At 40.9% G+C, this 126635-nt stretch overlaps 3 protein-coding genes across 4 annotated transcripts; 1 reads left to right on the top strand and 2 right to left on the bottom strand.

Annotated features, from left to right (window-relative positions):
- Positions 1-11563: 11563 nt before the first annotated feature.
- Positions 11564-25656, bottom strand: slc17a6b (solute carrier family 17 member 6b). The gene is made up of 12 exons (XM_080458252.1): positions 25227-25656; positions 23447-23702; positions 22232-22350; positions 20369-20483; positions 19095-19182; positions 18876-18962; positions 18280-18422; positions 17929-18078; positions 16628-16760; positions 16152-16262; positions 14481-14608; positions 11564-13334 (listed from the first exon to the last, which is right to left on the bottom strand). Exons 1-12 carry the CDS (start codon positions 25298-25300, stop codon positions 12993-12995), a joined length of 1746 nt encoding a protein of 581 aa, XP_080314378.1. The 5' UTR covers positions 25301-25656; the 3' UTR covers positions 11564-12992.
- Positions 25657-27765: 2109 nt separating this feature from the next.
- Positions 27766-54963, bottom strand: ano5b (anoctamin 5b). Of its 2 annotated transcripts, XM_080489944.1 has the most exons (21): positions 54640-54848; positions 48966-49010; positions 42597-42661; positions 41108-41215; positions 39338-39406; positions 38556-38840; positions 38215-38334; positions 37614-37729; positions 37388-37522; positions 35670-35775; positions 35383-35443; positions 34755-34906; positions 34092-34166; positions 33651-33876; positions 33366-33544; positions 33078-33175; positions 31728-31858; positions 31356-31561; positions 30984-31165; positions 30144-30249; positions 27766-30051 (listed from the first exon to the last, which is right to left on the bottom strand). In XM_080489944.1, exons 1-21 carry the CDS (start codon positions 54713-54715, stop codon positions 29824-29826), a joined length of 2769 nt encoding a protein of 922 aa, XP_080346070.1. In that variant the 5' UTR covers positions 54716-54848; the 3' UTR covers positions 27766-29823. The 2 variants fall into 2 exon arrangements, with proteins under 2 accessions (XP_080346070.1, XP_080346071.1); XM_080489945.1 differs by lacking the exon at positions 48966-49010 and having other exon boundaries at positions 54640-54963.
- A 6232-nt stretch (positions 54964-61195) lies between these two features.
- On the top strand, positions 61196-121328 carry igdcc3 (immunoglobulin superfamily, DCC subclass, member 3; the record flags this gene model as incomplete). The annotated part of the gene is made up of 14 exons (XM_080458823.1): positions 61196-61262; positions 66929-67234; positions 94766-94910; positions 94983-95113; positions 95424-95561; positions 99404-99562; positions 105766-105931; positions 116228-116475; positions 117763-117927; positions 118632-118820; positions 119240-119344; positions 119495-119630; positions 119800-120010; positions 121203-121328. 14 exons carry the CDS (start codon positions 61196-61198, stop codon positions 121326-121328), a joined length of 2292 nt encoding a protein of 763 aa, XP_080314949.1.
- Between the last annotated feature and the right edge of the window lie 5307 nt (positions 121329-126635).

A 126635-nucleotide genomic window follows, 5' to 3' on the forward strand; every position in this document is an offset into this window, starting at 1 on the left:
TGCTGTAATATAATCTGCCTTACAAAAAAGTAATAATATGAAGAAAGAAATATAACAGTGTGAGTAAAAATGCAATGCTGTGTATTTCTTTTTCTTTATTCCACCTCTTTCAAAAGCAAATGGACAGAGCAGTTATGGGAGCTACCTGTGCCTTTCACTACCTGTGTGCCCATGCAGCTCCATGGTTACCTGACAATAGCTCAATGCACTTGAAGACCTTTGGGCAGAGATGGAGAGGGCTCGGCTTCACAGGCGGCTGGCTCTCCTGTCATTCGTCTATGTCACTGCAGGCCCAATCACAGGGAATTTAACAAGATTACCAGAAGCGAGTGGAAGCAATGGAGTACCAGTGTAATATGATTATCAGGTGATGGAGTGCCTGAAATGGCTGTATTATCACTGGCGAGTCGCTTAACCCCTGTCAACACGTGAAAGATCACACCCTGAGTTTGTCTGCGATGAACAAAGGTTGGTCAGCATGCTCGGGTATTATGCAGCCTGAAGGTTTTCAATAATGTTGCAGATCATTTGCAAACACAAACGACAGACGAGTGATTGGACGAGACATTTCGTGTGTAATTGGATTGGAAAAGAAGTCATGTGGAGGGACACACTTCCAGCCTCAGTCTGATCCACACGGTGTTACAGAGTCTCCTCACATGCACATTTCTATCTTTTGCCACTTCCTTTTTACAAACGTATCCTGGTCTCCATAGCAACCCATCTCAGTTTTTTTGAAACGTGGACAAAAGACAGGGGGGGAAAAAAAGAGAAGAGGCAGGGACTTAAAGAAAGAAAAAAAAATACACATAGACACATATTAATCAATACAACAAGCACCAGAGTGCAGACACATACTCCATTAGTATCACTCACAGAGCTGCAGCAGAAGTGTGGAAGCACATAGAGAATACCCTGAAATATTTTACCATCGTGAAAACGCCAGAAAAACCCCCACATGGTTACAAGGATTTTGGATAACTGCACATCAAGCTGCTCACAATGCTGTTGTCAGTGTGACAGTGACAAATAATGATCTGCATCATATTGTCATTTATTTCATTTATTCAGCCAGAGATGGACCTAATATCAGCATCACTGAGACTATATTGTATTCATCTCAGTTGCATCTGTCCAGACTGATAATATGTCCAACAAAGACACTGTTGAGGATTCATCATGTGACTTTGTTAATTTCTGAAATTGTGTCCAAACTCCATCCATGATGAATGACATTAATTCAATCACTTCTTGTTTTTTCACATTTTACCATCTCTTTTGTTTTGTCTCTGGCAATAAAGAGCCCAAATACAAGATCTGCCACCAAATTTGATATAAAATACATGTGAAGAACATATGAAGGAATATGGGGCTTTACATATTCAAACAAAGAGGCTTAAATTCAAGGATTGATCAAAAATATGTTGTGATTATTGATATTCATACACTGGGTCAAGTCAAGCACAGAAAGTAGGAAAACAAACAGCGAGGAAGGAAATTGGTGTGTAACAGTACAACAGGTAGATAGTCAGCATTAAACAAAAGATAGATGTTTAAGAAAGAAAAAAATGCCGTTGACCAGGCGTAACATACGTATCATGTGCTGCAGTGAAGTGTAAAATGTTTGTTAACATAGATTGTGATTTTACGTCTTCCTTAACAACTAAAACAAAGAGGGTTGCCTCATCTTGTGAAAGGTTTTACAGCCGAGAGAGAGATTGGAGTGGATCTTTTTTCATGTGCACCACGCTGGTCATTTTGGCAAACAAGGTCTTAAAATTATGCAGAGCTTCACTGTTCCACTGGGTTCAAATATTCCTTTTTGCAACAATCATGCCGTATTGTTTTGTTTTTCAGCAGTGTTTGGTGAGAGAGTAAGAAGGTCGGGTGCCTCATGGAATTGCAGTGCAGGGTTTTGGAAGGATATCAGAGAAGCATCCTAAAACACTTGAACCAGAATTAATTTAGTAAAAACAGGAGGGTAGACCCAGGTTGACCTCTTCCGATTTACATTTTGAGCAAGTTGCAGAGACATATCTTTTTTAACTCTGACTTTCTGGGAAGCACTTGATAAAAAGTTTGCATAAGCTTGTGTAAATCTACTTTAATAATGTAAAGTGAATAACTGTGTAAACATTCAGAGTTGTTATAGCCCTCGATCCTAGTAATAAAACAACTTGATTTAAATAAAAGCAAAAGAAGCGAGAATAGCCAGTTTGGGAGGATATGAGAGTATGGGAAGGGTGTATTAGAAAACTTGATCTGGGAAAAAGACTTTGGATCAATCCTCCAATCTCTGATTTCCCGAACTGATTGCTGGTGGACTCACCCAATCTTAGAGATATACAGAAACAAGAGCCTTTAAAGTAAAAGTAATAGAAATGTTACTGCTCTGCTCTAGAAATCTAAATTTGACATCTTCAGTGTGTGTGTGTGTGTGTGTGTGTGTATGTGCGTGTGTGTGAGGCCAGAGAGTAAAGCGTATAAGGGCTTTAGAACCTCGAACGCCGAGTCGTCTGGCTCCCTGTCAGAGCAGAGGCCAGGAAGACTGACAGATGGACAGAGTGTGAGGAGATAAACAAAACTCTTACCCCTCTGCAGAGCGGCGGATTGACAGATTTACTGTGCTGGTGCAGCAGCGGTCAGGACGTAGTGAAGGGAACACCATTAAAATCAGCTTGTTTATTTACTGTGCAGTGTCGGTACAGAGGGCGGCCTGAAAACAAGTGTTTGAAACATCCATCATGTCAGTCCGCTGTCTGTAGAGCCAAAACCTAAACATCCTCAAGTTCGAGTGCATTTTCCGTTCAGTGATGTTGTTCTCACGAGCCTATGTGTGTGTGTTTCTGTGGGTTTTTTTGTTTTGTTCTTGAACGTAGAGAAGAAAAAACAAAAAACTTTTCAGAGACGGACATGGTCCGTTCGGAGTGTGACTCATCCGGTAGATCGTTCAGAAGTAGCATCTCTGCAGTGTCTGAGTCACCATGCAGCAGTGACAGAGTGAGGAAGATCATGAGGGAGGGAGAGGGAGCCAAAGGAAGACAGCCCCTAACAAAGGAAGCTGATATGATGAAAGAAGGATCCTGACATTATTTTATCCTTTTCATCTGACTCCTTTGGACAACCATCACTTGCCTCACAATAGCATGAAAGGTGATATCCAGGGGTGTTACTTAGATGGTGTCAATCTAAAACTCACTGGAAGTAAAGCTTCCGTTCATGTCATGATGAAATTGCTGGTAATTAGAGGAAAAAGCGCATTTCTACACAAGTTAATAACATGCGTTTACATAATAGGTTTTTTTTTCCAGCATTAAAGATTTACCAGGGCAGGAAGATATTGCCACTAATGAGAAAACTGGTGCAAGGCACAGTTGAATATTTCTGCAGTGTAATGTCATTATTGCAAATCAAACAGCATATATGAAACCAGAGGTTTGTTTTTCTTTGAGTATTTCATAGGTTTCTCTGATTAATATCAGTTTCTTCTCCCGTCAAATCCACTCAAAACTCAATAGAAAAGGGAACCTTATTTAACCAGCCGGGGAGTAATTCTCCCAGCTGTGTCATAACACTAATGGGAGTCGTAGCTTTAGCTCTCTGTTTTCATGTGAAATATCAAGCTTGTCATTTTTCCATGATCTTTCCAGAGCAAATATCAGAGGCGGTGTCTCCAGTGTGTTTTATCCAATTTGTTTATTGTCTGTCCCTTTTCTCCCACACACTCATCCCAAGGTGTCTGCTCTTGCACACTCAGCTCTTAAAGGCGCCGTGCATCCATATTTTATCACTGCAGCGACACAAAGTTAAATCCATTAGACGGATGCAAATGTGTCTCGTTAAGTTCTCAATAAAAAAAAATAAACTAAAAAAAAAACAGCTGCAGGAAATGAATAACAAAGAGTCAAACAAGCTTCTGTTGAGGTTTCAGAAGGGTTTTTCTTCAGCTGAGAGGGAAGTGGGTGGTTTCCGGTGCAGTTGAAAAATAATTGCCTGCAATTGTAAAGCAATTTATCACCTAATAGGTAAATTGCAGGTTGTACAAAGGGTATTTGGTGTTTTACCAATCATACATGCAATTATGTCAAATGGTTGAACATGAGATAATGAAAGGATCTTTTCTAAGAAGGCGGTTGTTGAATTTGCTGTTATCAGTCACAGCAAATGGACTCGTCGACTCCTAATAGAAAAGGGCAGACGGAGATAGTGTCATTCTTGTGACATCCATCTGCTTTGAGACCTCTCTATCAGATGTCACATCACTATAACTAATGAAATCAGATGGATAAGAATCAGTGGGAGCATGAAATCAATAAAGCGTCAAAGGAAGTGTGTGTTCTGCTCTCCAGCCCCAGTCTGTAAAGACTTAGGAAGACCCTGCCGGGGAAAAGGAAAAACAAAGGTTTTTGATCGTGTTTAGTGCCGCCGATGTTTCAAGGCACATATAACAGAATACAGATTGAAATGGCTTGTATTAGCTGGACTTATTTCCTGCAGAACCCTTAGAAAGGGAAGCCCCCCCCGCCCCCCCCCACCCCCCTCACTTTTTAATGAGATTTGGAGTGTGTTTGTCACCCCACTGTGAGGCCATCGGTGACAGGCAACAGGACAAAAGGAGGCCTTGGGTTTTGCCACCCCTACCCCACCCCACCACAACCCCACCACAACCCCCCCCCCCCACCCCCCCACCCCCCCCCCACCCCCCCACCCCTCCTTCGAGCCAGACACACATCTATAGCTAGCTCCCATCTGGTGATGGGGCACTAAGAGGATAGCTTGAATATGGAACCACTGAGCACAACACACGTGCCGTGCATGTCTGTGCATGTGAATGCTCACTCTCACACACACACACACACACACACACACACACACACACACACACACACACACACACACACACACACACACACACACACACACACACACACACACGCACACGCACACGCACACGCACCCGCACCCGCACGCTTCAATCCAGGTGCCTTAGCAGCATTGAGTGAATTTAATCTGCATCTCTCAATCTCACTGTTCTCTATTCAGCCCTGTGGTTTGCTGTCCAGTTCAAATAATAAATCTTATCAGCACAACAAGGAGTAATGCACTGGGCTGCATAAAACAAACAAATAAACAACAACAACAAAAAACAATCGGACAACAAGTTATTCTTTTTGAATATACAACTGTGAAATTATATATCACAGCCTAAACCAGAGCTGTCTGTTTGATTTCAGGATTACCATTCTTCTCTTTTTGATCCAAACTGAGCCAAACCAGTAAAATGGTATCTTATAACAATAACTTAATACTTTCCCTCTGTTTCTGTGCAAAAATATTACAATTGCATCCTGAAAAGGTTAATTTTGTGCACTTATAAAAAAAAAAAAAAAACCTGCATATCTTCACAAACTCAGAGTATGGATATGATACTAATGTTAGTTAACTAGTAAAAAGGAAAATATATTTTACTGCTGCATCCTGGCTATTTCATTTTAGGATTCAGTGTTGTGTTATGTCTGTTAATCTTCATAAATGTCAATAGAACTATGCAACCCATAACCTACAATAAAAAAGGATAAATAAAGTACTTCTTTAATTTTAAAAAGTTGGTCATTGCAATGTATGAAGTTTGCAATGTCACACCACACTGAGGGTTTGATCCAGGCTTTCTTATGATTCTGCAGAGTTACTCAGCATCCCATCAAATGCATGTTTTACTCTGGGAAGAACGTCCATTAGGACCATTTTAGGTTTGTGACTGTGTGCCCATGGGTCATCCTTTTGGATGAGATCAAAGAGAAAAGCTCTACTTTTGAAACGGCTCCAGTGTTTAAGGAAAGGAAACAAAACAACACTTGCACCACAAATGTACATCTCCTCGCTCCATGCAGACAGTCTTGCATCATGCTGTCGAGCTTCATACGTCTGGCTTTGTGAGTCTGTGTACGCCGTCGTGAAGGAGGCCTGTGGAGGGGGAGTTTGTGACTTCCTATAGCGTGCCTCGCCCCAGAGGCTCCCCTTGACGAGCTGATGACGCACTTCCTGACAAGGTGGTAGGAGGCGTATGAGGAGAGGAGATGGAGGTGTTGGGAGGAATGGGTAGATGAAGAGGAGGAGGAGGAGGAGGAGGAGAGGAGGGGGCGCGGTCTGCTAAATATATACCAGCTGTGGTGGTAGTGCTGAGGGTTGGCATGTGCAACCAATCATGCTTCCTGACTCGTGCGGGAGGAGGATCCTGCTGCTGTTTCCCAAACCAATCAGCGAGGATTCAGAGTCTAGTGTGTGTGTGTGTGTGTGTGTGTGGGGGGGGGGGGGGGGGGGGGGGGGGGGGGGGGGTGTTGTCCAATATTCATGTAGAAGTGTGGCTTGTAGAACAGGATCAGCTCAGCTCTTGAATGCCATGATGGTGTCTTGTGGTCTATCTGCATTCAACATATCTATGTATGTGCAGCTCAGTGAACACTTCGTCGTGGTGTTACGCAGTTATTCGTCACTGAGCACCATGGACAGCTCACATGTGAATGAATGTGACTGGACGAGAAGCTACTTTTTTTTTTTTTACTTTGAAAAAAAGAGATATTCCTGTCTAAGGAGCAACTCCTAAAAGCAGGAGATTCCAGGTCTTGCAGTTTTGTTATATTTTAAGACTAGTAATGTCTGTCATGAATTCATTCAGACCCAAACCGCACGATCCTTCTTGCTCTTTAATCAATATCCTATTGAAATAAATACTTGCTCATCATCCAGTGTCCTGCTCTGAAACGCTGGAGGCACATTGTGCAAATCAGGAACTTATTTATGAGCCACATAGGATCTCAGGGGCCCGAGCACAGCCCGGAGTCATTAAAGAGTGATTTTGGCCTCCTCTTCCACTCCTCTCACAATCCCCCCATCAGCTCCCTGGAGGCCGTGACAGCACCTGCCCCCCATCCATATCTGAACACCCATTTACAAGGCTGAACATATGCACACTCATTCTCCTTGTTTAGCCTCCATGCTGTCAGACAAACACGCCCACAAGCTGTATCTATACATATGATGCAAATGAAAAAATCACAGCTCCAAAAAAAATGACATTTAAAGAGCTGCTGAATGACGTGTTTCTGCACAAAAATTGCATCAGTATGCAGACGGCAAGTCGACGGTCAACTTGATTTTTATATTTATTTATTATTTTCTCTTTTTCAGAGGCAAGTTTATTTCTGTAATTGGTTGATTGATGGGTGCAAAGGGTTACGGGTCACCTCACTCGCTTGTACAGGGGCAGGATGACAGTTCAGGCTGGTTGGCTGTGAGAAAACACTGTTTAAGGGTGACCAGTGACACATTTATTAAGCCTGTCAAATTTACTGAATCAATAAAGTGAGGCGAGGCAAGAGCCAAAAACACACACACACAGACACACACACACACACACACACACACACACACACACACACACACACACACACACACACACACACACACACTAACACACACACACACACACACACACACACACACAGTGCTGGCATGGGGGTGGAGAAACATTGTTTTGATCATCACCTGATCGAGGACTTGTGCTTCAATCAAACACAGACCTCTGTGTCACCTTGGAGTTCGCCGAGCTCCTGCAGAGTTGTTTGACGTCAATGTTAACAAAGAGAATGTGGTCTGAATATTACTGCAGTAAAATGGAATCGGGGCTGAAGGAGCTGCAAAGAGCAATATCGAGGTTAAGTGTTGCATTCATTTGAAAAGCAGTAGTCGTCTGCATGTTTGACCAATATGCATAACGAGTCAATATTCACTCTATCATTTGAAGAAAACTGTGATTTTAGAGCATGTTTGTGCATGTTTTAAATAATTTCAAGAATACTGTTTGTCTGTAGTCTTGTAATATCCTCATTATTGAATAAATCCAGAATCTATGAATGTGTGAATGTGTGAACATGTTTTCTGCTTTCGTTATGTGAAATCTGCAAGCTACTTTGAAATAGTAATTATTCCTGAGCAGTTTTTGTGCAAAAGGTTTTATAACCTCAACAGCTATAAAAACTTTAGCTCTTGATATTAGACACATTTGGTTTTCTTAATTTTTGATTAAAAAAAATAAATAAAATGTCTTAGGCACACATGATCACTATCAGCCCTATCATCACTGTAGCCTGTTCCCACAGGTCCAACAGCCTCATCCTCAGCAGTGAAACTGATCATAATGTTGAGTCAAAAAACACATCTTTATTTCCAGAGTGTAAAACCCTGGCTGGACTGTGTATAAGATACTATTAAGTTTTTCAGAAACTTCAATTGAAATCTTTTTTTTTTTTTATTATTAAAAAACAAAAGGTATGTTGCTGATAAATGTTTCAATTTGCAAACTTTTCTTTTTTCTTTTTTTTAAACTGCAATTTCTCACTTGTGAGACTGATAAAAGGTTTTTCTATCTATCAACTCCACCTTTAGTATTCATGACTATCGCTGTCAGCTGCTTTGATCCTTTGACTGAAACCGTGACTTTAAAAGTAACAGCACCTACAAGACTGCATTTCCCACTTTATTTATTCAAAGCCAGGATTGACCTTTCAGGGTTTTCCCACATGCACACACTGCTACAACTAAATCTACAGCAGCCCACCCTCAATCGGATCAGCACTGACTCATTTCTACATCTGCCAAACATCCAAAATTGTGTAAATCGACACAAAGGAAACAAAGCGTGTCTGAAAGCACAAATAACCACAATGAGAGGAAAGTGACTCATAGATTTTCATGGATGAAGGCGAAATGAGAGAGACATATTCTAGTAAATGACAGCAATAATACTCCCGTTAACAAAAACAGACTTACTGATGGTGAAAAGCCTATACCTTCCGGCCTCAACAAGATTACTATGCAATTATCCAAATTATCAATATCATGAGCGTGAGGAGGAAGTAAGGCACTAATTGGACTGAGCAGCTGTGGCTCAACTGGTAGAGCAGGTCACCTTCAAATGGCAGGGCTGGTGGTTTGATTCCTCACCTCGACCTTCCATGTGAAGAAGTGTCCACGAGAGAGACACCGAACACAAAGTGGCTTCCAGTGAACAGTGAGCACCTCGCATGGCAGCCATCAGATCATGATGGAAATGTGATAAATAAGTAAACTTATTATTTAACTTTAACCTATTAGTATTTCCCAGCATGCCTTCTTAGATATCAGACGGTCTGATGACTGGCTGGAAAAATAATAATAAGAGGAATAAATGAGAAAGAATAAAGGGGGATACATATATAATAATCTATGGTTCCAAATCATAGGATAAACAAGTAGGATGATTGTGGGCAATACGTTAAGATTAACCAAATGGCATGTATTTTTGAGGTGCACCACTTTGTTTTGTTGCATCTCCTCTGATAATCACCTGCAAAGACTTTGTGCAAATGAGTTGAAGAGGTGGAGACAGGAGTCGGCTCCTAAATGGAAATAGCACTTCCAAATAGCTCAATAAGTGCTCCTCCTCCCTCTCATCTCCATTAAGAGGTTAGAACAGTCGATAGGTCCGGTGAAACTCTGGGGACTGACCCTATTGATTTCACCAAGGGGGAAGGAGGGCGGCCATTAACTCTGCATTTCCTGTGGCCTTGTTGGGGCTGCCAAAACTCACTTCACACTCACATCCATCCACAACCAACTCATCACAATGCTAGCACTGGAGGAGAAAGCATATACGTCTTGACTGTTGTTTCCTGACTTGCAGCAGTCCTTCGTGGCCATGGTCCAGGTCATTTAACTTTTTAACAAACATTGAGCGTTAGTCACCCAGTGGCTGCTTGCATTGGAAGAAAGAGTCTCACACTCATCTCACTGGACCATGAAGTATGATTTTGTTTTCTTTTTGATGAAGAGTAAACAAACCTATATGAGCACATCCATACACAAGTCTTAGTCTCCAGCAGGATGCATTGTGAAAACTGTTTGCACAGGACCCCTTGTTTATCACTGAACTATCACAAAGTGTAGTTTAGGTTTTTAAGATTAAATCAATCTGCGAACAGAGACGTGAAACAGAGATTGTTGTTTTGTTTAAATAAGCAACAGGTTGATCATCTTCACTTGTGTTACCAGCTATTTCCTTGTCTGTTTTTGCTTCTCCTGGTTGGTGGTAGAAAGACTCAAGACACAGATTTGTTCGCTTTTGTTAGGCCGTTGTTTTTTTTTTTATATATCAAAAAAAGGATATAGAGTATTCCATTTTGACATCAACAAACCTTTCAATTTACACAGCAACAGAAGCCATATAATCACACTTTAACTCCAGAGGCACAAAAACAGGAAACTTCTCACTACTTCAGGTTGCACATTTGTCATTTTTCAAAAACCGCATGTTCAGGTTTTCATCCTCAATGTCATTGAATATTGTGACCATAGAATATCAGGGTTGCACGGGGTAAGAAGGAGGTACATGTGGTTAAGTAGGGCGGCGGGGGTCCAGCCACTGAATGAAGGACATTAATCCAAATAAACAGAGAGAGAGAGAGAGAGAGAGAGAGAGAGAGAGAGAGAGAGAGAGAGAACAACAACAACACACAGTCAGTGTGGACCACACCAAAACAAAAACACAGACATGAAGAAGACGAGCGCCCGCCTGTCAGACGGAGCTCGTTTTATCATTCTCATCTGGTGAGCAGCCCCGTCACAAACGCTTTGCACACTTTACATGTCAAAGACATTTGCATTGGACTCTATTACTATATTTTTCTACATTTAATCCTATGTGTTTGTTTTTTTTTCTTTACAAGTCTCTTTTTTTTTTCTACATCTGTTATCACAAAAAACACAACTTTTAAACAAATGCATAAAAAACAGTTACATAATGACTGTTCTTGACATTTAATCAGAACTGTTACTATGGATTTATTGCTTTGTACACTGAGTAATGTTTGGTGCCACCTGCACAGGGTGGGGATCCAGCGTGCTGGAACCCCACTGCTGATGGTCGGTACCACCTTAAAAACGGTTCACATCCAGCCAAAACCCGGCTCTGCTTTTCACCTTTGGTTAATTGTGCAAAGAAATTGAAGCATCAGTAACAAGTTCTGAGACAAAAAGACAAAAACGATCGGAACAAAAAGCATTAACATTAATTGAACAAAACCAACCCCCCAAAAAAAAGACATACGGCAAATTTCATTTTGTTCCATGCATAAATACACACCCACACACATCTACGTTGTGAAGCGCTAACTTGAGGTCTCCACAGACAAGTGACGAAAATAAACAAAGTTGGCCCCCTTCAGACCTTGTCAGTGTGAGTGCAGAATGAAGACGACACGCGTGGCTCTGGTGTGTGTTAATTGTTTCTTTTGGCTAAAACACTTTTGATTTACCAGACTTCCACAGATAAAGGCAGGTCCTCACAGAACATAGTGATTCAGAAGGCGTCTCATCCCACTTTCACTCTGCAGCGGAGCAAAAACAAACTGACCAAGAGTTTGTCCAGATTGCACATGACTATTTGCCCCTCAAAACTGAATAAAAATGTAAATAGAATTATGCTTTTTTTTTTCTTCTTCTTCTTCTTCTTCTTCTTCATTTTTTTGGTTGAACTTTAAACTAAATACTAAATAATAGAAATACATTCAAATACTTGTTTTGGAACGTTCACAACTTGTATAATCTTATAACCAACTAGTTTTAGTTTTGAAAGGACTTAAAATGAATGTTGTTCAGCTCGTTTAATTGATTTCTTTTCTGTGCTGTTTCACGGCTCTGAATATGTGTTTAGTTGGTGGAATTGTTTTGTCGTTTGGTCCTGATGATGCAGATTAAACCTGTGATAAAAAACTTCACAAATGCATAAAATGTAAATAATTTCTACTCACATATCCTTTTGATTGTATATATAAATGTCTTACTCTCTTCTAAACATCATTTATTTTCTTTCCATTGAACAGTATTTAGTTTGCAACCAAGAGTCTCATACTGATTTTGGTTCATCGTCCAAGTTTTTGCATTGCACAAACCCTTCTTAAGGTCATGTACAACTAAATATATTGTGCTCTATCAATGTCTATATTTAATCTATAAACTCTTTAAGATATTTACTCTGTCATATAAGTTTTCTGTTAGACTAAATTTCAACAGCGCATCAGTACAGCTAGAATTTGAGCGACTTGATCCTACTGATGAGTTTATCAATGCGGATGGCTTTGCTCCTGCACTCCACTGCTGAGATGTGTCGGGCTACAAATGTCAAAAATCAAATGCTCAATCGCAGCGGTACGGAGTTACAAAACACAGGAATAACGAACATTCGAAAGACATCTATACCTTTTCATGTGTGTAGAACCAGGCACCCATACCGAGCCACTCGTCAGTTTGCTACACTGACTCACCTACATCACTTAGATTTACACACAAAGAGAAGCAGGTGATAGGAAAACGAAACAAACCAAAAAAAGATCCTATTGTGCATTAAAAGGACACACTAGTCTGAGTGCATCGAGGAGAGGTACAGTACAATCTATATCAACAGTGTCTAGTTTCTGTTTACAATGCTGTGCAGTGATGTTTCTATACACTGAAATGGCTGGCTTGTAGAACATTGCACTGTAACGTCTGCTTTGTTAGATTCTGATGGGCAGCTTCTACATTATCCTACAGGCTTCACATTGTGATCAGGAAGCCTCAGCTGATGGATGAAAATGTTCACTTTGACGCACGATTGCACTCCAAATAAATATATTTATCATCAATATGCATAATAATAATACATTTACAGACTGCCAATTTGATATGTGTTTACACTCTCATAATCAAATATCTTTGATTTTACATATATATTTCAGTAATTTTTACATTAAGCTGATTATTTTTTGTAGCTTTTTTTTTTTTTTTGAATTTGTGCAAACAATACAACGTAACTTTTTACTCGGTTCTAATTTGTTGATTTTTTTTTTTTAGGACTAAAACTGATGCACACTCAGGGAAAATAAGTCTACTTATGTCTCGGTGAATGTATGTTTGGTCTAAGAATATCCCTCGTCCTGCCTATATCCGTAGCCCCCCGCCTGCGCTTCTTCCTGGACGTATTCCTCCGTCTTCTCCCAGCCAGTGGCCCAGCCTCCGTTCACCTGCGTGGTCGCACCGTACGTCTTAGCCTGGCCCCCGAAAGCACTGTAACTCTGAGTGATGTCTCCGGTCTCCTCCGCCAGCTCGTCCTCGTCGATGAAGCCACACTTCTCCTCGCTGGTGAGTTCTGGGTCGGCCCAGGGTTGTTTCTCACCAGACGCAAAGAGCCCGTAGAAGACCACACCCCCATAATGCACCATGGAGGCGATCAGGAACACGTACTGCCACTCCTCTCGAGTCTGAAAGGCAAGTAAAGGGAATATGAGTTATTTTCCATATTCATTATAGAGCTGCACCAACCAGACATAATATACTGACTACCAAGAGGGCAAGTAAACAACACTATTTATTTCACACAAAAAAAATCATTAAATTAGGGATGATTTAAGTTAGTGTTTTTCTAAGTGTAAAGTGGGCCTCTTCTTTGGGCAGGGTCAGGCCACTTTTTCCCTGCATTATTCTTTAGTCTTCCTTTTAATTATTCAGACAAAACCATGGAGTGGAGAGTAAAACTATTACTTATTTTAATAAAAGTCACATTTTAAAACCGAATTTATTGTCACTATAGGTGTCTTTCAATATAAGAATTTAAATAATGAAATAGGCTTTAAAAAAAAAAAAACATTGTACCTGCTCCAGACAAAGTGTGATAGATACAACAGTCTGCAAACTCACCAGAAATGTTAAATGGAAAACTTCCATCTAGAACAACAAGAATTGTGTCTGTGCTGCCTATGTACTCCAACTACTTAACAATACTAACTTGTGACCTGAAAAATATTACAAAGACCAGCTGTCAACCAACAATATGCACTCAGCAAGAGCATGTGCAGTGGGTTGGTTTCGATGTTTGGGGTTTGGGCATTGGGGTTCAAGCACTTTGATTCAGAGTGTATTCCACCACATTTTGAAATTGAATCGTCTGACTCAAGCTGTAACAGTTAAAAACTGTATGTTTACTTGTACATTTTTACATGTATTTGATGAACACCAGCTCATCAGAAATATTTTTCACTACCGTTAATTCCTCTAATAACTAAACTAATAAATCTAGTAACTAATAATTCACTGCTCAGCCTTCCTGACAGTCTAAAAGTTTCTGATCTCTCATATAAACATTTATTATTGTACAGTATCTCCCAGTCATTAGACCTTCCCATATGCAGATATATTGTTTTTATTACTGTAATAGTATTAGTGTACTGTCCTATCTGATCACAGATCTGTATTGCTCTTGTGGTTGTATTAATGAATTACTTTATAACTACAAGTTAATGTGTTATTTATTAAAGGGTTCTGACAAGCATTCTTTATTATGCTCCATACGCATCTTTATTGTTGTATTCCCATTATGTATTACTTCTCAGCATGTACGAAGTATTCACCTTGTTCTTTGTCATAGCACCAACAATGAGTGGGCACACCATCCCGGACAAGGTACCCACACCATTAGAGATGCCCATCAGGATGCTGGCATAACGGGGGGCAATGTCCAGGTGATTGACGTTAAAACCTGATGAAGCAAATACAACATTACTCAGAAATGTCACCTTCATCACTAAATATGGTTCTTATAAATAACAAACTGAGTAAGGCAGCATGACCGTGTATCAGGCAAAACAACAACAAAAACAACAAGAACTCGGGCAGGACACAGTTGGAGATAAAAGCAGCACAAATGGGGACCGTCTTGTTGCAAAAAATAGGCATCAACTCGCCACACATCCATCTCCTCCTCCCCCACTCTGACTGGCTGAATGAGTAAGTGTCCTCGTGAGCTGCCGCACGCTGCCTGCTTGGCAAATCCCCCGAGACAGCTATCACTGAATTATTAAACACTCCGGGAGAAAGCTTGGAAACAACAGGCAGGAAACTGATTTTGCACAAATTCATAAACGTCTGCATCCTTTCTGATGAAGCATGAACGTGCTGAAATCTGATGAATGAATGGTTCAAGGAAGCTAAAAGGGTCACATGAAAGACTTGTATTGTTACGGCAATATGTGAAACCTGAAGGGGTCAACAGGAAGCCTGGATCAACCCAAAGGTCACGTCTCATAGCCCAAGAATACATTAGCTGGACATACAAAAAACTACGCAAAAATAGATTTTATTCTGGTTTGTCTTGGAGAAAAACAACAAGTTCTAGCATGATGATAAGTTTTATAATGTGTGTAATGTGATTTCTCATCTAATTTCTCCTATTGTTATTGTGCTTTGTTACCTGTAATTATTATTGCTCTTTCAGAAATCCAACCTCACCTATTAATTGCTGTTCAGCATTAAAGGTCGTCTCATCTCATCTCATCTCATCTCATCTCATCTCATCTCATCTCATCTCATCTCATCTCATCTCATCTCATCTCATCTCATCTCATCTCATCTCATCTCATCTCATCTCATCTCGTTAAACTAACAGTCTTTCAAATATAGCTAAATTGTTAGGAGACAGTGAGACATTGCCATTAGGGGGCTGCCAGTCTTTTCTACCAATCATCATTTTTAATGGATGATACTTATATACACTGTGTTACTTCTTGTATTAGAGACTGCTTCCTACGTAACTTCCTACGTAACTTTAACTAGTTTTGGAAAGCCAAGTGCCTCACAAGCACAGGCACCTTTTCAACATCATATGAAGAAGCTGTTTATCAAAGCCACACAGTGGATTAGTGGCCAGCACTGTTCCTCACAGCGGTTGACTCAAATGTGGGCTTGGGGTTATTTCTATGTGGGGTTTGTATGCTCTCCTTTGTTTGTGTGTGTACTTGACGTGCTTTTCATGAGGTTATTTAGTGGCACTAAATAGATTGTAGGTGTGAAGGAATGTGTGTCTTTTCCCCATGGTGGACTGGCGACTTGTCCAGAGTGTACCCTGACTCTTTTCATATAGTCAGTTTGACTCACTTTAGAGAATCACAAATCTTACAGTGTATCTTTAGTTGTTGACACTGAATCATCGTATTTCCAGATTGTTGTGACTACACGGCCACACCATGATGTTTGTATCCAAGTTGTCCTCTGACTGGGCTGATAGTGTCTTTAGTTCTACTAACCTGATATAGCAAATCCACTGAAGCCCACAGCAAGCACCAGGAAGGAGATTGCCACCCCTTTGCTGTGGGAATATCCGACCACCAGCAGCAATGTGGCCTCCATGCCAAATCCTAGCAGAGAAAGGGAGACAGCAGGTCAGACAAAAAGCCCACAGGCTGCTGGTCATCACACTGCCAATTGAATTAGGCATGATATGGCCTGCACTCAATTACACAAGTGACAGATATGAAATCAATGCACAGTCACACCCACAGAGTCAGCCTGTGGATTGAAGCATTGAACGAATAGTTTTTTTTGTTTTATTTTACAAAAATATAAACAAAACTGTCTCTTAAAACTGGTGGGCAGTGAAGAGTAAAGATCTATAAATAAATATAACTACATAATGGATCCAACACCATGGAAGTAACACCCTGTAGCAGTGTGGGGAGAGGTGTGGAAACACTTTATTTCATCCTCACTTCAGAATTCTCACCTCCACAGTTCATGATTTTCCTGACCGTGGTCGTGGTCAGGATGTTCCTGCTCCGCAGGTAGTCAGCCAGCTGGCCACCGATGGGCACAATAATGGTCATCACCAAGTGGGGGAGGGCAGACAGGATGCCGACCTGCAATCGTACACACAAAGTCCACCGAGTCAGAAAGAAAACCACAACTCATTTGTTATGCTTTTTCAAGGTAAATCAATGTAAAGTCATGTTTTGGATGACATTTTAATAGTTTCAAAATAATGCTTTTTCTCATTTTAAAGGCCTCTGCCATTCCCTTCTGATTGTTGAGTGCAAACATAAACCTTTACTCACTCAGGGAATTTATATTAATAATAAGTCTTGTTTGACAAACAAACATACTGTATATCTTCTAGAACTGATTTGATTAAGTTCCGGGGACGTACAACCAGAGTACACCCTGTGTCATCAACCCATCATGGGGCTGACACAAGGAGACAGACCAGCACTCACTCACATGTACAAATTAGAGTCACCATTTAATCTCTAGTGCACATCTTTGCATTGGTAGAGGAGGCTGAGGTGCTTGAAGAAAAACACAAGGAGAACATGCAAACTCGACACAAAAAGGTCATATTAAAGAATGGATGTGAATTATTCTTGTTATAAACGGAATACCAACATTACGACAGGACACATGTCATTTTTTTTTACAAATTCGAACTTCATTGTTACTGTGAATTTGTGATTGTTTATAGTATTGATTTGTAAAAGCGACACTCATTTAAAGGATTTTGAAATCTCTTGTGAGGATCAAATCGACTGACAATGTTCACGTCATTAAGATTTTGCCGTGTTTGACTGCTTCCCTCTTTGTAGTTGGATTCTGAGACAATATCAGATCCAATAACACGTATTTCAGCACATTAATTTGTATTTCATCAGCCACTGATCTTGAAAAGCATTGACATAATATGAAATGTACTCATTTGGCAGATTATAGTTGCTCAAGAGAACATCCTTCTTTTGTGATTTTCTACCACAGATATTCAGCGGCAAATCTTTTCATGTCTGCTATGAGGGGATTTTCCGTTATTATGTTGAGTCTCAGTTCATTAGAAAGAGCCAGTGGCCACTAGTTCCACTGACATTGATTCTGATTTCAAATCGATCCGTTAGTCCAACAGCAAAGTCTCACATGCTCACTTTTAAAGCGACTGAGTGTGACGCTCTGGTGCTGTGTTTCCATATTAATCTATACCTCAGTGATCAGGCTATCCACGCTTTATGCTTGTGATTTGTACACACTATGGTCGTGTAATCTTACCTTGCTTATTTCAAAGCCAAACACCTCCTCAAAGTATGCAGGCTGGCTAATCAGCAGCAGGTAAAACGTCCAGCTCCTGCAGAAGTTGGCCACAATGATTGCATAGACAGGCATTGAGGTGAAGAACTTCTTCCAAGGCGTCTTGAATTTCTGAAATAAATTATGTCACACATTAAATTGCCTGTTCCTATATCATGTCTCTATCAAAACACAAAAGTGGTAGAACTGACTGATGAGTTTATTTCAGTGCTTGTACTGCAGTTGATAAGTTAACAAAATATATAGAAAATAGTGTCGGAAATGATTCACGGATGCGGAAGTTCAGCTTGTTATGGGAGGGTACCCGCCCACCTCTGAGGGACCCATTAGCTGGGCACTTTCTCCAATGCTCTCCTCGATATAGCAGCGTTCCTCATCGGTGATGGTTGGATGTTCGGCGGGGCTCTCATAAGACACAAGGACCCAGAACATATACCAGAAGATGCCAACGCATCCTGCACATTACAGACAGATTGCAAGTCAGAGCTCGAGATAATCACAGATGAAGGACTGCAGCTAATTTTAACCTCATCAGTAATCACATGTAAAAGGTTTTGGCAGTGTGATCTTTCCAAACTGCCTGAGAGAATAAAAGCCAAACGGCAAAAGCGAACTGTATCAAGTCCAGAGAGAGAGAGCGAGAGAGAGAGAGAGAGAGTGTGAGAGAGAGTTGTTGTTGGTTTATTTATTGACACTCCAAAACATTGAGGGGAGGGAATCAATACACAGTTCGCCCAGATAAATCCATTTGACTTTGACTGAATTCACCAGCTGTCAAACCCTGAAAGTGTCAGGCTTAGTTCAACTTGAAAACACTATTCAAAGACTATTGTTCTTGGGCTGCCATTTCCCTATGTATCAAAAATAAACACCCGCACTGTCTGCAGGGCCTCGTCAGCCTGCCTTACCATAGACATAAAACACCGAGGACCATCCACTGTACTGAACCAGAATCCCAGCCATAGGCATTGCGATCACAGCACCGGCATAGGAACCTGAAAAAAGGCAAGAGGAGGAAGTCAGCGGCTGACAGCTTCAACATCCTAATCGGTGTAATCAGGCAGCAGCCCAATTCTGAAACCCAATTCATAAATGCCAGTCAGAGAAATTGAGCTGTAATTATTTACCACAGAATGAGATGGTGGCCAGACGACTCCTTTCCAGTGGCGGAGCCCACTTACTCCAGATGCCATGACAGGCTGGGTAGGTCACTCCCTAAACAAGCCACACATAAATAGTCTGTAGGAACTTTGTGTTCTTTCAGCTTTATTTGAGCACAACTGACAATAATGTAAATTCACGTAAGAGAGATGTTGATTTACAGCGATACAATGGCAAATTATGTGCCTGCGTTATTTTTGCACCAATTTCCAGCTCTGTTAAAGACGATAAGCATCAACTATGACTTTTTTTAAGAATGCGACAATTTCATCAGAGAATGTTCTTAACTTTAGGACGGTCTAACAGTCTGTTTTGAATATCCTTTTGGATATTAATCTTAATCAACAGATATCTGACTCAATATCCAACAACCATTAACATTTTCACCTTTGTAATTACCATGAACAAACTGTATGGTGCCTGAACAAACAGGACCTGATGAGCAGTTCATGGAGAAAATCAGGCCCGCCACGAGATCATAAATGTTCATCAAACTTCAATTCAAACAGACTGTGTAGATGTATAATATGATTTACATGGACTTCATTACAGTAATATAGCTTTAATTATTTTGAATAATTCTTAAATATCTCTTTTAGTCTAGGTGTGCTCCACTATATTTTACAGTGTTAATCTGCAGATGTAATTCTCCTTACCATTCATCCCAAAACCCCAAATTTGATGCCAATGCTTACACATTGATGCCAACTTTTTATCTTCACGTTTTCGCTTTATTTCTGGTAATCTACGGCGTAAGAAACCATAGCATCAGCTTTCAAACTAACAAAGTCAACATACCAAGGTGTATCACACAGCAGCAGGGATTTGTCCGGGTGCTATGTTTCACTACAAAGCCAGAGGATTTATGTGCATCAGCATAACCAACATTTTCATTCTTATCCATCTGCATAGGAGCATTTTGCTGTATCCAGGATACAAAGTGTAACGATAAAAACAATGAGCTGGACTACCCCACAAACCCAGCTGTAGTGGACTGGATCAATACAGGTCATCTCACGTTTCCTCTGGCTGCATATCCAGCCCACAGTATACACTGTGTTTCCTTTGTTTTCATTTGGAGCAGAGTATGCAGGAAAACCCTTTGTCTGGACCAATAGAAGCTCACATGAGATGTGTACAACCTTTATGTCTAATTAATATCTATAAAATGATTGCAAAATTTTATTCACGAGTGCATTAATTCCACCACAAAAAATGACAGTGATTTCAATGTTCCTACCTCCACCAGGCCTTGTAATATCCTCACAAAAATGACACACCCGTAATGGACCCGGGCAGCAGAGGGTATGAACATGTTGAGAATGGAGGTGAGGACAATGGCTGCACCGAATACCCTGCAAACATTACAGTAACAGACATTTAACATCAGGGATTAAATCAATAGGAAATAATTGATCATGTATGTGAGCCACTGATGACAAGAAACAAAATTATTTTAGAGCACAGCTTTCTTCCTTTTAAAAGAAAGCACCATTATTAATATTATTATTATCATTGTTATTAGAACATGGCCTGAATTTGAACAGTATTCCAAGCAAAAATATTTATCATTATTCACATGTTGACATAAAATACAATTGAAGGTTGTTTTTTTATTATTATTATTATTATTATTATTGGTTTTGTTTTTGTTTTGTTTATTTGTTGTTGTTTTTTTAAAGAAAATAACTGGTTCATTTAGTGCTCCTGTAGAGACTCACTACCACTGCACCCTGTGACGTGCCTGGACTCTGATTGGCCAGGTGTCGCACGCACTGTTTAGACGTCATAGAATATAGGCAGCGGTCTCGTTGGTACGTCTGTGTCGCCATAGCAACGCTATTCACTCCGGTGCCGCTTAAGAAATCAGTTTTTCATGAAGAGTGACATTTAATTTTAAAGTGACGTGGTCCAAAGGGGGAAAGCGGAGGATTTATCCGAGACTATTTCGGCTTCATATTTCTTGTTATAACTTACTAATGATTTGGGGAAATGACTCATGGACACTCTTGCTCGCTATTAAAAATACCGACCACTGGGGTTTTTTCAATTAAAGGCGAATAAAATTACATTTTACTCATATAAATCAACGATATTTTAATATTTTTTTGCAAGGCCATCCGTGAAACCTGTTTGTCATTTCTGTCACGTGAAAGAAACCCTCTCGTCTGCACGTGGGGGGGCAAATCCTAATCCGGAGAGGGCTTCTGTCTGCACTAGACCAATTGATTACATCCTCGTGCCAATCATTGAAACCACAGTGCAGGGGGGGGAAATCATTATAAAAACGGAATGGGCCTATAATAAACGTTTAACACGTAGAAATAGCTGTTAAATTTGTTCTTGCGTAGAATTTGTTTGGGTTTTAACTAAAACATAGTTGAAATGATGGGCTACATGCTTCCAGGCCACTAGGGCTAAGGAGAGTTGTGCTATTTTGATATGGCAATAAATAACAAGGTTAATAATAAATAACTGGCCCATATCAGTCGGTCCCCCATTAAATATGCAGCGTCGTATAAATTCAAACAGCCTCGCTTCTGCAATATATACCGTCATTATGTTGGCTGACGCCTTGGCTTGTGCTCATGCGAATTAAATCCGGGTCTGGTGTATCTCCGCCCGGAGAGAGCGACAGATTAGAGCCGGCTCCCCCTCTCCAGGGAGCTCATTAACAGGTGGCAGAAAGCCCTGACACCGGGGGCAGCAGGCCTGGCAGCCCGGCAGCCTCCTCCAGAGCCGCAGACTGTCTGTCTGCTGCTTCATGTAGTGAAGACACTCAACAAAGAGATACACACTCATCTGCTTCAAAACACAAAGGATGACTCCGCTGTTTTCTCTGTTCTTGATCTTATTTCTTTCTGCGTATCTCAATTTATTCTACCCTTGTCGTGCGTAATGTCGTCTCCCATGCATTTCTAAAATATCAAATGAAGCCACTAAAATAGATTGAGATGACAAAATAAAAAAGGGGGGGGGCGGGAGGGAGGGAGGGGGGTCTTCAACTGTGGAGACATTTCGCTTGATTTGTCAGCAATCTTTAAAATGCCACTTGCCTGTGTCAGTGTTGTATTTATGGAAATCCACTGGCAGACCCGCCTACCTGTTTGCTGCCAGCCTGGAGGATATGTATCCTCCCGGGATCTGTGTCACGATGTAGCCCCAGAAAAAGGATCCGTGAATCATTCCCACCGTCTCTGGATCCCAGTTGAACTTGGCTTTCTGGTGGATGATGTGCAAAAGAAAAGCAGTGCAGAAAAAAAGAAGAAGAAGACGAGGGATTAAAGACTTCAACTCGCTGCATTTTTTTTAAATGAATCAATCAAAATTATTCTTCAAGGGAGTGATCTTCAGGTGGGCCTGGTCGGAGAAGGCCTCGAGCGGTTTATTTCTATTGAACGACTTTAAACTGAATTGCAAAAAGCATCCATCTTTGTACTATGAAGAAATATTAACTGAAAATAGACGCTGATCGAAGATAAATAAACGATTTTGGGGTGTTAAGAACGACAACATGTTCAGAAAGCAAACAAAAAACTAAATGTAATCGGAAACAGTCTGCTCTCAGTTTGATTTGTTCAAATATTGATATAATAACCCTCACGATGTTGAATGCTGAAATTACTCATGTTTATCACAATATAAGATATCGATATTAACTGCTGTTTGGATCCATATAGGTAATTAGAAAAAACGAACTCTTTTGTTTTCTCGTCGTTCGAATTTAAGATTTTATTTAATCTCCAATACACCTACAATAAATTCAGAAATGAAAACACCTAATGACGTTATTCAGAGTGCACCCTCCTGATGTGTATTTATTTTTTATCCAGATGTCTTTCTCAGAAGTGAATTATGTTTGGGAAAGGTATCTCCCTGAACCCTGGATGACTCCTGCCCACCTTGCAGTTTGCTGACGCCCCTTTCTCACACTTTCAAAAGCACTCCCATAATTGTATTCGTTGTTTTTTGTTTTAATTCTATAAACCGCAATCTATACTTTATCATTCGACAGTAGGATTATATCACCCACGCATCAGTAAAAACACACTCCCATAATATTGCGCAAAAACCCGGATTGAATTCCCCTGAAAGTCTTGATTCATAATCTGAATATTTTGAGAGATTTAATCTTTTGGGAAATGGTTTAATGGCCTAACGTGGTTAGTAAAGGCCTTATCATCCCAGTCCTTCTTATATGGATGAAAATGTATCTTCATGGTGTTTTTTTGTTTGTTTTATTTGATCACATTGCCTACATGCTGTATCTCGAGGCATGCGGTGTGCCTCTGTGTTTCACGGTGCGTCTTTGCCACACCTCCTTGATGATGATCTTGCCGTTCTGGTGTATGGTGCTGTTGTTGACCATGCCCACTATGGCCACGCCCAGGTTACACCGGATACCGAAGGAGATGCAGAAGCCCAGTCCGCTCAGGATGGCGATGATGTAGCGGCGGGGCAAGCCGAAGCAATTGCAGTCACACAGCGGGGGTTTCTTCTCCGCGGCCTCCCGGGGCCGCCCGTCCTCCGTCAGCTCGATCACCTCCCCGGTTTTCTGCCTCCTCTCCACCACCCTGCAGCCGCCAGGTGAGGAAGAGGAGGAGGACACTCACTCCGCAGTCTCCATATCAAACAACCTCACCGAGAATGTTGTCCGAAATAAAATCACAATTCCACGAGGCCCTTTTCATTTTCCACATGTTAATAATTTCATTTCTACACGTTTTATGAATTTGACCATGCAAGCAAGTGTTGCCATGCAGTAAGGAATGTGCAGCAGGTATATTTGTTGCAGAATAATCCACCTGCTCTATTTTCTCAATGAAAGAACATTTTTCTTTCTGTCACACAACAAAGGACGCATCAATAGTGTTTGAATCTGATGGAGGATTAACGAATAAGAGACAGATATGTGACACTCTAATCAATCTAAGGACGATCAAACCAACAAGGCCAGCCTGAGAAGCTGAGAAAAGGCGAACCTGTCCCTGACTGTACCGCATTGCAGCAGCCCCTCTCACTTCCACACTCATTAGCATTCAGAGCCCGAGCAGCAGCTTCAGCCTGCACACACGCACACATACACGTGTCTGTGGGCTTTCCTCACACACCTCCAGCTTTTTTTTTTCTTTCCAGGAATGTCACCTTTACACGCTGTCTGTCCGAATCATGGTTGCATAATAATTATTACTATTAATGAAACCATTTAAAACCAAATTTCTGCAAAATAATGCAGTTCAATGCTATCTAACATGGCCAATTGGAAATACATGTTTTGCAGTTAAACTCGAGGCCCTGGTTTTTTTCACTTGCATTTTCTTGTGATTTACGCACATCTACGTGTATGTAAGGCAAGTGAGATCAATTCACAAGGGAACTGGCCTCATAAATATGACTCGAAATTAAAATAATTATAATAATTATTGATTTAACTGCACACGCAGACATTTTAAAATCAATATTTGTATAATAATGAGCAATAATAAAGCAGAAGGTAACAAAAAAAAATGAAATATAACGAAACAAAAACGATATGTGGGTTGAAATAACCAAAGTGAGTGATTTAAAAAAAAGGAATAGATAATAATAATACTAGCTGTCGCTCTGTTTTTGCTGGATCCAGAGGATAGATGGAAGCGTTTAAATTATGAATGAATCCTCCAAAAAATCGTACGTGGCCTGCATGTTCCTGTGTAACCTGTTTGCCAATAAGATTCATGTACAGGCCCCTACTTCAGGAGTCAGTGGCGTCCAAACTAACACACACACACACACACACACACACACACACACACACACACACACACACACACACACACACACACACACACACACACACACACACACACACACACACACACACACACACACACACACACACACACACACACACGGGGGCATATGATTACATAATTTTCTTCTCACTTCTAGAGGCGTGACTAGAGATCCCTGCAAGTTGTGAAACCGCAGTTTTAGGAGGTCTGTGGACCCACACACCTTCCGCGGCTCGTGCCCTAAACCGAGGCGTGTCAATAATGACCAGGTGAAGCACGCGCGCACAATAACTACATAAATACATAAACAAAGGCTGTCCTTACCTGTACATATGACCCAGGGTCTTCCCCGCAAATTCCTTCACCCCCGCCGTGGCTCTCGCCTTCACTGACTCCATATCCAGTTTCTTTGTGTTGGCCTGTTTTTTCTCGATATTATTTTACTGCTTACGCGTCATGTTGCAGCGCAGGATGGCCGACTGCCGCGACAAACGAGGAAAACACCAAACCAAGTTATATACGAAATCTGAGCCCGGGGAAGGCGACAATCCAAGAGGAGTCTGATCTGGGTTGTTTTTTTTTTGGTTTGTTGGTTTTTTTTTTGTTTTTTTTTAGCGTTGCAGCCGCGGTGCTAAAGCGAAAACAGCTTTGCGTGAAGACGGAGGATCAAACGAGCTGCGCGCCTTCATCCAGCAGCGGCTCATCTCCCGCCTGGCGTACAGCAGCCGCGCCAAGTGCCATCACCACCAGACCCTGGGAAACTGAGAACCAGCGTCGCAGAGGGGTGCGGACAAAGAGGGGGGGAAAAAAAAACAAAAAACGAGAGGCAACGGAAGGAGAATATATATATATATATATATATATTTTTAAAAAGAGTGAAAGTTCAAAAAGCAGGCGTGGGCGTTTGGAGTAGCTTGAATAAGTCAAAGAGAGAGTGCGGCACTATCGTGTCTCCTGTGGTGAGCGCAGGTTCATCTGACGTCGTGTTCAGCACCGAGGTCAGCGACAGCAGCTCCGCGTTCAACATCTGGCCAGATGCTCAGCGCCAATAAAGGCCACCGTCAAAATATACAGCACCCGAGCACACATTCATGCGTCTGGAATATTTTTGTCATTTCATTATACAATAGTCGGGGAAATTAAAGTGCTTTATTTGGTTTTTTTTTATATATCTGAAACCATGTGAGGTGTAATAAAACTATTTCCGTTTTGTTTTTGAAAAAACAAAACAAAAAAACAACATGTGTTTAATATTAAAATGCATATAAAGACAATGAGAGTAAGCCATGATATAAAAGCTGCAGTTCTCAGGAGGGCGGTGCTATGGAAACCAAATGAGCAGGAGTGGATCTCCCACTTCCCCACCTCACCTTCCTCCACCCTCCTCCACCCCCCAAAAGGCTCCTCTCCCCATCCGAGGAATTCATCAATAATTTAAACGTCTCCCCTTGTTTTCATTCCCCCGACAACCACTTCTTCCCACAAAGGTATGAGCACTATTTTGAAAGGAAAATAAACATATTTTTCTCAATCTTTGCTTGTCAATATGTCCACGTATTTCAAAGATATATGGACAAAAATCCTATGAAGCAACAAACCATAAATACAGAGCTGATTGCTTTATACACTTATAGTAAAAAATATTAGCTATTATTTTGTACTTTTAAAAGAGCGATCTTGTGCAAATAAAGAGACAAAAGGGAGGAAAGAAAAGGCAACTACGCCTTCATTTTTTCCATTTGTGGTCATAGAGCGCCATCTGGTGTTTGTTAAAAGAATCTCAATCTGGTTTTTAATTAGTTATTTCATTTATTTGTAATGATTGTGGGAGAAAGTCTTATACATTTTTAAGTTTTATTATTTGAATGAACGTGTAGAATACTAAATCATAATGTGTTCTTCCTGTAACTTTGATCGGTTGTTTCACTGATTCATCAACAAACGTTCATCTCATTCACCTGTTGAAGATTTAAGACTATATCACTAAAGATATGAACCTAAAGCATTGATCAGTGATTATTAGGATCAGTCAGAAGTCACAATATGTTTTGGTTGCCCTGATCACATGAGTTGGGAGGAGATTTTCCATCACACACATGCAGAGCGTCTTGTGTCCAGCAGAGTTTTTAAATGAATGTTTCATAGGTTGACCTTTTAGTGCAGAAGAAGGAGAATAAGTGAAGAATCTGTGAATAGTTTATATGGTTGTGCTGGCAGAAAACTATCATCAGCACAAATAACTATTTGAAGAAGATGGCTTGATAAATGACATCTCTGGAAATAATCTTTGATTCACAGAACTGACTGTGAAGGAAACTTTTTTTTTTTTTAAACCCAATCATATTAGTATAATGTACAAATAAGGCCTGGTGGTGGTTAGAGTCCTTTCAGCACATTGATAAAGTCCCTGATTTGAATCCAGTGGTGGATTTTCTTAGTGCAACATGCATGTTCTTCCTGCTTCCTTGAGTTTTCTTTGGGTACTCTGACTTCCTCCACACACTGCTCCTATTAAATGTGTGTGTGTGTGTGTGTGTGTGTGTGTGTGTGTGTGTGTGTGTGTGTGTGTGTGTGTGTGTGTGTGTGTGTGTGTGTGTGTGTGTGTGTGTGTGTGTGTGTGTGTGTGTGTGTGTGTGTGTGTGTGTGTGTGTGTGTGTGTGTGTGTGTGTGTGTGTGTGTGTGTGTGCGCGCGTGTGTGTGGTTGTCTGTTTCAGTCACCTGGGATCGACTCCCGCCCCCACATGACCGTGAATTGAATGAAGTGATATCGAAGATGGATGGATTATAGGGATAGATTGATGGACGACGCACAATACAGAAAACAAAACTCAAACAAAAGTTTTTGGTTTTCTCTTTTATTTTTCAGTATTAACAGCTTCACCAAGTTCAAATTTAATTGGCTACAATGAGCTCAGTGATGAACTGACAAAAACCTTCACATGCCAACAGTTCATGCTTGAAACATCTACATTGCAAACGGCTAGCAGCAGTAGCAACAACAACTGATATGAGACGGGTGTCAGGTTCAGTTAGGAAACTTTGTCATTACAAAAGAAATCATACAAATACAAAGACACACGTATGTTTAAGGCATTTGTTTGTTGGTCAACATGTCATGCACCTTGCGGGATCACGTGCGTAAAGCCGGATCATGTCAAGCCCTTTGCACAAACCTGCGACAAACATGGGAGAGATGTTAAATCCTGAGATTGAGATGAGTCAGGTTTCGGTTTTGGCTTACAATCCTGTAATGCTGATAATTGCATCATCTGCATCGATAAATCAAAAATCACAAGCTTGAACAAAGACACAGGAATCTAAAATGGGATTTACACAGATAAAACATACATGACGCATGACCACATTACTGGAGATAGGCGCAAGCAGACCGCTCTACAGAAAGTGTATAAAGATTATCTCTGTGGTCCCTTCAGGAAGTAATTATTCAAATCAGTCAATCGATTTGACAAGCTGTCTGATATAACACTGTTTGATGACCTTTTATGAGTGCAAACTAAAGACACTAGTGTTGCAAATAAACAGAAAAAATGCTTAAAACAAAGAGCATTAATGAGTACATACAAAGTATTCAGGGGACGGGACAAAAACAGATCAATAAATTAAAGACCATTTAAATAAGATTTTATTTTCTATATCTGTAGCAACACTTAAAAACCAAGAGGACACATGTATAAACTGATTGTTAAAGTCTATTTCTTACACTGAAATCACTGACGTGTTTCCAACCAGAGTAGAAAAAGTACCTCTCTCTGATGATTTCTGAACTCAAAAGTTTATCTCTGCAAGTCTATAGAGACGATAACAATCTGAAAATAGCAACGGCCATTTATTGCATACACATGGAGGAGCAAAGCTGACAGAACCAAAACTCTTCTGCACAAAGTGATTGTATTAAAACAGAACATCCGTCCCCTGATCTGCCAACGTTTTCTTCATGCAGTCTTTTCTTTTGGTAGAACTCTGATAATTGGTCCCGCAGCAAGGTGGTGTTACATGTGGAGGATGAGACTTGAGCTGGCAGCTGCTGTCTCACCATATTTCCGTTGCAGTCCCAAACTTCAGTATCACCACACTTCTGATTGTTACAGTATCACTGCAGTATGATGGAGGTACTTGGTGTTTCGATTGCACATTTTTTAAAAAAAACGTTTTTCCCTCAATGTAGCAAACTCACGTAACACAATTGATGAGTCTAATAGCCCAGCTATAGATCAGTGACGCATTTAAAACTATATACTATCAATTCAACCAGGAGTGGCCTGTAAAAAGAAATAAACAAAATTCTGTTGCCTCTTTTATATGTTTAAACATTTGTTAGCCTTCTTGTTTTTTTTTTACATTCACTGTTAAATTACCTACATTTCCAGCCACAGTTTTACAATAGACACACATCCACGCATCTAAACTGTCCTTCATCTTGTCACTGCAATAGAAGAATAACATGCAGACAAAAAAAAAAAAAAAAAAGACTGACATCACGATGAGCTCTTCAGCGACTAATTACACACTGTCACAGGTTTCAAATCACAAAAGTTTCCTATTTCAGCACAGACAGCGATGATTCTTTGTGACAACTGCAGAGTTTGATGACATTACAGATGAGAGAAAAGAGTAAAGTTGGAAGCTACAATCTTTCTGCCCTTTGCTGTCGTTCTCGATCTTCACATCTTTCACAAATTATGTTATGGCACAAAAATGTTTCATCTGTCTAATAAGCGGTTTTATAGCAAAACTAACATTGCATGGGTTGCCTGCACATGGATCCTAATATAGGAGTATATCTTGGCAAGTGTTAACATCCATTCAAAAAGTAAGTTATAATTTTAATTTTTTTTAATTTCAAAGGCAGAAGCCCTTGCATTTGGAGTCCCAGTCATGTCCACTTGGTGTGATACAAGGGTTACAGGCACTCAGACAACACTTCGTGTTTGTCTGGCGTCATCGAGGACATTTCGGACTGTGGCTCCGTGATGAAGCTGGCACTCAGCTGGATTTTGAGCCTCTCCACTTCGTAATTATGCAGGTACTCCTGGATCAGGTAGCGTTCTCGTTTGAACCGAGCCTTCACGTCTGAGGGAACGTCCGGGATCATCCAGGCCACGAAGAATTTCACCACAAACACCACATGCTGCAAACAGGAGGTGAGCGCATGGTAAATGTAAAATCTGCTATGAACATTGACGTATTCTTAGTGGAAGAGACAGAAAAGGAAAGTCTTACTTCCATGATGATAATGAAGGCCATTTTTGCTGCCAGAATGTGCCAGAACTGCATTGTGTGAGTATATTCGTTCTGGTGACCGGGAGGGTAACGATAGTCACGATATCTGCACGGAACAACAATCAGTGAAATATCAAACCATCTGTGAAGAAATCCTTTCCTGTAACATTTTTTTTTTAATAGTTTCATTATTCCAAGAGTTCATATTCGCAAAAGGTCCAGAAAGTCCAATGTATCAGTCACATAAATTGCACATTTAAAGCCCACAGACTGTTTTCCATTGAAACTTCCAAAAAACCCCAGTGAAGTTCAAAGGCCAGCTGAAATCCAGCAAAGAAGATCGATGAATGAATGGAAAGCCTTCTTACATTTACTTGTTTCCATGCGCACATGTGGGCTGTCTGAAGGTGTTCAGGCTTGTTATGTTAATTGGTGACTTTAAATTGCCCAGCAGTGTGAAAGGTGGACCTGTCTACGGCGGACCGGCTCTTTGATCAATGTCAGCTGGGATAACTTCAGCTTCACGTGACCCCATGTTGTTTGATAGAGTTGGTATAAACGCTGGCTGGATAAACTGATCAGTAAAATATCTACATGTATTCATTAGCGTACAGTTTATACTTAGGAAGGTTTTAAACCCAAAAGAATTGAAACAGCATGATGAAAATGGTGAACCTGCATCAAGAAGATGCTGAAACTGATCATCAAGAGAAACAAGTTTACCTATTTACCTAGAAACACGGTTTATCCTGTGAATGAGATATTGCCTCCTGAAATATTATCCGTAATGATCTGACAAAATGTAAAAACACAGTGAGATGCAAAAACAAGCGGTCCGACCTGCAGGTGGTGGTGGAGTTATCAAACCAATCGTCCTCCGGCATGTTGACCTTTTGTATCTGTGAGATGTTATATATGGACAGACTGTTGTTGATGTAACCCCTCATGCTGGCGTCTTTACTGTAAGCATACAGGTAGACCATGCGAGGAATCATGTCTGAGGTGAACGCCATGATGAAAGCCTGGAATAAAGGTAAACACAAAAGACTGGCGTTGAAACCTGCATGTTGAAATAGTTTCAGACTGATCTGGACATATAAATTAATCAAATTATGTTAAGAAATTACATTTATAATGTTAAATATTTATCATGCATTCAAAAACATAAATTAGAATACAGTAAGTAAAGAAATGTGTTTAGAAATAACTCACGTTTGTAACGACAGAAAGAATGGCCACTGCGTTGAGGATCTCCTGCCACGCTCCGATGTTTCGGGCCTTGGATGCCACCGGCCGTCTGAACTGGGTGGTAAACTTCCAGGCGTCCACCCTGATTTCCAGGATGTTGTTGAAGAGGGCCAGGAGCGGAGCCAAAGGGAAGGAGGCCACAAACAGAGTGATGAAGCCAAACTGGACCACTGAATGACCGGGAGAGCAGCCAGACAGCGAGGGTGCAGGAAAAGAAAAAGACAGAAGGGCGATGCAGAGTAGCCATTAGTGGACATTTCCCCATGAAGCTGTAAAAATGTCACTTGGAATTTATATTTTCATACTTCGGAGAGCCAGAAAAGGGACATAACTCACCCATCTCGAGGTACTCGTAGAACAAGCCCAGCTGGCTGAAGTTCTGCAGGACGTGGTCCTGCTCCCAGCGGCTGTAATGGTTCTCATGGTTGTGTCGGCCCTTCCTGCTGCTCCACCAGTTACGAATCAACCTGTCAAGAGGTCCATAAAGAAGGACCCAGAAAAAAAATCTGGTCGGCACACTTTACATAACTGTTTCAGCAGACGTCGGGCTGAGCATAAACAGATTTCCAGAGCGGGATGATAATCATATGACCAGAACGGAAACTATGAGATTAATAAGTCACATTTTGTCTGCCGTGATCGTCTGATTCACATAAATGACTGAATACATTAGAAACAAGAGAATTACATTCTGTTCCTAACATGTGGGACATCTCCGGTACACTGATCTACATCGGGTTAATTGAAAGTGTGTAATAAACTATGAAATAAGTAAAGTGTGACATTTACACTGACCCAATACAGTAGAAGGCCAGATCTATATTAATGGGATCATCAAACACCCTGAACCTCGACGGTCTCTGCTGCAGTCTTTAAAGACACACAGACTCCTAAAACTTCAACAAAAACTGATTCTATCCCCATGACTTGCACTGTGGATTTATACATTATCTGGCTTAGCTGTATCCTGTATTTCACCCAATGCAAGCAGGGATAGACTCCAGACCTCTGTCACCAGAAGTTGGACAAATCAATATAGAAGATGGGAAAAAAAAAAAGAAGAAAAACATGCTGTTAGGTTTTTCATTAATTTTGCACTGCAGACTGCAGTTGATTATTACGAGACGTCAAAGTCCATAAAAAGCAGATACATTTCTTTTTACAAACCTCTCATATGTAAACCATCAACCATCCTGCCAAAGTTAATTCTTCAATTGAAAGGTTCTGGACATGGTTCTCTGCTTTTATTAATGGAGATTTTTATTCTTAATAATAATTTCACTCGAGACACAGCGACAGCACATATTTATACACATGGAATGATTATAATTTGTCATGACTTGACAGGAAAATGTCATTTAGAGGCAATAATCAATGCACAGAGCATTCGGCTATCTGCAGAAAAGTATTTTGTTTTTTCTCATTTGTAGTCACTTTCATTTTGATGCAAAAATTTTCTCTAGATAGTACAGCAGACTCTGAATTAAGTCAACGAGGCGGTAAATTTATAGGGATCAGAGATGATTTTTGATGAACACAGACGTATAACTGATGTGCGCCAGTGTATTTTGTGAGGTGAAATTTATGCACTGAAAAGTTTTGTTCTCGTTATGGCTGAGTGAGCGAATGCCTGCGCCAGTGGATTGTTGACCGTGTGGATGGAGGACAAATATTTGATGGACTCACGGCAGCAGAGCCTCCTGAATGTTTCCCCACAGCTGCTTCCCGACCATGACAATCACCAGCTGTGTGGTCAGCTCTATCAGACAGCCTCCAGGGTCACACTGGGACACAAAGACACATTTTTGGAAAAAAAAAAAATTTCACACAAAACTTCAGTTTATGGAGCCGCAATGATACAATGAAGAGGCTGTTTATTGTTTTATCATGGGGCTTTTCATCGGAGACAACTCAACGCACAAAGAGATTGTATTGAAAGTTGTCTTGCGGGTTTCAATTTCTATAAAAGCTCACCTCCTCGTTCCTTAGTTTGGTGATTTTGCCAAACATGTAAGAGTATTGACCAGGATAACCCACAAACTTCCCTTTGAAGAAGGCCACATAGAAGCAGGAGGAGTAGTAGTTGACAAACTGGAACAGAAACATCTTCATGGTCAGCCTGTTTTCATATTCCAGATGGGTTTTGGGGATTTCTGCAGGAAGATAAATAAATAAAGACGGCATTAAGTCAACAACATCAGTAATGGTTTAAAATGTGTGTTCCTATCATTGTCTGCACGTCTGATGAAATCTCTTTACCCATATCTGTGATCCAGATGGCCACCCTCTCGTAAAAGAAGTTGAGGATCATGATGATGACGAAGTTGATGCAGGATGCAGTGACAGAGGTCGCCAGCTGTGGAGTTATGAATCTGCCCACCAACTGGATCTTCCTCATGGGATCTTTGATGATACTTGCGAAGGCTGCATACACGGCCAGCCTGTATGCTATGACCCCAATAATACAGGCCACGATCAGAGAAATCTGCAAAGACACACATATGCTATGTGACCGGGCATCAAATCACCGTCTGCCTTGTGTCATGCTGTCTCACTGTCACACACTCACATTATGTGTCTGCTTTATGGACACAGTACGTTGACATACACACATTTCCTGCAATCTTATTTTAAATACAGCAGGAAATATTAGTTGTCTAACCTTAACCATATCCTGGCCATAAAATAATGATCACTTACCCAGAATATAACAGTGGCTCCAGAGAGGCAGAAGCGAGCACACTTGCTGGTGATGGGGAGATATGGCTCCATTTCCTGGAAGATGAATCATTAACTTACTGATTTATTATTAGTGTAGAAGCCAATTTTTGTATTCATCTGTTCTTTTATGAAAATTTTACACAACTGAATTTTGGTTCATCAGAACTAAAACAATGAGGTTTCAAATTATAACTCGTAGAATATTTATCTGAACTAACTTTGTACAAGAAAAGACATCTGATTTATGTTGGTTATTTAGTTCAACTAGATTTCTATGGATGGCTCATTTGTGGGTGGAGAAACTGATTACAGAGGGCAGGACACACAGGTGGACTGATTTAGTTGTTTGCAGAGGAATCAGGTGGGAGCGTCAAGCCAAGCATTCACTGTGTTTAAGACAAATTAAGTTGCTTGTTTTATGAGCTTTTAAGCTCGCAAAGGAACTCGTGGATTTTATGGATGACGTCAACAAGCTTGTGAGTAATTTGATTCATTGCGGACGCACATCAACACCAAGACACAGACTAACACTGACTGTCATTTTGTGTCACCAACGAAAACAACAATACAAGTAGATGTCAAATGATTTGCCAACTGAACAAGCATCGCGCACACATGGTTTGAGTGAATGCTGCAATGCACCTGTGTTATTCGATTTAGTCTCCTGTTTGTGCATCTGATCTCAAACTCGGGCCGAATTTGAAGCTGCTGCTGTTCCTCCTCAAAGTCCACCAAGTCCCACTCGTACTCCAGCCGGGCCTGGCGCCGCTTCCAAAACTCCAAAAACAGAGTCACTGTCACAGAAAGAAAACAAAACCGTAACGTGCAAACAGTCCTTTTTCTTTATTTTTAATGTCAAATAACTTTTAATACGTCACTGTTCTCATGCTGAGGTGTTTGTGTACAGTATCTCCGTTTTTCGTTGGCCAAATCTTATGTGACCCTCATCACATTGTGACTTTGGTTCCAATTAAAAACAGAGAGTTCCTGTGTTGGCTTTTTGAAGTGTAATGTGTTTCAGCTGTGCCATGAGTCATCGTTTCTTGGTGAACGGACTTTGTTTTGTTTTTTTATGCACTCCTGGCCTGCAGTGTGCTGGCAGGCTGTGCTCCCGCTCATACATAACAACATAATTGCGTTGGCAAGTTGCACCAGGCTGAAGCGGTTTTGGTAAAGGTGGACGTTTCAGTGTGAAAAGGCTTTAACTGTGAAAATCTGTCCTACAAGTTAAACACAGGATGAGGTATGAGGTGCACAGACTGACACTCACCCCAAATCCCCATAAATATGGCAAAGAACACCGTCCCCTCATTATCAAACAGATGGGATTGCTGGAAGAGAGAACATGGGAGAAGATACGTTCCTTAGTGATTTGGTGGTTAGTGACATACTGGTTAATCAGTGGGAAACTATTTATTTTATGTTTAATTCAATTAAACCCGCTTGACCCAAAGATTTTAAACCTAAAATCTGACAACAAATCATTTCCCCTCTTTTTGAAGTTACATTTAATTTTATTAATCCACACATACATGTCCAACCAAGTAAAACAATTACCCAGGATGAGAGACAAGTGGAGTTGAGATTCCAGAAAAAGCACTTTTTATCACAGAGAGGACACATCACGATGCTGCCCCCAATATCAGCGTCACATATTTCTTTGCTGGAAAGAGAAACAAAACCAATAAACCTGAATACAATCAAAGCCAAAACATACGGCTTATATAAGTGGAGCTCTAAATGTCAGAGCTGCATGGTAAAGTCACTCTTTTTTGTTGTTGCTTTTGGTGTTTTCAGTACTCCCCTTTGTTCCTGTTTTATTTTAAGCACCGGTGCTTCGCCATCTTTCGATGATCATTGCTTCTCTTTCTCTTAGTACGTTTCCATTTGTTCACTGTCTGACCTCCCAGTGTCACACCTGTGTTTCCTTCACGGTGCTTTCGACAGTGTTTGTGGTCTTGTGCCTCACGTTGATTCGTTCCGCCCCCGACTGTACTGGGTTCATCTCTTTCTCTCTTTTGTGTATTCAGTGTTCCAGTCATGTCGTTGGGAACCCTGAGAGTTACCAGTTGAGACTGTGAAACGTCTTAGTTTACAGTGTTCACAAAGACAAAAGATGTATTGCTGCTGGATGAGACTAGAAAATAGATAAACAATCTTTATCTGCTGACTTTTGTTTTCTTGCTGGGTTAGTTTTGAAATTATTATTATTATTTTTTTACCAATATTTGAGACCTTTGGTAAACAGAATGATTTAAGGTGGTTTCTCATTCATCTGCCACTAGATATATTATTTAGTGTTGGAATGTGACAATTCAGACTTTTATGTTTATATTTTTCTGATTTTCACTTGAGAGAACATTTCTCCAAAAAATCCACATGACCGTGTTTTTTTTTTTTTGTTATGTTTAAGTTCATCAAATGAAAAATAATTAAAGTCTCTATTCCACTGCAGGCTTTAGCATTAATATTGTGCTCCCGGCTTTGACACCACAGTTCACCGAAATCAACTCTCTGCTCCAAAATGACACTGCAGCCACGTATGATGTTGACGGAAATGACTGAGACACTTTACTTCCAACTCATCAAAACATTATCCAGTATCTCACATCACTGCTGCACTTCTGGAAGGAAATTTACGGAACCTAAAATCTTGGAGAAGGTATTATAAAGAGATGCAAATGTTGGTTGTAAGATTAAATGGTGAAAACTTTTTATTACAAAATAAATGTAAAACTGCTCTCTAATAAAATAGACTTGTAACGAGTTAGACCTCGAGTAAAGGTTTAATTGTTGGATTTATACTGTTTTTGAGAAATATTTATCAAACTGCCATGATTGTGGATGGCACATCTGATGAAAGTTTTACGGCGTTATCTGTTATACTCTTGCCAGCAAGTACTTAACAGGGTTTGCGGAATAATCCATACAATTAAAACATGTAAAGAATTGTCATAAGGCATCAAACAATCCTTTATTTTCTTGCTCTGATATCCTGAAGCGGAGCCCCTACAGACTAAACATTGGGTGTGTTGAGATATTTATAACAGTGGAGACTCACTGAGAAGTCAGGAGAAGGAGAAAACACTGACCATAAGGTTTAAAATGAAGGAATTTCACTGAAATATGCTCTGTATAACACAGAATTCATTGCAGGTTAATGCTTTAGAACTTCAAGGGAACAAATTAATAATTGCGAGAATAATTTCATTTGTTTGTGTGTCCACATAGTTTTGTTCACTGGGCGCTCCATGACGCCTCCTGGTGGTACAAACCTGGATATGTTGTCATCATAACTGAGCAACCCATAGGTGAAGCATATAAAACCCATGACGGCTGCAAAGAACAGCATCTCTGTGTAGAAGCCCAACCAGGCGAAGTAAATCCCAATTTTCTCCCCATAGTACTTCCTGCAACCAGAGAATCTCGTTGTAGAATGACATTGTTGGACAATCAGTTGCAATGTTGAATTTCATGAGGAAATAGAAGATGTCTGTTTACCTGATGAGGTTCAGAGGCTGTTCTTTGTAAAAGCAGAGGAATCTGGCCCAGTGTTGGTACAGATTGAAGCGTTCGCTTTCACACTCGGCATTTCTTGCCCTTTTCCAGTATCGACACTGAAGAGAAACATAACACAATAATTGGCTGAGCGAAAAAATCCTCAAACTATTCTGGTAACCTCAACATCTGATCTTACAGTATTATTCCCTTTTCTCCAGAGTGAAAGCAAAAGTGTGATATGCAGTGTCACTCCAAAATAAGTCACACTAATTTAAGGCAGTAAAAGTCACTTTAACAGCAAAAAAATAAAGACAAAATTGATAATACATTTTGTATTCATTTTGAAGTACTTCTGCTGTCGTCTGTAATTTGATGAAAGATACTGTGAGTAATCTTTTAATCTTGTGTCTGAGTGAGCAAATATTGATTCAAAGTACTTAATATGGAACTGGGTTACTTGAACCCTTTGGATCACTTCATAAATATTGCATGTTGCATCGTCATTCTACAGGAAGTGTCGGTAGAAGTCACAGAAATAGAAAGACTCTCAAAGTGTTCCAGTATCTAAACCCGGTTGGTTGCTTGAGTGTATGTGTCTTACATCATGCAGAGGGAAGGCTGCTGTGTAGGTCCCGTTGCTGAGTAATCGCTTGATTCCTGTCTTGTCTTTATCTTTCCGTCCCTCTTTGAAGTACGGACAGCGAGCCAGGATGTAGAACACCTACATTAATAACAAGGAAGGGATTTAATGTGAGATTAATTTGGAATTAACTTCAATCGATTCAAATGTGTTGCAAGGTTTGCTTCATTGTTGCATAAGCAGTGTTCAACTCTGCATAGAAAAATTCTGTAAACAAACCCGTCATTTGATCAACTGGATCATTACAATTGCAAAGAATTATTAATAATGTAAAAAGAGATGATAAAGCCAATTAAACATACAATTCTGTTTCTGGTGGACGGGGGGAAGAACGTGTCTTTGTCGTTGATGAGGAAGAAGTCCATCTTGTTCTTGTCGAAGGGGTAGGTGAAGAAGTCCGGCTGCGGGTGCATGATGTGATCCGGCAGGCGGAAAGGGTGTGATAGCCACTCAAGTGGGACGTCCTGGCCATGGGGGACGTCGCTCTCCTTGAAGGGAACTTTAACCTTCAACACGTCTGCGTAGGTAGCCAAAACGTCCCACGGAGCATGAATCTTCAGGAAATATGTCTTTTGGTCTTTCGAGTCCTGGAAGAAGAAGACAGTGATGAGAAAAGAAGCATAAGCTATGCAACTTTGTGATTACTTTTAAATATATTATCCCTAATTCCAGAGCGCATTGGCTTCCAAACCTGTGTCCAGCAGCGCTTTAGGAGGGCACCACAGATCACAGGCTTTACCTGCTCCAAGGTTGTCAAATTTAGATTTGCACATGTGGAAATCCACTTTCTATAACCTTCAGCAGAAACTGCCCATTGTTTTCATTTTGAATGCTGCCTTCTGTATGTTGGTGTGAGTAGTTCCCACCAGTGTTTTCTTTTGTTGTACACATTTGGCAAATCAGAGCGTCCCCAGCCTTTTATAGAGGCAATCTGGAGGAAACCGCTGTGGGAGGTACTGCCTGAGAAGCCCAAATGGCAGGATCATGTAGCAGATCCCTTTAAGATGTCTCTCCGTAGGATTTTAGTGTGCCTCAGTAGTCGGTCCACTAGGTGGCGTAGCTACTCTGCAGATGAATTTCTTACTGATTTGTCCTCTGTCTCCAGCTCTAGTCCCACTTTCTCAAGGTTGGCCTCAAACTCCCTCCTCCTTTCCTGTGGATAAACACACAAACCACAAGCATGTGAGCCACAGACACCCAAAAAGTCTGAATTCATTTGCTTCTTTACCTTCACATGTCAAGGCAGTTACACAATCCTCCCGTTTGAATCGTTTACAATGTGGTTCGGGTGGCTTGTTGAGTTTAATTTCAAATTCATACTAATACATGGGCTCATCCTTCAATCTGAAGCCTAGTAACAGAGAGGCATACAGATGTTGTCATGACGTAAGTACTGAATACTGTTAAAACACAGCTGAATAGGTTCAGGAGACATTTAAAACGGTCATAAAGAAACAAAACCAAGGACATTTGACTCAGTTACATGAGATAAGAAGGAGACACATTCTTAATTACCCTGTTTTCTATCTAATATTATCATAGAGATGTAATCCTGGTTTTAATCATGTTATTTGTTTGAGGTGTTTGAGGTCAGCAGAGCATCAAGAGTCTTCTGATCTGAACTGGGATCTATAAAGTACATCGGTCCGCTTCAAACATTGTATAAAAGCATTCAAATATGTTAAATGAAAGCCTAGAAACTATAAATATAGAGATAGAAAATAATTTAATAAACCTACAGACTACTTAAACAAGGGGACGTTCTCTCAAGGGGACAAAAACGTTTGACCGCAAGCAAAACAAACCTGTGTCCACGGTGTGATGTTCTCCCTGTGCGTACCTGGGTTTCCTCTAGGTAGGTAGTTATTTTTTCCCCACAGTCAAAATATGTGTTTGAGGTTAACTAGTTTTTATAAATTGGGTTCACCCTTCAATGGAAGAGTAACAAGCATGTCCAGGTTGTACTGTTGCCTTTGACCATTGTTATGTGAAATCCATCCCAGCCTCATGTGACCCTGAGGAGGATAAAGTTGTGCAGGAGATGGCTGATCTGGCCTGTGTTTACCACTTGGTGGCAGCAGAAACCAGCGGCAAATATAACGGATCCTCAATATCCACACAATCTTTAGTCATCAAGTTTATATTGGGAAGGCAATCAAATATTATATTCTACTACAGACAGAAGTGATGTAATTATCACTCATTTGAAGGTGCTTCATTTACCACGAGGACAAGTATAACTGTGTGTCTTTGAGGTCTGATAAACCATCAAAGCTCACTATTTACTATGTCTGGCAATTACCAGCTACAAACCAGTTTGTCAGAGTTCTGAGTGGTGCGTTTCTCTACAGCGTCAACAATTTGAAAATGAAGCCAAAAAAATGGATTTTTACAGCTTCAAATGTTGATGAGAAGTGTGGAATATTTGTGAGAGCCAGGAATTTATTTTTAGCGCTGCCAACCAAACGTCATTTCATGAAGGGAACACTAAATGGCTCAATTGTTTGAAATGACACCTCCCCCCCTTCTTCTGGCCTCCAAACATGTGATCAAGAAATCACATGATTTTTACTTCATTTATACTGTATATTTTGTTAGAAACTACATATTTAGGCATCATTGAGGAGATACTTTTAGTTTATTCTCACTATCACACTGTTGAACATTAAAAAGCATATAAAATCTGTTCATTTAAAGAAAAATGAAATGACATGGCAAATGTCCACAGAAAATACACTTAATCTCACTTCCTCTTATGAGTACCATGAACTGAGACGTGGATATAAATTGTGAAATAATCTCAGTGAACTGTGAAGTGCTGAATGGTCAAATTACACGTCCCATTTTCTGTTACCTGCTTCTTTTCACCATCTTTATCGTCTACGTAGGACAACACGAAGTCTATTCTGCGAACGCCGTCCCTGAAGAACACCGTGTCTCTGCTTGTATGCAGTTTGTCAGTCTGCAAGAGAAACGGTCACACAGTTTTATAGAAGGACAGAAGCACAGGAAAAACACACAAGTGAATTACTCCTAACGGCAGCCTGCACTTGAGTTGTTATTTGTCAACTTCAGTTCTGTCGTAAAAATGTTGCCTCTCCACGGTCACTTATGCCGAGTCGTGTCACATTGCCTCATAATGAACCAAACAGAAATGTTTTTGCCTAGTAGTAGTAGTAATAGTTTAGAAAATTAACCAACAACCCCACATGAGCAAAAGAACCCTCTAGGAGAGCAAGCATGTATGGCTCACTTTGAAATACTGTTGAAAACTAGACATTTTCCCTTTTCCACTGTGTCCAGTGTGTTCCCAGATGGGGTTTTTTGCGACTGGTGAATTGTGATGCCATGTAGGTCAGTGTTTGTGCCACACTTCCTGTAAACTGTAAAAATAAAACAAACCCTCCTCTTAGACCTTTAAAATCTTCACCACAACTCTGAGAGCCCAGCGTGTGGAGCAGTGAGCTGAACTCCACCCAGAATGTTTATCAGGCACAGGCGTCCACCAACAGATGGCCTGTAACAGGGGCGTGATCGCTCTTCATTAGACCACTTGTCGGTCATTATATGGCTTAATGAGGAAATTTAGAAAGAGCCTTGTTGGAAGGATCAGCTCTGATAGGAAAATAATTTCTCTGTGCACTAAAACCTACAATCAGTCGTCACAGAAACCCAATACAATTCATATAATCAATTAATAGATTAATGGCTTCATTATGGCATTAAAGCCAAACAGACAGAAAACAGACTCCCGTCATCGCAGCGACACTTTATTTCTGTCTCTGCTGGAGGAGAGAGAGAGAGAGAGGAGCTCTTTGAGAAACACAAGTCTTGTGACTCAGCTATCAAAGCAGCGTCAACAAAGTATCACCCACTCAAGGCCAAAGACACTGAAAACTCTTAACAGAAACCACTGGATAGTTACAAGCAAACTATCAAAGGTTTCATAAACAATCAAGCCGTGACAAATCTTATATTGGTACACTGGTGTATATCTGTATGGAGATCAGGTCTGTTCAGGGTTCCTGTGGAGGTCATTCCATTAAAAGGGAAAAATACGATCAGCTGTCATAGGCGAGCGACACAATTAAAACTGATTGAGAATTTTATCGTCACATGAATTTTCCAGCCAGGAGAGAAGCAGTGAGACACTGCAGCCAAATGAAGAATCACATTTGTATTATTTGTGGTGGGTGGATTCGAATGAGCTGCCTGAACATAAAGGAATAAAAGCTGTGACGCAACTGACATAAAATAATCTAAAAGCTCCCTCCTCAAGTCTAACACATTTTCCTTACAAAGTTTGTGAACATGCTGAATCGTCCATACGTCTCTTAACTTACCTCTGAGTTTCCGGGCAGTGGAGCCCCTTCTGATGATAAATTGACTCCATTTCCACTGCTGTCATCTGCAAAAGACACATATTGTTTTTTAAAAATGATAAAATTGTGCAGATTAACATATAAAAAATGTTACTTGTATTTACACACATTCTTCTCAATAGATCAATAATCTAATCTATAGCACTTGTTTTCTTGTATCTCAAGCATTATTTAACATTTTAGTAATTCAATCACTGAATGGCTCAGAATACAAAAGAACCATTAGTGGACCCTGATAGAGCCTGTCAGCTCACCCTCTCTCTAAAACAAGTCATCTGACATCTTTGAAGGCTCACTTTTCCTCAAGTTGTCCTGCTTCTGGCAGTCATGTAATTTGACACCAGCCTCTTAATGTTCTAGGCTCATTTTAGGTTTTGAGCAGATTTATCATCAAAAAATCCAGATGACGTGATGTTAGCATATGTACACTTGTTGTTTGTTTGTTTTTGTGTGTTTTTCTGGCTTCACACGTCTGACAGATGTTTTGAATTTAGTTTTATTATTTTTACATTTGAGAGGAATACAAATGCATCCTGTGTGTGTGGTCAGGTCAAGCACGTTATCAGGTTTAAGTATTATCCTTTCTTGTTGTTCAGTGAAAGTAGAATTCACCACTTCTAAACTCACTTACAGTAGCAGAAACTGCCTGAAATGATCTACGTGAGCTACGCATTTAGGTAGAGAGGGATATTTCCATATGTGAAGATTTGAGTTAGCTGCACCAAGTCATTTGTCGTGTTTTACTTCCAAAAAGTAGTTCAATCAGTTGTTTGGTGTCTGTACCTACAGTATACTTAAGTGAAGAAAGAGTGCACTTTCACCAGTTCAGGCAATCTAGAAATGTACAAAGCAGCAGGACTTATGAAAGAAACATCTATTTGACCAAAAACATATGTTCACCCTTCCTGTTTACATGCACTCAAATCCAAAGAAGGAAACAATACTTAAAAAAAATAACATCTCCTTCATTCCCACAGACATGCAGCCATTTACTTAAGCTAAGATGAGCTGTTTATATATCCGCGTGAGACATGAACGATAAGCCAGTCCATCCCTTTAAGTGTAATCAGCCAACGAATAATCGGTATGGCATCTCAGACTGCCTTGAGTTGAAAGACCAATAAAATTCCTGTGGTCTCCTGCAAATGAAGACTTTTGCCATATAAGACAGTGCTGCACAGAGATATGAGAAAGCATGGAACACACACACACACACACACACACACACACACACACACACACACACACACACACACACACACACACACACACACACACACATTCCTGTAGGTCCCCCCTCTCTCTCTCTCCCAGCGTGGCAGATTATAGGCGAGGGAATGTGCTCATGTAGCACCCTGCTCTACGAGCTGCCTGCTCCCTTTTTATGCCTGAATGGTGGGAACGCTTCACTTCCTGTGGGGGAGGCTGCATGAAGACCCTGGTGAAGGGGAGGAGCTGGAGGCTGAGGTTGGTGCTGCTGCACCAGAGGTCCAATCCCTCTCCTCCAATAAGAGAAACGCACGCAGCATTCTAAGGACACAAAGATCTTTAGACTCGGTTAGCTTCGACCCTGAGGGCCACCGCTGATTAGACATAACATTGTGACAGGCAGCAGCGGGAGCCAATCAGAGAAACACTGTGGCGTACGCATGCTAATGAAAGGCCTCCAGACTCACTGGAAAGGAATGAAAATATCCCATATCACTTAAAACTGTAGGAATCCCCAAGATACACAAAAGACTAAAACGAAGGATTTTTCCATGAACCTCGTGGGAAGCGGCGCTCACTTTTTTTTCTTTTAACAAGCTTTTCTTTTTCCCTCTTTCCTTTTTTGTCTCACTTTTTTGGTCTTAGTCCAACTGTGCACAGCCAGTTATCAGAGCCCGGCTTGTGTAAACAGAAGCAAAGGGCCAGCAGAGCGCTGTAGCCACTTCTCCAGAGAGAAAACAGTAATAGTAAAACGGAGAAGCTCTCCCCCTGTGAGTAAGAGCAGCCATGGCAGACTACAACGCAGACACACTATTGACTATCTCAGATCGCTATTTACTATAGATAACTGCAAGACACTTCATTCAAATACGAAGCATCCACTTATGTTGAACAGGGAACTATAGCTTCGAAGGGGCAGTAACTAAATTACAACTCATGTAAAAGTAAAGCCCGCAAGCTTTTTCCCAATCACACTTTTGCGGCTTGTTAAAGTTATTGACTTCACTTACTCTCTATAGCACATTTTATAGCTGTAGCAGTGTCAGGACACGTCCCGTGATCAGTCAGATCCACTTAATTCAGAACATATTCACACTTGCGTATCAATGGCAACTCCTGCCAGTCAAGAAGCTCATAGGCCTACCACCTGGGGTCTCGCCCACCTTGGGCTGTACCAACTGTACCAACTTTACCACAGCAGGCCCAGTGGATGCGACTCTTCTGTAAATGTCAGAAAGCCGGCAAATATACCAACAGTCCAGCATGAAATCAGAGCAACATATTTATTCAGAGTAGTGGTTTTCAAACTGCGGTGCAGTAGACAGCTTCAGAGTGGACACAGACAGATTAGAGGGTCAGGGGGAATCTGTCTTCCAGGGTGATTTTTTATTAGTATTTTTTTGAGTAATAATCACGACAACAAGAAATGAGGAGTGTAAAACTCGTAATAATTTCATTAAAACACAAGTGTAACAGCCAATAGCATAATACCTGCCAATAATACAATATTTTTTTCTATTTTAGATGCAATACAGCCGATACCTTGCCAATAGTGTAATAAGTTACTTGAGCCATCATTTTGCTAATAACCTCATAAGTTATCACTGAATTGTATCAAATGTAATTCTTTCAAAATGTAATAACTGCAGCTGATATTTTTTATAATACAGAACTGCTTTTTTTGCATGTTTTGTACAGTTTCCTTATTTAAAATAGGGACAGTGGATAGCATAGTTGTCATAATAACTAAATTAACTAATCACTTTTTCTGCATTGACCAATCCTATTTCTAGGACGCGGAGATGCAGCCACATGGAGGTCAAGGGTCTTGCCCACAGTGGTGACCTGACAGCTGTAGGATTTGAACCTGCAAGCTCTCAATCTCAAGTTTGCTTCTCTAATCCCGAGGCCACCACTGAGGATACATACTCTGCAATAATCTCTCAATTAAAAACACTTTTGCTAAATTACTACTTTGCTGGTTTTATTACATCCAAATCACCAAAATTATTTTGTTACTTGCAGTTATTACATTATTGGTTGCTACACACACACACACTTCTGGAATGTAATTAATAGTAAATGTAATGGGGAGAAATTGGGTTATTAAACAAATCTAAGTATAATAAGGACAATAAGGTTGTGGACTTCATATACTTATATTATTTGAATAAAATGCATTAAACTTGCATGTGAAGCAATGAGAAGTGTTTAATCGCCTGTGGATCCCATCAGTGGTTAATAACTCATGAACAACATTAGGAAGTGTGCCATTTGACCAAGACATTATTACATGGCATGAAAAACAAAGCATGTGAAGCCTGACAGTTGGGAGGTCTGTCGGGGGCCCAATGTGGTCCAAACCCTGTAAGGGGGGGGGGGGGGTTATCGGCCCACACTGTGGAAATCTGTGCCTTAAGGTGAATGTGTGTAGCAAATTTTCAAAGCGTGGATTTCTCTTTTCCTCTGACAAATTCTAAGACCTGATTTAAAAAAGAGTAAGGGAGATACAAATTTTTCCTTTGTTTTGATATGATCTCACCGAGTGGATGTTTTATCCTTGTTGGTGTTTATCCTTGTTAAGTCTAATTCATAACATCTGCTGAATTTGTTGGAAAAACTCAAACGTGAATGCTCTGCTGCTGTACTAATACTGCTGTAACACTTGCACATGTGTGCATGCCAAGACCCACGCAGCCAGAAACAGTCATTTCCTGAATGCCCCAAATTCATCCACACATCAACAACACGCATATCCAGCCACAGCAGCTCCGTGAAACTGAAGGTCGCCACAAGACACGTGTGTTATGATAATCATAAAAAAGGATTTCTGTTATGTTTCTACACTTCTGTAACGTTTATGTATTCAAACACTTTATTTCAAGCCCCTCACATATTGGAGTCTTCCTTACCCACAATGCAGCTTGTTTGTTTTCATCTTCATTTTAGTCTAAACAAGCCTCTTGATTAATTAGAACTGTCGGACTCCAGACTCGTACCCAAAACAACTGATAGCTAGTCATTTTTCCTGGAAAAACCCAGTGCACAAGTATCAATACTTCACTATGTCCAGTTAGTCAATTACTGAGCTGTGGCAACAACTTTCCGTGCATTTTTTTATTTGGTTCGAAGCAGGGACGCAGAAATAAGCTGTGAAAATGTAGAAATTATCACATCCCTCGTTAAATAAGCATTATCTTCCCTGAACCTGTCTTATCGTTGTATCCTTTTACCAACCAGAGCAAAGCCGCAGCTCACAATAATGTGTGTCCTGATTCACCTGTGCTGAGGGCCGTTATTACTGACGACCCAACTTTGACCTTTGACAAAAACCTGCTCTTGTTTGAGTGCCCTCGAAGGTGCATTAAAAAATCCAATAGATTTGCACAAGGAAACATAACGACAACACAGATCCGTAACTTTTATTTACCCTCTGCCAACAACTTATGGATTTGATAGGCCTCGACAAAATATTTCCTTTGTTGTCGGCACTGCGTCATTGCATTTCATCCTACTTCACCTCATAGCTTGGCCCTTTAAAGAACAAATGTTATCATTCGATAACCTGAAGTATCTTTGAGGTCTTCAGCTTAAAATTCTCACAGGTCCTTACTAAGTGTTTTAACCTCCGTTAGAATGAGCTCTGAAGGCCAATGAGGACTGATCACTCAAGGTAATTAAAAAAATAGAACACTCGAGGAAATCTACTGCATAGTCAATCCAAAGAGGTCACTTATGCCAATGAATCAGTTCCCAGAAAAGGGTTGCTGATCATACAGAGGCAAAGAAACTGCAGAGCCTTTAGAGCTTCTCTGAGTGATTGTGAATCATGTCAAGTCCTCTAAAGACACAGCAACACTGCCATTTCCATTCCCTATGACAGCCTGCAGACAGGGATTGTGCCTCTAACCCCAGTGACACATGCGTGAGCTCCTGCTGAGATACACTTTTAGACGCTCTGTGATATGTGTAACTGTCAGGACGACTCAGTGAAGACCACACTGAGTCATCCAACCAAATATTATGAAAGAGAGTAGCTTGAATCACAATCCAGGGCTCAGTGTGTCTCTAACAGAAGGATGTGAAAGACCAAGTCAGCCACCCACTTGCCCACATACACAAGCACAGCAGATAATGTGTGTTTTTCATGAGTGAGAAATTGTTGTAAACTTTAACCTACTTCACATTTTGAAGTTTCCTGTAGATTTGCATACAGGGACATTGTTGTGGAAAAACTGTGGGAATTTCAAATAACCTAACTGAAATGGTTCAGAGCAATAGGTGAAGAATGGTTGTATTTTCACTACATATCAGAGACAAATACTGTGTTTTTACCTCCACTTGACATATCTGACACGGAACAACCATTTTAGTTTAAGATCACAATTGACAGAATTTAAATATGACCAATATTGAAATTATATGCAGTATATCAATAAGAAATATTCTGCAATCACGTAATTTTACCTAAATGACTAATTCCATTTTTATAACTCTTTAATAAATGGATATCTACAAGATAAGATATGAGTGCTGAACTTTAACTCTTTGTGCGGTGTATATCTTGGTATGATTATATATAGACATTATAAAATGGTAGTTTTGTAAGTGTTTGCAGCTCACACACTACTTTATAATTCTGCACATCTGCTCAGTGATTTATAACAATATAGACACAGATGACGGAGGCAGTGATTTAACATTAAAAGGTTATGTATGTGGAATTCTCTTGCTCAGCAAATGCACATGTGTTCATTGCAAAAATGGTCAAATCACTTAACCTTAATTATAAACCTTGTGCACATGCCTCATTGCAGCATATAAACGCACACATGGATGCAGATTTGACACTTCAGCCATAAATACATAGAAAGCACAGGAGCCACCAGAAGGCAGAAGGTGAAGCAGAAGCTGAGATGGAGGCTGATGGAGGCTGATGGAGCACAGACGGACATCTGGATTTGATTAGCAGACTCACCAGAGCAAAAACTGGCACAACAGAGCAGAAGCAGAAAGGTGGTCTGCCATTTAGACGAGGTCAGCATGAGAACGCCGAACAGAGAATGTGGACAAGAGGAAAGGACAGACAGGCATCACATCAAGCCTCAAATCTGCCCATACCTGAGTGCAGGTTTATCCTGTATGACGTCAACACAGCAGGTCCATCTTTAAAGGACAGACAGCAGGAAAGGGTTAGGAGATGTAAAACACACAGCTTTATTAAGTACTGAAGCTCTCCAAACTGTAAATGAATCTCACTTACAAGGCAGGGCCAGACTCTCACTAAAAGCCGCTAATACAGGGAAAACAAACACGCTAAAAGCCCAACGGGGCCTTTTATCCCTGGTGGCAATCAGACCTATGTTTCCATCTGTTGCAGAGAATCTGCAAAAGTAACACTGATAACCCGAGAACGACGACGTGCAGTGTTCCTCTGAATCGGTAACACTGAAAAATTGTTTTCTACTATGACTCAAGCATCCTGTGTGGGTTTGTAATGTTCATGAAAAGCTGCATTAACAGCTCTTGAGTAGCTCTTCCACAAGGCTGGTTCACACTGATTCTGACCAGCTCACTCTATGTGAATCTATTCCTTTTTTTACCCTGATTGCACACTTTTTCTAGAGTTGTTTGACCTCATACATTGGTGCACAGCACCACGTAATGGAAACATGAACCTTTTTTTCAAGTTGTGTGATACCAACACGCAGGATGAGAGGGGAGTTTCAGACGGGGAATTTAGAAAGAGAGCTGGGCTCGGTTGGCAAGCTGCTTTTCTCACAATGCAGTATTGCTCATTTCCTTTGTGCTTTTACATAAAAAACATTTCAAACCTTGTTTTTCTCATTTATAGACACATTTTTTAAGACCTATTAAAAAGGGAAAATATAACCGTGAGCGTAACTGGTACAACAATTGCAGGGCTATATTCATGACTTCTAAACTAAAAGCCCTTTAAAAGCATGCCTTTTCAGGCTCGTGAGCCCAACAACCATTAACTGCGAAGTCTTTTAATGGAAGACCAACATCAGCCAAAATTTGCTATCTAACATTTGAGTATACTTGACAAAGGAAGGTAGATGTTTTTTCCCTGTCATTAAGAGTATTCAGTACAAGAGGGGGCGCTTCGTGTAGCAGGGGTAGATGGATCCCTGCAATCCCTCCCGGCAAATCACACCCTGCAAGTATGTCACAGATTGCTCTACATCTTCTCTCCGGGCAGTTTTTTAAATGCCATATGGACATGAAAAGGAAAGATCAGGTTGACCTGCATGTAGACATACTGTATATTAATATTAATGTGACAAACATTTCACTCTGCTTCAAAGTGACGTGGTGCATACGTAAAACCGTCCACCGCCCCGTACCGGCAAGGCAAAAAGACTGTCTCGATGAGTGCATTAGGATAGTGTGGTGGGCCCTTTGTATAAGAAATGGTGCCACATTAAACTGAGATGTGAAATTTGCGTTCAGTCCTGATAGAGCAAGAGGAGCAGTGTGTACCATGTTACAGTGAAACCACATCCTGAGCTCAGACTCGCCCCTGAGTCTTCGATTAGATGACAGCCTCTCTTTATCTGTCACCCCACATTTCCTGCCTAGTCAGTTTAGTTACATGCAAAAAGAAAAAGTAGAAAACATTTTTCATGCTCGCATCAGACTCTTATTGGAAACAGGATTTCAAAATGTTATCTTCACGATATTGACTTCCCGACAAACTGAAACATGCTTCCATGCCACAAACAGAAGGAGTCACATGCAGGCTCAATCGAGGGTGAAATGTTATCTTTAAAAGTTGCAGCATTACAAACACAAAATAGCATGTTTGTCTGGTGACAGGACAAGAACAGTTATTGATGAATGCTGGCTCTCATGGGAGGTTGTTTTTTTTCTTTTCGCATGTATGCTGCAAAACCTTTGGACCCATTGGTTTTCATATGTTTCATGAAAGAGGTTTAAAGTGTCCTCTAGTCAGGAAATGCTTGTTAAACCTAGTGACATTGTACATGTGAACTCCTGCAGGCACTGCTGTCCCATAGAACCTCACATAAATAGATCATATTTCAATGGTCAGTGAGAGCGGCTGTTGTCCTCCACCTACAAGTCTCATGGTGGTTTAGTTAAAAGCGAGCGAGCCACAAGCAGACAGGAGGCAAACGGCTCCGATCTAAACTTCAGACGGAATATTCACGTTACTCTAAAAAATGAAGTTGTCGTGAGGACACGAGCAGCTTTACTTTGGCTGTCTACTTGTTTGTTGTGGGGACTTACTGGCTGCTCTCCAATGCAGTATCATGCCTCCATCAGAAAAATAAATGCAATTACAACCCCTGTTTCCATAGCAACACTCTGGCTCTGCTTCACCTCTGACTGAAGGATGACTTCATTGGCGTAGATACAGACGGCAGCATGCGATCCCCTTAAAAGGAGGAGGAACTCTAAAAACAATGAGTAATTACTATCAATTACGTTTAATATAGAAATCGTCTGATGAAATTTGGCCGATGGCCCGTACTTTAAAGCTGCCAGAAAGAAACTGGCAGCCCACGGCAAAAAAAACCCCAGTGAGCTCAATTAAACAAATTTACCGGACAACCATGTAACAGGCGCAGTCAGGTGGTTTGGATTTAGAAAACCAGCCGACAAACTGTATATAATCTCTCAGTGCATCTCCTCTCCATGAGTGATACTTGTCTCTAAATCTGTTAGTGCAGCTGTAACGGGCATAAAACACACCGGGGTGAGGAGAGACCCCTTTATTCTGCTGTCTGCGTTTCCACGCTCACACGTGACTGAATGGCTGCCCCGATAAGAGCCTGAACAAAGCTCTGACAGAATGAGACAGGTCTATTAAAGCTCAGGACAGGTAAACAGACACGTGTCTTTATTAACCAGCCTGGCTAATTAACACATTAAAGGGTACCTAGTGCAGATGGAAAGTGTCTGATTGATATTCTATGAGGGTCACTCAACACACTTTGATAAGACATGAGTGTTGGAGAATAAAAGGGTCTTTGTCTTTCATTGCTTTTAGTACCCTTTAACTGAGGCGGTGTTGTCAGTGCTACTATAGCCTGGGCCACTTCAATACTTCAGTTCTTTCAGCTGTTGGAGATAAATATGTTTGGAGCCTGGATTCAAGAGGGCTAATTAAAAGTTGCGTCATGATATAAGGTGAGGCGAGTCTGCTCTCATCTTGACCGACTGAACATAAAATATTTGTAGAAAGAGGGATTGCTAATGCTTTAGTTTGTTTTTTATAATTGTTACAATAAATCATTTTAGTGACTTCCAGTGATCTGGACCACTCACGGATGAAAATTAAAACCTGAAGTCCATCCTCAGCATCATCCATCAGAGGACAGCGATAGAGGTGGAGTCTATCCCTGCTCACTCTGGATGGGGGGGGGGGGGGGTCTTAAGGTGTTGATACACACCTTTCTTGTCTATGGGTTGGGCCTGGGCAGACCTCTTTTGCATGCAGATTACATGAATAATATCGATGAGTAAATATCCTAATCTGGCTCACTTATGTAAACATCACTGTCACCCTGAACCAATTCAAGCTCATTCAAATATCTGCCACTTCAGTAAAATGTTGTTTGATAGTCCAGAACTATGAAAAAGGGGAGAATCATCAAACTTTCATGTTGAACAACCAAATGTGATTTAACTCGGGGAAAAGTCAGGGTCAGTACAAGGCCCAATAAAATGATTCATGTCATTACTGAAGGCTTTTTTTTGGAGATAGGTGAAGGAACTGTTTCAGGGGAAAACATTTTTATTATCACCGCTGTCCCAGTGAATAATTACGGTGTTATTTTGCAAATATAATACACTCTGCAGTAACAGCAATACTGACAGAGTTTGAGAGCAATGTACCAATCTCAAATATCTCTGCACCTCACAGTGTAACTGCTGCTATGACCTACAACTGCAGAAAATGTTGCGGCCATCATTGTGACACCAGCACTAAAACCAAATAATAGTATGGAGATAGAATACTGGACCAAATCCACGCTCTTCATCGACAGTATATCAATACCACGCTCTTCGTATGGACTCTCATCACAGGACATCCAGTTCTTTCCGATGCATTCAACACATCTTACGCTCTGACAAGCAGAGGTCAAATGATACGCTGTAGATACAGGATATACACTGACTGCATCTCAAGACATCCTTCATCTTTCTATAGCTAATGGATTCAGGTTTCTGTTCGCCGGACTCAGTCATTGAATCTCTGCAGCAATCTTTGTCTGTGCTAAGTTTGTCATGTTTGTCCACGAAGATGAAGTCAACATCTCGAGGTAGAGGTAGTTCAGTTTTTGAGATAGTTGTGCTTCACCCATATCTCATATGTCAGGATACATTTCCAAAAGACTGGTCAGAATCAGTATTGCATTAAAGTGCATCAATCTGTCTGCATGGAAAGCTACTGTAAAAGCCGACATTTCTATTCATGCATTGTTAATTAGATCTTCTAAGAGCAATCGATAGTACCCGCAGAGAGCAGTGTTTACCATCTGACAAGCATGTTTCCCTTTGAATCAACAACAAGTCTTAGTAAACTGTATATTGTATACAGTTCCAATATCTAATCTCAATCTCAGCTTGTTCCTGTTAGGCAGCTGTGCTCAGGCGGTATTCTTCACGCAACAATGTCGCCTCAGAAATTGGAAGCACAAACTCCCACGGTTACATCACGTAGGCATCCAGAGAAAATGAAACCATCAGTCTTTGCCCATTCTCTGTTTTTCTTTTTTCCTGAGGACTGTACATACTTTTATTTGTCCGGACAGTAAACTTGTGAGATGGACTGCCATACATGACTGGGAGAAGGTCAGTGTGGCCTGACTCTCTCAGAACAAGCACTAGACGCACCGACACACACTGAGCTTCACAGATTGTATAAGAAAGGAACATTTATTCAATTTTAATCATTTTGTCATTTTCTTACTTTAATTCACCCCAGAAAGCCTTGAGATATAAAGTAGATGGTTTTGGTTAAGGTCTTGTTGACTGTTTCTATCCAACTCCGGGTTCTGGGGAGCTGGTGAAGGTAGGGTACTCTCTGAATGACTGATGACCGGTTCACAGTTCAAACAAAAGAGTGTCACACACACACAATCACACTTATGGGCACGTTGAGCTCATCAACTAGTCCTGAAATCATGTTTTTGGACTTTGGGGGAAACGCAAAGGGAGAAAGGTCTACAAACTCTAAACTAACTTCAACCAGGTAACAACACCATTGTGTGATCCTAGTATTAGTATGCATTGCTTGGATTAAACCATCTGAACAACCTGCTTTTATATTTATTCATATGTATAATTTTTTTTTACCTCAGTTTGGGATTAACCTGGCAGTCTGAGGTCACAGTTGTTTTTAAAGACAGTCCTGTATTAAAAAGTAAAGCTGCTGATGACCTGGTATTGTTTACCATTTACTCATGACTTGCTGTTGCACACATCCCAAACAAACAATGACACACACAAACAACTAGAGATTTAGGATATCATGAACAAATTCCATTTATATATGGATTTACATGTTGTCTGCTGCACTTTAGATCTCTGCTTTGACCTTTTATATGTTAATCTGTTTAGGATAAACTCCCCAAAAGTCGATTTTAATTGTATTATTACATCATCGGGCTGGTGATTACCATGACCCGAGCTACTTTCCCCCGATCAGCGACCACATGCAGCCTTAAAGTCTGTGGCAGACATAAGCTGTAATATGTCTCAAACAGAAATATATCTCTCTAAATATATATTCATCACGAATTACCTGTGATCTGAGAGTCTGTGGCGCTCTGCAGCTCGATCAAAGTTTCATCCTTGGTCTTGCCGGTGATTCGCCTCATAGTGGTGTTATTACTGAGGCTCGGTCATGAAAGTGGGCAAGGCGGCGGTGAGGATGCGGTGGACTCCCCCGGCAGATCGATCCACACTCCGCCGTGAGACTGATCGCCGATCACACGCTGGGATCACGCAGTCCGGCCCGGATCGATGCGGGATTCGTGGACCATATTTGAGAATCTATCGGCGATGGTGACAGAAAGTGATCCCTGCTGGGGCTCCGAGCCGCTACCCGACGACACCAGGCACCGATAAAGGGGAGTGGCTGGCCGCAGGTTTTTGTGTCGGCAGAGAGTGGTGTCTGAGAGCGGGTCCGCGCAGGAGACAGGGGGACAGGAAACATCTGAGATGGATACGAATGAGTCGGGCTGATGGGTTTGTCTGATATTGCTGCAGGGTTCTTGTAGTGAATGTGAGGAGATTACCTGAAAGAAAGAGACAAATGAAGAGCTGGAGGCAAGACGTCAACACAATGAGGACATCTGGTGGGCATTTCATTTACACACACACGAAAAAATAAAATAAAATGTGCGCTAACTTTTATATTTTATTAGTGGTGTGCGATACTGCAAGATTTGACATTGATCCGATACCAAGTAAATACAGGGCCAGTATTGCCGATACTTTTTTTAATATTCGAGTGTAATGTGTCATCAAAATGCTAAAGATAATGAAAATGTATCCGGATTCAAGTGGTTTTTTTTTATGATTTATTTTCTTTACTTTATTAGTTAATAATTAATTAACACCAAGAACAAAAGTTTACGGGTAAATATTGTTTTCAAACAACAAAAACAAAACCATTTTCTCCCATACATTGAAATGTGTTAAATTAAGTGTACAAAACTATGACGTCAGAACAACTTAGAACTACATTTTTTTTCAGGTAGTGTTCAGGATGGAGCAGAATGCATCTATACAGGAGAGCGATCTCATTGCACTGGTATCATTAGATATCAATACCTAACGTTTGTATAGATCTTATCAATATTTGGACCAATCAACCCACCAGTAGTTAACTTGCATTTCAAGTGAGTTTATGGTGGTCTAGTGCATGTTGGTGTTGTGCGGTGGTCTGCAAGCTGCCTGGAGCCACTTTTGGCTCTTCAGACACCCTGACATTTTCAGAAAATCATTTGTAAATAAAGATTTTGATGTGATTTTAAAAAAATGGTCTAATTTAAGCAAAAAACAACTAAATTAAGTAAAATGGCTAAAACAGCCCCCCCCCCAAAAAACTGGACAAAATAGCTAAAACTACTAAAATAATAATACAAAATACTGTAAAAATAGATGAAATAACAATGATTAAAAGTAGTACAGAGGAGATTTTTCTAAGGAAAGGAAAAAACAAAAAAGAAAAATTGGCAAAGGAAAAGGATTTTAAAAAGGAAACAGGTTATAAATAATTAAATAGCTAAATCTTCTAAAAGAAAAACCCAAGATGAATAAAATAGCTAAAGTGGGAAAATCCATTAAAATGGCTACAAGCGCTTAAACACGATTTTTTATTAAAATGTATGTGAATTGTACCCAAGATACTTTATCGTTGCAACAAAAATGTTTGTTTGTATAACTTTTTTTTAAGATATTTTTTCTTCATTTCAGAGAATGGACATGCTTTGCAGCTCCAGAGAAAAATCGAATTTTGTGTAAAATTGCGAAAACTGCTCTTTTGGTTATAAAGGTTGCAGACCCCTGGTGTCGAGGTTGATACTCTCACCTCATGTTACTGGTTGGAGTCTGGGACAGGCCTTTCTGTGGGGAGTTTGCATGTGTACCTAAAAAAAAAAATGCATCTGCAAATTGTAAATTTCTCACTCTGTCTTTGCCCTGTGATGTCCCCTGACATTACTCACGATAAGCCGGGATCATCTTCAGCAGTGAAAAAGATGGATGGTCTGAAGTCGGTCGAAGATAATGTGCCATTGGAAAACTGGCACCACAACACAAAGGATGCTGGTCTATGTTGATAATGTTGAAATCATAAGAGCTGCTGAGACCTACACAGGACACATCTTGACACAATTATTCAGACTGATAGTTTGCCTGATATGAAATGATAAAAAATGGCACTTTCCAAGTGCAGAACTGGAAAACTATCTTAAAGATTTTATACAGATTTTTTTTCTGCTTTTTGTATGTTGGTATGAGTGGGTGAGTCTATACCAGTGTTTAGCTTACCTGTAATGTATTTGCAAATCTGTCATCTTAGGTGATCCCTACCTTTCTAACCTTTTGTTAGAGTGGATATAGTCATCTCTGCAAGAACTATTATGTGATTAAATAGTGGATGGCTTTGTGGCCTCACGGCAAGAAGGTATGGATCTGAACTGTTTGCTGTGGAGACAGTGAATGATATTTTTAAAAAATGACAATGCATGTTTTATGTAAGAAAATATTTAATTGCATCAATTTGTAAAACTTAATAAATGGATTAAATGCAGAGCCAAACTGTTAAATAGAGGCTGATTTTTGTAATGGATTACTCCATAAGATCTGAAGGAATTAGTTGATCTCTGACCTTTTAGAACAATACGCCATACCAAATTCTAAAGATTGCCAGAACAAATCAGGTTTTTTTTTTTTTTTATCTATTTGCTTCAAAGACCACTGTATTTAATATTTATATAATAAAGTGCATATAACTGATCAGGTGACTCAATTATGATTGAGGAATAACTGACTCCTTATAGGCTTTATCATCATACATAGAATAATATTTACACTTTGTTGGTGTTTAATAGGCATTGTGTTTAAGTGAGCACAGGTAGAACCTGCAAACTTAATATAAACAGCCAGTGAACCAGAGTTAAATGTGAACTCTCTTTCTCTGAGATGACTGCTCCTGTAATGTTTAATTCTACCTTCTTTGTCTTTGTTCATCTCATTGCATATATTTTACGTCTTAAAAATATTCTAGAGTAAAATGTATTCATACCTCAAGAGCCCATTAAAGATCATCTGCATACTGTTTCTCAAATAACTTTGGGATTGTACAAAACTGTAAACAAGACACTGTACCAATTAGGCTGGTGCAGGTTAATGGGCTGGACGACCCTACTGATTTGGAAATGCCCCTCTCAGCAGATTAAACAAATACCAATAATAGCCGTAATGTGAGTGCACCATCTTCACCTAAGACCACATCTGCTGTTTTCAGGTTTATATTGAAACACTCTTCACAGCTTAATGGAAGCCCTGGCCACAAATCCCAAAGTCCCAGAATAATAAGCTGTCACAATGAGCATCACCCAAAAAGCCTGTAAAATCCCTCCCATTACCTTTTAGCTTCAGTTATGTCACAGGTGGAGGACACACTCGCATCTTGAATTTACAATAGAAATATTTAATTTTGCACACACATATATTGTACATCAATTATTCTGGAAGGTCATATATTTTACATATCACTATGAAAACATATCTTATATGTTGTATTAATATGAAAGTGTGATTACCAGGGTGAGCTGCTGATAATATGCTGAAATTGCGTCGGTACTGTAGGAGCCAATTTATGGGTTTATTGTTTATTTCTGTTTGTGTGTGACTGGCCATTTGTTTTGATTTTATATTCGCCCACTAGGTGGAGCTAGGGCAAGGTGGAGGTTATAAAGCCTCCACCTAATCAATGCCAGGTGTGCAGGACAGGGGAGCAGACACAGTTTTGAACCGTTCCAGGGAGACGTGTCAGGGAGAGTGGCAGTAGGGAGGAAAGATTAAATATGGACCATAGGAACTCAGTATTGGGCTGAGTGATTGATGACAGGCATCAACTTTTGGACTGTGGAAAACCTCATTTAAATAAATGGATTGAAATATCCCAAGGAAATCTAGGCATTGGACCTGATCATTATTGCCTCTGAACACGTTCAAAACAGTTACCCCATTCTCACCAGAGCAGCACCTTAAATAGGTGAAGGTGCCGCTACAGGTACTGTGGTGAGAAACTAGAGCTGCAACTTATATTGCAAATGTATCATTGTTGTGAGATCAGCATGCACAATGTACATATTGCATATTGACTGTCTGACTTATACTATATTGTGTTCAGGTCACAGAGTGTGTGGAGAGAGAGGAGAAAGTAAGCATCATGATGTCTGAAGGGACAGATGAGTTGGCACAATGGAGAAGAAGAACTTGTGTCAAAAGGAGTGCAGGTATTCAGAATCATGCATCCAAAGGTGAAAAACATTAACATCATATCTTCAAAAATTGTTTTATTTATCTTGGAACGATATTATTGCATATTGCATGTTTCTGTAAGTTCCATGTTGCTAAAGAAAACCCTCAAAAAGAGGAGTACATGTTGCCACCATTTATAAATCATAACTTAAAAAAAATGTGTATTCTTTTGTCAAGTAAAGATCAAACTCAGCTTCTCTCTGCATCTATTGTGTTGCTGTGGTTGATTAGTTGAGCTGTCAGAACTGCAAGTCTGATAACTTATTCACTCTTTCAGTTCATTGACACAGATATAAAAGTATCTGGATAACTGATGGTTTAATCATGGACGATATCTATAGCCTTTTTATTAGGTACATCGGAAAAAAAATGTGTACTCAGATATTAGATAAGATACCAAGAGAACTTGGAGCAACATAATGATGTACTTTAAAATATATAGACCAGTCATCAAGCAGTGATTGAATGTGCATCACTTTTCTTAAATTAGGTGAAATAATGAGATTTGACCATTCCTGTATGTTGGCTTTTTAACTTGTTTTGATTGGTATTGTGTTAAGCAGTCACTTACAGCGTAATGTCCATGTTTCAGAGATGTATACTGTATATGAAACAACTCTAGTGTCATACTTTTTCTGGTTACTTGGTTTTGTTGCTTATCTAATAATTAAATATCAGACAGAAGTAAAAAAAAAAAAAAACAGTCAGACTCAACCATAGTGTTGATGGTTCAGCCTAATTGAAAGAGACAATGAAGGTAAACACATTATTTTACCAATACTTCATTCGAAATTAGTTGTGAAGTTATACTTCTTTTATCTGTAACATGCACAACACCTAATATAACCCCAAACACCTGCAGTGTACATGCAGCCCACTAAGAGGAGCTCCAGTATAGCAGAACAACCTGTATTAGAGGTTTACCTTAAAGGCAACGCATATAGTCCGATTAAGTCATTTGTTTTGATTTAAAGCACATCTCCGCACCTCGTTCCACGACCATGTAACTGTATATCGTTGGAATTTGTTTGGACATTGGATACCTGTTGTTTGTTTTCTCATTTCTGAAATTACACTATTATTTTAACAATGGATCATTCGTCCACCCCATGAACAGTGATGGTCGTCTTATTACATTTTCTGATTAGTTAAAGCATTGAACAATAGCTATTACAAAATGGAGCCGAAAAATACATTCTAACCTAATTTTAGCATCCTATCCACAGGGGTGCTGCAGACATGAGGACATTACCTCATACATGTTACACCGGGTTCTGCAATAGTCCAATAATATCAAGAGAGATGCGGACTTTGTCCAGTAGGGGGCAGTCAGGTACAGCCAGCTGCTTTGTTGTGATGCTGGGTTAGGGGTTCTTCTTGTTTACTTATCAAATCAGGTTGACTTAATGCAGACGCTTTAAAAACACAAACACCCCCACCTCACAGAGTGTCGTGGTTTTAATCTAGTCTGTAAACAACTTTTTTTTAATGAGACTGAACTTTTAGGAGATAAACTGTTTTCATGTTTAGTGATTACTAATTCTTCATCAATGATTTCATCATGCATGTGCTCTATTTTTCTATAGTTCTTTTGTTTGTTGGTCGATCCCATTTGGATTATTTCGGGGACGCACATCTATTAATGTACACTAAAACATGGGTTGTTTTTATATTGTAGTTATATTTAAGTCATTGATTCTACTTCTCGTTGTGTTTTACGATCTTTAAATGTTTGTCTTTTGTTTATCTCTTTTTTTTTTTAACTGGGCTAATTACAATCCTGTGATCTCTAGCAGTGGTTTCACAGTTTCACTGACGTGCAGAAAACGTGCAGTTTGTGCAGGTTTCTCATGCGCTCAGAGCGCAGCGGCCAGCAGCGCGCGCTCTTTTGTTCCGAGCGCAGAGAGCGCAGTGCGCGTCATCGTGCACGAGTGCGCGCATATATCTTTGTGTGTGTATGTGTGTGTGTGTGTGTGAGAGAGAGAGAGAGAGAGAGGGAGAGGGGTGGGGGTGAGGGTGGAGAGAGAGAGGCAGTCTTTAGGATACAGCAGAGTGAGTGAGGAGAGAGAGATGCTGACAGACCCCTGATAGATGGTTAAAATGGCGAAAGCTTTTTCGACCCCAGCGAGCCACCAAACTGTAGCACCGTAGGTCGGGATATGCCGTAGCCGCCCACGTTCTGGATTTCTGTGTTTTGTTTCATTTTTAGGAGAAAAAAAAAGAAAACATTTTTGTACCGCTGTCCCTTCACCTCACCTTGTTCTCTTTCTGCAAGTGCTGGATCTATTTCCTCTGTTTAAATGGCATCCGCAAGGCACCGCCGCCTTGTCCCGTGCGTTTTGGGAATACTTCTCAATGCTTTAATCGGTAAGTGGGAACGTGTCGGTACCGGGGCCGCAGGTTTGCAGAGCTGTGCAGAGGGCGGACAGTGCATGCCCGCCTGGCTGCCGTTACCGCACTCCGGTGCTCGGTGCATGCTCCCTGCAAAGCCTCGCGCCGTGAGCTCGCACGTTACTGGCCACAGTCACCCTGAACTTGGCCCCATCTCTGGTGTCCGTTTGTGCTCCGGCACCAGTAAATGCAGGTCTAAAGTTATTCCGTTTCACACCGCGTTATTTTGTGCAGCATGCTGAACCCGACAGAGTCTGCAACACTTTGCAGAAAGTTGCGCTTTTGAGCGCCTGTGTGTCCAGACCAGACAGCACCATAATACTAACACACGGTAGCCACGTGCATTACAGTCGGCGGCGTTTCTTGCTGTTTTCACGGTTTGTCTTTGCTGGGATCCCCATTAAAAAAAATAGTGCAGGTGTGTCCTCGATGCATTGAGAAAACCTTGGTTTTACTGCAGGATTTAGATGATTATTATGTTCACTTGTGAGGCATAAAGTTTCAAGTTCAGTCATAAAAAAACAAAACAAAACGCAACTTGCTTTCCTAAGTGGTTTCACTCTTTATCTGGGGACTTTTAAAGCAGATGGAGCTCTTGACCGATTGGTTCTGGGGGGATACCTCCCAGTGGCTGGCTATCAGGAAAAAGACTGCCCTGAGAATACACTAAAGGACCGTGGTTATTGCCTGCTGGGGAGAATATTTGTTCAGATTAAATGTCAAGACTGTCTCGCTCCTCTTTTTCAAATTTTCCTTTGCATCCTTTTGTTCCCTATGACAGACAGTTTCTCTCCCGATGTGGGGGCCCCTTAATTCAAAAGCAGGAGAGAGTATTGAGTATTTGCAAGGCATGCCACACGGGGAACCACAAAGGCCCCTCTGGAATCATAAAGGCCAGTACACAGTGGTTCATAACATGATCAGTCAGATGGCTGCAAACAGCAAAGGCTCTGTGATGGATGCAATTCCAATCTCCCCATCACATTAAAGAAATGAAGCTCCTTCAAGCGCTTGTCTGCCCCTGGAGATCAGATTCAGTCAAGATAAAAGTGCTTTTTTTATGGCATTTTAAGCAGTGTTGATAAAAAGCGTAAAGATTGCTGTCTGCATTACATCTCTTATTATTGGACTGGAGAGTTCAAAGTCAGCGACAAATCCAAGAGATCAATCAGAGGATTATTCAGAGGATCTTGTGATGAGGAACATTTCAATCTTTCAAAGAGTAATTGTCCAAGATGAAATGTGGCCATAAGGCTTCTGAAACAAATGACAGATCCAATGTGAAGCGGAGAAATAAAACAATACACTTCATCTAACTTCATTACTCTTTAGATTGTAATCTGCCTACTATCATGTTTGTAAAGTCATTTGTTTTCATCCAAGAGTATTTGGATTATCACGGTAGGATAAGGATTATGAGTGTAACAGAACTGATGCTCTGAGGGAAGATTGCGTGGTGCACTGACAGCAGATAAATGGTTGCAAGAGCTGAACTGTGCAACAGCTGCCCTTCACCTCACAGGCTATTTCTCAGCATTCCTGTATTGCTGTCTCGGTATTGTAATCGCTGCACTTTCATGAAGAGGTAAATGCCAGGCGGAAAACTTGAAACCGCATGCTTATTAATGACTGTGAAGGTAGCAATAAAACAGGGCTATTGATTAATAATTTAACAAGCAGAAGCCTATAGGAGGTAATGCAAGTATCAATTCTACATGCACAGGCCTCTGGAAACAGAATAAATATTGCTGTTTAGCTTGAAGACATATAGGCTTTGTACCAGAAAAGTGCCAGAGCTGTTCTTTTTCTCTGGTGGGGCACTAAAAAGGCTCATCTATATGGAGCACAATATGGTGTTTTGTTTATGCGCAGTCACTTGATCCAAGTGAAGATATGGGACTTTTGCATACTGGAAGAAACAAGACTGAATTGCTCATATTCATCTCCTTCCACTCATGTGGAACATAGGTGCTATGCATTCTTATTCTTTGAAGTGTTGATACTGCTACAGCTCCACATCTCCCATTCAGTACCATCAATAGAGGATACACCTTCAATCCTGGTTCACATTATTGTACACTTCAACTGAACCTATGTTACAGGCATGTGTTGTGGAATGTCTTGTAAGTATGTACAGTCCCAGTGGAACACTGCAACAGATTGATGCTAAAAGTGAGAAAAGAAAGCAAGAAATTAGATAATTAAAGTGAGTTATGCTTTGTTGAAAGACTTCTTATTGTATGTCTGACTCTATGCTATCAGTTCCAGAACATTATCATTATTGCAGTAGAATTACGTGATGCGATGCTCAACAGTTGAGTCACTAACCCATTATATCCTCACTTCGCCTCTTCTGAGAAGCCTCTGGTGAATCCCGGGCTCACTCTGCTCCGTCAGTTGCTCACGGCTGTGAACTACATCTGTCTGTCAGTAGCCGGTGTGTCATCCTCACTTTCCTGTCGCAGCAGTAAACCTTTGTGCCAGCCGCACTTATCTGCCAATAGTTGGTAAGCCGGAGCGTGAGCCACACTTAGCCGACACTTGTCTCCAGTCTTACTGAGTAATCCTGCATGCTGGTGCCTGTCTTCTCTGCATGAAAAGAGCATTAAGTTGTGTGTGTCGGTCCGTCTCCTTATCTAACCGTGAAAATCCGCGCCTATAGATCTGTGAACATGTGTTTCCGTGAATAGCCACAGAAGTTCTTGCTACTGGTTTCTACGCCTCTGTTTTCCTTTGCCTCCTGCATTCACAGAAAGCCTTAACCTGAGATATACACAGGCTTGACCTATCTACCAGTTTCTGTTGTCCTCTTATCGTTCATGTCTTACTGCTTCTGTCAGTCATACAATCTGGTGTTTTGTTGTCTGACCTTTCTGACATTGTTTCTAACCTTATCACCATGCAGCGTATCGGAGTTGCATTAAACAACCGCTCAAGCGACACGCTTTTTTTTCTCTTTTTTTTTTTGTCAAGGAGCCAGAGAACTTTGTATTGCTTATGGAAGGGGAAGAAACTGATTAGTTGGGTGCAAAATCATTGAGGTTGTTAAATGTATTCCTAATCAGTGGCACCCGAACACATTGAATACTGCCCTGTAATTATCCTGTTGGCTGCACGGCTTGATAACATTGGTTAATACTATTTGTCAGCTTTGGAAACTGAAAATTAAAAGGTTTCAATATATTTAAGGTTATCTACATCAAAAGAGGTCAAAAGTAAAGCTTTTTCTACACACCCTCATTTTGCACCATAGAATTTTCCCCATGTAAAGTGGCATCCAATAATCTCAGAATTACCCATGCTTGGATCAAAACATGAAGTGTGACTGGTGTGTGTATTTTTTTCTGTGTGAGAATGTGATCTCTTTTGGAGCAAAATACTCTTGAGTCTTTCAGGCCAGCATCATTTGGGACAGCAGTGGCTCAGGCAGCGGGATCACCGTCTGCCAGCTAAGGGTTAATATTTCCCCAACACCACCCCCTTGTTTTTTACAAGTGGTAGCACTGATGTCTCTCTGGTCTCATGGCCATTTTACTTACGGTGCTCAATGGGTGTAAAAAGGGGAGGGGTGCCACATAAGGAAAAGATACAGACCAGGAGAAGAGGAAGAGGAAATGTTTCTTTGCATTATACTCCATATGTGATCTTGTTGGAGGAGTGTGTCAGCAAATTCCTGCTCTGCTCCTGAGGGGAAGTATTTCTCTTGTGGAATTTGAGGGATGAAGCCGGAGGTTCTCTGCTTTGACCCCTGTGCTTTGCCCCCCTTTGCTGCCCTCCCTTAGCCCCCTCCCACCAGATTCCAGGGCCTGGGGCAGAGACTGGTAGTGCTTAGTCCATCAGCAGCTGAAACATGATACCAAGAGAGCTCGCTAAGCTCCTCTTTTATAGTACCAAGTCAGGTCAGCCTGTTTACATCCTTTATTTATTGTTCTCCCACTCCCCGCTCGTCTCCCCCAGAAACCACAAATACTGAAAATCAGATCTCTTTACTTCATTACAGAGGAAACCATCACTATAAACAAATGTAACCTTATCAGACCATCAGTTTGTGTGTATGGCAAAAAATTAAAAAAAAGAGAGAGAGAGAGACCGGTGTTCACTGTGGCAAAGTTGCAGTCACCAGTTAACAGCCCATGCAAGGCCATGCTTGTGTGTGTTTGTAGTGCATGTTCTGGCTGTTTGAGATCTGTAGAATGTGAATTTCCCCCTGAAGGTATCTCAGTCAAGGTTTTTTATTCATGAAGCCTGATCAACAACTATCTGCCTCTTGATTGTTCCCGTTGTTATAGAAACATTTTTCTGGCCACAGTAGTTGCTGTAATGACTCTGGACAGTACGACTGAATAAAGATGTAAAAAGAAGACGTAAACACATCACAAAATCATCATTTGTGACATCAGGATAAATGACACCTTATGTGAAGAGTGAAAACCAGATTAACCAGGGAGGGATTAAATGACTGCAATCCCCACCTTTTTTCACTGGCATCATTCATTTTTGCCTTGATTTAACCATTTTGATTTTGAGGATTTGCCTATTTCTGCTTAAAATAGGAAACTCTGCTTTTGGTCTTGCCTTTCATTTAAATGAAAAAAATGTTTAACATTTGTTTGAACCTTTGGCACTACTTCATGGAAGTTGAAGAAACATACAACCAGCTTGAAAAGTGTTTTGATGAAGGGGCCTGTGGTGTCAGTGTCTGTTTGCGGTTTCCTCTACTCATCAATGTATTTAATGAAAAATGGTTCTTAATGTGGCATTTAACAGGAAAGCAACACTAAATACCATGGGATTATCTTAATCCTGCCCCTGGTGTTACCTAATTACACATTTATGAGGTCTGTGATAAGCCTTTCCTTAGTTCTTCCACTCCTGTTTTCACGGAGTCTTTTCTTCATGACATAGTTGTTTATCACTTTGTGCACTCAGTAAGCAGGGTAGAGGGTGAGGTAGTGTTCCTATAGTGTGAAGCACTTTGTGTTTGCATGAAAAGTGCTCTGTGAACAATGTCTGATTGATTGATGTCTCAGAGGAGAGAGAGAGAGAGGTGGCCCATACTGTGGTGTGTAAATTTGGTTGGACGCAGATACATATTCATATAGTAATTGTTATTGAGTTATTTTGGGGTAATTTATTCGGCTGGAGACAGACGATAAGAACTGAGGGAGGTAAAAATGTACGCTGAAGCGTTCTGTTCGACATCAAATGCGACAATGCTCTTGTAACCATTTGTTTTAATATTCTTGGCATGCATACGTCTCACAGCGATAACTCATAGACCATTTGTGATATCTAGGAAGTCAAAAGCGACCAGAAAGCTGAGAAACACAGTGTTCCACCTAAAAACTACCCCCCAAGACCTCCACAGTCCGGTGGTTTAAGCATCGACAAGATTCAGCAAGTGTAATATGCACAGTTGAATAACCCACAGTAATATTGAAAAATGGCCAGACTATGAACATTAAAAAAAAAAAAAAAGGGAAGCAGTGCTCTCATTTACTGCACATGTTTTGACTATCCTACAGCTAGAAAATCAAAATAAATCCATTTGCTCCAAATATAATTAAAGTCATAGGAGAGTTAGGCCGGAGAAGACATAATATTCACATTTCACTAATACATTTGTGTGTCTGTTCCTTCAGGTGTGATGAGCGAAGCAGAGCTTTCCTTCAAACTGGAGCCCAGTGATATCATTGCTGTACAGGAGCAACCCCTCATGCTCCACTGCCAGGTGGATGGCATCCCCCCAATTACCACACAGTGGAGGCACAACGGGCTGCTGCTTACTCAGGACCAGCATCACACCACCTTCATCAATGGCTCACTCCTGATCGTTCGCTTCCAAAAGACCAAATCTGATGGCTCGTCGGACGAGGGCGACTACGAGTGCGTGGCCCAGAATTCATTTGGGCTGGTGGTGAGCCGCAAGGCCCGCATCCAGGCAGCCAGTAAGTGTGTCCTTCATGCTCTTTTTGATTTTCAGTAACGTTTTTGTGCGTTTGTTTACATGCATTAATTAGATTTTTGATATATGCCTTTTCCCATGTTTGGTCAGGGTTTCTTCTCACTTGAGAGGTTTTTGTTGTGGTGTGATTGCTCTGTGTGTCTGCAAACTGGAGGAAGATCGAACAAAGGTTTTGTTTCGAATGTCAGACATATTTTTTGTTCTGGATCAGGGAACAACAGCACATTTAAGCAGACATAATGATAATAGGAACAGTTGCTGTTTGTTAGTTTTGTTTAAGCACACCTTAAATTCATCCACTCCTAAAATAATAAATAATGAACTGAAAAAAGTTTAAACGGTAGCGGGTACATCAAGTGGCATGATGCATATAAATATTTTGAAATGTCTAAAATTTTAGGTCACGGTTTATGTTAGTGGTGGGTTTTACAGAGCGTAAAGACTCTGGCCTGGTACTGAATGTATGTTTGTGTCTGGAAGTGGTTATTTGCTTATCTTTGTTGTTATTAGTGGTTCGCTTGCTATTCAACAACCTAAATTATCTTGTTATGAGATAGCACCATAATAATGTGTCTGAGTCCGATTGTGCTGCAAGAAAGAAAAGAAATCCTGTCGTCACATTGCGGTTCCAGCACCAGCAGAATCACAACCCCTGCCACTTACATAAGCTTCATTACATTGTAACCAGCGTCCTTTGCAAATGTAAACACTGTAATTGAAATACTGTGTTGAATAATCACATTTTTGTCAAGTCCCAGTCGTCCTTGTACTGCTGTGCATGTAAATGTACATAATATATCTCTAGCTGTTGAGTCATTTGAATATTTTAATATAATTCCTGTGTAATGAACTTTCTGATGCTCATCTACAGTGCTGCATAGAAAAAGAAGCCTTTGAATTTAGTATTAACAAGTGCTCATGCTGAGAGTCTCCAAGCAGCTTTGTAAGAGTGCAGTAAGCTCAAAGCAACCCAGCAACCCGCTCACTGGTGGAGGTATCAGGACACATTTTCGCTGGCTTGACTACCAATTCCTTTATTTGCAGTAATTCTACATCAGTGGGTTCCCTGCATTGTTGCCATGGTTGATTTTTTTGCATTTTTTTTTTTGATCATATCATTGTGAGAGGTTCTTGGTCCTCCTCTTTTTCTCTTTCTTCTCACACTGTGCTCATATAAAGTCATTTTAAATCAAAGACACGGAGGATGCACACTCCTCCAAGCAGCTGTAGAGATGCTGTTCCACACTGTGCTGAGTTAGGACTTCTTCAAGGCTCTGTTATGTATATTCTGCAACACAGAGATGGACAAAAGCTCATGGAAGCCTGTTGATTTGTGGGCTATGTGTAGACAGGTTACTGCTGTGCTGTTGTGACCAATACAGCTTTTCCACTCAGTGGGGTGGGGAGGTTAGCATTGGCGTCTCGCTGGCCAAAGGGAAAAGTCACCGCGGCTCTGTGGCTGGCTCTGTCAAGCACATGCAACCTTTTAAGGCCTCCCCAAAGGGTTTTTCTTCTCAAAGGTCAGATCGAATCTTCTTTTGTTGCACGTCTTTGGTTTTGCATGAAGAAAAAGTCAAGATGTTGATGCCCCTAATAATAAAATTACTTTCATGCAAGTTAAACATTGGAGGGAGAAGTTTTGAATTTCACCTGAAGGGACTCAAAACCATCGCCTCAGAGGATCAGTTTGTTTATAGTTTCTGTGTGAAGCTCTGGCTCTGTATTACTTTGAAACAAGTGATAAAAAAAGTACCATGAAATGGTCAATGCTGAATACATCAACATGTACTTTCAGATGCGTATGTGAGTTGATTTGAGATATGTAAACCAACATTTCCCGTCACGTCAATTTTAAGTCAAACATGTGCAGCAAAACTTTAATATACAAGCCTGAAGCCAGCCTTAATAATTTGCTTCTCCTATACTGTCCTATACTGCTCATTTCAGCAAGAATAGTGCTTGGAGGAACAATGTAGGAGTTTCTATAAATCAATATCCTCATCAGACATCGGTTAAGAAAAGTTGTGGTTGATTCATCCAATAGTCTGACTCTTTTCACTTTAGTAGACCTCGATTCCTTCAGAACCGACTTTACCCAATACCAATAAGTACTCACCATTTATGAAATGTCATAATTTTTCAAAAATCAGCAATCTTATAATATTGTTTTTCAGTCGATTGATTGTGTTTCAGCATCTAAGATTCATACATGCAGGTGTTGAGAAGTTGAGAGAGACTTCAATTTCTCAGTGAAAAGATGAATCAAGAGAATACAAACATAACCGGGAGCACATGCTGCGCCCGGTGGCTCAAGTTCAAAATCAGTCAGGGTTGAAATGTGTTTAGGCCAAGCTTTGTTTTGTAAACATCATCTTCTCTTGAACTGTATTGATTAATGAGGGAGGCGAGGATTGCTGAAGGTCATGTTCTGATCCCTGACCCCTGACCTTTTTACATTGTGTTGAGTAGTCGTTTGGCAGGATGCTGAATGATGGAAGGCTTTGCTGTTATGATACTCTGCCCCCTAACGAATAGAGTCTCAACAGGAAAACAGCCAATAATCTTGAAGGGACTTGCAGTATGAATACTTCTGCTTGTAAATTGTCTCATATTACTATCAAATAATGGTGATTAACACTTTCTATATACAAGCATTTGACTGTCGTATCGGTATTGATTTCTTTGTCAAGAGGTTTTATTTTCCACTCCGTGTTAATTCGCTCCTGGCATCTTATATTTTGTGTCACACCAGGCACAGTAAAGGAATCTCTCTCCTTGTGTATTTCTAATGGCTTTCCTAATCACAGGGCATCTAGTAGGCTGTCATGAAAAAGCTTTATTGAGGATTATGTTATAGAGGATTTTTTTTTTCACCGCGCAAACTCCGTAAAATGGTAATCATCTTTAGCTGCCCAACTTCTGGCACTCCTCAGACTCCAAGTTGCCCCAGGCGCCAGTTCAGTCCAGAAGTGCTCCCCTGTTAATCAAAGCTTAATTTGTCAGGCTATTATGTTTTAGGTCTTTAATATAAAGTCTTAAAAGAGCTTAATCTTAGAGGTTAACTGGATACACCAGGGGTTTGAAAAATCACTGGTCTATTTTAGTGTTTTCCTGGACGATCGAGTTCTGCATTGGGCATAAATTATTTTGGATCAAGTGTTTTCATTATGCACTTGAAGAGAAATGGTCCCAAACAAGCGAGGGTTCTCCTTACAAAGGTCAGTGACTTGTGTTTGTTTCTTTTTCTGGTCCAAGTGTTTGTTAATGTTGGTGCTCGCTTTGTGTTTTTCAGCACATTTGCTGTGTTATGGTTCCTCTCACAACGGAGCTCTGACTTGTACCACTGAGATGCAATGGGTGGTGTGATTACTGAAGCCTCTTTATAGCCCTCCCAGTGGATAAAGCCTCCATCTCACCCTCCACACTACCACCCTCCATAAATTTCACTTTTTATTTGCTTGACAACTATTTGTGTGAGCTCACTGTTGGGGGCTGGTGTAGGACGGACTCCCCGTTGACCCTCTAAATCGTCAGTCGGTCCAGGAAGCACTTTTTTTCCTCCCAAATGTTATCTCTTTGATGGTCGGTCTCTCTCTCATTCCTCACTTTCTCTAGGACCTCCTCATTAGCTTAGGTTCAGGAAGCTTTTCATCATTTGGATGAATGACAAGCCTGGTACAGTGGGCCCGGCCGGGGCTCCGGCCCCTCCCCCACTGCTCACCCGCGTCACCAGGCAACACACCACAAAAGCCCCCTGTTACAAAATAGCTTTTAGGATCAATTGAAATGACTTGCTTTTGTCTGGATTTAATTGGAAAGAGTTGAAGCTTTGTTTGGAAATATTTTTTTTTCCTCTCATTTATATCGGGTGGCAGCAGTTGACCTCAGAGCCCGCCCCAAAAGATTTGCAAACAAAATCTGAAGTGTGCTGAGAAAAGGCACAGTCAGTGACAACATGAGGCAAGGCAAAACACTCAAGTCGTTAAAAAAAAAAAAAAAAAAAGCACAACAGTTTTATGTATGCTATTCATTTTCTAGATGGCTCCAGTGTCAATAATTTCCACTTTGTTTAATTCTTAAATTGTCATGGTGAATTGTGCGGCAGTTACAATGGCGTCCGTCTGAATGAGACTTTAATGAAAAAGGAGATCCCGGGGGGCTGTAAAGGATGAAATAGGAGAAGACAGAGGATCCCTGTAAAAGTGTCTGACTTTATACCCCTGCCTCTCATTTGTGTGAATGCAATATCTTCCAGGGATGCTCGTGCCAAGATGCGCCAGTCTGGTGGAAAACACAAGATTAGCTGTGGCTGAAAATGCAAACTTGCAACTTGCTGCTTTTAAAAGCGGTGTGAATGGATGGCCTCGTGTGCCGACTCACTTCGTGACAGTGCTTAGTAAGAGAGATTTATATGGGGCTCATGTTAGTTTACATGAGAGTGCATGTACGTGCGCGAGCACGTCTGTTTAGACGGCAGCTCTCCATCACATGTGGACCCTCCCGTCCCCACCCCTTTCATGGCCTCCTGCCTGGGTGAGCGCTGAAGCTCCATCCCCTACATCTCCTTGTAGCTCCCTTTGTCTGCGAGCCAAACCCCGCCCTCGATGCCCCCCCCCCCCCCCCCCCCCCCCCCCCACACACACACACACACACCACCACCACCACGCCTCCCCCTCCCCTCGCTCCTCTCTGCTCCATTGCCACGAAGCAAGTCATCTTTCTTGTCATCGTGATTTTACAAATACCGTTTAGAAGTTTAGCCCCCACTAGCACATGCAAAAATTTCTCCCCGACATCCAAGCTTTATAAACTTTGTTTAGCGTGATTTTGGTGGAAAAGTCATATAGTGTTGTCATGTTGTGCCACAAAGCTACAGTAAAAGAGCAGGTCTCTTGCTATGTCTCTTCCTTTCATTGATATCCCTGCTTTGAAAGCATCACAAAGTATTACTTCCTATGGACATGGCCTGTGACTGCCCTGTTTCTTCTTCAGGGCAGGTATGTGGGCTGATGTTAACCCTGAGTGTTTCTGTCTGCTATGTGGTCAGCGCCCCTCCATCTGTCTGCCATTCTGTCATAAGGATTGAGGAAGAAAGGGCTTCTTCTTCTTCTTTTTTTTTTTATACTGATGAGGCGGGCTGCAAGGATGAGCGCTTTGACCTCTGCCGTGTAATTACACTGGAAACCAGTTATTACTGTACACCTGCAGACTAAATGTTCAAGTGTCAGTGCTGGAGAATGAAGGCTATGTCCAAATTGATCAAGAAAAGGCAACCATAAATAGATTTCATCACTCTAAAATACTTATCAGTTTTTTTTTCTTTTACTATCTCAGGCAGGTCCATATCGTACTCTGTTGGGTTATATAGCCCTCAAGCGAAGGCAGGGACAAACAATGGTGGATAATAATGTCTTTGGCTCTCTTCGCACTGCCTTTTAAGAAGGTTGTTTGTCCTCTACGGGCTGTTTTGTTGTCAAGAACCATAATAAACAGCAATACTAAAAATCCCTAATGACAACTCTTGGGTGTTTACGTTGACAAATGTTTAAACTTGTCCATTTCTCCTGTGGGGATGGGGCAGGGTGAATCTCTATTATTTCTGAAGATGGCACGTCATTGACCTTGAAGCAGTGGAAAATCACCAAGGGATTGTATGCCGCTTCACTGTATGTGTTCATATGTGTGGAGAACAATGACGTGTTCATCCAGATATCCAAGCCAATTAAGATGCTCGTCTCTTTATACATTTAATTGCTAATGAAAAAGTAATTGAAAAGCATCCTTTCGTATTTATGTTAAATGACAGTGATGATAATGTTGCTTGGTCGAGACAAAGAGGACCGAATAGCATCAGCTGCAAATCCCTCTTTCTCCTCCTCTCAAAATCCAGAGTGCAGTGGTTGCCAACGTGCTTCAGTCTTAAGCCATGCTGACAAGACTTCAGCCATGCACAGTGCACAGGCATGCATGGGGAGCTATAACCATCTCCCGTTAGCTGCCTGGTGAGGGAGGAGCCACTGTGTGGAGCAGATTGGGCATCCTCAGGCTCTAAAAATATCTGCCTGTGTAAACAGCATCACTTGGCAAACTGGAAGGGCACACTGAGGGCGCAGACCTCCGCCAAGTCTGATGGCTCTCTCTGCTAGGATATGCAAATAAGTAACTGCAACCGCTACATGTGCTTCAGTGTTTTTACAAAATTCCTATAGTTTTGTCCAAATATGCCTTTTTGCAGCCAAGTGGTGCCCATGTGGAATTACTTGCGATTTGTTTGAGTTGAACTTGACTAATAACTCGTGCAGCAGTTTGCAAACTGGGATTTGAGGCGCAACAGTTAAAAACTATCACAGGAAACTTTCTAGAATCTAAAAGGCACCTGATAAACTGTCCGATGGATGTGTGAACCAGGTTTGGGCTTTAACGTAATGTTTTGGAAAGTCAGGTCTCTAATATTGCTGAGTTGAAAAAAAACCTCTGCATGCATTTCAGCTGTGACATGGTTTACTTTCTCGTTCCTGCTCTGTGCGATCTAAGAGCCAATGGGATTAAGAAGAAAATGGATACATATGGTACAGGCTGTGCAATATGACGTATGAAATGCATATGTGCATATTTATATATTTGACTTTGCATTTGCCACCATACCAGCTTTTCTAGCAGATGCTCTCTTCAGCTGTGCACACGATGGCTTTTCATCCAGATGATGCTCATTCAGATAATGTCATTCGTCGTCATTTTTATACAAGTGTTAACGCTCAAAAACATTGAGCTTTGACAGAGTGAATCATGTTTTACCTCTTACAGGAATGCCTCATCATTGAGTAGACTCACAGGTTATTCCGGTGAAATAAAGTGAACAAGGAATGCAGCCGTTTGCTGTTCACAACATAAGTCTTCCGTTAACACTGAAATAAAACTTTGGAGTTGGGATGTTTGCTTGTGATTGAGCTTGTGTACTTGTGTTGCATGTGCTTGTGAGCTTGTCAGAGCGGGGATAATGAAGTCCTTGCTGGTCTCCGGATATCTGTGGACCACCCTAGCTATTCTCAAACAAACAAATGAAAAGGGGGCCTAAAATTCCTTCTGCCTGCTTTTAAGGCTCCTGGGATGAATTCCTAAGTAATAGAGGTGAAAGGTGGAAGGAGAGAGAGCAGAGGCCGGGCCAAAGGTTGGCCGAGGCAGGCCAGCCTCCGAATGTGGTATTTTCATCATCATTAAGGCTGTCGTTTTGGGTTTGAACCGTCATGTTCAAGGTAAAGTTTACCTAAAAACACTCAAATAGCGGGTCTTCTGGATGGTTGCACCACGATGAGTGGATTTGTTTTGAGCGTGAATGTTGGTGTTCCTGTGATTTCAGGCTTGAGTAGGGGCTTGGTTAGCTCTGGCTACTGCCCCGTCACCGCGCTTCACTACACTTAACTGTGCTTTTATGGGCAGATTGCATAGTTAAAACTCTTTACAGGGTCTGCACCATCCACCTATAAAAACACCAAAACTCCCTCTTCCTGTCTTCTCGTTGGCACACATTTTGTTTTGCACACGTGGAAATGTTTGATAAGCATGAGGATGGAACTATAGTCATGGATATATTAATATCATCTCCTCAGTAGTTTTTACACACACACACACACACACACACACACACACACACACACACACACACACACACACACACACACACACACACACACACACACACACACACACACACACACACACACACACACACACACACACACACACACACACACAGGGCCCCTGAGTCCCTTTTTTTTTTCTCTCATTTTGTTTAAGTAAGGATCAGGAAATCTTTCTGACAAAGGCCAGTCAGTGATGCTGCATGCAGTTGCTTTCCTCTGGGCCTCAGCCACCTCTCCCTTTTGTAGGCTGCACATGTGTTTGTAAGTGCTTGGGGTACCTCGCAGAGCAGAGCAGCACCTATTGTCAGTGGTGAACTGCAGGGCAGTGGAGTGGCTGGGAACAGACAGAGGCTGTGGAGATGTTCAGCCTCTGGTAGCTGTGTTTTGTGATAGTGGCCCGAGCGTTTGTTCTCCTGACCGACTCAGCTGGCTGTGGCTGAGGCCCCCTTTTGTCACTGCTGACTCTGGGTGGGTGTGTTTCCCCTTGCTCCCTCCCGCTTCTTTCTGCCCCCTCTGTTTTAGCATTGACTTAGAAATAGAGGGGTTAAAGGTCATTCGAGGCTGGACGCTAGAGAGGGGGTTTTATCTGGGAAACTGTGACCTTTTTGTGTGCATTAGGGCAGAATACCCCTCCCTCTTTTTTATTCTCCTCCCATTTGTTCCCCCTCCGCCAGTGCTCAGGCGTCTGCTCCTTCCCTAGTGGGGTCCCATCCCCCTATCTGATGGCCCCAGGGCAGAGGCACTGACCTTGGCTTTGGCTGTGAAATAAAGTGGCCCAAACCTGCCACACCATCACAACTCTAACCTTGCGTTTTCCCAAACAAGCAACGCAGCAGCCTGGATCGAACAAGAGCCCAATAAGCACATTTTCTCTCACTCAGAAAGGACACTGATTTGTCTCTGTCACATTCCTTCTGTCTTTTCATGAAGGGTTGGAGGTCTTTATTTACCAGAGGTGGGTTTTGTGGGTATTACACCTCAAATGGATGGCATTTTTTCTTATATTACCTCTTTTTGAGTCCATGCTAATCAGAAGTTACATTTTCCAAATGTTCACATGGTGATTTGTTTTTGTTTGTCCCTTTCATACAAATATTTTAAAATTATCTAGCTTAGCTCCAGATTCTTTATGAGACACTAGTGCTCATCTGTTCTTTATCTGGCCTATATATATATTTATATGCTTGTTTTTCCCGGAACCTCTTCAAATCTCAAACTGGGGTCAAGTTCCTCATTACTGGATTGATTCAAATCCCTCTTTTGGAGGTATGAGCCAGCGTGGACCTCCTGTTTACACCGAAGCCAATAACAATAGCTTAGTTGTGGGATTTGTTGTATCTTGTTAAGCATAATAATGTCATTAATTCATCAGCTGCCACTGTGTAAAAGCCTTTGCATTTAGTTTGTAAATAAAACCCAGAAATATTGAACAAGTAATACATGTGTAATGGATAGTAATATATTTATGGTTAGTTATTTATCTATGTAGTGATGAGCACACAAATTGCAGAGTGAGGATGTGCATCACTTGTTCTTTCTTTGCTGTGCTGTGCCTACGTTCACTTTCACTACTCCACACTTGAAAAACATGCATTTGGGGCTAATTGCTGACTCTAAATTGCTCGTACATGTGATTGCAACTGTCTGTCTGGGATTTAGCTGTAAAGGACTGGTATGTATGTATGTATGCATGTATGTATGTGTGTATGCATAGAAAATAATAAGGAAAGATGCGTTTGTTACTGTTGGTTATTGGAGAATGAAATAATGGAAACGTTTGCCTTCCATGTGTGTCGGCGTTCTGGTAGAAAATAAGGTATTCTTCAGCCTGCATGTATTCAGAAGCCTCTTTTCTTGTCACATTTGGATGTAGCATCTGTATTGTTTTAGGTTAAAAGTGTGATCGGCACCTGTGTGTATGTGCATTTGTGTGTGTCAGTGTGTGAGAAATCGGTCACTGGGGATGAAATAAATTCCACAGGAACCAATTAGAAGAGGCTACTGCTGGCACAGGATGAAAGATTTTCTAGGATGGCCAATTTCCTCCTGACAACCTGTTTGCAAGGCCTGTAGCTTAGTTAGCATCTATCACTTCAGGGAATCTGATGATTGAACAAAATGTCAAGTTCAAGTTGCCTGTCTTTTCATTTGTTACAGAACGTGGTCATTCTCAGAGATGTAAAATTGCACAATTACAAATATAAATGAAAAAAGGCAGAATGGACGATGATATTAAAATTTATGATGCCATTTGGCAGATTAGCAGATTGGCAGTGAAATGACTCCACCAAGCACTAACAGGGGATATCTCTGGATATTTCGGCCAATGGCTGAGAAAAACAAGAGATTGGAGGGTTGCAATCCAAACTTTTTCACTATTGCCTGACATCATACAGATCAAACAGGTGGAATAATTAAGAAAATGACCTCCAGGTAGAAACCCTAATCATATTATGCTGTGTGAAAAAACAAGCTGGGACAGATGAAAGTGGAGAGAAGCAGGGAGTAAAATAGATGGAGCATGTGTCGGTGGTCTCAAATGATCTCGAGGCCCCTCTGGCTCTGGAGGCTGGACCTTGAACCAGGAAGGAACATTCCATTCCGATGCTGTGCCATGACCTCCCAACCCCGACAGCTTTGTTTCCAGGGCAGCTTTCGACAGGCAGCGGGATGCAGAGCAACCGCAGCGGGATTGCTTAGCTTGAAGAAGCACGCCTCTGCCATTGGAACATGCCAGAAAACTGCTCCCCTGACCCCAGGCTCGTAATTCATCTCGGTAACTTGCACATTACCTACGCTTAAGATCAAATAAATGCACTGACGTGTGCACAGGATCGTGGTCATCGGCTGTACGTGCAATCCGCTGTGACCTTCTGCTAGTTCACCAAACTGCAAAAAATGCATTCCCTCAATGTGCAGATCCGCAACTGACACCTTTATTTCTCTGTGAGAGCACCTCTACAACATTTTAATCTAACTGCATCCTGGAGTGAGGAAGCAGCAGCCGTAGAACCATCGTAGGAGAGGCTTTAAATGGTCCTCTCTCAGTAGGTGTTCAGCGGATGAAATGTGTTTATTCTATAATCATATAAAGAAATTGTATCATCCGTGCAACCGCAGCCTTTAATCATTTTTATGAATGCATTTCGTCTTTTTCCCCTCTATACAGAAGTAGTTTCATGTCATGTGTTAGTAAGTCGTAAGGCGGTCCATTTCATTGCCAGCGTGAAAAGATGAAACATGATGCTAGTAGTGTAATAGCCCTTTCCATTTTCCAGCATAGGCATTATTTGTGAGGGGGAAGACAGCTTTAGAGGTTAGCTGGCTGATGGCAGGCTGGACGAGTCAGTGATATGTGCTTATGTCTGACAGCTGATGGTAGTGTCCCCCCTCAATCCTCTACAAGTAAAAGAAGAGGCAGGATTACAACAGGGGGGGGTCACTGTTGCAGGTTGCCTTCATGCTCTCTTGTTACATCATATATAACAATAACACAGTACAGCACCACTGATGGGTGAGTGGGGGATTGCTCTAAAGTATGTGCTGAATTTCACACTGTTTACCATCATTACCTGGTGGAAAAATTGTAAATAACATCCTGACAAATTGCTGTTAACAGATGAAAACAAACTATCACGGTTTAATTTTGGGGGGAATTTTATCATTTTTAAAAGCTTTAGATTTGTATTACCAGTATTATTACCTCTCAGAGTAAAACATGTTGACAAATATTTTTCCAGTACATGTTACATGTACAAGTTTAACACTGTTACAGAAATGCAAACTCCATCAGAACGGGCTTAGGTTTTCATCTTGTTTGTGGAAAACCTGACAAAAACCTGTATCAAGGAGAATGGGAAAATAAAGGACATTTTTGCACTTGTGATTCACACATATGTTCAGTTTCCTAAAAGTGACTGAACAAGGAGATTACGTGAATTGTCACTCTTAAAATGACAGTAAAAAGATTAAAACAGTTTCAATGCATGACCATATTTATGTATAAGCTGGAGCTTCATGGACTGATTTCACTTAGTACCTTCAGCACCAAGAAATCAGATGATCAGTAAATCGTTAGTCTTTTTTTGAGCAAATTTGTAAATATTCCTCTCGTTCCAATATCAAGAATAATTGACTCTGAAAATAATGAATATTTGCAGCCCTTCGGTGATCTATGCAGACTGTGCCACCTAATGAAAAATGACATAAAGAAGGTGTGATTTTTGAACTGCTTGAGCTGAAACTGATCATTCAGATTGACTGGCGGTCTTTATTGGCATTCATTATTGTAAATAAATGTCTAAGTCTTTATTCCACATTATTGTTTACTGCCCCTCACCTGAAGATTTAAAATCAATATTTATCTCAATTTATTTTAATGCGGAGAAGCTTGTTGTTTCTTCAAAACCAGAACATTGTATTTCATTATCTGTTGGAACAGATATGTTGTCGAAACAAATATAGTACATGCAGTCTTTGTTTGCACCCACTATAGGTAGCAGGAGAGACAAAGGGCTTTCATTTCTCACCCACTGTCTTGTAACACTAAGTGGTTATGACAGTGACTGCACTTGCTTTGCTTTCCTCCCTCCCTCCCTCCCTCCCTCCCTCCCTCCCTCCCTCCCTCTCTCTCTCTCTCTCTCTCTCTCCCTCCTTGGTTATTTATTTTTTCTCATGATTTGGTAAGAGCCAGGCTCCTTTGAGTGGGCGTGGCAGAGGAGTCACACATGTGCGTACAAAAGGAGTTGGGGGGTTACTGATTGCATATTACCATGAATTTGTCGGGATTAGCCAGTTTGGAGGCGAACAGGAGGGGAACTCGGGTACGGGGGTGGCTGGGATCCTTGGGTGTGCAAGGAGCAGTCATATCCCTGGTGACCGCAGTCAGCTGGCAGCCTGAAAGGAGGGAGGGTGAGGAGACGAGAAGAAAAGAATAGGGGGCAGACTTTGAGTGTCCAGCTGTCTCAACAGGAGGATGTGGTGGTGACAATATCTTGATACGGCAGCTCTCCATACATTAACGACTACTGCCCCCTTGGTCATTATTTTAAATGCTGCATGCTCTGTAAGGACTGCAGTCACTGTGGCTCCTCTGAAATTACACTGTGACCATCCCACTGCCTCTCTCTTTGCTAACCAATAGGTTTCACTTACTGTTTATTTATATCTTCATGAATGTGACGCTGTAGTGCTGTTACAACATCCTGAAGGTGTGAAGTGGTTGGCAGACCACCGATCCCGTTGGTCATAATCGATGTTACAGTGCCTCTTGTCCACTGAAGTGGCCTGATATGGTCAGAGTAGAGCATCCGATCCTTTGCCACGTCCTGCTAATGCCCAGACATGCCCTTAACAACAAGCAGGTGGTTCACTAAACTGACACAATTTTATTTGTTGCTCACTGCTTACTCATCAGTCCACTTCCTCTGTCTTTAGCACAGTCTTCAGCTCCTCCTCTGCTATGTTGTCGTCGTGCCCCCCACCCACGCATCTCTGTTTGCCACACACATGATGGCACTGTGTTGCCCGGAATTGTGATTAATGGCTGCAATTCAGCCTGAAAAATCCCCCTGAGTGGGTGCCAGTTGGCTTAGGCAGAGAAGAAACTCATTACTGCTGTCAGTTCAGCTGACGGAGCAGGGACGGCTGTGAGTGATTGTATGTCTCTCTCTGTATGTGCACACATGTGAGGATGGGAGGAAAACTAATTTCTGTGCATGCCACTAGGTGCACACACGTCCGTTCACCTTTAGTGTATATGAGTCATCAAGCGTGAATAAGTGTGTGCGCATGTGTTTTAACCCAAGTGTAAAAGTGACACTGTGTCCCAGAGCTGGTTTCCAAGGAACATGGATAATTTCTCAGAAAAGAGTGAAGCCTCTTTCCATTACAAGCTTGCACACACAAACCCTCCAACTTAAGGTCCTTAATGGATAACCTATGCACATCATGCTGCTTTATCACCAGCGTCACTCTCCTTTACGGTATGTTATAGACAGAGCATATACATTCTTACTCAGCTGTGTCTACACATATACATCCTGTGTTCACAGATAAATCCTCTCTTTATCTGTGGAAAGGTAAACATAGCATGTGCATAGGTCTACTAGTTCTTAGTCCTATGCTAATGTCAATTCTTGTTAAATAATGAAAAGGTTTTCATTTTGAAAACTGTAATTACCTGTCCTTTCTCATTTATGAGTGTGCAGCAGTGGGAAAGTAAAGCAAGACAGAGAAACAAAGAAGAGAAAGGCATCTAAAATGCGTGTAAGTCTGCACATTACGGATAAGCAAAGACGTGTGCCATTTACAGAGAGATGACTATCGACATTCGCTAACACCACAGATGGAGCCAAAATGAAGACTTGCATACATACATATGGAAATTAGCTCCAAACGCAGCTCAGGTTTTGTTGCCTAGTTTAAAGAGAGAATCGGCCAGGAAGCAGGAAACCATCAACCACTCTGTTTCTCTGTGTCCACTATATTTATACAGTAATACCTGAATATTAAGCACATTTGATTTATCTGCCGAACTCAGTGGTCCTTTTAGTGACATGTTCTTGTTACTGGATTTGTTTGTATTAAGTGTTTATTGTAGACTTGTGAATTAAGCTTTTGTCTAAAACAATGAGTGTAGTTACAGTTGCGGTTTTATGGAAAAGGCATTCAAGTATAAATAAGCAAAAAAGAAAAAATGCCACTTGCCAGTTTAGGAAGGGTGGATTGCAGTGTCTTTTAAGCTCTCAACACTTGAAGAATATCTAGTCTCAGTATTTCAGTATTTATTTCATGGCAAGAAGAGAGTGAACCAGCTCAGAGGAACACCTTGGAGAGAAATACCTCTGAATAATACTGTATATTGTCCGACATGGCCTTCAGTGAATGTTATTATATCTGTAGTAGCACACTGAAGATGTTACTATGATACTTTCATGTCACAAACATATTATCTTTGAAAAAAAATGAAAAAGACATTGAAGTATTTTATTTGTCAGCAGTTTACAGATGATTGTATATACATTTATATAGTGTAGGTGGAACAACTGTTATATTTCACTCAATTATTTGTGTCATTTGCCTTTTGGTCGCTTTAAATTTCCTTGAATGGATGTCTATATACACACACTTACATGCCGTGTTTTATATATTAATTCAACTGTGACCCGAGGGAGACACCAGTGGCAGCAACGTGGAAATAAACACCATCATAAACACAAAGGTTTAGACTTTGCTTTTTTAACCCAACAGTGGTCAGCCTCATCCAGACGTGTTACCAATGACTTCTAATTCAATCTAACAACTAATGGCATTCCCCTCATTTAAATCTTTGTAAAGCTCAGTAGAATAGTTATGGTAAATGTAGATATGGTGTAAAACCTAAGAAAGTGTATGTTTTGATGCTCATGGCATAATTGACACAAAAAAGCATACAACCTTGTTAGCAGGGATGTTCCTGGCACCAAACGTCTCTGTTGACTAAACTATTTTTTTTTAAATACGACTGTTGACAAGGCTAAAGAGGACACAGTCACATATGCAGCGAGGTAGCCCAATTTATGGTTGTGTGTTTTAAATACTATCCCCACATATAATTTCCATAACATATTTTTAAATGTCTTTTAGCATAAACTTTAATCTCTGTAGGATTTTAAATTCTGCTGAACTATGGGACACTTAGTACTAAGCAGTACTCAACTTGCATCCCCTCACAATATATTCAAGCTCAATGTATTTCGATCGCTTCATGAAGTCTTGAGCTTCAACAGAATGAAGTATACTTTGTGAGTTCATTGCTATGATGATCTTTGAAATCTTCTTCACAGCAGGTGAAACACGTTGCAATAGTGTGAGTGTGTGAGTACCACAAGCAGCAGCTGCAGGTTAATATCCGGATGGTTAAATTCAATATTACAGTGTGGAGGCGGTCATTGAACCATTATTAATTTTTTGTTAAACCAACTCCTCGTGTGCATTCCTAATTATACGTGTTTTTTTGTTGTCTGGTGGCAATAAGTGTTTCTCTTTTCGGGGGCAGTTGTGATAAAAATAACACTGGAACAGTGTTTAGTGTTGTCAGTGAGTTTAAACAGCGAGAGCTAAAGATTTTGGACTGGCAGTTGTTCCTCCCATGATGGATTTGCCTGTCAACTTTAACAGTACAGTATTTTAGGAAACAGTGATGGGAAGATTTGTAAACTAGCGCGGACAGTCAGACAGATAAATGTCCTGTGGGAACACATAACTGAGGCCCTGTGGTCCTCCTCCTTTTAACTGCCCCTGTGTGTGTGTGTGTGTGTGTGTGTGTGTGTGTGTGTGTGTGTGTGTGTGTGTGTGTGTGTGTGTGTGTGTGTGTGTGTGTGTGTGTGTGTGTGTGTGTGTGTGTGTGTGTGTGTGTGTGTGTGTGTGTGTGTGTGTGTGTGTGTGTGTGTGTGTGTGTGTGTGTGTGTGTGTGTGTGTGTGTGTGTGTGTGTGTGTGTGTGTGTGTGTGTGTGGTGATGAAGGGCTGAGATTTGCACAGCCGTTTCAGTCATTTGGGGAGCCCAGTTTTCAGGGTGCTGTGAGATGCAGTGGAGCGCATGGGCCAGTCCCGCCCTGCGTCTTTCAGATTTCCCGTGGGAGTGCCAGATGTGGGGTCATCCATCTACCCCCGGGTTCAGACCGACCCCCCTCAAAGTCACTGTCACATGCATACTTAACGCTGCAGTCGACACTCTCTAAACTCTCTGGGAGCAAACCACACACTCTCACAAGGTGTTTCAATCTCTGAATATTTAAAAGACTCATATTCTTTCAAGCGGCATTATGTGACGAAGAAACATCAGCAAAGAGAAAAGACTTTAAGCGAGAGATTCATCCCGGCCTCCTTAGACTGGCCTCCAACAGTTGTCCGCTAATGAGGGGGAAGTAATGTGTGTTCGACTGAGGAGAATTGTGATGCCAAATGTCCATCCAGGTTGTTATTCACAGCCTCGGCTGTCTGTGGGCCTCGCTTACTCCTGGCTTCACAAAACAAGAGGCGTGGACCGTCCGAAGAAGAATCTAATGGCATTTCCATTTGAATATAAATGTTATTTAACCCCAGATGTCTCTAAAACGTTTTGAAATATCTCAAAACTCCTCAATGTGAGTAAACCGTCAAACAAGACCGAGATTGGGTTTTGTAGGGTTTGACATCTGTGGAGTGAACGAGCTGAATGAATCACAGCGTATATTTTATCTGGATATGAGCCCTGATATACTGGTCAGATGATGGGAGACGCATCTCATTTAAATTCTAAAACAGGCGGGAGCATGCTGAGGTATTGGCGATATTAATTAGATATGTGGCCTCCGGGCAAGCACAGTCTCTTCTCTGTAACGATCAGGTGCTAAAGGAATAGTGCCCACACGTTCCGAAAGTGCATTCCGTTCAGAAATAAATTCATGGACAGTAATGAATCAGAAAATTTGAATTGAATTGAGAGAAACATGAAGAAAATGTCAGAATACTGACGGTATGCTGTTGTTTGAATGGCGAGTTCATGAGAGTATGTATGAAGTAGATTCATGTACTACAGAATGCGTTGGAGCACTCTTAAGAGAATCACTTTTATCGCTTCCTGAGACACCCAATAGAATTTCAGTGAGATTTACTCTCTGCTGTCAAGAATGTCAAAGAAAAGGAAAACGATGAGGAATCAGCAGCACATAGCGAGTCCAAATCCTTAACCACTTAAGAAGCTTCTGGTCTTTCAGTCCTCTTTTTTCATTTTTCTTATGGTTGAATATGAATATGGTTTCTGTTAAAATTCTGACTTAAAGTGCATTCTTCATTGTACTAGTTTCTCTGTATGTGTTCAATAATGTCAGCTTTGGGGCATTTTTGGTTTGATGATAAACTTTGAAATGAAGGACAACCTACTTCACTACATCGTGTGCTTTTGTTTGACTTTTTTTTTTTTTTTTATATAGATTGAAGAAAATGAGCTCAGTTGACAAAGAGAAAGGACATTTTCCCTTCTAGTTATTCCACATCGAGTTTCCTTATTAAGGTGGCACATGAATAGATTACATCCAATATTGGATTTCAGATTTTCAGTTAAAGGAGAGTATCCTCATTCTCTGAGCCGACTGTCTCCTCAAATACTCTTTATCTCGATGCTTCCATGTTTTTTTTCTAAACTCAAAAGTATCCTACGTATACAACTAAGAAAATGGGAAACTTTACTGTTTGGGGAGATTTAAGACAGGCATTGTAATAAGTTTGTCAAACACCATCTATATCACAGATTGCAAAGTTATCACTGGAGTGTTTTATACTGTCTACAGTGTGTCACATGCTCTGTCTTAGCCTTTGTCCACGTTGAACACTAACTTAACATGTTGAGAAAGGTTAAAGAAATGCCAGCTAGAATAACAGAGCAGGATTATCTCTCTTAGGTTGCACAGAACAAAGTATCACTGCAAATTTAGAAGAAGGATAATATAAACTGTAGAGGCGCTTCCAGATGTAAACAGTTCTACTGTAGAGACCTGAATAAAAGACAGACGGCATGATGCGAGTCCCCTCAGGAGTGATGTGTGAAACACAACTTTCCATCACCCAGTGGCATCGTACCTGAGCCAGAGCACCACCAGGTGGATTGTCATCCCTCCAATTACAGCTCAGCGGAGGGGCCGCGGCCTGCTCTTAACTCAGCACTCCACCATGAGGACCTGCAGAGAGGACGCACAGTGTCAATGGACAAAACTCAAGCACATACATGAAGGACAGAGACAAGGCCCCAGGTCTCAATGCAACACCAGCTTATCCCTACAGGGCAAAATCAATTGTGTAGAAACGTCTCAGCATGCTTTGTTTTGAAACAAAATGAAGTTTCAGAGAGTGCAAGTACACCGTCCTGTAATTTTAAACAGCAGTTCAAATTAAATTGTATGGAAGCACATCAACCAAATTCAATCTGATGGATTGGATAGAAACTGGGACTTCACCTGACATCAGCGAATACATCAAAACAGATATTTTGGGAAAAAGAGAGAAAAACAACAAACTTCTAAGCCCCAAAATTGCGCTGTCCGATTACCAGGTTTGCCTGTAGCTGTGTAGCAAAGTCACTTTGTAGAAATATTCAGGTTTTTATTATGCTTATAACACACTCTTTGAAAACACTCAGAAACTCAAAGTTATGAATTCTAGACGATAAAGAAGCAGGTACATAATTAATGTAGTGGACAAATGAGCTCAAGACTACAGTAACAAGGTCATGTCTGGTTTGAGAGCAGGAGTTACAAGATGTCCAACACTGTTTTCCTGTCACAAATACCTTTTGAAAAATGGGTGCTGAGCTCCTGAGAGGCTCACGTTTGTCTTTTCTAACTATCATTAGGTGCATTTAAAGGCTCTGTCATGTCAACTTAATCTACTAGCCGTACAGTGAGTGTGCCATGTTCCTTCAAGGTGAATTTGTCCATAGCATGGAGAAATTGCCTTGAAAATCAAATTCACCACAGATCCAAGTAAATGTCACAAAAATTCTACATTCTACCCACCTGCATCATTACACAGTTCTAAATAACTGTTCTGTGTTAAACTGTGTGTTTTATTTCTCAAGATTAATAGCAACTTTGCATAGCTTTATTAATGCAGTGTTTTTACTGTAAGTTTATATTTTTAAACATGATTAACCGTGGTGACGACCACTGCACTGTACGTCAGTGTGCAAGAATAACGTCGACGTACTCCACATCAGCTACGTTCTCCTCGTTGGTGACGTAAACTTCCTCTAACAGAGAAGCCGTTGGTTGTCAGGAGCTGAGGCGAGCAGTTGTGGAAATGGCGGACTTGAAATGTGGTCTCGAGGCGAATGATCTGACTGCTTGTCCTGTGCGAAAGCAGCACAGACATGAGCGGTCCTCTGAAAAATAAAGCAACATAGACATCCAGTGAAGGAAAAAAAAGCGTCAATAAAGTCTGCATCTGAAGCTTTTCCAGATTTATCAGTTGTGCTGGAAGGTCATAAATAACACAATTTAAGGTAGAAGTTGAGGTCCTTATGAAATCAGACTCCACTCTGTGGTTGTCCCCTGGGCTGGACTTTGGTACACAGACCTGTGGTCAGTGTCTGAGTGTATGAACACTCGCACTGTACGAATACTCATGGGACCTTAAATGATGGTGCTACTGTATGTGTGCGCATGAAAAAACCATGGCCGTCTGTACCTGCATGTCGACAGGAGGCACTGAGTTCTTGGGCAAATAAGACGTATTTGATCGACTGAGTGGAAAGTACACTATGTCTGTCTGCTGTCTTTGGAAATCAGGAATATTTTTTGATCCTATTGAAGGCATCTCTCCATTTATGATGAGAGGATGTTTGAAGTTGTTTGATGAGAGTGTAGGTTTACACCCAGTTTGTCCTGAAATGATACGAAAGACAAAACAACCATTTTTCTTGTCACACATAATATCCCTCCCTTATTGCTTTGAGTTTCTGCATACATAAATACTTATGTATGTTTTTTTTTTTTTTTATTAAAAACAAAATTATAACACAATTCACAGCAGCAAACTAGAAACACTCAGTTCATTTCAAATCATTCCTACTTTTCATGTCACTGGTTCGTCTGTTATTTTAGCCCCCCTCCCCCAGGCTCTCACTCTCCCTCTTCTCTTACGCTTGTCTTTAATCTTACCCAAGCCAGGAGTGGGGATAATTTGAATAATCCCTTAATTTTCAGCATCTGTTGTGGTTTAATGGGTCTCTCTTTAATTAGGGTCCACATGCTGAAGTGCATAGAGGAGGCTAAGTGTGTAGATTTGAGGCTACTGGGCAGGGCAGGAGTGGCAGGGGTGGGGGTCGCTGCATTGGGGGGTGGCAGAGGCTAGAGACGTGAGGGAGGTGTGGTGCACAATGGAGGGGGCTTAAGGTGGTGCGGTAACAAGGGGTGTGGCGGAGGCACAGGGAGAGTGTAGGCCACCACAGGAGGCCCCGGCTTTGTCTCTGAGGGTGGGGTGGTGGGGGTGGGTGGAGGTTTGGGCAGATAAAAAGCAACGAGACAGTGAGCGATAGCTTTTTCCCATCATACTGTCTTTTTGCAAAAACACTGCTTCCGTCAGCTCACTTAGATTATTTGCTGCTCATCATTAATGCAAAGCGATCTGTGCATCGACAATGTTTGATTACACTGTCGCAGCCACATGATGATGTTTGTTTTGCAATGAAATTAGTCAAAAAGATTTAACATATTAAGTTATGGCCGCTGCATTATGTGCTATTGATCAATGTTTATACATAACAAATACTAAACCAATATTTGATGCATGTTCTTATTAACATTTTACATTCTTGCTGCATAGCAAAAAAAAATAAAAAACCTTTTAAATAGCCTTTTTTTTTTTTTTTTGTGTCAGACAGTCCAAAAGCTAAAGATATTTTTTGATTAAGGAGGTAAAACAAACCTAATCCATGCATACAAATCATGGAAAATGATCAATTATGGTGAATATCAATCAACTAATTAAGGATTTCTGTACAAATTCAGTTCATCACAGTCTTAATCTAAAGTTAATTGGAAGTGTGATAAATGTGATTCCCAAAGCCCTTTAAATTCAACATACAGCTTCTTTTGGAGGCGTTCGCTGCCATCATGAGCAGCCAGAGTTTGCATCATTGTCAAGTTATCAACGTTTATAATTTCATGGTTTTTACCTTGGTTTGTCATTGGTGTAGCATATTTCTGTACTATTGGCCTGCGTGTTTGGATCTGGATGGCTGGATCAAGAAATGTTAAGCATTTTCCTGAGTGATAACTATTGTAGCGTTGCTGCTCCATCCGCCTCCTACTGGGACCCCTAATAGCAGCCATCAATCTTAATACATTTAACTTAGTGCACACAAGCTGCACACTATCGATCAACAAACAACAAACTGCACACAGTCACACCACTGGAAAGCCTAATATAAACAAGCTTGCAACACAAGCACAAAAGGCAATTATATTTGTGTCGAAACTATTTTGTAATGTGAGAATGGGGAAAGTCCCTCGTCCAGCAGTGAGCGCAGCAAAGCAAAGGCTGAGAAGACGAGTTAGGCTGAAGATCAAAGGAGACGGAATGAGCCGAATATGTATCATATTTAGCTGATATGTTTGCTTCAGTCTGTCGTTTGTGGGAACTACAACGAGGCTCGGGTCTTTCAGACTTTGTCTCATGCTATGGGGCCGTTCTTTTGGCTATATTGTACTGACATTTATAAATTCACTTTGATTGTGATCCAGGTAGTTTTTCACAATAACACCGTGGCTGCAGAAACAGTAGTGCATCTCTGAGGTTTGTATCTACTACTTTGTTCCAGAAATATCTGGAGTTATTGACAATAATTGATATGACATTGACATTGACTGGAATGGAACATGTGTCCTCTAGCTGCTCTATCAGTGCAAGATAATGCTTTTTTTTTTTTTTTTTTCATCATAGTGTTATATCTAGTAAAATAGAAAACTGAACATATCAAGCACACATGCTCGTAGTTCACTGCTCCATAAATCATATTATGGATATATGGGCTAGAGTGCATTTAATATAAATGATCAGTTTGCTTCCTGAGCTTCACGTCCCTCGAACACTTGGGCTCAGGTGGCAGACGTGCCACGCAGCCGCCAGTTTTACTGATGCGGGTTCTGACATCGGAAAGTGACGTGGTGACAAAAGCGTTAAAGGCGCGAAATGATTGTGTGTCAGCGGAAGGCGGAGAGTAGCCAAAGCGTGTGTAGCCCTTCGTTTTCGTAGGTGATAAGCATCACGCACCACAAACCAACAGATTGATCACAGCCGTACCCCAGGGTGCAGGGTTGAAGGGAGGGGAGGATGAGGGGGGCCTAGTGGGGCACAGAGCCAATAAAATATCACATCTGCATTAAAATGCCATCTCTAGGGTCCCAGCACAGGGCCTGCTATTTCAGGGATGCCTATTTAAAGGCTGTTGAAGTGCGGGCTCTCCACGCTGGAATAGCACCGTACACCATCTCCATTATTTATGGGCCTCATCTCTATTTTACTGGTTTACCAAGGTGGGGGCGGGGTGGGTGCGGCAGTCATCACCACCGCTTGAACAACATGTGCTTAATGATGTCACAGGCTTGAGAGGACTCATGGGGGCTGGGTGAGGGGTGCGATGAAGAGCTGAGCAAACGGTTGAAATGTACAATGAAGGGTTGTTGGGGGGGGTTGCTGGAGGCAAAAGAAAGGGAGGGCGATGACATTATAACATGGGAGCTCACTGGAGCTTTACGCCAGAGCTGCATGTTTGAATGATGCTGCAGGAAGCCAGTCCACTCACCTGGCATCATTACCATCATCATATCAATGAATCTTTTCCATCCCAAGAAAAAAAATAAAAATCCATGTGTGATCACAGATCTGTGAGAGAAAACATGAAAATGGCTCATTTGGCCATTGCAGTAGGAGTTCTCGCAGAAAATAGCAGTTTGGGCTTTTAATCACCTTGTTAATTATTGTGTGTGTGTGTGTGTGTGTGTGTGTTTGTGTTTGTGTTTGTGTGTGTGTGTGTGTGTGTGTGTGTGTGTGTGTGTGTGTGTGTGTGTGTGTGTGTGTGTGTGTGTGTGTGTGTGTGTGTGTGTGTGTGTGTGTGTGTGTGTGTGTGTGTGTGTGTGTGTGTGTGTGTGTGTGTGTGTGTGTGTGTGTGTGTGTGTGTGTGTGTGTGTGTGTGTGTGTGTCACTGAGCAATAAAGAAATGGATCATTACTTTGGGCCATTAGGCAAAAAAGCTATTCACCAAGGGGTCATTCAAATAATCACCATTTAATCTACATTTCTTCATTAGATAAATGTGAGTTGCTCACATAAAAAAGCTTGTGAATCCACAAGCTTACATGACCTGTAGTGTGTAACTGAAGGATGGGGAATGTGGTCAATATTGACTGGCCTTTTAGTTTGTCGTTGGGCCCGAAATCCATAATCATTTATATCTGTGCTTGCAGTCATATTTTCTTGTTTGTGTGTCCTTTTGCGAATCACAGATGAAGATTCAACCTCTCAAATAGAATCCCTTGCTAATTTCTGCCTGATTCCTACTCCTTCAGGAAGTTGTTGATGGTAAACTTGTGCAACCCAGCAGGACGGTGCCACTCACTTTTGACAGGATCTGATTTACAGCTCAGCTACTTGTTTAAATCACCACGCTTCACATTTCCTGTCTGTGGCCTTCCCTCATATTACTGTCTCAATCATTCTTCTTTTGTGCGTGTCACTAAGAAACCACCAAACATGTGTTCGAGGAGCAAGCTCCTACCCGCGCACTTGTGTATGGATTTCTTTTTAGTATGCAACCCAACCATTCTCTCCCTTATTGCAGTAATTAGACCTGCTCCATTTAAGCCAGCAGTGTCCTGCTGTTAGTGGACAGTCTTTAATCATGTGTGAGTGTCTGTCAACAGTTAGCAAAGAAAGAGTGAGAAACAATGGTGAAACAGGTCTGCTGGGGCTGGACGCTGGGATGAACGAGTGGGTCTCACTCATACCTTCTGCCTGATCTTACAGCAGAGAGAGGATTGATAGTCTCCTGTGTTTCTGTTGAAGCAGCTCTTTGCATTTCCTTAATTGTATATGCTGTAGTATAGCTAAGCTAAAATAAATTATATTGAGTGAACATCTCGAAGAAATAGAACGCATTGTAGGTTACTAACGGCTGTTTTTCTTTACAACGAGCACAAATGGTTAACAAGTTTCTCCGCTGTATACATTCATCTGCGGTGGTAAGCCTACTGTGAGTTTTTACACTTGTGTCTGATTTTGTGGGAGTGTTGATAGTCGCAGGGGTGGAGGCCTCCCCGAGACTTCATGTATTATGCATAAGGGCCAAGGGTGGGGCCCGTTAGGGGGGTTGTGTCAGCAGAGACACACAACAGCCAGATCAGCGGACGCCATGACTACTTGGCAGAGATGCACAAGAAAACTCCTATAGGCAGTGGTTCTCTTTTGTTTGTCAGCATTCAAAGTGCCCCAGTGTTCCCAGTAAACACAGCCAGTATATACGTCAGTGTGCGTGTCTACGTATGTCTTAATTTGAGACTTTTTGCAGCGACATTGTGTGTCTTTGATAGCAGGTGTATTCTATTCTGAAGGATTTTTTTTTGACTATTTCTCAGCAGTGGCAGCATCCTTTGGGCTCTTAACTCTGGGCGTCTGACCCCCAGGCTCTGTGTTGCAGTGAGCAAAGGCAGGAATAACCACTTCACTCTGTCTGAAACGGTGGTTCTCAATTATTTTTCCTTGATGGACCTCTTTGAAAACCTTTTTTTTTCCAGCCAGTTATTATTGATATTATCGCATCATTTGAAACAGCTGAGAATCATCATTAAATAAAAAAACAAGATAATTGCTGGCATTATGCCAAACCTCAAAAGCGCACATGTCGTCATGTTGGAAAGACTATTTATTATATTAATCAGTGATTTTTGTCTCTCGTGCTCTTCTTCCATCAGGTTAATGATGATTAAAAACATGTACAGGAGGATATTGATTATATTAATAATGGAACCTAATAGAACTCAAAATCATATTCAAATAGTTTATTTAAACATTGCATATTGCTATGTATCAGAGGTCATTTTAGTGCTTCTTTTTAATATCCCCCTCACAATTCAAATTAGAGAAATGAGTCAAGTATAACACATAATTAATTATCGAATATTGCTATAATAAGTTTGAGCTTTTGCTCATTATGTTTTGGCTGATCGGTGTACAAGCAATATGAACTTCTACCAAGTTTTCACCGATTTTTATCATTACATAGCGTCACTAAATTGAAACATTCAAGCACTTGGAGTTGCCTCACAGTGGTCAACGGAAAAGGCCTGAAAATGCAGATTATGTGCTTCAGGAGTGATTCGGTGATAAAATATAACTGATGTCGGCGGTGATGTTAAAGTCTTCATTGCCTTGCCGTGAAGTTGACCTCAAACATTTTATGAGTAGAAGGTTGTGAGTCCCTCATGGAAAAATTACATTTGGGCCTTTGAGATAAGCACTTAGGCCGAATTACCCCAGTAAAATGTTCAGCTGTTTAAGCGTGGCCCTAAAGTGAAGAGGCAAAATAAAAAATATGAGCCAGAAAAATCTGTCAGCCCGACAACAGCTGAATTTTATCTGGAGAAAAACATATTGCGTGCAACAATGTGTGAGCTGCGGCTCCTCGCAGAGCTATGGCTCACAAAGATTGAACAGTTACTTCTGAAAGAATAATGAATTTGCATGGCTTAATTTTCATTAAAGCTTCAAACATCCCTTCAGAGGTCTAAGGTCAAGTCATGTTTGAGAATACCACACTTCTCATTAAGCTCTAAAATAAAATAATCTTAATGTTTGGCCATGATTCAGTGCTAAAGCTACACAGGTGTAAAGTCGCTCTCGCTCTCTTTCCTCTTGCCCTTAGATATAAATGTTGAAGCTTAACGTAAATTAGAACATTTTAAATTAATGATCAACTGCAAAGAAAAATACAAGATTAGATTGAGTGATAGTACGAAGGACTCAATCCAGGAATAATAGAAGTGTCAATACACAAGGTGAACTCGGTGCTCTCAGCGGGAAATGAAGACAAGAGGACACAAACATCAGCAGCCAATGATGTCAGTGGATGGACAAGCACACAATAGACATGAACAAGCCTTCCTGGTCATGTTGTTTACTACTTGCTCATCCTTGCTCTTCCTGTAAGTAACGGAGCGCTCTGTCCCTCTTGTTATGCTAACGCTGTTCAGATGAGTCTTTTTTCGTCCAAGTTAATTATGGTTGACATTTAAATGAGTGCACTTCTGTTGGAGAAGGTGGGAGAACTGTGGAGGAAGAGGGCCTCTCTCTCTAATTGAGTTTGTTGCTGGCTCCACCTTTGACGCCGCCTTTGTTCTGCGGGGAGCAGAGATGTGAATTGCAGCTGAACGAAGCTTTCCGTGAAGATATTGATGCTGGTTTCCCTGAACCTATGTTTTCTTTGTCTATGTTTGCATCCGTGTTGAATAAAAGGGCCTGACCCACATATTAAATGCTAACATACGTCAGGAATGAGTATGAGTGCCTGGCACTTTACATATGGATGTCAAGATCGTCCTCTGTAACTGACTGCGGATCGTGTTCAGCTGCTGTTTATGTGACACTTATTCTCTTTAAGTTGCTTTTGTGGTACAACAGCATCGCTTGTCTGTGGTGACATTTGTAAGGATGTTTTTTTAGTAGCTGAGCTCTATGAGGCTTTATAAATAAATGAAGGACTGGAACAGCATTTATACAATGTTTATATCAAGTCAATCAAATATTCATTTCTAAAGCAAACATAGGCCATGTGTATGTATTATGTATAGTGGTTAGTTTATTAGGAGTATAATCTGGATATCACTCGACTGGACTCTGTGAGAAAGCATTTCTACCTGTCTTTTGAAATGGCGCTAAAAGTAAAGTTTTTATGACATTATAGATAAAACTGCAACACTTGTATGCACTTTTTTTTTTAAATTTCAGACTTTTTGCAAATCATTTTTACAACAGTTATTTAAGGAGTGAATGCCCCTGCAATCAAGCAAAATTGATCTTTTAATGTTGGGATGACTACTTCTCACATGTCATTGCACAGATCACATGCAGATATGTTGCTGGAGGTTCTCTGAGGCCTTTTTTTCTTTTATGAGGTTGTCTCCGTCTCTTCTTTGTGTTCAATGCAATCCCAGATTGACTCTGTGATGTTGAGATCCGTGGGGGCCACGCCATCTGTTGTGGGACTCCTTCTTCTTTTCTTTGAGCGGCCGCGCTTGTTGCTCCGTGACTGTTTTGTGATACCGCGACCTAATATTTCTGCCTGCCTGCCTCCCTCTCTTTGCAGCTATGGCAGACTTCCATGTTCAACCAGAGTCGGTACATGCTGAGGAGTCTGGAGTGGCTCGATTCCAGTGCCAGATCCACGGGCTGCCAGAGCCTGTCATCAGCTGGGAAAAAGACAGTCGACCAGTGGACACCAGAGACAAAAGGTAGGATTAACTCTGTGACTCAGCACAATTTCAAAGCTTCCCGTGTCTCATTGTCACGTCTGTCTCTTGTAGGTACACGCTTCTTCCTACGGGCGTTCTTCAGATCACCGGGGTGCGAGAGGAGGACAGGGGCAAGTTCTGCTGTGTGGCTCACAACAGTGCAGGAGTGAAACACAGCAACGAGGCTCTCCTGACTGTTTCAGGTTGTTGTTTTTAAGGATTATCAAATCTTCGTACCACAAGCAGACTTTTGTTTTTTGCCATAGAAAGGCAAGCATGCGTGACCAAATTGTAGATAAAACGATCTCCCCGCCGCTGCTCGAATACAATTGCTGCTTTCTCCGCTGTTTATCTCTCCAGCATATTCCTGAGACTTTACCATTCTATTGTCCGTCTGCCCGATCCAGGAGATGCAGCATATTGAGCTAATGCACTCCAGAGGAATCCAATTAAAGGATGCCATCCATCATGTTCAGTCCCATCTCAAACCGCCCTCTCTGCTGTTTCTTCCAGGCTCTCAGTCATCTGTTTACAAAGAGCCTATGATCCTGGTCGGTCCGGAAAACCTCACCCTCACTGTTCACCAAACTGCCATCTTGGAGTGTGTTGCTACTGGGTATCCTCGCCCTATTGTATCCTGGAGCAGGCTAGGTGAGAGAAATTCTACGTCGGAGGATGCATGTCGTTTGAATTCTTCATTTTGTCCCTGCATGCAGGTGTGTTTGAGGTACTGTGTCACTAAGCTGAGGTACAGTCACGGGTTACATTTATGCACGTGAAATCTGAGTCACTCGTGTTTGTATGTTCTCGGCAACACGTTTGTTCTGTCCTGCACTGCCTAACACACATGTGTGCAGAATATATTATACGCGATACATCTGTATTGTGGATTAAGCATTAGCCCTTTGAGGTAAACATTATGTTTGACTCCACGTTGATAAATGCATGCTTCATCTCCTCGTGAAGCTGAACCTCCTTGGAAGCAGTGGAGAGTCTCTGAGTAATTGCTATGAGGTGCTGAGACAGATCCGATTAGTTTTCTCCTCCTTCCATGTGCAATTTTTTTTCCTGACTATCACTCAGAGACCGTCGTGACCAATTTTTCAATTTCGCATCTGTTTTTCTTTACTTGTTATCCACTCCGATTTGCTGTTGCAAATGTAAATTTCCCCCTTCGTCCCAAGTAGTTGGGCATAATCAGATTCAGGGTATTGCCTTACACAATGTTGCCTGAATGAAATGGCAACACGATGGGATTTGTATGTATTAGATTACGGCAGGGAGGCCTGGATAAGCTGCATAATGAATCTGATAGTTTCACATCAGTCACTCCTTAATGCCACAGTTAGTTTGCTGCTATTCATTGAGAAGCACCGCCGCCTGCTAGCTTGTGCTCTTTCTCTTCTGACACTAAGTTAATTAGTGCTCGACAGAGAGAAACTGATGGAGAGGGGCAAAGCACACAATAAGAAATATAGCACAAAAGGCACAAAAAAGCCAGAAAAAGACAGCGTCTGTTGAGACAAAGGTCCACTGGTCTGTTACTTCTCAGTCCAGTGAGTCGCTGATAATGGAGGAAATACAGAAACGGCAATAAAACACATCACAATGGTCGCAGCAGAACAAAACCACTCTGACAACTTGTCATGATTAATTACTTACATTTTGTTCCTTAGAAATTAACACAAACTTGCGTATGGTTTGAATGAAGCAGGAGGATTTATGACAAAGACTTTAGAGCTCTTATCACATTCATAAACCAACTTCAGTCTAAACTCATGCGCTGCTGACTTCCTGTGGAGATCTGAGATAAGTGAGCTTCGCGTTTGGGAAGGAGCATTTATTATTATCTGGTGCAAACGTTTTGGAGGGCGCTGTGTTTGCTGCGCTGATTGTTTTGTTTAGTTTTTTCCAATGCGAGACTTGAGATTAGATCTCGTCAAAAAGCAAATGCAGCCATTTCATTTTGGTTTGAAGCCGTTTTGTCCGATGTCTCTCGTCTTCTCGATCTGTAACTGCATCATGCCCCTCAGATGGTAAAAGCAAAAGTCAGAAGTTATAAACTGAATATTAATGGACAGATAAATTCTTTAATTTGACTTGATCAATAAATTAAAGGCTACGAAGAGATGGAAGCATTACACCCTCATATTCCTTCTGCTGTCCCTGATGACAGCATGCGTACTTCTCATAACAATAACTCTGGGGCTACTTTTTGTATTGAGAAAATTAAAAAACTCAGAAAGAACAATAATAGTTTGCTCTCATACAATATTCATTCTAGTAGTCGCAATACAACTCCCTTCGAAAGGAGCAAAACACGCAAAAAAAAAAACCCAAAGAAAACAAATGCTTACCAAGTCCCAACAAACAAACCACAAGCAAACAAATGTAGTCGTGTTATGTGTCCTTTCTGGGCTCATACTTGCAGCTTCTAATGATTTCTGAATACACCTGGGTCTCATCATCAGGGGAAATGGAGGTGGGAAGTGTTTTACACACACGCACAGCACACACACAGGATGTGCAACCATAGCAGGCATCCCTGTCCTTATTGTTAATGAAATCATATATCTACTGTTTAGCTGTAAAATGATCGATAATGATCTCTTGAAGCACACAATAGTGCAAAATTCGAACTCAATACTACTTTGTTTTCCTTGTAATAATAAATACTGAATTGACAAAGTTGTTGTTGGCAGGTCGGAAGGAATGCTGACCTGAGGTTTGTCTGTGATTGTAATAAGGAGCTTCTTCTGGATTACATCACATACCACAAAGCACTTAAGTGTTCTGTGAAAGGAGCTAATCAGTTTAGATACATGATTGATAGTCCCTTCAAAACAAAACAAAACGAAACAAAAATAAATAAATCTGACTTTTTTGTGAATTTGTAAACCCGCCAAAGACATTTGGGACAGGTTGTGAAAAATATGGTCACCCTCACTGGTGACCGTATTTTTCTTCTCGCTTGAGCTGCTAAACATTTTCTCTGTTTTTAAACATTGACAGAAGAGTTTTTGTGAAGTACCTTTATTACCAACTGCATTTACACCGAGCTGTGAGATGTCATTTCATTTTTCGAACAATGATCATTAAATTCCTGCTCCATTCTTTTGAATTTTTGTTCAGTGGAAAAGGTTTGAAAATTCTCCCACAGAAGCGCAGACAGCCGCTGATTGTTGGCCGCATGTTTTTATCTCACAGGCTGAAGCTTGTTGCTCTGCAGGCGTCCGGCCTGCATGGTGCCCATTCTCTTGCCCTTTTAGCACATCAAATCTCCACCATACAGGCTTACAGGCTGCAGATGATAGTCACAGATGGGATTAAATGCCCCCGTGGCCTCATAGCTAATATTGGAAGCCGTCTGAAACCATTGTTGGGTTTGACACTGGAGATAGGAAGCACAGAACAGCGTGAGCTTATCGTGTAAGTACAGCGAAAGCAGAGAGGAGGCAGCTCTGGGCTGTGTAAGGAGATAGGAGATTAGAAGTTGCAGTTAGAGTTTCTGGTCCCAAAGTGGCGGGCTGAAACATCTCCAGAGTTCAAAAGCAAATGTACTCAAAAGCTTTGGCAGATAAAACTACGAATGTAAAAGTTTTATTAAACGGAACTGAAATGCGGAGAAGCAGCACTCAGAATTTTGATTTACTGTAATACGAAGGAACACTTGTCAGTTCTTTCTGAAGAGGTAACCTACCAGTAGCAGCCATGATAATCTCCCTTCTAAAGAAAACAAATTCAAGCCTGTACCCCACTCAAACAGCAAACAAAAGCTGTGACCTTCCTCTGTGTGTGTGTTTCGCTGTAAGCTTCAAACGATTTTAATTCTCTCTGAATCATTCACTGTGAAAGCTGCTTCCTTGGAGAGGAGAAATCACACAATCACTCTCGGCTTGTGACTGAAATATTCAATTTTCTAATTCAATTATCCTTGATCATGATGTATGCCTGCACTGATTTGTACTGTAGCGCACGTTGTGTGTTTTCATACCTTTTTAAGAAATTGCGTTGACTTTACATTAATTTCATGCATGCTGTCTGTATAGATGAAAAGATCTGACATGTAAAGATCTATTGAAGAGCACTTATTCAAACTTTAACCTGACCTCAACCGTTGAGTCAATGTGAAAACGTGTTATTACCTCATAATTTTGCTTATTAAGACTTCATTTTTGTCGACACAATCACGACAAGGTTCAATAATGAGAGCGCACCGGAAGATACTGGTCCCACAACAGTAATAAATACAAAATGTATACACACACACACACACACACACACACACACACACACACACACACACACACACACACACACACACACACACACACACACACACACACACACACACACACACACACACACACTTGTTGACCCCATCTGACATAAGCACATGCTGTATATATGTACACCTGGTCTTTTTTTTGCTGCCCTATATAACTTCACTCCCATCATGCTCAGCTGCTGCCGTTGTGTTTTCCTCTGACTAGATGGTCGTCCCATCGGTGTGGAGGGAATCCAGGTGCTCGGCACCGGAAACCTGATGATCTCAGATGTTGGCGTGCAGCACTCGGGGGTCTATGTGTGTGCGGCAAACAAACCAGGGACCCGAGTCCGGAGGACGGCTCAGGGACGACTGGTGGTTCAAGGTGAGCTCCGAGTCCGAGGAGTGCTTTAGTTTTGTGACACGGGTGGCGCAGAGAGTAAAAAAGTAGAGCCGTCTAAAAACGGCATGGGCAAGTTGATAACGTAAGGCTCTGAACTGCGTGGGTAGACCGAACTGGTAACATATTTATTGTGACATGATTCCAGCAGGTAGCTGAACTCGTGTTTTTCTTTCATGACGATCACATGTCACCACTGTGTGACTTGAGTTGTTGGTCTATATTTTAAATCCTCGGTTTTAAAACAGGTGGGTGGTACAAATCTCTCATATTTAAGGTTTTGCATAATTCCCACCTCTGTCAAGCTCAAATTATGCCCTTCCCTTTTAATCAGGTTTTCTGCCTGCCATGCTGCCATCATCAGTTGTTTGTGAAGTACCTGGTGTCGCTCCATGATGCATTTGTACCTCCAATAAGATTTCTTCCTGCAGACACCACAAATGATTTTCTCTGGATAAGCAACACAAATTCAACAGTATCATGAAATTAAGCGCTGTGACCCTCAGACCGTAATAAACAGACAGCTCATTCGTGGTTTATGGTACACTCGGGCAAAGATAAAACTGTTTGTTAACAAATTAATGTAGCGTCGTCCCATGAACCATTAACATCAACTACCAATAGCAGCAGCACAGGACACATACAGTATACAGCCTCACATTAGGAAGCAGTCTGCTATTTAAATTCAACTTTTGTGGTCACTGAAAGAGCCATGCACAGCTTCTCCTCATGTGTGTACTTCCACAATGTGGAAGTTATCTTCAGCCAGATGAATACATCTTTAACAGTAAACAGCTATTGTGAGATAAAGTCAAGAAATATTGGAGGCACTGAGCATTGTGTCAGATGCTTAGAAATAATGTAATAGTTATAGGAAGGCTGTGAGAATGAAACACGGCGTATAGAATTTTTATGGCCCTCACAATTATCAAAGTTGCGCGTCAAAACACTTTCTTTTTATATATCATTCCTTGGTCATGAAATGGTTGTCTGCGATTTTATGTTTTTGAGTTATTTTATATCGTTATGTTTTTAATGTAATGATGATCAATTGTGTGGAATATTAAGCCTTTTTTGTTATTGATAAAGTGTAGTTGACTGTTCAAAGGACTATAAAAACACTGTGCCTCGTTTCTCTAAATGTTGACCGGCCTTCAAATGTTTTCATCTCTGCTAAATTCAATTTGGTCAGTGATGATTTCTATGTGATAATCAGACCTAGTGTGTTTTGAGTGGGATTGTTTGAACTCATGAGTGATGACAATCTGTTTACCACATTCAGAAATTACATTAACTTGCACATTTGGATGTTTGGAGTTCGTTCTCAAAATGTAAATCCATCAATGTACTCTTTATTTCAAAAATTCACATTTCTACAAAGCCACTTTTGTGGCCAAATTCCTCTTTCATTCCTCAAATAAATTATACTCTCTCTACCAAAACATCAACTCTCTGAGGTAAAGCTGTATTAATGCCGTCAACAAAAGAAAGCAGCTTTTTAAAATCAACTCAGGTATATGCCACATGGCATTAATAAAGTTCAGTGAACCATCATTTTAACAACCAAAGACATTGTACGATGGGACTACAACCTCATTGTCAATAATCTACTGCTGGATCACAGCATGCAGGAGTTCTGCAGGTCTTTGTTGTCGCCCACCAAAGTGCTTTTTCGATGTGTTTGTAATTTTTGTTGTATGATATTTTGTATTTGTCTATTCTTTGCAGTATTGAAGTTAGACCTTTAATATGTGTGGTGGTATAGAGAGCTGGCTTTACCAGCAGGATGAAAGGCCAGGTGTGGGGCGGGGGGGGGCATTAATTGTCACCAGGAAACCTCCAGCATGTATTGATCACGTGAACCACACTTTGCCTCAGCCCATAGCACTATTGATCCTAATCAATATTTCATTTCATCTGCCTGTCAAGTCTGAGACAAGCCCGCACCCTATCCGGGACAAAGACAAGAAGCCATGGATGTTAATTATGTGCCAATGTCTTTGGTTTTTGTCATTGATTTGTGGAAACAAAGGTGCACTGTTACCTCCAAATAAATATGTGTGTCCTGCTTGTTTCATCCTGGGAAAAATGTTTTACTGCATGTCCTTGAGGAATTGCTTTAATATGCTATGGAAATAAGACACTTGACACCTCTGCGAATATGAGAGGGTTTCATCGGCTATCGAATTAGAAAAGGAGTACAACGGTCAGGAACTTCAACCCCAAATTAATTCAGACAGGCGCACTTACAAAACCATCACACATCAACAAATGCACTTACACTATAAATAAATTACAATAATTCCGCTCCCTTGGTGTATAAAAAGCAAGTGAGGAGAAACAAATACCGAAGGAGAAGTCAAATTATAAGAGACAAATGAGAAAACAAGAGCAAGATGGATGAGTAGTGCTGAAGATCTAACCCACACCCTTACAGGTGCAAATCAATATCTTCCCCAGCTCCCTCTGACCTTCACCTTTAAGTCAGCCCTCAAAGAACACAGCCAGTCACAATGGAGCTGGGAAAGGGAGAGATAAATGAAAGGACCATCTCACGCTGTCAGCTGTCTCCATTCAAGTGCCTAAGGGCCCCTTCGCTTTTCCAGCAGAGGAATGGAAATGCTCAGCCTGACAAAGTGTCACACAACATTTTGTCACTTAGGGTGGCAACAAGAAATAGGACATCGAGGAAGACGAAAAAAAACCAACAACAACAACAACAAATTGAAAGGGGAATTAAATCAAACAGAAGAAGATATCTGTGTCTTATTTTGAAGCTTTTGCCAACCTTCTTGTGGAGCCACATCAGATTCTCTCTGCGAACCTCCTTTTTATTTCCCTTATTTATCCAAATTCTTACATTATTCCAAACTGCTGGCGGACACACCCACTCTCACTGACATACTCTATGATCGCAGTGTCCTTCTCGGCGCTTCTCTGGATTCTGTACAAGGCAAGGCAACTTTATTCATACAACACCATTCAGACACAAGGCAATTCACAGTGCTTTACAAAGAAATAAAATCGATACAATAAAACAAAGCGAATAAGAATCTTAAGCGATCAAGATTATGAAATACATTAAAACAAAGGGATTCAAGGTAAAATCTACATCCTGTACAACCCAGACAGCCTTGGTGCCTTCATCTGTTTTTTTTTTCTTCTTTTTTTTTTTTTTTGTAGTGTGAAAGAGAAAATGAGAATTCGTATCTCGCTCACATGTTTTGAAACTGCTTTCTTACAAAGTCTTATGTGGAGCAACCGCACCACTAGAAACTCTGTTCCACCGTACACAGCTGTGACGCCGATAAGTTGGTGCACTCGAAGCCCGTCCGAGAACTCAGAATCCAAACTGAGAAATTCCCAACCTAGCTGTTTCTAGAAAGTGACTTGGGTTATCTTTGACATTTGCAAACTGATTTTGACGACCTCGACAAGGCAAAGCCTGTGACCTCTGGCAGACTCCTGGGGACCACTGCTTTCAATTTTGAGGATAGCGCTAGTCAGTAGTTTTGTTCTTGTCAACAAATCCCTTATAAGATGAAATTGTTATTTTCCATGTCGTTCTACCACAGAGCTTTGTTACAGAGGATTATTGCTTTACATGGGTCCGCATCATAGTAAACATGCAGCCTGTTTATTCTGAGTCGGTCCAGCATGAACTGAAGCTATAAATAGTCACCGTATTAATCTGAAGTTGAAAACAGTCCAAAATGGTTGTATTATCAGTCTCTTTTAGTGTCCAGCAGAAATGAAAAAGGCTTTTTGAAAAAGAAACCATATATTAATGACATGTGGGATTTGAGTGTTCAGAGAGAATATATGGGAATTAATTTTAGTGCCTGGAGCTTCGGTACAGATTGGGAAGTCCTGATAGTATTGAGAAATTGATCAAAGGCCCCTTTATACCATGAGGGAAGCTGACAGATATGAGATATAGGGTGAAATCTGTGGCCATCAGTCAAAAGCCATGGTCTTGGATTGCACTCTGAGACACTGACAGCCGATTTAGAGCCATGATGGCTGTCAAAAGACCAGCATCCTACTTTCTCAATACAGTTATGACCCGATCAGAATAGTAGCATAATGCTAGGATTCCCCCCTTCTGCTCAATTAGTTTTATCATCTGGGGCTTTAAAATCAATCCTGCCTTCATGGTGATTAATCCTGCACAGGCACATTATTTAATACATGTAAATTAATAAAATAAAGGTATTTTTGAAAAATCTAAGGAAAGTGCTGCAAGTTTATGGGGGGGGGCACGACAGGAAGGTCAGAAATGTAAATTTTCCGCATTAGAGCTCATATCACCATGGGGACTTGGCCCCTGCTATATAGTGATCCTGCTTCACTGTCATGAAACTAATGCAGTTTTTCCATAAGTGACCAAACAGAATTAGTCTATTTCAGTGTCAACTCCCCGGCAAGGTTACTGCAAAGATGCCATCACCAGTCATCGTCAACCTTGGGGATGATATTTTCCACTAAGAATACTTTGTACACTCAAAGTAAAAGTGCATTTTTAAACCGTGGGACATAATATCAACAGAAGAATGTTACAGGAATGCTATGATAAATGTGCACGCAACTCGCCCTCCTCTGTCAGAAACATCAACCTCTTTCATTGTTTTGTTTGCAATTTATTCATGGTCACCAGGAGTTTTAAAGTCTAATGGTTTCCTGGGAGAAATACTGGCTGCTTTGCAGCATTTTCTGTCATAATTGCAGAAGCATGGTAACTTCTTTTTTCCTGGTGGCTCTTCAGCACTACATCACTTAGCAAGCCGCAAAATCAGAATCATACACCCTGACACAGATAGCGATCCAAAGTTCCCATCCACACATTCATTTTACATGCATTGCAGCTTGTGTCCTTTTGATTTTGATGTGGAGATAAGAAATATAGACTTTACTGGCCTTTTTACAGTATTGTGTGAAACACAGTATGATAAATGGAAGTGCCAAATCCAAGACCCTCATACAGTACATCGTTTTGGGTTCCTATAGATCGAGTGTTGCTGTTTATCTCTTTGTAAGGTTCTCATCAAAATACTCTTGATTGGACTTTTCAATTTCAGATAATGTGGTTTAAAAATATTGCAAGACTTTACAGTGTGAAAAAAACACCCTTTTGTACCATTTGTGTCATATACATTTGGTGTGAAAGCTTTTAATGAACATAAAGTGCAATGAATTGGGAGGAAGGCATGTTTTACCAAAGGTTAACTAACAACACTTAACATTAGTAATAAATATTTGCTTATGTTGTCTTTTATTGTCAAACATTTATGTTTGTTCATTTATTTAAAAAAATATATACAGAAGTTAAAGTCAGGTAAATTAAGGTCAAGATTGATTCATGAACCCTGATTAAACTGCATGTATGTTAAGGGTTAAATGTTTCAGGTTCTGGCCCATTATTTCTAGAGTCTCCCACCTCTTAGAGAAGGATGAAGAAGGTAGGACAGTGGAGAGCTTTTACATCATGCATTACGATCGGCTTCCTATTCAGGCTTTCTACCCTTTAGTAATAGCTCCCAGATACAATTACCATAATGTTTTCTGAGTTAATTTATATAATTCATAAATAATCCAGGCTATCAAACGACTTGGGACAATAATAAGTGCAGAGGATGTGATGCAAAAGCACCAGGACAGAAATAATCTCCAGTAGATGCAACTTTAATCACTTCTGTTTTTAAAAGACAGGACCTGCACTGCTAAATGAGTCATTTTACGTGAATAATGGACCATAGCTACAAGCCTGTAGTGTGATAGGACACCGTGATGATGATGAAACAATAAACTGCACTTATTTATTTTCGTGTAATTGCTCTGGTAAAGCATATTAATCTGAAGTAATGCAGTTGTTGGGAAGGTTTCAAATAATCTTAATTTTCTCTTTCCTCTTCTATTCTCTCTCTCGCTCTCATTTCCCCGTGCCTGCATTGATCTGAGGTCTCTCATAATCCTGCTGATTGACCCTCAGTTATAGATCTACAACAGTATTTATACCATACATCTCTCATCTGATTTCCTCCCCCAATCTCGCTCTTCTGCCTTCTGCCTTTTCTGTTTCCACACCCCTCGATCCATAGTTTAATTTCTCAGGCCCTGCGTTATCCACTGATGCCGTTCTAGTTGCACGAGTGAGGTCATGTTATCTGATCTATTTCTGTCCTTTACAGCGCCGGCAGAATTCATTCAACCTCCACAGTCCCTCGCCCGGCCCGTCGGCACCACCGCCATCTTCACATGCCAGGCGCAGGGCGAGCCCGAGCCGCGGCTCACCTGGCTGAAGAACGGCCAGATCCTGGAGCCCGGGGGACACGTCAAACTCAGGAACAACAACAGGTAAATACTACTGAAGATAACGCAGTCGCACTATTGTTGAATATTCATCTCAACTCTGGCGTTACCTTTGCTGTCTTATATTTATATAATATATAGATATTTTTATATATGAGTTAATTATTACAGAGTTCACGACTCAAGACAGTTACGATTAAATTCAGTTTTAACCAGCCGGTAAACAAACAGTCACGTCTTCTGAATGCACAAAAGACAGCAAACGTAAGGGCGCAGAGGACTGACTGATGCAACGGCTTGGTCTGTGTATGTTCGTGGCGTGGCAGGAATATTAGAAACAGCTCAAGATGCAGTTCATCTTTAAAAATCTGTGATGATTTCAAACCAATCTAAACATCGGCATTTTTGCAAAAGCATTTTCTCCAGGGCTGTCGTACTCGAACACATTATCATTTATATGTTTCAGTATCGGAATAGCAGGTACTAGTTTTGTTTAAGAAATAAGAGGATAACATGTGAAAAGCGCGAACAAATAAGAATAACCTTTGACTCATATTTATGTGTAAGTCATGCATTAAGTTCAGTCATTGTTTGACACCATCATCTGCAGAACTGAGAAGAGTTATCTTGCTTTGTTCACAATAATAAAACTAAATCAAAAAAAGGGCTTAAGCACATGCAAAGAGTGCAGCTGTGCCTTTTTCTAATATACACCCGTTGCTTATGGGAAGCCATATTTATGGTTTTTTTGAGACATTATGTCAAGTAGTGGTACTCAATAGTCAAGTCAATTTGTTCCATACATCCAGTGAGAAAAGTATAAAATTTAGGGATTTGCTATGAAGGAATTTATGAATTATGTTTTTCTTTTTGGGGTCAGTTTTAATGCTGTCAACACATCTTGTTTCATATAAAAGGGATATAACCATGTTTATTCACACCTTTAACGCTCAAATATCCTGTAATTACACTCTGAATTTTAGGGTATTTTGACAAGTGCCCGATAAAGGTTTGCGGCTCACCAAATATGAAAATAACACATCATTTGGACTGCTTTTGTTTCAGAAAGACCTATACAAGAAACTTAAATGTTATGATTGACATAGAACATAGAAGATTTGTCATCATCAAAATGGAGAAGATAAATTCCACCGGGTAGCTCATAAGTTGTTCTTGTTAATGGCTTGTAACTGATCTGTAAAATGGTACATTGGTTTTATTATTTAATTTTGAGCCAAGATGATATGATGGCCGTTGTGTAGGCCGCTTCATGAAGCCACCTGCCGTCAACGCTCGCTGGCTCTCTTTCCCAAACCTCACAGTGCATCACAGTTGGACCCAGCTCACACGAGTAATACGGGTGTCAGTATTAATCACTATTGCCTTGATCCCATCATTGGCATGATCAGATGTTCAATTTCTCAGCGTTTCCGTTGCTTCTAACACTGCAGCTGCTGGAATTCGTGCCTGCCAAGACATGAGCCTCGGCTTATTTGTGCCTTTGTATGTGAGCAGCGTATTGACTGGATGTTGGACGCTTTCCCGTGGCAGTCCCCACAAGTGTCAACAGGAGGAGGGACCAGCTAGTTACCACTCTCAGCACCTCTCACTGGAAAGACGTTTCATGTTGATAGAGCTCTGCATGTGGCATTATTCAAACATCATTCCTTATGATGTATGATACATTATTATACATGCTGCAGAACGGTATTCACATGAGATTTATCTCAGAGTTGATGAGAATACTTTTCACTAAACAATAGCCGTTAATATTGTCATGGTCTACTTTCTCTTATCCTGCTGATTTTTCTGCACATAGTTACTTATGGACAAGCCTCCAGCCTGTTGCTAATCCTGCTGGGTGGCCGCTTTGTAAATGACTCTCCTCCATCCAGTAAATGTGTTTTTCAGTCAATTCTATCATGCATTACTGCACACGCAGAGTTCAATTTTCCAAGTTGGCCCCAGAAGCCAATCATCCGTGTATGTTGTTGTTATTCATAAAAAAAAGAAATATGACTTGAATATATTAAATATGGCTATAAAAAATCAATACCGGCAACTGGGTTGCAGTGAGTGAAGGGAGCAGACACCTCCATCGCTCACATGCACGGTTCCACTCCCACTTGCCTCACCCAGTCTATATTAGTCAGAGAGATGGAACGAGGGACTAACGCAGGAGGAAAGACGAGAAGGGGAAAAAATAAATGAGAGGCCAGACACAGATGCAGAATAAAAGAGCAGAAAAATGAATGGGTGGTCAGAAGAGAAGTGATGAGTTGGCAGGAAGAATAAATGAGGAGAGGAAGAAGGAGATAGAGGGGGTAGTCAGAGCATCGCAGCGGTTCCACTTGCCACCATTACTGTATGACCTGCTATAATATGAATCTCATGCTTCACAAACCCCGCTCTGTGATTGGTTCAAGGCGGCAGGGCTCAGCTTGAGATCTACCATTAGCTAATTAGCTCATAAACTCAGCTGGTTGACCAGGAGATGCAGTCAGCCATTTAGAGAACGACGCAGCTCGATGTGCATCTTAAGAATTTGCTCTGAGGAGCTGAACTGTTCGGTCAGGACAGAAAACGTGTTATGATACCAACCATTTCTCACGTTATAAATCAATCAGTTGTACCTCTACTGAAAACTCACAGAAGTGTTTATCATAAGCAGTGTAGTTCTCACTCACAACGGACTTGATTTTCGATCTTATTTTCACTGTGTTGTTTCTCTTTAGACTTTGCGGTTCAGGTCCTGAAAAATACTTTTATAATGAATCAGGGGCAGAATTCACTTCGAGGAGGCCCAGCTCCCTCTAGTATTTTCCTCCTCACCTACCCAAAAGAGAAATCCCTCCCCTGCAATATTAATTGAAATTATATTTATTTTACTAATTCACCAACCATATAAATTTTGTTTATCATTAATGCTGAACAATTTTTATGTTTGAAAATGATCATTATGATTTTATGAGTGATGGCGTCAATCACATGTTGAAAACAATAAATTATTTATCAAACGTGTTTTCACTCCTGCCACTCCAGTATAACACTTTTTCATTCTTATTTTGAATTCTGGTTGATTTTACAACCAAGCTTCCTGATTAATTGGTCATTTATCAAGCAGTTTTAAGCCGTTCATCACTAGAACAATGTTTTTATTTCCTAATGTTACATCAAGTTGCTTATGTTTGGTTCTGGTTTTGTTCGTGTGTTTATTGACATCATTTTGTGTGCTTGATGAACAGTTTCAGATGTGTACATTTCAAACATTCATTTCATAAATCCATGAAGAACAAAATCAGACCGAAATGAGGACTTTATTAGTCCCACAGATGAGATATGTGGGTTTTTTACAGCAGCTCAGAGCAGTATAATGTAGAGAAGACTTGGTGTACAAAAACGAAAAAAGAAACGGGTAACGGCTCTGGTTCTGAAACATCTTTTGCAGAAAAAAAAATTTCACATCGGCCTCTCAGTCGTATTGTGTTTCACACTTCTGCCTCAGAGCAAGAATATCCCTGGTTCAAATCCAGGTTTGGCATGGCTGGGCCTTTCTGAGGGGAGTCTGAATTTTCTCCCTTTGCTTTTGAAGTTGATGGTGACTAAATTGGCCATAGGTTTGAATATAAGTAGGATGGATGGATGGATCATTTTCATGTATGACTACCACATCTTTGTCAAAATATAGTCTCTTTTCTTTGATTAAAAAGTTTAGGTTCCGGGAAGTTTTCTACTCTTCACCCATATTAAGGTAGGATTAGCCCCATTTGACCCGAAGTTGGACAATGACGTTTTTACACGTTCAGCAGTCCTGAAGCAGCTGTGATGCTAACTGCTCGACCCCCATGGGCATCAACTTGTATAAGGTCAAGGAAAGATGGGGGATTGTGCCTCCACCCTTGCAATCGGAAGGCAATCCACTCGACTGAGATCTACCAGCAAAGTATGGAGTTATATTAGTGCCACAATCCTGAGTGCACAGTGTGAAATCTTAAGCACAGAAAAACAACTTGAGCAAAGAAAAACCTAATTTGAGCAAAAAGAAAAAAAAAATCTATTGAGGCCTCAAATGTGTAAATTTTTTTGAATTGCGGCTATCCACACACGTGCGCAATCATCGTGTTCTTTCACTCGCTTTTATGATTTGCTCTCCCGCAAATCTACGCTCTATGTACTCACTTTCTCTCTCTCACTCAACATTTACACTCTGTACGCTCTCAACTCTGCCTTCACGCTCCCTGGACTTCGCACAGCGCTACGAATGTCCAAAAAAAAAAAAGAATCCATTCACCGACTTGCACAGGGTCGTCCGGGTTGGCTGATTCTATCCAATCAGGTCGCTATTTTGGCCGCCTCTCGAAAGCACTGTTAAAAACGATATCTAAATCAACTCCAGGTTATATTGGATTACAACTCATTTTAGGGAGTTCTTTATTTTAGGTAATTCAATAATAAAAATACTTTTTTTGTTTGCCCAGATTAAGTTTTTCTTTGCTCAAGTTTTTTTTTTTTTTTTTTCTGTGCTCAAAAATGCACACCGCAAGCTCAGGATTGTGGCACTAATATAATTCGAGAGAAAGCAGCACTGAGGATAACTGTTAAGATAATAAACATGACCTCAGCATCACCAACCAGAAGATGTGTCGGCCTCAGAAGTGATCCATTTAAAGTTGAACGTTTATAGAAAAGTTAAGAACACAACCAGGCTGCAAAGCCTTGGGTTCATGATAAAACACCCCCGACTATCTTTGTATTATTTACACTCTTCTAAGCAGCCCATGTATAAAAGGGCTTACAGGGTTTATGTTTCTGTGTTATTGAACTTAGGCCAGCCACAGACTGGATTTCAGATATTGAAAACGTGTTTTCCACATATAGGAGATTCTTGCCTCAAGTGTATACAACATTTCTCACATCTCATATGTGTTCGATGCAGAGGGAAGAGGTAAAACCACATGTTGCTCTCCCTCTCTGAGCTATAGCCATCCTATAATTAGTTTTTTGTAAATGGCTCGGATGGTAAATTCATTATGCGTTCAGTTTTACCTGAAGCCCAACAACCCATGTGGTGTTTTTTTTTATTTTATTTTTATTTTTTTTATGGTGACACGAAGGTGCTTGAAGGCAGGAAAATCATGTCAATTGGGCACAATTTACTTCCCGAACGAAGCCTAAACAACAGTAATGATATGCAAATGAATTCAAAAGCTCCAGGCTGTGCAATTATTCTGTTCTTACATATATATATATGTATTCATGCATTATCTGATAGGAGCCTGGATATTCAAAGCATCATACCTAGCAGAGAGGTTTTAATTCTTGTGTGTGGATGGAGTGACGGGGTGTGTGTGTGTGTGTGTGTGCGTGCGTGCGTGCGCTTGTGTAAGGATTCGCACGAAGGTTTCTGCCCTCAGCCATCTCTCATGACGCTGACCTTCAAGAGCAAATCGGACAAGGGAAGGAAGGAGAATTGATTGTACATTTCATTCACACACACGCATGCACACACATTAATCAAAAAGCAAGTGAGTCAGTATGTGCACAAATAGCCCCATGGTGCATGCAATCATTCATTTTGTGCACACGCATAATCAAACATGAAAATTCGCAAGCGTGTTGCCCTTTGCTCCTCATCCGTGCACACACACTGTACACAGCAAACACGCGGGGAGAAGACGAGGCTGCGTGAAACGCTGCGTACGATATGCAGTGATGTCAGAGGAGGGCTGATTGGCTGCGTCTGCAAACACACACATTACTGCGCACGGCGAAGGTGTGCATGTCACTGTCACATCTCAGCAGATCTTCACACCTGCACGTGCACACACACACACACACACACACACACACACACACACACACACACACACACACACTGCCAGTGTTATTGCTCGCCCATTCATTACCAGCGTGTGCTGACCAGGCAACTGTAAAACATGCTATCAAGGCTATTTGGAGCCCGTTTGAAAAGTGTTGCTAATTAAGTATGAAGACTCACCTCCTGCTCAAGTCTTTAATTCTAGCATGTATGATCCTCCTACATACAAAATGTAGTCTCACATCAAACAGTTAAATATTACCGCTGAATGTCTCGGGTTTATTAAGTGTTAATAATGCAGATACAAATGAAAATCGTTATGTGTAAAACGCTTCGGTAGCCCGACGATTTCACATGTTTGTGCAGTGACTTTAGGTTGTGTAGAATATAAAGGAGCATGTTTGAAGTGTGGGAGCCGCACTGACTTTCATAATTGACGGCCAACATCTGAAACAGGCCACCACACAAACCTAGGCATTTTGTAGCTGAATCCCTTCAAAGGACCCCCGCCCCCTTTCTTCTCGTCTCTCTTTTTCTCCACTTTTTTCTCACTAAGACCTGCCTTTCTTGTTGCCGGCCCCTCTCTGCGCCCCACTTCCCCCTTCCTGCCCCCATTACAGAGAGCTGGGGCCTGGGCATTGGCCTTGAACTCCGACCCTGCCTGCAATCAGTCATATCCCTGGGCCCTTCCCTCCTCTCAGGCCACAGACAGCTCATCGCTCCTCCCCTCCCCCTTCCCCACCTCTTCTCCTGTTCTCTCTTTGTCCCCATATTTTGTTTCCCATTCGCTCTTGCTGAATCCAGAATGCCCAAGCTGGCTTTTGATGGGGGTGCTGCTCAGAGACAACGGAGAGTAAACACAGCCTCCGCAGCTGAACAACAGACCCAACAGCCGGGCTGTCAGCTATTCCCCCGGACCCGTCAGTCTGTGAAATGACCTCGAACTGATGAGTAAATGATGGTGTCGTCTTGTCAGGGCAGGAATGCTTAGTTTTTGCAGTAAGACGAGACAAGATCCCAAATTCAGGCCACAAACCTACTAAAGTTTGTTTTTTTCCCCCCAAGTCAGCTGTTGCATATCAACACAGATAGAGTTGTTATTATGCTATCTTCTCAAAAAAGTCTTGTAAAAATTAAGGGATCTCTTGAACTTTATAATTTTAAGAGGAAATTAAGAGGAAACTATCACAATAAGCACATATTTATTTCATTACACTTTAGGAGTAAATGTAAATACATTTAAGCAGTTGCATTGCTCCATAGAAACACATCAGTCCCTTTTCTTCTGGTATATTTTTTGACTTTGAACAGTTTTATGAATCAACACTATAACCTGATCCACTCAAGAAAGCTTCAAACTAATTCTTTGCCTCTCTTTGGTTTAAACCGTTAACCAAAATCAGTTGTGATTAAGAGGAAACAAAATATAAAATCTCAAATTTAAAACAATTTAAAACAACATTTTTAAATCCTCGCAGTGATGCATCTGCACATATTGGTTCAAATCTACCAAAGTGTTTGTCCTGGAAGCTGTAAATGGATGTTTTTACAGCAGGTGTGGAATTTCATAAAGCGCACGTCGGCAGGATCAGCCCATGTGTGTGTGAATGTTCATGCATGCATCCGTACGCTACTGTACCTCCTCAAACAAGCAGCTTCTTGTGAAATTTTTCCTGCCTTCCTTTCACACTCTCATGAGGCCCATCCGGTCCCCGGTGGCATTGAGTAGTACATCCCCAGGGGCCTCTTTGCTGGGTCTGGTCATCCTGCTCTCTTTGCAAACACTCCATCCATCGCTGATATGAAAGGCTGTCAGAAATGTGATGGTTGAGTAGTGAGCTGAGAGCTGGTGACTGCTGCCACCTCAGGGGTCAGAGGTGAGATTGGCTCCGAGAGGGTGAAATACAGAGGGCCTCTTTGACCTGATAATTATCCAGATTGAATCCACCTGGCAGACTGGAACGAATAATAACCTCGCAGCTCAGCTCTGCCCCAGATTACAGATGTATAGTCGCCGTATCCCAGCACATCAGTTTTGAAAAGGAAATAGATTGATTCAATCCTCCACCCATGCCTGATGACCCAGAAGAGCACTCCTGTGTCCTTACAAATCCGTCCTTACAAACCGGGCTGTGGCTGGTGTGAGGTCAGTGCTGCTGAGAGCTGAAATGCCACTTTGCTCATGTCCCATTTCACAGGTCCAGAAGGTGTCCAATAAAAACTCCTGTACACTCTGACATGCTGCGCCTTCAATAAATTGCTTGCTTGTCCTCAAAGGATTGTGCCAACAGTTCTTAATAAACTGTGATTTAATACACAGAGGATGCTTCCTGTCCATCAATGAAAGATGACATTCTGCCGGACAGGCTCTGGCAGACTGCATGTGACAGATTAGCAGGATCTTTCGGGGTATATGCTTCATTCCTGTGGCAATCATTTCCCCTGTTTAAATGTAAAGCACAGCAGGAGAAAACCAAAAGCCTGAAGCTACAAACCTTTGTTTGAAAACTACTTCTGATCTCTGAAATGTCATCACCAAGGGTAACACATCCCTTTAGAGGAATGAGGCTGATTCATTTTTCAATGGTTAATCTTAGTAAGCTATCAAAAGATTGGCACTGCTGTTTCAAGTTTTTATTGGTCATAATCCATTCATCCATCTTGTACACTGCTCTATCCAGGTCAGGGTTGTGGCGCACCAAAGCTAATCCCAGCTAACAATGAGCGAAGACATCTCTTTTATTTGTTGAGCGCTTTCCATTAAATATATAGACTTTTTTATTCATTTAAACACAATAAACTCAGGCAGAGTCATTAAGCATTGGATCCTTCACAGTAAAAACAGCCTGGCATCATTCAAAATACCCAATGACAGAAGTATGTCACAGAGGCCGGCGCACTGCAGCCGTGGACTCGTTTTGGGTCCGTGAAACCGTGATGGAAGCAGCACTTCAGAAATCCTCCTATCTTATAAGATGACTCAATATTCAGCGTTCATGAAACAGGACAGTGTGTTAAAACTGGAAGGTGGGTGGATAAAATAACTTTAAAATGTATAAATGTGTGTAAATGTGTACCTCATTCTTAAATTAATTCTTAAAATTATTGACACTTTTTATTAGTGAAGAAAAACTTTTTAAGAAGGCAGTTTTATCACAATTGTTTTCAAGTGATCTTGTGTCAAGGGATGAAGAAAAAAAGTAAATGGGCTTCTCAGTGTGGACTTTGTTCCCACAGTCCAAAAAATAGGCGTTTGAGATTAATTGGTACCTCAGCAATTGCCTGTAGGCTTTAATGTCTATGTGTGTGACTATTCGTGTTTGTCCTGGCAACCTGAACTAGATCTATACTGCCTCGACGACAGTGAGCTCAAATCAAATAATCACACAAAAAAAGGTCATTAATCTAGACATATGAAGTGAATTCCTACACCACAACCTTGGTCAGAGATAAAAGTTCGATAATGCGATGTACAGTGTGGTTTTTTTTACCACAAAAGCTTGAAAAGTCATTCAGTCTGGATTTTACACTTTTTGATAAAACTCGTATGAAATTAAGAGTTTTATTTGCCCTGACATCCACGGCCATTTTTTATTTCATTGTATGGATTGTATATGTGACCTTGGTTATGGAAACTGCTTGAGGAAATACAGTATTTTGAGGAAATGCTGTCAATGTTTTTTTATTCTTTATTTTTATTTTTTTTTGCTTTAAGAAAAAAACTAAATGTGAAGACTAGATTCATGGATACTTGTTTAAGAACACCTACTCACAACATGCTCACACATACACACATGAACCATATACATCCACAGCCCTTATATTTCTTCATACAACAGGAAATAGGCCTGGTGGGAGGAAAAACAAAGAACCAGAGATAGAAAGATGAGGACAAAGAGCAGAGTGGCAAAGGTACAATGGAGAGGAGTCACTGTATGTAGGTATCCATAGGTGTGTGAAATCATGTATGTGTGCATACATGGATGGATGATCGGTCTCACCGATGTAGGAAAATCACATTTTTTTGAAATACCTGAAATAGATTCATAGACTCTCAAGGGAGTTTGAGTGCAAGACAAATCAGTCTGAAAGTATGTGCTCTGCATGACTGAAGACCTTTTCCACGTACTGCTGCTATCCGCTGTGTGTGATGAGCACCGCAAATCTCTCACACAGCTCAACGCAGCGCCTTGCGCACTTGACATAATGTCACATTCATCTTCTGTGCCGTATGCAGTCCTTTTCTGAAGTATGAGAAAAAACTACAGTAGGCACATTTACTCAAGTACGGGTACTTTTCTTGTTAAACGCTGTGTAAGTGCCTGCCGCAGTAACTTTTTCAGGCGAAAGCAAAGAACCATGCACAAGTTTTCAACCACACGCACGAGAGGTGCCAGTGTTTCATTTCTTCGAATGCAGGTTAAAATTAGAAACGGTGCAAGCCTCCTGTTATGCATCAGAGAATCTTAACTTTCACATTTCCCTTGCCCACCTTCTCCGCCCTCTCTCCCGTTCCCTTGCAGCACACTGACGATATACAGCATCAGCCAAGACGACGAGGCCATCTACCAGTGTATCGCGGAGAACAGCGCCGGCTCCACACAGGCCAGCGCCCGCCTCACAGTTCTCTGGGCTGACGGTCTGCCCGGCGAGCCCACCCACGTGCAGGCTGAGGCCCTCTCACCCACCACCATCCAGGTGTCCTGGAGGAAGCCCGAACAAAACACTGAGGACATCATTGGTTACGTGCTCCACATTCGCAGGACAACAGGTGGGTCCACACGAAGGCGTCGTTATGCAACAAATGCAATGGTGTACATAAGAACGAGGTCAAGGCGCATGTCAGGTGAATAGAAGTGTGTTGCATAAAAACCCAATAATTAATAAGCCAGATAAGAATAGATTATTTATATTTAACTGGTGGTGACAGATACTAAGGACCTAAACTCATTTCAATTAAAGAAATAAAACAAACCTGGACTCCAAGTTAAATGACAATAAAAATCAATCAGAGAAGCCTTAGGTACAGTGTAAAATATGTGCTGTATAATTTGTATGTGTAAATCTATTCTATGTAACTTATGATAGCAATATACATTATATCTTTACTCAAGCCACGTCTTTATAAAGTTATGATGGTAAACCAGAAGTTAAATAATAAATTACAAATATTTTCACATGACTACAGTAATTAATGACTCTAATGGAAATAAATGCTTTTAATCGATCAACACTTTAATATTACGTTATAATTAAATATTACATCACATGTATGCAATATTACTTGACGTTGTTGCCTGTAAACATTAGTGAAAGGGATTGCTCCTCTATGAAGATGGTACAGGCCTGCAGCCTGAATCCCTGCACTCCACTATCCAGGCTCATTAACAGGAATGATTAAATTAAAACATATCAGATTTTTATCCCAGTTTGTTGATCACTGTTATGATGCCTCTGTGCACGCCCGTCCATGCACGTGCAGTGAGTGTATTTACAGCTCCGGCTCGGCCCACGTGTGTCGTCTTTGTGTGTAAAGTGCCATCGCACCAGCTGATGTTCTCCGCAGCAGTTCTATTGGATGGATAATTAATGGCCCTGGGGACCAACCAATAGTATCTGCTGTAATTATCCTTCCAAGATGGCATGGCCCAATGGATTGAGGGCTTGTGGTAGATAGCAGTTATGGCTGGGTGTCTCTGAATTAAAAGCAATAAAAAGCTTTAACACATCCTGTATAACTCCCCTGTTTACCCCCTTCATCTCTCCACTCCGCCCCTGCAATTCACCAAGCCATTGTTATTCAGCCTCCCAGGGCCAAACTGCATTAGCTATTAACTAACAGCAGCTTTGATAAAAACCTGTGAAAATGGCCAGTAACCACAAATGATGACAGAAACAGATTATTTTTATAGCAATCATTTCAATGATTTGTATTCATCCCCCCCCCCCCAATTTTGTTTTTTAATTTATGTCTCTCCGGTTTCTATTTCCTTTCATCCTTTGTGGGCTTATATTTCTGTCCCTCTTCCTCGTTATTCCTCCACGATTCGTCCTTCAGACCCAGTGGAGATGGAGTACGAGGAGGCTGTCAGCAAGGCAACGCTGCAGCAGATCATTCGAGACCTGGAGCCCTCAACCAGCTACACCTTCTACGTCAAGGCCTACACGTCCCACGGGGCCAGCAAACCATCGGACAGGGCCACTGAAAGCACGCAAGGGGAAGGTGAGTGGAGAGGCCAACACACTCAAAAGTGATCTCTCACCAATAAAAGCTCAACTTAAGATCTCTCAAAAGATTCCTCGTGTTTTCTAAAGTGAAAAACAGCCCTCAGAGTTCATCACTACTGCTTGAATGCTTCATTGAAAAGCATTGCCCTTCTCTAATAAATTATATGAAAAGAAATTCAACCAAACAAATGTTTGCTCATAAATCCTCATAATGATGGTCAAATATCTTAAATTTTTTTTTATGTTGTTTGAGGTTATATTATAAAGCAGTGGAATTCAATGTCATAATGAAAATAATTTGTATTTATTTATTTAAAATACATTTTTAGATCTCACCTTAGTGTAAAGTCGTGTCGGTGTGAAGGTTGCGACAACTGCACATTACGTATAACTAGCTGATATTTTATATTATCAAGTAACTAGCATGAGAAGAGTTCACATACCTTAACTGTAAGTTAATACTATGATAGTGTGGAAAATACTACAAATTCTGGTTTTGACATAAAGCTGATTTAGTTGATCTGAAGCTTGATATCAATATCTTCTGATCGCTGAATATTTGCGTGTCTTCACTGTGTTTTTAATTGGCCACAAAGTGTCCAAACTTCCAGAAGAAAAGCTTTGCTCTTCAGCTTTTACTGCGGCTCTGCTCATGTTGCTGTAGTACTTGACATCCTTGACTTCGTGTATGTGTTGCAGTGCCCGCGCCTCCTTCCCTACACACTAGGGTGGTGAACAGCAGTGTTGTACAAGCAACATGGGAATCTTCCTCCAAGATGGGCCAGCATCAAGGCTTCAGGCTGTATTACAGGAGAGCGCACACACCTCGCTTCACTGGTCCCATCACTTTGCCTCGCAACGCCACCCAGTACAACATCACTCAGCTGGGTAAGACCTCGTCTCTTTTTGACATTTGATTGTGTTGTAGTGTTTGTTTTTCTTTTTTCTTAACAAGCTATACTTGGTATTGAAACCATCTTGGATACTGTAACCTGAGTCTGAGACAATACTCACGCGTGTGAAATCCTGTCCTGGGTCTGTGGTGAAGATTTATCTGGGACCGTATCTAGGATGCATGGGAAGATCCCTACACTTAATTTTGTCATGGTAAAGAAATACTTTCATAGATGCTGAGTAAAGTAAGAATATGTTTGAACATCTAAACACTCTCGTCAGTGTAATTTCCTCAGACAAAGAGCCGGAGCAATTAATGTGTCACAGAAAATTAGCTGCGGCAAATTTCCCACCGAGGATTCCCGATAAGCTGGCTTTGTGTTAGACGTCTTTTATTCTTTTCTTCTCTTCAGACTCCTCCCTGCTCTATGAGATAAAGCTGATTGCATTCAACCAACACGGCGATGGAAATGCCACTGTGCGGTTTGTCTCACTTCGGGAGGCGCTGGAGAAATCCGGTGAGTGTCAAGCAACTTAAAATGCATTTAATTCCTTCCAATGAATCTGTCTTCTTTTGGTTTAATCAAAGTGGCCATTCAGGCCGCAGGTGGGTAAATGTACAGGGCCTGTGCACACCTTGCTGACATGAGAGTGTGATGCCTCCTCAGTGCTGGACGACTCCTGCGACTGTGTGAAAGACGACCACGGCAAAACTTCCACAACAGGGATCATAATTGGGATTCACATTGGAGTTACATGCATCATCTTCTGCGTGCTCTTCCTCGTCTTCAGCTACCGCGGCAGGTCAGTGCAGATGGGATATTTTCATCAAATGGAAACAAAGAGAAATAACTTTCCAATGGATGCTGCTGGGGGTTAATATCTTGCATGTGTCCACACCAGAGAAGTGTCTCATCTTCATGTGTGTGTGTGTGTGTGTGTGTTTGTGTCTGTGCGTTCATGTAATCCTCAGGTTAATGATGTGTAAGACAGTTCAAGCCACCCCCCAGGCAGGGCACAGCACTGTGCTGGAATCCTCTTCCTCTTCCCAGGGGACCTCTGGGCTCAACGGGGCTGCCAGGAGAGAGATGGAGGTCAATGGCAGCGCAGCGGGGAAGAAAGTTGTCGACAGCAACGAGCTCGAGAGGCTTTTCACTCAAATCAACACCCAAGACACATGCATGGTGAGTTTTAATGGTATTTCTTCATAAATTCTCTGTTTCTGTTAAGAGAAAGGCAATTATGCTCATTATGAGTCAGATTGTTTGCAGGGTTTGATTTGTGATGAAAGCAGAGGGGAAAGAGAGGTTTAGATTTCCTGAAAAGTTTCTCAAAATTATAAAATAAGTTGAAATATTACACCGTAATTGCAAAGAGTGGGATGGTTGCAGGCTGTACGTTAGGGTTTAACGTGGCTTTCATTTTCTGTGTGAAAACACAGGAAGAGCAGCACTGACAGAGAAAACTGTGTGTGATGTTTCTTTACCGTAACAGACTTCTGCTTACATTGTGAAAAACATTCTATTTGATATTTCACTCTTCTGGTGATCAAGCACAAAAGTGAATCCGGTGTTTCCGAAAGGCCAGAAATGTTATTTGAAGCTACGATGTGAAGCAAGCTGATAATGCTGACAGCCAGTTTCAATGCATCACATCCACTTTACTCGTTTTACCAGGATAACATATGAAAACGCTAAATGATACGTGTCGCTAACATGTGGCCAAGGACGATGTTCATGTCCATGTTTGTTTTTAGGAAACACAATCACAAATTCAGCTTCAATTCCTTCTGCAAACATCTGATTAATTTCCATAAGCTGTAGTGGTTTTGAACAGCAAAGGAAAACCTATCGCTGACTCAACTTCATAATGCCATTAAGCTCTGTTGTTCTTATTGTTGTTGTTTTTGTTTGTTGGCCCCCTGGGCAGAAAATAATTACCGTACATTCGATTCTGACCTGTAATTGTTGCCAGACTGTTGTCCTTTTGAGGGATTATTAGCAAGGTCACAGCAGCTTATACATCGTTTATGCAGCAGCTAAAAGAGGAGCGAAGCTGGTTCAGCATGTTTAAATGTTGCACAAGTGACTTTATATTGCAATGTTCAAAAAAAAAAATTAAAAAAGACTTGAGAGTATAAACTGTGTGTAGTTAACCTAAAACAGAATAAAATATATTTTTACAGACAATAAAGATGTTTATTGATTTAAAACAAACTGAAAAAGCTATAAATGCTATGATATTTACTGCCAGACATAATGATTATATAACTTGTTGGTGTCGGTGAAGTAAAAAAGAAAACTGGTGATTAAAAACAACGGCAGTGCCCGTAAGTGCAATACTCTGCATGACTGTGCGGTTTGTTTGTGTTTCCAGTCCGACTCCTACACACTGAACGACACCCAGCTGTCGACGATACCTCTGGAGGAGTTTGCGGTGGAAAGGGAGACGCAGTTCCAAGAGCCTCCTGCAGCAGGAGCGGTTCAGCAGGACCAAGGCTAAATCATGTATGAAGGCCAATTCACACGACACGACCCGGTGTCCTCTTAGACTTTTCTCTCACTCAGGTTGACAAGTGTTTCTTTTCAAAGTAGGTTTTTTTTTGTTTTTGTTGCTTTGTTCTTTTGTGCAAAGATTTTTTTTTTTAATTAGTAAGTTAAAAAGTTCTGGAGGATCTAGGACTGTGTATCAGAGTCTCTTTGGGCCCAAGCTGTTTCTAGCTGGACCGAGACCTTTTTAATGGTTTTTTTTCAGTCTTTTGTTAATTTTCTGGTGTTGGGCAGCACAGAGAATAGAGGGCCCAGAATGTCCTTGTTATACAATGACTTTATTTTTAAGTTTATGAATCTAAATATATATATATAAATCTACATATATATATCTTTATCACCTATATGTCAAAGCAGTTATAAGTTATTGGTCTTATCTCTACTTTCTGTGGATGTCAAAGATTCCTGCTGCCTGCTCTCACCTACCAATGATTCCACCTTCTCGCTCACAGAAGACCTCAGCCTTCTTCCAGGGATTTGATATATTCTGTCTCAGGACTTTGTTTCAGTGATATCAGCATTTTTTATGAGTTCTCGGCCTTCATACAGGCACTTAGACTTGGCTGTGTGAACCTTACGATTACTAACAAAAACCTACCTCAGCCGGAATGAATGTGTTGCGGGAAGCTCTTAGGGACTCTACCTTCCCCTGTGCTCACACCTACTTTACATGTGGAGCAACTGGTTTGAAAATTTACTTGATCAGGTGCCGCTCTACCTCAGATGTCAAGGATCGTCATCTCTCTTCTCCTGCTTGTCGAAGTTTGAAAAAAAGAAAAAAGAAAAACGAAAAAAAAAAAAAAAAAGTATCCAACATAAAGCACTTCCAAATGCTGAAATTATTGTTCTACCTCAAGATAACAATGTTAATGTTGTCGCTGTTGTTGTTGTTGTTTGTCTGTTTATTGCATAATGAAACTCAACCCCTTTCCCATTCCCCCCAACCCCCCTCCCTATCCATGTACCTATTTGTGAAGTCAAGACTTCCCTCTGTTGATGAATATGGTGTTTGTAGATACGACGTCAGTACCTCATGCAAGCTGACAGACTGACATGTTGTATGAGCTACAGTATGTTGGGAATATGTATGAATTTTAAACCTTTTTTTTTTTTTTCTATTAGATTTTATTTCTTGTTAAAAGATTGTTAAATATTATGTTTCACATATACTTGCTTCTAAAGGCCATTAGAGATACACTGCATGAATATAAAGAACACCTCCAGGACTGTTTACCTCTGAAAGAGATCAGTGATTGCTGATGTTAAATTGGACCACAAGCATAAAGCCTGAAACCTATAGACTATGTGGACACAATTGGCACTTATTTTAAATCCTCTGTGTGTGTGTGTGTGTGTGTGTGTGTGTGTGTGTGTGTGTGTGTGTGTGTGTGTGTGTGTGTGTGTGTGTGTGTGTGTGTGTGTGTGTGTGTGTGTGTGTGTGTGTGTGTGTGTGTGTGTGTGTGTGTGTGTGTGTGTGTGTGTGTGTGTGTGTGTGTGTGTGTGTGTGTGTGTGTGTGTTAAGGTGTTGTTGAGTAAACGTTTTCATACATTCATGGTAGATGTCTAATTTAAAAAAAAAAGAAAGAAATTAAGCACAAATCTTCAAAAGTTAGAAAATATATATATATATATACACTGTATATCCCAAAACATTATTCTACTGTTTGTGGATAAAGGAATAGTTTAACAAATTCTGGATAACGTGCTTTTTCTCTGGCAGTGTGAAAATGAGATCAATACCTCTTTTATATCTTTTTTTAACAATGAAGTTAAGATTATTCATCTTAAATTGCTAAATTATTGTTGTTGACATGTCTAATGTCTGATGTCATTGCTTAATGTAGCCAGTTTGTTTCTATTGGAGAAAAAGTATTTTCTAATCGACATGTGCATTGACCACTGAGGACATCTTACTGTCATGAGTTTTAAACATTGTGAAACCATTTAAAATGTACTCATTTCACAGTGACGTAGTCGTTCTTCAGAAACTCTGATCACACACATGAGGCCACCTGGTTTGGTACGTCTGGTGTCCAATCAGATTTCAGAGGTTTAAGAAGATAAATAAAAAGGCACTGCAGCGATGCAGGGCTGGATAACCTGTTTTCAAGGCTACAATTGCTATGGAATTGATCATATTGGCTTTTCGAATCATATTGGTCACAAATTTGCATTAGAAAGTCAAGAGCAACCAGATTAAATTATTACATCTTGAAGTTGGCATCAGCGTAAAGCAGGGGTTTTGCAGCTCCTTTGGCTGAAGTGTTTACTGTACACCATCTGTTTATTGAGCAGATACTGTGTGTCCTCCAGCACTTCCCTTCAATTAAGCCAGCAGGGAACAGCTCACCAGATTTAACAGCTCTGCACACTGAGATGCAGTGATTGGCTTCATCACGAAAGCATGAACTTGTACCATAAGGAGGTCAGAGTTATAGATTATTTATGTGTAAAATTCCCTCAGCATGTCTTTGGCGGTAATAAAGTCCCCCCCCCCCGAAACACCACGGCTCCATTTTTAATCCGTACAAAAGCCAAAGCAGGAAAAAAAAAAAAAAAACATTTTAAAGTGAAATGCAACAGCTCCGATGTGGAAGTGGTATCAATCCCCTCAGCTCACATTTTTGCCTGAAAGTGAACAAGCATGTTCTCGGAAATGTTCAACTATTCCTTCAGAAACACAGATATGAGTCATATTGACGTCCAGGAAAAGAAAGCAAAAATAAGCTAAAACCCCAAATTGAATCGAATCTTTGATTTAATTGACAGCAGTGTATCTCTAAACTTTATTTTTATTTTATTGCGAATATCTATTGCTGCAGTGATCTTATTCATGTTGTTCTCACATCACATTACCTGCCTCCTCTTTAAACAAAGCAGTAGCCTTTTATTTTCTGGCTTTTTTTTTTTCTTTTTTTGGGGGGGGGGGGGGGGGGGGGGGGCACTTGTCGGTGCCCAGTAGACGTGACAGTCGCTGATCAAGCTTGTCTGCTGTTACTCTTCCCAAAACCACAATTGCTGCTCAGCGCTCTCCCTCCTGTCAACACTGACGAGTTAACGTGCTTCAGGAATACACCAGGTTTATAATATCGCTGGATGCTGACGGCCGCAGGCGGAGAGCAGGCTGAGGGGGATGAACGATTGTCGGGTGGCTCAACAATCACAGGGCTCGTCCCCGCGGCTCTCCGGTGCCGGTCCTCACATGCTGTATACAGATTTTACTCTGGTGCATCACGGTTACCTACCTCAACCCGGTTTTTTTGGCCTCTTTCTCAGGTCTTAATGAAGGAAACATACAGAGTACGAACAGCAAAGTAAGAGAAAACGTACAAACAAATGGATATATAGATGTATATGGTATGAATTAAGTGTGTACATATTGCAAGTGTCCAAACATGCAGGACAAACAGACAAAGCAGAAACAACACTCAGACTCACAGATGGAGGGAGATCTTTTTTTTTAAGACCTTTATGTCATGCACTAACTATTTAAATGGTTCATGTTTAATTTCTAGTTCCTGTGAATGTGTAACTTTGATTTTCATCTTGTTTTTTTTTTTTGTTTGTTTTTTTCCCATCACAAACTTTTAACTTTTATTTTACTTTCTCACTGGTGTTTTACTTTCTGTTTGTGAATAAAAGAAACTGAGAAAAGAAAAAGTGGGTGGCACTTACAACTCCAACACAGTCTCGCATAATCGGCTTATTGATTTCTCTCCCTGGCTGCATCGGAATTATCACCTCATCTGCACTGCAAGCATGATTTCTTTCAAATTGGTTTTATGAGATGCCAAGAGGCGGAAAATCAGCTTCCTACTTGTAATTCTGAGTTGGAGCCATTGTGGGTTTCTCAAAGAAACAGTATTTTACACCAGCATCAAATTGAAAACTAGATAATGTGGTGAAAGATCATAACACTGAGTTAACCTTCATTCACTCTTCTGCCATTGTGTCTCTCCCACCTTGAGTCACGAGCTCAAGGTAACCGCTCCATCTCACAAGTATTTCTGTCTCACACTTCAGTGGTACTGGAATTGAAATCACAAACGAGTTTTGTGAATTCAATTCCAGTGACAATACACAGCTGCCTGCTGGTGTAAAGATCGGCGAGATTCAGGTCATTTTAAAGCAACGATTCTCAAAATGTTCTCCAATCTATACTTTTACAACATATTTCAAATATTTTTGGGCCAAAAACTTTTTTGTCTTTTTTTTCTGTTTCGCATTTTACAACAAATTAGTCCTGGTTACCAAATACTTCTAATTTCAGATTAGTTTCAATATTTGCCCTGTAAAAAAAACACAACAAAAAAACAAAACAAGGAGCACCCGGATGGACGTTACACAAACTTCTAATTAGGTGATTACAAGAACAAGAGTTTCATCATTTCATTTATGAAATGCGTATGTGTGAGGTTTTTACAGGCGTTCAGTTTCATGGCACTTATCTGAATCAAAAACTGAGTTTATTGAGCGCACATTGTCATTTTCCCTGTTGTTACTTCCTCCTGGATCAGTCTGAACCCGTCATGGTGCTCGGCTCACTCTGCTATTGATTTAAGTTTAAAGATTTCAACAAGCATTTAAAAAAAAAACTATTATTTGCCATTTGTATTTAACAGGAAGTGGAACTACAAATATTCCATATTTTTAAAAAAATGTCTCTAACATGGACACCAACTATCCCCCTGAACCTCTGTCAAACGTTTTACCTCCATTTTCACAGATTTGATAAACTACTGAGTGTTAATCTTCTACAATGTAATGTGTTATTTGCGTGTGGGGGGTAAATATGATCTGAATTAAAATAGACAAACTGTAATTTGCACATGTTTCTGTGCACAGAACATCTCGTGAAATATGGAGTCAAAAATTGAAAACCACTTCAATTAGCTTATCCGTGTTGGTTTTTAGGTTCCAGGAAGAAATGTGGACGTTCTCCAGTTTGGCCACTCGCCTGATTTAAAGGTTAATGGAATATCCTACTGTTTATATTCATATCTGGATGTTTCTAAAATGCTAAAATATGAAATATGGCCCTAATGGTGTTGCTTACATTCACATGAGAGTTGTATGTGTCCCCACCGCAGAAAATCCTCTTTTATTTTAGTACAAACCAGCTTGTGTACCATTTCCATTTTGGTCATCATATTTTCTCCTCTAAATGTATTTGTTTATACTTAGACCCCACTCTTCAGTGTATTCTTTTTTTTGTTTCAGGGGGGGGGGGGGGGGGGATTTAATTGTACTCTGGTGTGAA

Source organism: Lipophrys pholis (genome assembly GCF_963383615.2).
Source record: "Lipophrys pholis genome assembly, chromosome: 2".
In the NCBI taxonomy this organism is placed as follows: Eukaryota; Metazoa; Chordata; class Actinopteri; order Blenniiformes; family Blenniidae; genus Lipophrys; species Lipophrys pholis.

What these genes read in the sequence shown, in the direction of transcription:
- slc17a6b (XM_080458252.1), bottom strand. Translation starts at nt 25,300, where the DNA reads ATGGAGTCAGTGAAGGCGAGAGCCACGGCGGGGGTGAAGGAATTTGCG. An exon ending in GAAAATCATGAACTGTGGAG is followed by an intron (nt 16,263 to 16,627) that starts GTGAGAATTCTG and finishes TTTCTCTGCTAG; the next exon opens with GATTTGGCATGGAGGCCACA. An exon ending in GTGCTATGACAAAGAACAAG is followed by an intron (nt 13,335 to 14,480) that starts GTGAATACTTCG and finishes CTTGCCTTTCAG; the next exon opens with ACTCGAGAGGAGTGGCAGTA.
- ano5b (XM_080489944.1), bottom strand. Translation starts at nt 54,715, where the DNA reads ATGAGGCGAATCACCGGCAAGACCAAGGATGAAACTTTGATCGAGCTG. An exon ending in CGTCCACCAGAAACAGAATT is followed by an intron (nt 38,335 to 38,555) that starts GTATGTTTAATT and finishes TTATTAATGTAG; the next exon opens with GTGTTCTACATCCTGGCTCG. An exon ending in TATGATGACAACATATCCAG is followed by an intron (nt 35,776 to 37,387) that starts GTTTGTACCACC and finishes TTCTCTTTCCAG; the next exon opens with CAAAGAAATATGTGACGCTG.